At 40.3% G+C, this 144,179-nt stretch overlaps 5 protein-coding genes and 1 pseudogene across 18 annotated transcripts; 2 read left to right on the top strand and 4 right to left on the bottom strand.

Moving 5' to 3' along the window:
* Positions 1-15,981: 15,981 nt before the first annotated feature.
* Positions 15,982-17,325, bottom strand: LOC100719325 (cobalamin trafficking protein CblD-like). The gene has a single exon (XM_063226732.1). The coding sequence runs from the start codon at positions 17,214-17,216 to the stop codon at positions 16,320-16,322; it is 897 nt and encodes a 298-aa protein (XP_063082802.1). The 5' UTR covers positions 17,217-17,325; the 3' UTR covers positions 15,982-16,319.
* A 9,447-nt stretch (positions 17,326-26,772) lies between these two features.
* LOC100721613 (biorientation of chromosomes in cell division protein 1-like) lies at positions 26,773-27,899 on the top strand. The gene has a single exon (XM_063240552.1). The coding sequence runs from the start codon at positions 26,773-26,775 to the stop codon at positions 27,289-27,291; it is 519 nt and encodes a 172-aa protein (XP_063096622.1). The 3' UTR covers positions 27,292-27,899.
* A 9,257-nt stretch (positions 27,900-37,156) lies between these two features.
* Aptx (aprataxin) lies at positions 37,157-83,640 on the bottom strand. Of its 14 annotated transcripts, none has more exons than XM_013153422.3 (12): positions 61,016-61,074; positions 58,107-58,155; positions 57,443-57,530; positions 54,651-54,785; positions 53,495-53,569; positions 53,268-53,402; positions 51,790-51,836; positions 51,258-51,560; positions 50,569-50,628; positions 49,172-49,398; positions 43,888-43,991; positions 37,157-43,025 (listed from the first exon to the last, which is right to left on the bottom strand). In XM_013153422.3, exons 3-12 carry the CDS (start codon positions 57,471-57,473, stop codon positions 42,871-42,873), a joined length of 1,272 nt encoding a protein of 423 aa, XP_013008876.1. In that variant the 5' UTR covers positions 57,474-57,530; positions 58,107-58,155; positions 61,016-61,074; the 3' UTR covers positions 37,157-42,870. The 14 variants fall into 14 exon arrangements, with proteins under 14 accessions (XP_013008876.1, XP_013008881.1, XP_063082723.1 ...); XM_013153427.3 differs by having other exon boundaries at positions 51,474-51,560; XM_063226653.1 differs by lacking the exon at positions 61,016-61,074 and adding an exon at positions 60,743-60,968.
* Positions 83,275-95,562, top strand: Dnaja1 (DnaJ heat shock protein family (Hsp40) member A1). The gene is made up of 9 exons (XM_003470827.5): positions 83,275-83,462; positions 84,459-84,600; positions 84,753-84,930; positions 86,773-86,877; positions 87,775-88,002; positions 90,871-90,985; positions 93,361-93,476; positions 93,790-93,890; positions 94,940-95,562. The coding sequence occupies exons 2-9, from the start codon at positions 84,469-84,471 to the stop codon at positions 95,156-95,158; spliced, it is 1,194 nt and encodes a 397-aa protein (XP_003470875.1). The 5' UTR covers positions 83,275-83,462; positions 84,459-84,468; the 3' UTR covers positions 95,159-95,562.
* A 4,275-nt stretch (positions 95,563-99,837) lies between these two features.
* On the bottom strand, positions 99,838-127,047 carry Smu1 (SMU1 DNA replication regulator and spliceosomal factor). Its single transcript, XM_003470828.5, has 12 exons — positions 126,917-127,047; positions 124,286-124,496; positions 122,231-122,383; positions 120,877-120,987; positions 118,111-118,239; positions 116,516-116,635; positions 114,024-114,140; positions 113,263-113,390; positions 112,508-112,634; positions 108,575-108,742; positions 101,208-101,360; positions 99,838-100,443 (listed from the first exon to the last, which is right to left on the bottom strand). The coding sequence occupies exons 1-12, from the start codon at positions 126,940-126,942 to the stop codon at positions 100,345-100,347; spliced, it is 1,542 nt and encodes a 513-aa protein (XP_003470876.1). The 5' UTR covers positions 126,943-127,047; the 3' UTR covers positions 99,838-100,344.
* LOC134470743 (putative protein FAM10A5) lies at positions 108,749-112,501 on the bottom strand (annotated as a pseudogene).
* Positions 127,048-144,179: the final 17,132 nt, after the last annotated feature.

Here is a 144,179-nt window from a genome sequence, read left to right as displayed (position 1 = left end):
TCTCACCTTATCTGATGATGGAACAGAATTTCACATCCATTCCCCTCTTTGGTCCAGTGAGCTGCAGGCAGTGAGCAGGCTGTCCTTTCCCAGTGCCCAAGGAAACTCCAAAAATATTTCAAGGGCACTCCTTTCTTGTCAAAGGGCCAGAGGGGTTCCTAGTCCTTCAGCAAGGGCTCCAGCTAGTGGCCCCAATGGCCAGCATAGTTATTCCAGCTGATGCACCAAATGTAACAGCAAAGTCCTGACCAAGAACTGAGATGCACTAAAGTTTGCAGGCAAAAATCAGCTTTATTTCTGCCAGTGGTCTCAACTGGGATCATTCCCAAAGAATTAGGGTTCCAAAGGCTCAGGGAGGAAGGTTTTTAGGGCTAACAAAGTGAAAGTACAGAGGCAGAGTGCTTGTCAATTGGAGATTGATTCTTACAATGTGCATCATAGTGACAGTCATTTATAAGAAACAGAAGTAACAAGAACTGTAACAGGAACTAAAGTAAACTGGAGATTATCTAGGCAACAGTAATTTCCAGAAGTTGAAATACGGGCTGACAGGGAAATTTTCTGCTATACTGGAATTACAGAAGTTCATGGAAACTCTTGAGGAAGAAACTCTTGAGGAATTGCTTGTTCTCTCTCTCTCTCTCTCTCTCTCTCTCTCTCTCTCTCTCTCTCTCTCTCTTCCTTTCCCTCCCTCTCCCTCTCCCTCTTCCTTCTTTCCTCCCTCCAGCCCACCCTCCTCCTCCTCTTTCGCTCTCTTCCTCCCTCACTCTCTCTTTTCCTCTCTGTGAAATAGACCCTTGAAAATGGTTTATTCTGAATTCCTCATCAAAGTCAGACTGACACCACGTCATGCTTCTGTCATAATTGCAGCCTCTTAGCAATTCCTTTCCCCTCCATATCTTGCTTCTATTGAAGGCTTGTACTAAAGTATTAAAACTGTCTAAAAAGTTGCAACACTAGATTGGGGCTCACTTCTGAGCAAAGAATTTCTTTCATAAACCAAATTTTTCAAGAGTTTGGCTTCTGCATTTTCTTCATAGTTTTGTTTTTGCAGTGCTAGGAACTGAACCCAGGGCCTCATGCATGCTAGGTTAATGCTCTAGCACCAAGGTACACTACTTAGTAATGCGAATTTTTATCATCTGTAGTGGTTGAGTTTAGCAGTTTTTTGCTTATTAAATATCATTTTTTAATTTTTGCTTCCATGTTTTTGCTGTTTCAGCAATTGCAAAAAAAAATTGTGTTTTTTAACAATATGATTCTAGAAAAGGATCAAAATGGATCCTAGAAAGGGATCAGGAAAGAATGTTCAAAAGAACATTATGTCTCATAGGGAATCACTTTATAAATAGTTTTATCTGTGAAAAAGATTTTTAAATGAAAACAAAATAGAGTATTGACTCACAAGGAAAGAAGTCTAGTATGTATATCTACATAGAAAAAAACAAAAAGGAAGCTATACAATGTCTACTAGGTAATCCTTTTTTAAAAAATACATATTTCATATAAGCATGTCTGATGAAACGGAATATTTGGAGGAGTAGGAATACTGAGAACTTTTACTTACAGTGTCATTTATTTACTAATATTTGACTATTTTATAAGAAACAGGTATCTTTTGTAGGCATAAAGACAACAAAATTTGGAAATAGTTCATGTTATTGTTTCAGAACATAAGCTTCTGAAGGTCATGAATAACAAATGAGCATCCTACACACTGCTACACAGAAGAAGCCTTGAATAAACCCTGGTCTTCCTACACCAAAACAAAAACACAGTACTGAGCTCAAAGTCCATCTCTTAGGCAACGCAAATTTCTGAAAAAGCACTGATGGCCTATTCCCTGGAAGGAAGACTTCTGCCTGGAAATCTGATGGATACCAAGTTTAACAGATTTCAAGAGCCTATCAAGGCCCTGGCAAACTTATAATAACGCTCAGCCACGCTCAGACTTATGCTTTGGAGATAAACATCCAAAAGTGATGTCAAAGAAGAAGCAAAACAGATTTCCTTCTTCTTTCCCCTTTTTCCATCCTGGCTCCATCCTGGCTGGTGCCACTCCCATCCAGAGTGGGTCTTCCTTCCTCAGTCTGGCCTCTTGGTCAGTCACCCATAGACATATCCAGAGCTGTGCTCCAGCAGTCTGCCGGGCGTTCCTTAGTCCCCTCAAACTGACAACATGCTTAACTATCACACACACACTGTTATCATGGGGAGAATGCACCCTTAATATGTCCAGGGAAAAGTACACTGCTATTATGCTGTTTGTACATTCATCTTGAAACTCTCTACTCTTCCAAATCACAAGTGCTGTAATTCTCAAAGTTTATGGTCAGTGTCTCAGTGTTTTCTAGTAAATAATCAAATCAGAGGCAAAAATAGTTTTACTTCTTTATTTTCAAAGTTTTTGGCAATTATTTTATTTTCTTATCTTATTAGACATTTATGACAGTGTAGCGTAATAAGGCCAAGTAGACAGCTCTGTCCCAGTTACAGTAAAATTATTGTACTTTAAAATAATAACTGCTGTTGTGTGTAAAAGCATAGTCTTTATCTTAAATAAGTATATTCTTTATATTCTTACTTAACTTTGAACTTGTATTAGGAATATACTGCAAACATATACTAATAAAAATTAAAACAGGGTCAGGGATATAGCTCAGTGGCACAAGCACCTGTCTGGCAAGCATGAGATCATGAGTTCAATTCTCGGTACCAAAAAAGAAGAGGAAAGGAAAGAAAAATCCAGGCATGGTGGCACAGGCCAGTAATCCCAGCACTTAGGAGACTGAGGCAGGAGGATTGTTGCAAGTTTGAGACCAGCCTGGGCTACAAAGTGAGCTCGAGACCATCCTAAACTGTATAGCAAGACCCTGTCTCAAAAAAAAAAAAATTAAAACAAATTTATTAGAAATGGCTGTTAAATTTTTATCAAATGTTTCTCAAATATATATTGATAGACTCACATGGGGTTTAATATACCAATGTAATAAATTTAATATACCAGTGTAATAGTAATACATGTCCAGATAATGAACCAGCTTCTATTCCTTGAAAATAGAGCACCTTCTTATCAGTGTATTATTCTTTTGCTATAAACTTAATTTTTTGTATTTTATTAAAATATTTTTGAAACTACATTGTAAATATAAGGGTTTCTTAAAGTATTTCTCCTACACTCACTTCTCACATAGTCGCTCAACTTTTCTGACACCGGATTTGTGGGGATTTTTCCACTAAACACATACACACACACCAAGCAATTACAGAGATGATTCTCCTCCAATTCAATTATGACTCTGTCTACCTGAAGACAGCATCAGGTCCCATTGGCCGGGGACTCAGTCCCACGAGACTACCCCCACTACAGATGTCAGACAAAAGCAAACGTCATGGCCTGGCTTCTGGAAAGCTTGCTGTAAATCAATATCCCCATGGCCTCCTCCCTGAGCTCCATTTATGACAGCTGCTCCCAGAACTCGAGGGAACATTTACTCATATTTATGCATTTATTATAAAAGATATTATGAATGATATACATGGCAGCTAGATGGGAAACATGCAGGCAAGAAAGCACAGGGAGCTTCCAAATCCCTCCATGAGAAGGTGCAGATGCTCCGTGTGTTTGCTCACCTATCTGGAAGCTCTTCCAAGCCTTGGATTCTCATGAAGGTTTTTGTACTGAGGCATGATTAATTACACGATTGACCACTGAGGATCAGCTCAACCTTTAGCCCCTTTTCATTCGCAAGAGGTTCAGAGGGGTTGTCTCAATCTGACCATACCTTGGTCTTTGGGTGGCCAGTCCCATCCCGGTCTTTAGGGACCAGCCCCTCCCTGACCTGGTGAGGGGCTCCCAGCTACCAGTCACTTAACTCACATACAAAATGTACTCTTAGCCTCCTAGCATTCGAAGGTTTTTAGGCTCTTTATCAGTAAACCAAAAGGAAGACCAAATATGACAATATATTATCTCCAAAAAGCAGGGACCTCGGTTGTGTTCACTGTTGGGCCCCTTGACCCTGGAATGGTAACCCATGCCCCAGAACAGTTCTCAATAAGTGTTCAATGAATATATATGTAAAGGAAATTGGTCACTCAAAGGGCAGGGACCGATAGCAACAACATCACTTGGCAGCTTACAAGAAACAGAAAATGTTAAGTTCCATTCTAGACCCTGGAATCATAATCTTCACTTTAACAAGATCTCCAGTTGATTCTTATTAAAGCTTGAGAAGCAGTGCTTTAAATGTAAATCACATTGTATTATCTGTTCTTGAAAAGTCGGGTAGGTCGAGCTGTGAAATCATCTGATACTAGCTCTTTTCAGTGACAGCGCTTTGGTCAATTTTCCAAACTATTTTACAATCACGAGTCGGTTCAAGTCTTCTACTTCTCTTTCTGTCGTTTTATTTTTACATTGCTAGGAAATCTTCCATTTCCTCAAGAGTTCCAAACAGCCAACAAGAGGTTGTGCTTAATACTCCCTGAAAATCGTTTTTAAACCTTTGTATTTCTATGGTTGTATGTTTTTTTATTCAAAAAATCATATAATTCTTCTCCCTTTTTTCTTTAATCCAGTTAATGATGGATTTATTTACTTTTTTGCCCTTTTCAAATCACCAACTTTTGAATCCATGACTTTTAAATATGTAGCTTGGCAGTTGTTTTGTTTTCTTTGATTCGTTTTCTTTGAGAAAAGGTCTTGCTATGTAGTTCAGATTGGCCTTAAACCCACTACATAGCCCAGACTGGCCTCAAACTCACAGTGATCCTCCTGCCTCAGCCTCTGAGTGCTGGGATTATAGCCATGCACCACCATGTCTGGCTAGGAGTTTTGTTAATTTCAGTTTTATTTTGTAAGTTTGCCTGTTTCTCTTCACTAATTTTATCTTTGTTATATTTTCTAAATTTTTAAAACGAGCTCAAATTACCTGCAGACTCATGTCTACATAAAGAAAGCTTTTGTTTATTTGTTTATTCATTTGTTTTTTGACTCTGGGTCTCCCTATGTGGCCTCAAACTCTGCAATCCTCCTGCTTCAGTCTCCTGAGTGCTAGGATTACAAGCATATGCCACACTCCCAGCAAAAGTTCTTTAAATCAATTCATTTTATTCTAAGAATAATTTTTGCTATATCCTGTAGCTATTAAACTTCCAGCTGTGGGCCTGGGGATTTAGCTCAGTGGCATAAGCGCCTGCCTTGCAAGCAGGCAGTCGTGAGTTTGATCCCGGGTACCGATAAAAAAAATAAAAATAAAAAAAAATAAAATAAACTTCCAGCTGTAATTTCTTCAGTATTGACTTCTTTAATAATCCAAATGTTATGGCAGCATAATTCATTGCCAAGCAATCACAATTTTAATAGTTATTAGTTGTTCATGCAATTACTACTTTTACATTATTAATTTATAATTCTAATTATGCTCAAGAATGTGACCTATGGTAATTGTTTGTAATGTATTAAGAATTTCTTTGTAACAAACAATGGGCTCCCATTTTCCATGTGGGAAAGGGAACTGTTAATTAAACCTAGGACTTCTACATACTAAATGCAGGCTATACCACTGAGCTATATCCCTAATCCCGAATCAACTTATTTTAAATATTTTGTGAACTTTATAAGAGTAGTATATCTCACCTATTCAATAAGAATAAGAGCCCAACCATATAACTGAGCTTTTGTTGGATCATTGAACGGAACTGTCTCCAATTCCACTGTATGAATGTTCACTTTATATGCTTTAATTTAGTGATATGGACAACTGTTTCTGGGAAGATAATGTGTAGCCTGTTAACTGGTGATTTCGTACTGTATATATATTTTTTTCTAGAAATACTGTATTATTTGTACCCTTTTACTGCATTGTTTTTTATGTCCTTTTTTTTTCTTCTCTCTTTAAATAAAAAAAAAAATAAGAGCTTGTTTCCTATATACATGAGTGTATGGGGGAATATACACATGCAACAATTTATTTCTTGCATTGTTCAGTTTGCATGTTTTCTTACTTATTTTGTTCTCCTAAAGATGCCCAATTTTGATATGTATATACTAAAATCTCTTTTCAATATTTTGTTTGCCTCACTATTCAATTAATGTTATAATTTTGGGGGTGTTTTGTTTTGTTTTGTTTTGTTTTTGTCTTTTTGAGACAGGGTCTCCCTATGTAGTTCAAGCTGGACTTGAGCTCACTTTGTAGCCTAGGCTGGTCTCGAATGCCCAAGGATCCTCCTGCCTCAGCCTCCCGAGTGCTGAGGTTACTGGCATGATTACAGGCTACCACATCCTGCTAAAGTTATAATTTAAAAACTGTACAGTGATGAGTTCAAATATGAGATATAGCAATCTCTTGTTGAACACTGAATGAATCAGAAAAGCATTAAAGGAATTCTATTAATAGAACTCCTTATAGCTAAATACATTGAAAATTAAATTACAAAATATATTTCTCTAGAAAAACTCTTTTATGTAATGATGTCAACTTAAATCCCTCAAGCATATCAATTACACATCATATCATTTATCTCTGCTCAGCTTGCAAGTTGTAATTATTTCCGTTGGTTTAATGTTGGCTTTTATATGATTGAACATAATTGTGCAATTAGATAATTCTATTTTTGAAAAATAAAAATTAATTTTTATGTCAAGATATAAATGTATAATTAGTAGAGTGATAAAAACTAAAAAGCAATTCAGAAACACTTCTTATTAAAATACAAGTCCTGTTAGACTAGCTACAAATATAATTATGAGCAAAAAACCTGTCTACATTGCTCTCATTAAGCAACCATTCTTTGCTTTGTGATAACTGCTCTTTGGCTTTAAACAAAGGTGTAGATAATGTACAAAACACAATTACATTGACTGTCCAGCAGCCCCAGACAGAAAGAACTGAGTCACAAAGGAGAACAGATGGCCCAATGACTATCTTTGCTATTAATCACATTAGTTTAGAGCTTTACAGTTTCATGGGATAGACCAGGTAGAAAACCCTAGGAAAACCCTCAGAGTGTGAACACTAACATAACAGGTACTTATTATTATGTAAAATGTTTAATGTTCATACGGGCAAAACAAATGAGTTGGGCAGTTAATCTGCACCTGATCAAATAGCAGAGCATTGATTTTAAAAGTTAAACATTACTGCAAACATTTATGAAGTGAATTCACTTGAATTATGTACCAATCAGATTTTTTTTTCTATTTTAAAAAATAGTTCATTGATGTAGGCAAAATGGCTCATGTCTATAATCACAGCAGCTGGGATTCTGAGTCAGGAGGACTGCCATGAGTTCAAAGCCAAACTGGAACACATGAAGACCCCGTCTCAAAACAAAACAATAATAATAAATGTTAAAGTGTAAACTAATACAGAAACCCCCATTGTAAGCTCTAATCTTTAGAAGAAAGACTAAACTGTATCCTCCCTCAAAATTCTTTTGAATTAATAGTGACTTGTAGCCAGGCCTGGTGGCGAAGGCCTGTAATCCCAGCACTGAGGGCGGCTGAGGCAAAAGGATGGCAAGTTCAAATCCCACTGAGCACTGAGTTTTGTCTCAAAACAAAAATAAGCAGGCGTGGGTTGTATCTCACTGACAGAGCACCCTTGGACTCAGTGCCCAGTTCAGGGGCGAGGGTGACTTGCTTTATCAGGTTTGTGTTTGGTCCCAGATTGTAGTTGGCATCAGCAAAATGACTCTCTTGAAGCCTGCTCATTGTTGTGTTCTAATTCACAGGATGGAAAAAAAACCAAGAATTCAGGTAAATACACAGATTAAACCAACTGCACAGTGAAGAAGAGTTCACTGCCACCCTTATGTGTCCCGCGACCATCCACCAAATGCTTTACCCTCTTCCTCTCATCTAATGCTCATTCCTATAGATAGACGGTATTATGGTGTCTATTTTTACAGGTGAAAAACGAGTGATTAGAAAGTTATTGAGCAACAGCCAGGCATGGGCTTACCTGTAAGCCTGGCACTCTGCGAGGCTGAGGCAGGCTCAATCTGCAGCGCAGCCTACACTACTGGCCAACACAGCGGGACCTTTCTCCAAATTTTAAAAAGGCTGGGGACGTAGCTCAGGGCAAAAGTCCTGGTTTCCAGCCACTGTGGGGGAGAGGGGGGACACAGCTAACCCAGCGGTTCGTCGCTAAGAGGATGTGAATCACCACACTTGCAGTGTGCCCATTATCTGCAGTCACTTCGCTAACCTGAAAAACAGGAAAATCAAGACTGGTCACTAAAGATAGGAAAGAGGCCGGATAGTTCCCGAAGAAACTCACTTCCAGGCTGGCTGCCCGCGAACCCCTCAGGCTGAGCCGGAGGGTGGGAGCGCGGGCCGGTGGGCTGCGCTCTTCCCGGCCCAGCTCTGCTGCCCGCGGCGCCTGCCCAGAGCGGCCGTCCGGACAGCCGCAGGGCTTCGCTCCTCCATGCCCAGACCTCCAGGACGCTGTCACTCCCACCCACAAGGTCTAGGAGCGAAGAGCCCGGGCGCTGCTCCTCAGCTTCTCCCCAATCTGGGCAGCCCAAGTGGATGCTCAGCCGGGAGTTGCAGCCAGAGCTACCGGGCAGGAACCAGTGTCGGGCCCCTGCACCCCGCGCCCCGCACCTGCAGCCCCATTGCACTCATTTTGGAAAGAGGAGGAACTCAAACTCACCGGACCAGGCCTTATGCTAGTTATATACTTTATTTCGTTTACTTCTTGCAGTTTAAACCATTTTTTTTTAATCGGTACCGGAGATCGAACTCACGACCACCTGTTTGCAAGGCAGGTGCTTGTGCCGCTGAGCTAAATCCCCAATCCTAACCCTTAATTTTCACACTGACGGAAAAAGATTGAGAAAAGCCACCAGAGCGAGGAGGATTCCAAGAGCTAAACCGCCCTACTTTCTTCTGCTTAGTTGTGTTGGTGACCAAGACTGTGACAGAGTGAGGAGGGGTTTAACTACACTTTTTTCCTTTCTTTGTTAACAGTGTTAAAACAAGGCGACCACCTTCAGGAAAAAGAACGTTGCAGCTGGTGGTGCTTCTGTGGACGGACTAAGGAGAGAAGCGGTTTCCCAGACAGCACGCCCAGCCTGCTGTTACTCTTCTCAGCTCAGTCGGCTTTGTCATTCTCTTACTGTAACACTTGGGACAGAAACTCAAGCTTAAGAGATACACAGAAGATGCGGGCCTTCGACACATCTGTCTTCGACCGCACTGAGATGTAAATTCCTCAACAAAGTGAGGCACTTTGGCCTTGCTGCCAGGGTTGGTGACAAGCGTAAAAGCAGCCTCAGTGCTGCTTATTTAAGGTCTTAATACCTTCCTCCTTGGAAGAAAGAAAAAAATCATCTTCAGGGTTCTTTTTCTCTCCGCAGACCTAGGATGAGGGTGACTTTAATCCCCAGAAAAGCCCTGTTCTCACAGTTCACCCTCATATCGGGCAGTCAACTGCTCTCCATGCCCTCCCCCTTTTAGGAATGGGTCCCACTGTCCCCCTAATGCAGACAGAGCTCTGGGATTCCTTCAAGTTTCCACTGAGAAATAAACCTGCCTACAGAGTGCTGTGTTCAGCAGGCCAGTTTGGCTCCGGGAAATGCAAAGCAGTTTCAAAAAGCTTGCTGGAGGATTTCTGGTGTTTTGGAGCGTGCCTCTGGGCAGATCACACACTGTGACAAGGTCTTTCCAGACTGTGACAATTTAATCTTAACGTCTATTAAGGACCTTCTTTTCACACTTAACGTTAGTAGGAGCTGCCCTTCCTCATTTCCCCCAAAATCTCAAAGCAGGTTTAGGATTAAGATTCTGAAGCAAACGCACAGCGCTCTGAGCACTGCTCCCATTCTGTGTGGCATGCTCACTGACAGACATGCGCAAGAGGAGGTGCGTGCTCTACTGTTTGGGTCAGCTTTCCGCTATGTCCTGTGAGAAATACCTGAGCTAAACCAACTCATAAGGAGGAAAGGCTTGTGTTGGCTCACAGTTTTAAGGGTCTGAGTCCATGGTTTCTAGGTCCTGCTGCCTTGGGCCTGTGACAGGGCACAGAGCTGTCATTTCATGACAGCTAAGACACACACAGGAAGGGTCCAGGTTTCCAGTGCCCCCTTCTAAGGGACATGGGCAAGTACCATGAGCAGATTTCCTCCCACCAGGCCCCACCTTTGATGGTTCTACCATCTCCCAGCAGCAACACGAGCTGGACACTAACCCTTTAACACATGAGACTTTAAAATTTATATGTATATATGAATTATAAATCTAATTACATTCATCATGGGGAGTTAGTACCATATATAACACATCTTAATTCTTTTTACTTTCCCTTCTTCTCTCCTACCCTCCTCTGTCCACCTCTTGGTTTCATTCCCATCTGCAAAACATTTATCTCCCTATTTTCTATTATCTCTCTTTTATTTTGTTCTTTAAATTTATTTATACTTTGGGTTTCTCATTTATGCTTGTAATATTTAAGCTTGTGTGTCTAATTTATTTCACTTAACATTATGATTCTTTCTGGAGTAAGATGGAATCTCAGTGTCGTTTTAGTTTGTATTTCTGTAATGACTAGTGTATCAGTCAGTGTTTACTAAAGAAACATACTAAGATATAACACAAGATATACAAATGCATAAGAATTTACAAGATCAGCTTACGCTGATCACCCACAGAGCCAAATGAGGAACAGTGCAGAGGGTGTATCCACACAGAAGAATGAAGAATTCAGTCCAAGGTCTGGGGCTCACTGTCCGGAGACTGACTGGGCTGCAATGGAAGACTGAGACTTCTGCCGAGAGCAGAAGAGTCTGCACTGGAAGCCAGGAGATGATGCCCAAAGTGAAGGCAAAGCCTGGAGCTACTCTGAAGAAACAGAACCAGATCTGTTCTTCTTCACTTCCCCTTAATACAGTTCAAGTGAGGAGCTGCCCTAGAGTCGGTCTTCCACAACCTAGGGTGTGGTACTGCTGGTGGATTTAGTTAAGCTTCTCTTACTGAAGGTGACACAATCAACCATCACGGCCAGAAATGCTGAACATTATTTTCAGATATTTATTGGCTATTTGTACTTCTTCTGAGAAGTGAGAGGTGTCTATTCATTTCAGTTGCCTCTTATTTGACTCAGTATTTTATTTTGGTAAGGTCTAATTTTTTTTTCAAGTTCTTAATGTATTATAGATATTAGTCCTCTGAGAAGAGGACTATAATACTATAGGTTGTTTTTTCTCTCTGTTAGTTGTTTCTTTTATTGTGCAGAAGCTTTTTTTTTTTAACAAACCAAAAAAGGATGATACAGAATTTCAAAAGAAAGAAATAGGAAATTAACACTATGTAATATATTCCATATTGTTATCTTGAAAATAGTTGTTCAGATTATAAGATTTAAGCATGAAAAAATGATCAAACAAAGAAAACACAACTGCTCTTTTTGATGAACAGAGATTAGTAGTATAGTTATCCATCTTGTGTGTGTATATATATATAATCCTTTCCCTTCTTTGTTTTCTCCTTTCCCCTATCCAGTAAAGCCTCAAGTCTATCCTTCTTTACAGCTGAGTACCATACCATTGTATAAAAATACCACATCTTTTTTATCTATTCCACAGCTGATGGGCATTTCAGTTGTTTCCAAGATCTGGCTATTACAAATTGTGCAGCTATAAACATAGGTGGACATATATCACTGTGTTATGATACTTTCAGTTCTATGAAAATACCCAGAAGGGGAGCTAAGTCGAATGGGACCTCCAATCCTAGATTTTCAAAAAATCCACACTGATTTCTACACTGGTTGCACCAGTCTACACTCCCATCAACAATGGAGAAGGGTTCCTTTTTTCCTAAAGCCCTGCCAGAATTTATTGTTGGTTAATTTCTCGGTGTTAGCCATTCTTTCTGGGATGAGATGATATCTCAGTGCTGTTTTAATTTGCATTTCTTGAGTGACCAATGATGTTTCCATATGTTTATTTGCCATTTGTATTTCATCTGAGAATTGTGCATTCATAAAACAAAATAAAATACCATTTAATTAGAAAGAAGGCTTTCTGTTGTACAAATACTGTTGAAATGCAAATTCTTGTCTGGAAGAGGTAATACTGAGATACAAAGTCATATAATTCCCTGCAATGAATGTAATAAATGTGTATCAATAAAAATCAAAATTAAACAATATCAATTATTAGCCAGGTGTGTTGGCACAAACCTGTAATCCCAGCCCTCAGGAGGCTGAGGTGGGAGGATCATTGCCTGTTCAAGACCAGCCTGGGCTACAAAGTGAGCTCAAGGCCAGCCTGAACTGCACAGTGGGACCCTGTCTCAAAAAGACAAAATAAATCAATTATTTGTCTATGAAAAAATCATACTAATATGTGAAAGATTAATGGAATAACCTTGCCTCGGTTGGACTGTGCCATAGTTGTGGTGGGTTTAGCGGAAGAGAAAATAAGGGCAGCACCCTAACACGTGGATAGAGAGCAATAGAAAGGGCCCAGGGTATAGCTTAATCAATCTCGTTTTCTTTCTTTCTTTGACATTTGGGGTCAGATCATTCACTTATTTTTAAAAAATGAATCTTTAATAAAAAGGATAAGGCTTCAAGTACATTAACTCAATGTTTGCCTCAAATACTTAGAAAAATAATAAACAAAAGGAAAGAAATAGTCAAAAGTAAGGAAAGTCAACCATGAAAGTAACCAATAAGTTAACTTTTCTGAAAAGTAACATTTATAAGCAAATATTCAGCAAATAAAATTTTAAAAAGAAACAGAATTTTAAAAAGCCACAGAAATCAAGTGCCCCCCATGTAACCTTTGCTCACACCTCTGAAGAAACGGGTAAGAGAGTCAGGTCATACCCAGGATACAAACCTTTCAGGAAGTCCCACTTCTTCCCCTAACTCTCCTGGAGCACTCCAGGCCTCACACATCCCAGACATCCCTCCCACGTCTTCCCCAAAATCCTCACCTCTTGTATCGTTTCCAGCCTTTCTCCCTCTTCCTTCTTCATCATGTACAATAACTTAGTTTCTGACTTCTTTTGTTTCTTTTCCACTTCTCCCATTACTTCATTTTGCTATCACAAAGGATCTCCTGGGAACTGACACAATAAACCAAACTTCTAACCACTCTGCAGATTTTCAAAGCTCTGTTAATTCTGTCTTCCAATATCTGGTATCAGAACCTGGTGACTACCAAAAAAACCCTCAAAATGGTTTAAAGACTTAAACACAATGTCTGAAAGTATAATTACTAGAAGAAAATATACAGAAAACACTTCAGGGCACTGGAATTAGCAAAGATTTTGGGGGGTAAGCCCTCAATAGAATAGACAACAAAAGTCCAAAAACCAAAAAGAAAGAATCAGCAGAATGAAAGAACAGCCTATATAATGGAATAAAATATTTGCAAACTCTTCATTTGACAAGGAATTAACACCAAAAAAATATAAGGAACTCAACTCCATACCCAAAACAAATGAATAAGCTGACTTTAGAATGCATGACAGAGGACAGAGAAAAGATGGCGGATAGACAACAGCAGGCTACAGAGGCTCCCCGAGATAGTCAACCTAGATTTCAAAAATAATACAGCATGGGGAGTCCCGAACAGAAGGAGATGGATCATCTCGACCCGGGAACAAACTAAGCTGAGAGAAATCAATTTAATATTTAGTCCCAGAGCTACTACTGGAACAGCTATAGTCTCGGTGCTTCTGCTGCAGCACTTGAACTCACACAGCTGAGACTTACCAAGCTACCGAAAGCCCGCTGCTTCAACTCACTGGAGATGCACTGACACTGAGATCGGGGGGTCGGTGAACCAAATGGAGAGCTGAGCTGGCAGGGAACCTGCATCAACCTGAAGTGAGTGACAGGAATAAAACCCTTCCATAGAAAAAGAGGCTCCAACAGACAACATTCTGGTGCTGGGCAGACTGGCAAGAACAAGGAGCAGCGGTGACTTCAGTCAGCTGCTCCCTTCTCAAGCAGGATTGGTGGGGTGAGCTTGACCTGGGTCATGCTCCAGGCTGAGATCCAATAGGTTAGCCCAAACCAAGGCCATACTCCTGGCAGCGCACCCTAATGCAGTGAAGCACTCAGCAGGTTGACTGACCTGCAAGGGAGGCCCCAGCATATGCTGCCACTGTTTGTACCTCCATAGTACACTGCAGAGGGCAGAAGCACCTAGTCAGTGCAATTCAGACAAACTGTAACCAACAAAGAAAGAAACTGGGGCCTCCTATATACACTTGTATGGAAGGAACAAAAATTATGAGAAGAGGAAGCAACAAGAAAAGGTCCCCAGCCCCCAGCCCAGAGAACATTGATCCAGGAAAGGTAAATGCAAAGGAGATTGAAGAAGGCAAACATGCAATATCAGGCATGAAACCAGTGGACATAAAGCAATATTTGTAGGACCTCACAGACAAGTTCAAAAGTGAAGTATTTAACCAAGTAAAGCAAGATATAAATAGAATAAGAAATGCTAAGCACCTCTCAAGGAAAAACAGATGGAAGAATGGAGGAACATTTGAAAAAGGGGAGAATTGTTTGATGAAGAAAATAGAAAAAACATAGAATACATGAAGCAGGTTCAAAGAGATTACCAGGAAATTAAAAACTCCATTGAAAGCTGGCAAAGCTGCTTGAAAGAAACGAAGGTTAGATTATCCAAATAGGAGGACAGGTTTACAATATGGGATCATGAAATGAAAAATTTCTTAAAAATAACAAGGAAACAAGCAGTAACAATACAAGGGCTAGAAGACAACAAGAGGATCTACAACTTAAAAATAAAGAATGTGAATGAAGAAGCAGGGGTACAAACAAAGGAACTACAAAGGTTATTCACAGAAATAATTAAGGAAAACTTCCCAAACATAGGAAAAGGATGTATGAGGCATACGGAACTCCAGGCACCTACAACCAAAACAGAACTAGACCTAGGTATACAATAATCAAGATCCAGGAGGAGCGCACAGGGGCCGACAGGAAGGAGAGACAACAGCCGAGCCGAGGGAGTCTGCTCAGCCCTGCCCGCAGCCTCTGCAACCGGAAGAACGCACCACAGCTGCCATTGGGAAGGAGAGAGCTGGGCTGAGCCGCTGGAACCTGCTCTGGCCTCCTCTGCAACCTTCTTTTGACCTGGAGAGCACCATCACTACTGCCTCTGCCTGGAGGAGGGAGCAGCCCTGCTAAGGAGGTTTGAGGCCTACCTAAGGCATAAGGGGACCGTCTATCAGCCTGGGGAGCTTTGCCATCCAAGGAGCTGGATGACTACACAACATCCAATCCCTGAGGGAGTATGAGATCCTGGCCTGGGTAGGTTGGGGGTCCTTGGGCTTAGCAGGATTTGGGATTGCCTGGACCATACCAGGTAGCCTTTCCCTCAGGGGAGCTTTGCTACCAGAGGGGGAAAATGTGCAGCTTGAAGAGGCTTTAGATCTACCTGGGAGGAGCCTGACAACTCTCTTTTAATACAGTGGCTCTGCTGCCCAATGAGGGAGCTACACTACCAGAGGTGTCCCAAGAGCCCAGGTCATTAGAAACAATTTCCAACACACCCAGAGGAAACTCTGGAACAACACTTGAAACACAGAAATATAAGAAAATGACAAAACGAAAGACCAAAATGCAATCTCAAACATCCAGCCCAACCCAAGAAAGCCTAGGAGCCATGTACATAGAACAAAATACATGCCATATACCTGAAATACCTGAAATAATAGTAACTGAAATAAAGAAGCAAATCCGGGAAGCTTTAAAGGAATTCAAACTAGAAATAATCTCTCAGGTAAAAGAAGAAATGATAAAAGAAATGAAGGAGATGCTGAACATATCTAAAGAAGACACAGTTAAAAAATTGGAGGAAATAAACAAAAAGATAGAATCCTTAGATGAACAATATAAAAACAAACAATATATAAAAGAGATATACAGGAAATCAAAAATTCCATTGAAAGTTGTAAAAACCACCTCAATGAATGCGAAGATAGAATTTCTTTTTTTTTTTTTTTTTTTTTACCAAATTATGATTTATTTTTGGAAAAAAATTAAAACTGAGGTTTTTCCAGTAAAAGCGAGAATTCACATTCATAGATCACAAACTGGTTACATGTTAATTACCACATCTTGTCTGGTGTGATATGCTTAACATGTATTCAATAATATAAATAATTAACATTTATGACTTTAAAATCCCACTCACCAATGTTGTAAATTCATGTATGTTAAAATAAATACTCAAAAGAAGTATATTTTGAAAAGTGAAGTCTTTGACAATGTTTATATTGATCAATCCTTTTACATACAAGTAATGGAGCAGATAAAATGACATTACTGCGAATTTCCACTTAATTTCTTCATAATATGGCTGTCTGGTGTTGCATTAGTGAAGATACTTCCTACAAACACATGGGTACCCCAGAGATTATGGCGGATTACTTTGCAGCAGCCAAGATCATCAACAGAGAACCCTAAATGTCGGTAGCGTTCATCTGTTTCAAAAAGAGTGTTGTTTGAATATGGTCCAAAAAATGCCACACCAGATGATGGGTCAATGAAGTCAGCCCAGTAGCCTTCTGCTCGAAGAGCATAGCAAATTTCCTTAGCACCATTAATGAACTTTTCTAAGAGTGTTTCTCTTTCAAGTTCTACCTCCTCACTCCAAACAGTCATATCATTCTTAGTTTTCTGAGTTACAGTCAGAATCATTAGTTTGCCATTAGCTACTTCTGGAAATAGTGATTCAAAGTCTCTCCGAAGCAATTCTGGACATGTCTGGATTACACACTCTACTCTGGCACTTTCGAAATAAGTTTCTGCACTGTTAATTTCTTGTTCTACAGGCTCATTATTACCCTGAAATTCATTAACATATTGCGCCATCACAAACTCATGTCTTTCAGTTGATAAAGGTTCTGCCAGAACATCAGGTAAAATTTTATGACCTTGGCTTTTCTTTTGTACAGCAGTCCCATTGAGATGACACTCAAAGCTTACATTCCCAGGAAGCTGGAAACGCTGATCTTGAGGTCCAAAAGGTCCCATAGTTTCATCAGGCCACACTGTTCGAGAGCATATATCTGGGGATGAGGTGGCCACATGAGATTCATCAGAACCTGAAGATCCTGCTGTTGAAAAGGCTCTTGGGTTGACAACTCTTTTAACTAACGAGTAAAATCCAGGGAGGTAAGAAACCAGTCTGGCCCTGTTAGAGAGCACACTGGCCATTTCTGGGGGAGAGCAGACAGTCTTCCCTCAAGCAGTCCGAGCCACAGAGACGCCTCCAGCCGCCCAGAACTAGACTCTTCTGCTGTCAAAATGGCGGCGAGACAAGCAATGGGAGTTGTGTCTGCGTTGGCCGAGCAGGCTAAAGAAGTTGCTTCCGAGCACATCGAGGCAAAGGATCGTCGAGACAATGATGCGCACGTTTGTCACGTAGGCCTGGGAGGACCGAAGGTCGGGCGGGGCTACCAGTTAGGGTGGAGTGGGCCTTGCTTTAGCTGGGCTGGGGAGTATATAATTTAGTTGGTTGGCTCTTTTATCTGTGTGCTAGGTCGCCCCTCCCCGCGAAGATAGAATTTCAAACCTTGAAGACAAGATTGCAGCCAGTGAACAGGAAAGGAAAGATCTTTTAAAAATAACAAGAAATCAAGAAATAACAATTCAACACCTGCAAGATGACACAAAGAAAAACAACATAAGGTTGATAGGGATAATTGAAAAAAGAGGGAGACAACATAAAGGATGTCAAGAGGATATTTAGAGAAGTAATAGCTGAAAATTTCCCAAACATGAAATTGGAAACTGATATCAGGATCAGTGAAGCAGATAGAACTGCAAATAACCATAGCCAAAATAAAACTACACACAGACATATAATAATCATCATGCCAGAAATCGAACAAAGAATAGAATATTAAAAGCTGTCAGAGAGAAAAGACAGGTCACCTATAAAGGAAAACCTATAGAATCACAGCAGACTTCTCAACACAAACAATAAAGGCAAGAAGAGCATGGAGTGAAGTATTTCAGATCCTAAAGGAAAATGATTTCCAACCTAGACTCATGTACCCTGAAAAACTGTCCTTCAAAATCAATGGAGAAATAAGATACTTCCATGACAAAAAACAGCTAAAGAACTTCATGATCACCAAGCCAATCCTGCAAAGAATACTGAAAGGGGGCTGGGGATTTAGCTCAGCGGCATAAGCACCTGCCTTGCAAGCAGGCGGTTGTGAGTTCGATCCCTGGTACCGATAAAAAATGAAAAAAGACACAAAAAAATCACACAAAGAATACTGAAAAACAGCTTAGATACACAAACCACTAAACAAAGCAGACAATTAAGCAGAACAGAAAGATAAAAATGCAACAGCAGAAAAATAACATGTCAGCAATAAACCAATATATAACAGTTATAACCATTAATGTAAATGGTCTCAATGCACCAATTAAAAGAAATAGGCTGGCAGAATGGATCAAGAAACAAAATCCAACCATATGCTGTCTACAAGAAACCCATCTAACCCAAAAGGATACTCACAGACTGAAAGTCAAAGGATGGAAAACAATACTCCATGCAACAGGAATCCAAAAAAAAAAAAAGCAGGGGTAGCTATTCTGTTTGCAGACAATGTGAACTTCAAACCAATAATGATCAGAAGAGATAAAGAAGGTCACTATATACTGGTTAAGGGAAAACTTCAAGAGGAAGAGATAACTATCTTAAATATATATGCACCAAATTCCAGAGCACCCAGTCATATAAAACAAGTAATATCAGAAATGAAAAACCAAATTAGCAGTAATACAATTATAACAGGCGATTTCAACACACCATTGACACCAAGGGACAGATCAAACAGACAGAAAATCAGCAAAGAAATAAAAGAACTGAATCATACCTGTGAACAAATGGAATTGATAGACATATACAGAGTATTCCGCCCAACAACATCAGCATACAAATTCTTCTCAGCAGTACATGGGTCATTCTCTAAAATAGACTATATATTAACTCACAGAACATATTTAAATAAATGCAAATGAGTTAAAATTATCCCTTGCATGTTATCAGATCATAGCGCTATGAAATTAGAAATTAATGATAAAAGATACTGCAAAAATCCCACAAACACATGGAAACTGAATAACACATTCTTGAATAATCAGTGGGTCACAGAGGAAATTAAAAAAAAATTAAACAATACCTACAAACAAATGAAAACACATATACAACTTACCAGAATCCGTGGGATTCAATGAAAGCTGTCCTCAGAGGAAAATTTATTGCACTGAGTTCCCACATCAGGAAAACAGAACAAGTACAAATAAATAACCTGTTGTTACACCTCAAACATCTAGAAAAAGAAGAGCAAGTCAAGCCCAAAGCCAAAAGAAGAGAGGAAATTATAAAAATCAGAGCAGAAATCAATGCAATAGAGACTAAGAAAACAATCCAAAGAAATCAATGAATCAAAGAGTTGGTTCTTTGAAAGAATAAATAAAATTGTTAAGCCCCTAGCCAACCTTATTTTAAAAAGGGAAGAAAAAGCTCAAATTCATGCAATAAGGAATGAAAAAGGTGAAATCACTACAGACCCAATAGAAATACAGAAGATCATCAACACCTATTTCAAAAACCTCTACTCTCAAAGGTTTGATAACACAGAAGAAATAGACAGATTCCTAGAAGCATATGAAGTACCAAAGCTAGATCAAGAAGATGTAAAACTGCTGAATAACCCAATTTCTATTAATGAAATCAAAAATGTAATTAAGTCCTTACCTACAAAGAAGAGCCCAGGCCCAGATGGATTCACTGCAGAATTCTACAAGAAATACAAAGAAGATCTAATGCCGACACTCCTCTTCAATGAAATTGAAAGGGAAGCAATCCTTCCCAAGTCATTCCTGGAAGCAAATATTACTCTAGTACCAAAACCTGAGAAAGACCCAACTGAAAAAGAGAACTACAAACCAATCTCCCTAATGAACACAGATGCAAAAATCCTCAATAAAATATTTGCAAATAGGATGCAGCAAACCATCAAGAAGATTATACACCATGACCAAGTGGGATTCATCCCAGGTATGCAGGGATGGTTCAACATACATAAATCAATAAATGTAATCCACCATATCAATAGAGTCAAAAGTAAGAATCACATAATCATCTCTATACATGCATAAAAAGCTTTTGACAAGGTACAACATTCATTTATAATAAGAACCTTGCAGAAAATTGGAATAGATGGTCTTTAACTCAACATAATAAAGGCCATCTATGACAAACCAATAGCCAGTATCATACTAAATGGCCAAAAATTGAAGGCCTTTACTTTAAAATCAGGCACAAGACAAGGATGTCCCCTGTCACCACTCCTACTTAATATGGTACTAGAAATTCTAGCCAGAGCAATTAGACAAGAGAGAGAAATAAAAGGCATAAAGATAGGAAAAGAAGAAGTTAAATTATCACTATTTGCGGATGATATGATACTTTACATAGAAGACCCCCAAAACTCCATTGAAAGACTCCTAGATATAATAAATTCAGCAATGTAGCTGGATACAAAATCAATACTCAAAAATCAATAGCATTCCTATACACTAACAACAAAATCACAGAGAGAGAAATAAGAGAAGTCACACCCTTCACACTAGCAACCAAAAAAATGAAATATTTAGGAATTATTCTTACGAAAGAAGTGAAAGACCTATACAGGGAAAATTATTATACACTGAAAAATGAAATTGAAGATGATCTCAGAAATGGAAAGACATCCCTTGCTCATGGATAGGAAGAATAAATATTGTTAAAATGGCCATCCTCCCAAAACTGTTATACAGATTCAATGCAATCCCGATAAAAATACCATCAACATACCTCATAGATGTCGAAAAATCACTCCTAAAATTCATCTGGAGTGAGAAGAGACCTAGAACAGCAAAGACAGTTCTAAGCAACAAAGGCAAGGCAGGAGGCATCACAATCCCTGACTTGAAGTTATACTATAAAGCATCTGTAGTTAAATCAACATGGTACTGGAATCAAAACAGAGCCGAAGATCAGTGGAATAGATTAGAAGATACAACCACTACTACAAACACACTCAACCACCTTATCTTTGATAAAGGGACCAAACTTGTTCACTGGAAGAATGACAATCTCTTTAATAAATGTTGTTGGAAAAACTGGCTCTCCATATGCTGAAAACTAAAACTAGACCCATGTCTATCACAATATACTAAAATAAAATCTAAATGGATCAAAGATCTAAATATTAAAACAGAAACACTAAATCTATTGGAAGACAAATTAGGTAAAAACCTTGAAGACATAGGGTTAGGTAGAGAATTCATGAACAAGACTCAAACCGCACGGGAAATACTTCCCAGAGTCAATAACTGGGATCACATCTTATTAAAAAGTTTCTGCACATCAAAAGAAATCTCTAACATAGTGAAAAGAAAAAACCACAAATTGGGAAAAAATCTTAGTGAACTGCCCCTCAGACAAAGGACTTCTGTCTAAAACATATAAAGACTTTTAAAAAATCAGACCCCCAAAATTCAAAGACCCCATCCAAAAATGGGCATCTGAGATGAATATGCACTTCTCAGATGAAGAAATACAAATGGCAAATAAATACACGAAAAAATGTTTGTCATCATTGGTCATTAGGGAAATGCAAATTAAAACCACACTGAGATTCCATCTCACTCCTGAAAGAATGGCCAAGATCAAGAAAACCAACAACAAATGCTGGAGAGGCTGTGGGGAAAAAGGAACTCTCCTGCACTGTTGGTGGGAGTGTAGCCTAGTACAACCATTGTGGAGGTCAGTCTGGAGATTTCTCAGAAAGCTGGGACTGGAAGCCCCATTTGACCCAGCTATTCCACTTCTAGGCATATTCCCAGAAGAGCTGAAAGCATCATACCACAGTAATATATGTGCACCCATGTTTATAGCACCACAATTTGTAATAGCCAGATCTTGGAAACAATCTAAGTGTCCATCAACTGAGGAATGGATAAAAAAAGTTTGTGGTATTTTTATATAAAGAATGATCACATCAAGACATTTATAAATAAATGGACGCACCTTGAGACCATACTCATAAGTGAAATAAATCAAACTCACATGTATAAATACCGAATTGTTTCCCTAGTGTAAGTAATGATAAGAATACATAAAAGTACATGGTAATCAGGGTCCCCAGTCACACTAGTTTGAAGCCATATAATGTTTTCACTCATTAATTGGAATGGTTTCAATCTCGTTTGTTTTATACTATTGTCTGCAATACTACGAATAGCTATTTTGAAGAAAATAAGACAGTGTAATAGCTAGTGCTGATTTAATATCATCCTGTTTTGAAGCCCCATCAAGTTGTTGTTCATCTGTTTCCATTAGTTTTAACATGTTGTATCTTATATAGTATAAGCAAAAATTTTTATAGGCAAAGAGATCACATAGAAACCGAAGTTCTGTTTCTGTTAGCTGGCTCTAAATACCTTGCAATACTTTCATCCTCTTGAATGGTTTCACACTGTCTTGATAAGTTTGATGCTATAGTATATGAAGTTAGACTCAAATATTTTAAGAAAAGAGACACTATGGTAACTATTATTAATGTCAGGCTATCTGGTGGTGGAACACAATGATGCTTAAATTGTTTGGTTCTGACCTTTGTTCTGACCAAATTGTTTGGTACTATTGATATGCTCTTTTTTATCTCAGTTCCCCCCCCTTTTTTTTTTTCTTTTTTAAAAATTAATTTATTTCTTAGTATCTTTTAATTAAGGGAAAACTAATTAAAAATAGCGAGATATATTATAGTAACTTTTTTGTTTTCCTATTAACCTGATTTGAACCTTGTATTGTTCTCCACATCTTGTTCTGACTGGTTTTATTATATTCTGTTTTGTTTAATAGTATCAAATTTGAGGGTATAGGCAACCACTTTGAAGGCAACCAGATACTCTATGATGCCCATTGTGGTTTGACTATTATCTTCTTTGGAAGTCCTGCAAGGTCTCCAATGTGGGTTCTACTGGTCTTATTCTGTACTGTCTTGTTCAATTCTTTTATACCAGCTGATATAGGCACCTCTTTGTAGGATAACAAGAGGCATGATGGTAACCATTGTTGATCACCTAGTAATCTCTTTTAGCACTATATACTATGTCCATCCTCCTGTTCTAACTGACTCTGTTTTGCTTTGTCACATTGGGGTTTTTTTTGTTGTTGTGTTTTGTTTTGTCTTGTTTCTTGTTTTATATATTTTTTTTCTTTTCCTTTTTAAAGAAAAAGTTATAAGAACTGTGGGAGTAATGGAACCCAAAATGTGTGATTGTTAGTGTAAAACAGGGAGGAAAGAAAGTGATCTAAAGGATACAACTGCAAGAGTATTTAAGAGTGAAGGATAGAAAACCATATTACTGAATTTTTGTTGCATCATTGAACAGAACTGTCTGCAATCTCACTGCATTAATGTCCACTTTGTATGCTTTAATTTTGTAACCTGGACAGCTGTTTCTGAGATGACAATATGCAATCTATTTACTAGTGAATTCTTACTGTATATTTTTTCTCTTGAAATTCTGTATTACTTGTAGCCTTTTACTGTCTTGCTTTGTCTTGTTTTGTTTTTCTCTTTAAATTGAAAAAAAATCAAGATCCCAGAAATCCAATATCAGAACAGAATATTAAAAGCTGTCAGAGACAAGAAACAGATTACTTACAAAGGAAAACCCATCAGAATTACGGCACAATGATTCTCGACACAAACTATTAAATCGACAAGAGCATGGAGCAAAGTATTCCAAGCCCTGAAAGAAAATAACCTCTAGCCCAGATTGATGTACTCTGCAAGATTGTCCTTAGAAATTAATGGAGAAACAAGATGCTTCCAAGATAAAAAAGAACTGGGGGAATTCGCAACCATCAATCCAACTCTACAGGGAATACTGCAGGACATTCTAAAGAGAGAGGAAAGTACCAAGAAGATTTCAGGAACAGTGGCAGAGGCCCCAGTGAATGAGCAAAAAGTGAAATGAAGAAGACAGACAGACAACTAATGACTGAAAAAGAGCACAACAGAAATGAGGCAGAGAAGATTGGATGTAATTTCTAATATAGATGGCCTAGATACACTAAATTAAAGAGAAAAAGAATCACAGGTAGAGTGTATTAAGAGGTAGGGTCCACCAAGATGCTCTTTATAAGAAATATAATTAAGCTAAAGAAGTATATGAACCAAAAATCAAATATGAGAAAACAGAACTCTATGTGATAGGGAACCAGAAAGTAATAGGGGCAACTGGACCAGTATTTACGGATAGGTTGGAAAGACAGGCTTTAATAGGTAAAGAAATACAACTAGAGATCAAGCCCAGGAGTAGGAAAGTTCTAAAACACTTAGGTAAATAGCAGGTTGTCCCCCCCCCCGCAATATAAAACCAAGGGTGTTGGGGAGACCCAAAAATGCACAGTACACCCTGGGGGAGTGAAAGGGAAGGAACAGTCTTTAAGAAGACAGCAGAAGATATTGCTAATAGTGTATCAGGAATTAAAACCCATATTACTCGCACCACTCTGCTTAGATAGAACTTACTCTGTCCCAGTTTATCTACTTGCACTAGATCCTGAGGGCACAGACAGCTATACCCAAAATAACAGGATATAGTACAGTAATTATCTTTAATTTCCTGTTAACTTAATCTAGATCCCTGTATAACGTATACTGTTTTATTATGACTGATCTTAGTTAAATCTGGTTTGTTTGATTGCTGTTTGCTATCATCATATTTTATTCAAAACTCTTATGACTGATAGCATCAAGTCTGAGAGTATTAGGCAATGACAATGAAAATGATTGACTATGATACCCATTCTGGTTTGATTACTACCTGTTTTTGTAGTTCTATACTATTTACAAAGTTGTATTTCTATTAATACTGTTATGTAAAGATATATTTAACTATACTATATCTGATGATATAGCCAATTCTGTTGATGATAACAAGAGACAACACAGTAACCGTGGTAGAACTCCTTGTACAGCAGTTTTATATGTCTTTTTAGTTTTAGGTGTCTATAGGAATATATTTTGTTCTGTCCTGCTTTGTTGTGTTTCTCCCTCTAATATAGAAAGGATAGAAATACATGTTAAGACTCATGCTTGCGTAAAACCTATAAACAGTTTATGAGAACTGACCTTATGACACATGACGAAATGAACAAATACTTTGAAGGAAAAAAAGACACTGCAGTACCCAGTGCTGATTCTGGAGTGTCATGATGTGAAATCCAGAAATATTATTCTTTGCTCAGAGTGATTTTTAGTCTGCTTTGGTTTGTTTAATCTCAACATAAATGAAGATATGGATAAAAGTGTGCATGTTAATTGTATAGGATTGATAACCATATTACTAAGTTTTTGTTAGATAGTTGAACAGAACTATTTGCAGTCTCTCTGTTTGAATTCCCATTTATATGTTCCACTTTTGTATCTTGAACAACTATTTGTAAAAGGACAATATATAAACATCAACTAGTGATTTATTACTGTTTATTTTTTCCTGTAAAGTATGTGCTATTTCTACCCGTGTTCTGTTTTGCTTTGTCTTATTCAAATAAAATTTTTAAAATTTTAAAAAAATAAAAAATAAAATGCATGACAGACGTAAATAGACATTTCTCAAAAGAAGACATATAAATAGCTAAGCTATATGAAAAACACTTAAAATTGTTACTCATTAGGGAACTATAAGTCAAACCTACAATGAGATATTATCTTGTACCTATTAGCATGGCAATTACCAAAAAAGACCAAAAGAAAGGTGTTGAAAAGAAAATGAAAAAAGGCACACTTGCCCACTGTTAGTGGGAATGTAAATTAGTACAGTCATTATAGGATTATTAAAAGCAGTATGAGCAGTCTTCAAAAACTTAAAAATAGAACTACTATATCACCCAGTAATACTGCTACTGGGTATGCTTCCAAAGAAAATGAAGTCGGTGTATCAAAAAGATGTCTGCGTTTCTATGTTGTTTGCAGCACTATTCTCGAGAGCCAAGAAATGGAACCAACCTACGTGCCCCTCAGCTGACGAGTGAATAAGGAAACTATGGAGCGTACACCCGGCGGAGGACTGTACGCCCTAATGCAGGATGAAACCCTGCCAGGTGAGGCAACAGGAACGAACCGAGGGCACTAGTTCGATGAAACAGTCCAGACACAGAAAGACAGACAGTGTGCACTCTCACCCCAGGATTCAACACTGACCTTGCTAAGACGACAGCACAGTCAGTTACCAGAGACTGGGAGAGGGGAGGCCGGACCAGTGGCTGCCTAAAACAATACTGTGTACTTCAAAAAGTTAAAGAATGTTTTCATCAAAGGCACAAAAAGTCTGAATGTTTTCATCACAATAAGGATAAATGTTTGGGCAGGAGATGTTCAATCTGAACATTACACGGTGTATCCAAGTACCAGGCCATCAAGTGACAGCACATAAACAGGTGTAAATCTTACATGTCGGGTTTTTGCAAAGTAAAAGCTATTCTGGCGGGTGGTCCTGCCTCGGTGACCCACCCCCCCCCCAGCTCACCCCCAGCCCCTGCCCACCCCCACCTCCCCACTCCCGCCAGCACCGTGGCTGCCGCTTCCCGGGCCTCCAACCGCCTTCGCGTCCTCGAGGCCTTAGCCTCGGAGCAGCCGCCCACAGCGCTCCCCCTGCCGGCCGACCGGTCGGGCGTTGGACGGGCGCTGGCATGGCAGAGGGCGGCGGCGGGGCACCGGGCGCGGCAGGCGGAGGGGGGGCGGCCGGGCCAGCCAGCGGCGGCCCCGTCAACCCGGCCTCGCTGCCCCCCGGCGACCCCCAGCTCGTCGCGCTCATCGTGGAGCAGCTCAAGAGCCAGGGCCTGTTCGACAGCTTCCGCAGGGCCTGCCTGGCCGACGTGGACACCAAGCCGGCCTACCAGAACCTGAGGCAGAAGGTGGACAACTTTGTGTCCACGCATCTGGACCAACAGGAATGGAGCCCGACGATGAACAAGAACCGGCTGCGGAACAGCCTGAGGCAGAGCATGGTGCAGTCAGGGATGCTGGAAGGAGGCGTGGACAGGACCATCTCTCAGGTGGTGGACCCAAAGCTAAACCACATCTTCAGGCCACAGATAGAGCAAGCCATCCACGAGTTCCTGGCGGCCAAGAAAAGGGAAGCCGTGCCGGCCCCCGCTCCAGAGCCCGAGAGCCAGGACCCTCCCGCTGTGTCCCAGGACACCTCCTAAGGCCTGGCACACACCTTTCAGAGCTCTACTCTGACCACAGCACCCCGCGCACACTGAATGGGAGCCAGTCTGCTGTGGGAGCGCTGTTCCTGTTTCCCTGCTCAGTCGCAGTTTGAGCTGCCTGTCCAATGGAGAGACACCTAGTAAACACTGCAGAATCAGAAACACTGCAGCAGTGTGACGTGATCCTGAAACAAACTTGTATACTTAGAGATGGAGACTGCACATGGATTTTATAGAGTTTGCACTCTGGGATAAACAGAAGCCAGAGTGAGTCCCAAAGGTAACTTCAAAGCATGAGAGTATGCTTAGCTGGGCGGAGGTGTTTGACAGTGCTGACCTGATCCATGTCTCAGTCACAAACCAGAATGTACAAGTGGATGACATTCATAGGCTTAGAACTGTTGTGATCTTCTTGTGCGTGAATCCTCTAGCCAGTTTCTTTCCCATTGTCAGAGGGGACAAAACATGTAGCTGTGGAGTGAGAAGGAAGCCAGACGTTAGGTAGAGCCACTGTCAGACTTTGTTAGGGCATCTTTCTGTCCTGCAAGGGTTGGTGAGACTTAGACATTTTCTGTTCTCATAGTTGTGTTTTTTTAGAAAAGTGATCAATAAATGGTGTTTTGCAATAAAAGAAAAGTAAAAAAAAAAAATTCTGGGGAGCAGACTAACATTAACATATAAACCAATCTATGAATCTAAACCGTCATCCTTACCCCATTACAAATGCTTGAAGGTGTCAAAGTCAATGTTGAAAGAGTAACCCTAGAAAACCAAAAAGCTTCCCCCAAAATTTAATGGAGGTTTAACATCTGGAAACTTAATATAAAATGTCACATAACGTAACACACAAGGGAAACCACAGGATTCCAAAGAGTGCTTCTTAGTTACTTTTCTTGTTGCTGAGACAAAATAACTAACACTCAAAGGAGGACAGGTTTATTTTGGCTCAGAGTTTATGATAGTTTTTAGTTCATAATTGGCTGGCTCCAAAGTAAGGTGGCATGGCAGAGGGGCATCACAGACAAAAAAGTTTATGGTGGGCAAAAGACAGCAAAATCAGCAAGCATTAAGCAACAAACACAACAACAGCCCACTTTCTGTCCCCTGTATCCAATCTACCTGTCCTTAGCAAGGGTAGCACTCACACCCAGTGTGGGTCACTCTTAATCCTAGAATTCTACCATGAATCAGTCCCAGCATCACATGCTCTAGATCCAGTCACTTTGAAAAGTCCCACCTACAACCATCAAAGGCCTTAGGGGGACATTTAGATACAAACCCTAACAGGTGCTAAAAGACATTAATAACTGCAAATTGGATATTGTTATGAATAACATTTTTGAATAACAAAAATGTATTTGGTATCTCTAAGAAACAGGAGAGATTAAGATTAGAGCAAACAAAAAATATGATACTTTTGTAGATCTAGTGATAGGAAAACCAGAATTACCTTCATGTGTGCCATCCTCAAACTTCATTAGAGCTGGCTTTGAAATTAGTCTTATAGGGTGACTGACTCCGGAGAGTGGTCACGAGTGGCCCTGATATGCCACACAAATCATTAGCCATTTTTGTTTTATCAGGTATAAATATAACTGAATGACAATTGCATTCTTTTGTAATCTATTACTTTCTCAATAAAACTGGGGAGGTTTTTCATATTCCCAAATATGTATTCACTGTAGCCAACTTAGAAATATGCACAACATAACAAGATTTAGCTGGGGATTTAGCTCAGTGGCATAAACGCTGCCTGGCAAGTGTGAGGTCATGAGTTTAATCCCCGGTACCAAAAAGAAAAAAAATTTAAACTATATTCTTTCTATGTAAAGAGGTTCACTAGTTAACATTTAGGATATTTTCTTTCAGCATGAATTTGGGAATGTAAGCACATTTGATGCTTAACAGGGCTAAAAGTTTGTTACTTTACTGTAACAATTACTTCTATGTTCAGTCTTCAAAAGGACATTAGGTACTACTAGAATTTTGACAGATTGTCCAAGCAAGAAATTAAAAATCTGTCTCATTTCTCCAGGGGAAATAGATACCATGCCACTAGTAGCAGAACAATTTTCTCTATGTGGTTTGGAAAAAATGTCCTACTAGTTTATTCAAAATTAATCAGGCTCTGTGGAACACACACACACTCCACTCACATATTAGTTGCTAACCTGCCCTACAGTGTCCATGGATAACTGATTTTTGTAGTGCTTCCCTTGAAATTACATACAAACTGTATGGGGAGAAGTCCAAAACTTTCACCAAATCCACGAGATTTGTGACTCCCTCAAATTATGGTTACTTTAAGTGTATACAGTCCTTTCCTGCTAAATATTCTGGTGCTTTATAGGATTAGGACATTATTCTGTCTCCTTTGAAGCAGAAGACATCTCTGGAGAACACAGATGAAAGCAAGTCCTTCTATCAGAAGGAAGGTTTGTGAGGAACTGGCAAGAAATAAGATGGAAGGAAAATGCAGAACCGGCCCCTGTCCCTGTCCGTGCATCACTTGTGCTACTTTGACAGTGCTTCCTGTAACATTTGATTATCAGCAACTTAACAGCAAACATAGCTACAGAAAAATTGGGCCAGTTTTCAAGAGTATGCCTAGTATCTTCTCCCAGGGCTATCCCCAGGTATTCCTGGGATAGAAAAAAGCATCACTGACTTAGGGTCAAAAAAAAGGGAAGAAATGAGCCAGCATATCTTCAGTGGTTACCAACCATGCATATGGCATGCCTCTAGAGGCCTTTAGCACACGAGTGCCAAAATCAGGCCTCAGCCCTACACTCTTCAACTTTAAGCTCTATTTCCTCCTAGTCAAACTGCCTCCCTGCCATTCAAATGTGTTTGCTCCGTATTCTTATCTTCACATTGGTTTCCCCTCACATTATCTCAATACATCAGCTAAGCTACATCAGCCTTACTGAAATCCCCTTTCATTTTTTATTTTGAAGCACTGATTCAAAAATATAAAAGTTATATAAAATGTCTTTAAAAAAAAAAAGACTTCCGACAAAACTAACCAAAAAAAAAAAAAAACCCTTTGGATTAGAAAAGATTTACTGTACAAATGCTGCCACCTGGCGGTCAAATATGTTTACAAGTAAGATTCCAGGACTCAGCTGAGACTTCCTGATGCTGAATCTTGTTTACTAGTGTTTTAGAGGTCTGACCCTGAGGAGAAGCTTCTATCAGTGATGCTTTTCGACAGCCTATATTAGTGTAATTTGGGGGGCAGTTTCATTATTTCACATAGTTACAAATATATTGTATACACAACTGCATGGCCCTTTTTCTTCATTTAATATTATCTTTTGAGCTTCTAAAATTCACCCAAAATACATTCAATCCTTGGTCTCAACTATAAATATGGAATATTAGTTGTTCTTTTGATAGAATTCATGGGTTAAAATCAGGGAAAACCTTGAAGGAATTCCGCGGTCATTCCTCATTTTTTTGTTTTGTTTTTGTTTTTGTTTTTGTTTTTATTTAAGGAGAAAAGAAAAAAAAGTGAAAGGGTACAAGTTGTACAGATTTACAGAAGAAAAAATGAACAGTAGGAAATCACTAGTTAATGGATTACACATTGCCATCTCAAAAATAATTGTTCAAGTCACAAGACCAAAGCTTGTAGAGTGGACATTCCAACAATGATACTGCAAACAGTTCTGTTCAATGATCCAATAAAACTCTGTGATATCATTTTCTATCTTATACACTTAAATATACATGCAGTTATATCGTTTAGAGCACTTTCTTTTCCTCTCTTTTGTACAATGACCATTACACATTTTGGGTTTCATTGCTCCCACGGTTCTTATTGCTTTTTTTGGAAGAGAGTAAAACCAAATGTGACATAACAGAACAGAATCGGTCAAGTCAAAAGGGTGCACATAATAGATAATGTACAAACATAATACAAGGTGATCAACAATGGTTACCATAATGCCTCCCGCTATCTCTAATAGAATTGCCTATATCACTAGTTATAATACAATTGAACAAAATAGTAAAGAACAAAACCGAAAAAAACAAAACATTGGAGACATTGTAGGTCTTCAAAAGTAGATAAAAGTCAACGAGAATGGGCGTTATAATGAATCTCATTATCTTCTCAGCTGATGCCTAAACTTTCGAACCTGATACTATCCATCAAAACAGAATAGGGGAACATCAGTCAAAAACAAGATGGTGAGAGTAATACAGGGCTTCAAATCGAGATAATAGAAAGTCAAAGTGGGTTACAATATTATATCCTCCTATTTTTTTCCCTTTAATTAAACGGATAAAAATAAAAAAGTAAATAATGGAGTGGAGATTGGGAAAAAAAGAAGGCATAACAGCAAAACAGCGCAGATCAAAACATAACCATTTAAGCAGAATAGTGTTTCACCACCAGATAATTCCGACCTAAAAGTAGTTACCATATTGACTCTTTCCTTGAAGTCCTTGAGTACAACTTCATATACTGTAGCATTAAGTATATCAAAACAATGTAAAACCATTTAAGAGAATGACAGCATTACAGAGTATTTAGAATCGACTAACAGAAAATGAACAATGGTTTCTGTATAATCTCCTTGTCTTTAAAAGGTTTTTGCTTATACTATCGTACATAATAAAATCCAATATGATACAACCTGTTTAGACCATTGGAGACAGAAGAATAAAAGCTAGATGAGACTTCAAAACAAGATGATACTAAATCAGTATTACCTATTAAGATATCATTTTCTCTAAAATAGCTGTTCCTATCATCCAATCTTCTCTGTCTCATTTCTGTTGAGCTCTTTTTCTGTCAGTAGCTGTCAGTTTGTCTTCTTCATTTTGTTCTCTGCTCCATTCGTTGTGGCCTCCCCGCCACCATTTCTGGGTTCTTTGTATTTTTCTTTTTTTAGAATATCCTGCAATACTTTCTGTAGGGTTGAATTGGTGGTTGCAAATTCCCCCAGTTCCTCTTTATCCTGAAAGCACCTTGTTTTTCCATCAATTTCCAGGGACAGTTGTGCAGGATATCTCAATCTTGGCTGGAGATTATTATCTTTCAAAGCTTGAATTATTTCCCCCCATGATCTTCGTGATTTGATGGTTTGTGCAGAGAAATCTGCTGTAATTCTGATGGGTGTTCCCTTGTAAGTGGTCTGTTTCTTGTCTCTTACAGCTTTTAATAGTCTGTTCTTGTATTGAATTTCTGGAATTTTTATTATTATATGCCTGGGTGTTTCTCTGTTAGGGTTGTAGGTAGCTGGGGTCCTGTATGCCTCATACACCTGAGTATCTTTACCTTTTGCTAAATTAGGAAAATTCTCCTGGATTATTTCTGTGAGTAGCTTTTGTAGTTCACTTGTTTGTGTCCCTACTTCTTCTTTTATGTTCTTAATCCTTAAGTTATGGCTCCTCTTATCATCTTCTTGTCTTTGTATTATCGCTGTTTGTTTCTTTGTTATTTTTAAGAAGTTTTTCATTTCATTCTCCCAAATTACAAGTCTGCCCTCCAGCTCAGATAGTCTGTCCTTAGTTTCTTTCAAGCTGTTATGCCAGTCTTGGATAGACTTCTTAATTTCTTGATAGTCCCTTTGAACCTGCTTCACGTACTCTATGCTTTCTCTGTTTTCTCCATCAAACAATTCTCCCCTCTTTTTCTGTTCTTCCATTCCACCATCTGTTTTTTCCTGGGTGGTGCTTAACATTTCTCTAACTATTCTGCATACTTCTAGCTTCAGGTCATTGATAACTTCATTCCTGAATTGGTCTATGAGGCTCTCTATATGGTGTTTAATGTCTATTGGTGCGGTGTCCGCTATTGCCTGTTTCTCAGAATTGGGGGCCGAGGAGCCTTTCTTGTTGCTTCCCTTCCCCATTTTCTCCGTTCCTTATAAAATGCAAGCTTACATAGGAGGCCCAGCTTCCCTGCCTGTCAGCCACAGCCTGATCAAATTGCGCTGGCTAGGTGTTCCCGCCCACCGCTGCGTACCAGGGAGTTACGGACTAGGCAGCCTACGCGGGAGTGACCCCTCCGGGCCACTGTCAGGCTCTGGGATCTGGGTTAGGCCAGCCTACCGAGTCCGCCAGCAGCGTCATGCAGGCCAGGCACTTTTCACCAATCCCGTCCGAGAGGGGAATGTGTGGCTGGAGTCGCCACCACGCCCTGCTATTACAGGACTGCCCAAGCCCAGAAAGTCCTCCACTGGAGTCAAACTGTGGTGGAGTGTCAGTTTCTCTCACTCACCTCGCCACCAGTCAGTGTGCGCCTCCTTGTCCGTCCTGTTTTCGACTCCGTTCGCAGACTCCTGTTCCCAGAGCTTCTGCGTGTCTCTCCTTGCCGAGCCGCTGTGGAGGCAGCCAGCCGCAGAGCGGCGGGAAATCCAAACCGCGGTTTCCAATGGCGCGGGGTCCAGCCTCCACACCGAGACTTTTCTGTTCCTATTTTAGTGCCAGGACTGCATTCCAAGTTGGTTTCTCTCAGCCCAGTTCGTTCCTGAGTCAGCAGAGCATATCTCTACTGGTTCGTGTCTCCTTAGTCCGCATCATTCCTGATTTCTGAGCCGAGCCTTTCAGAGAGCCTCCGGTAGTTGCTGTTAACTATCCGCCATGTTCTTCCGGAAGTCCCTCCTCATTTGTTAATGAAGCAACATTTACACAAGATGTACATTATATTATTAGTGCATCCTCTGATGGCACTGTAAAGGTTATTTTCTACTGGTTCATTTGTGCTCCTTGTTTTGTCTTTGCCTTTGAGGAGACTGCAGTGGTGCTAATGGTGACAATTATGGTGGAATAAACCCTTTTGCTAGTAAGCTGTTTCTGAGACAAGATTAATATTCTGTGGGCAATCTGTTGGCTTGAGGACCCCAAATGTCAAACCTTTATAATCCAAACACACTTCATCATGTTCAGAGAAGAAGCAGACGTGTGAAATCCCAAATGTACATGATCCCCCATTCAGAAGTAGAGTGCTTAAATGTTACCTGGCCATAACATGGCCTACTCACAGCCGAATCCACAAAAGGCGCAGTGGCCAGATAAATACATCTTTTTGTTGCGTGGCCTCACCCACTCCCAAACTCCCGAGTTTAGGACCATCCTAGGTGTTTATAGAGGATCAGGGGGGGTTACGGGGTAGAACTAAGCTGTCTCTTGTTGCTTACTGCTCTTACCTCTTGCCTGAAAGTAGAGGACTGTCAGTCCCTCAAAGGATTTAATTTTTTAAAGAGAGGGGCTCACTTCCTGGAAAAGACAGGAAAAACAGAATATTGCTGGAGATCTTTGACACACTCGTTCATATTCTGAACCTGGTTCCTTTAAATTATTTCCTTTAAATTAAATTATTGTGGTAGCTGATTTAGACATGCTAACACAGCCCTCAGAAGGCAGACCACCATCTGAAATTGTGCTTGGCTTAAGAGTGAACCAGAAATACGAAAGCAGGGCTGTGCTCTCCCTGGAGGTGAATGGGAAGACACACAGGGCTCTTAGTTTAGGAAGGGGCTTGCCCCCTTTGCACTGCACATGGGGGCCTCAGGTTGTAAATGCCACCTAGAGGTGGCTTGTGTAGACCTCTTTGTTTTGTGTTCATTCTCCTTAGTTCTGCCATGAGTGGGTGAAGCACCTCATGGGCCTTTTGAGCAGAAAACATTGAAAGGCTTTAGAACTCTTGACCCCTGCAATGTTCATTTTTTCTTATAGGCAATCTGGAAGCAGAAGGATTGGGGCAGGTGATGGCTTTTACACTAGGGCACTCATAGGGTAACTGTTTCCTTCTGCTCATGAAAATTTATTGAACATCTATGCTGTGCCAAGCTGTGTCAGGCATGGCAGTGCCTCATGAGATGAGTGGTATTTGGATGGTGCCATGCGGTGTTTGATCCATCTCTTCTCTAAGCACACCTCAGACCTCTGGGCTAATTTAACTTCCTGAGTTCATCAGAGCCCAGGACACCAGGAAAACCGGGAGAATTGAAACAGGTGGCTGAGCGGCTTTCACTTTACTGATCCTTGGGTGAGCGCTACTGACTGATCCTGTCTCAGCACAAGCTGCACATTAGACCCATTGGTGCAACTTTCTTTAAAAAGTCTATGCCTCTAGATCTCCCAAATCAGAATTTGAGGACAGGGTCCTCAGCCTAAGAACTTTCCCTTTAGTTTTGATCTTCAGACGAAGTAACCTTCTGGTCACTTTATAACAGAAGCAGTGTAGGGGCTGGGGATTTAGCTCAGCAGCATAAGCGCCTGGCTTGCAAGCAGGCAGTTGTGAGTTTGATCCCTGGTACCGATAAAAAGGAAAAAGACAAAAAAAAAAAAAAAAAAAAAACAGTAGCAGTGTTGACATGTAATTTCATTTCAAAGACAAAAGTAGGACTTCTCTTTAGGGAAAAATTTACAAGAAAAGATCATAGATTTTGAAAGATTATTATTAAATGTGTGACTGTATTTTTTTTCCACTGCTAAGGATTGAACCCAGGGCCTCACATATATTAGGCCAGTGCTCTTCTTCTGAGCACTATATCCTCAGCCATTATTTTATTCTGACACAGGGTTTCACTAAATAGGCTAGGCTGGGCTTCAACTTGTAATCCTCCTGCCTCAGCTCCAAGTAGCAGTGACTATAGCTATCATGGTTTCTGCCACCATACCCAGTGTGACTTTCATTTTGTTTATTCCAGTTAATCAGCAGATAGAAGTACTTACCATATACTTGGCAATCCTGGTTATTTGATTGTACTTAGAATCAAGCAACAAGCTTTGAGTCAGTTTTATAGTAATCTACAAGGTGTGTTGGCATATGCCTGCAAAGCCCACACTTTGGAGCCTGAGGCAGGAGGATCACTGTTTCAGACCAATTTGAACTACATAGTGAATTCAAGGCCAGCCCGAACCGAGACGGAATCTTAAAAGAAAAAAAAAAGTATAATAACTGAAATTTGTAAGTCATAAAATTAGAAATTTTTGTGCGTGGTAGATCTGGAACATGAAGACCACAGAATGTTCAAATACCTTTAAATCCCTAGGCAGCACTGCGGGGACCAACATTACTGTCAACAGTGTGATTCTGCTTCCGAAAACCCAGAGCACTTTGTGGTGTGCAACAGATCGAACACAGTGGTCATCATGAACGTGCAGGTGCAGGTGAGTGCACAGAAAGTACCTCTGCAGAGGACCGGGTCCTGGCTCCCCTGCAACCACGTGATGGTTGGTACTCTGCAAACAGTCTGAGCTATGTTGACTTTTGAGACACTTGCTTACACTATGCTCTACACAACATCTTTTTGGCATTTTGAGGTTACTTCCCTTCCTTCAGGCTGTTTGCAGAGTATGCTCTACTTGTCCTTTAGATAAAGGAGGCTCTGATCTATTTTCAAGCCTTCTGTAGAACCTCACTTTGGATTGTAAGACAGTGGCCTCTGTGTGTTAAGGAGCTACAGGGTGGTGTGGGTTACCCATTTGGGACATCTCCTAGCAAGTGCATGAGTCAAAGCGGTATGCTAACAGGAGAGAGGCAGCAGTGTCCTCCCAGTGTGTACTGGAATCAGGATACCTGTAGTTTCCCAAGCAGTCTCAGTTTTGTGGGCTGGGAGGTAGCGCTGGGAACATCAGGACCATCAAGGTTGAGGTCGTAAGTTCTGAGCACGAGGCACAGGGCTGTTGCAGAACTGGGCTTGGCACCTGGGGGTATTGCCAGGCATGGAGAAGACGCGGGGCTGATTGTGACCCGTTGTTGTGTCTCCACTGTATGAATCCAGAGACCCCAGCAGTGATTCAGAACCCATAGCTGAGAAGGCTGGCCTTCAGTATCTGCCGAGCCAGTGCACCGTAGCCATGGCTGCCGATACATCTGCTGAGCACACTCACTGCTCTCTGCTTGTCTTCTTAAAAGATTTTATTTTGGAAAAAATAAAATTTAACTTTTGTTATTTAAATTTTCTTTTGTTTGAGCAAAGAACTTTACATTCACATTGAAGTTGCAAGAATAACATAGAGAGATCAATGTAGCCTTCCTCCAGCTCCTCCCAGTGGTAACACCTTAAACAACAGTAACATAATTCTCAAACCTAGGAAACAGACGTTAGCACAATGCTGTTAACCCATTACAAGTCATATTGGAACTGCTTCAGTGTTTCACATGCACTAGTATAGTTTTTTAAAGGCAGGAATAGAATGGTCTGTGCTGTTTCAGCACATGTACAAATTCATGTGATCACTACTGTAGTAATGCAGAACTGTGTTATCACTTCCAGAGGGGTTTTCCTTATCCTGTGTCTTTACAGCCCCACCAGCCCATAGCCCTACCTCCCAGAAGCCACTTCTTATTTTTTTTAAAGGGAATAAAACAGAACAACAAAAGTGATAAGACTGGAGACAATCCACAATGGTTAGCATACTGTACACTGTTATCCTCTAAATAGCTGCTCAGAACACCGTGCTCCAGCTTGTGCCGGAATGGGAACAGCCACCCTAAGCCTCTCTCCAAGTCCGTGCCACTTGCGGACTGTGGGGGAGATCCAGGCCTCACCAAGAAGTGATCCCAACAGGGAAACTGTATCATCTTCATTGTTTTGCCGGGCTGCATTTTATTCTCTTTTGTTTTGTTTGATTATGTTAAATCTGATGGTAGGAGCAGCTGTTTCAAAGATAACAAAACACATTATGGTGGCCATATTTGATTTACTGGTGGCTTGTTTTGAAGTCCTTTATTGCATTCACTGTTTCAGTTTTATTGTTTATATTCTATACTGATCTGTTCGATTTTTACTATGTCTGAAAGTATCTACAGCTATTTTGAAAACAACAAAAGGCATTATGGTAACTATTGTTGGTTTCACAAGGTTTTGAAGTCCTGTATCATTTTTACTGGTTTATTTTTTATTGGTTTTCTTGTGTTTTATTTTCCTTGCTTTTATCATTTTTCAAATTTAAAAAATTGTAGCTCAAACCACCAGCTTTAGGTTGCAAAGTCAATCAATACAAGTGTTAAGTTGTTTCTTTAGTTCAGGTGTCATCATCTCAGTCTGTTTCTTTGAATCAACAGGGATTTTAGAGGGCGTGTTCTTCCCTCCCAGCCCTCCCCCAACCCCTGCAGGCCAGCTGTCCATGGAGTGGGGAGCATGGCCTCCTTCCCATTTTTTCCCCAGGCAGCAGGGCCGCACTGTTGAGGGAGAGGCTGCCTCCACTTGTTATTTTAATAAAACTGTGGGATGACCCAACTATGATAAGCAGTCTTGTAGGGTGGCCTCTAACAGGAAATGGCATAGCAGGCTATGGTGGCTCCCACCTGTAATCCCAGCACTCGAGAGGCTGAGGTGGGAGGATCATTGCAAGTTCGAGAGCAGCCTGGGCTACAAAGTGAGCTCAAGGTCAGCCTGAACTGCACAGCGAGACCCCGTCTCAAAAAAGACAAAAAAAAAAAAAAAAAAAAAAAAAAGGAAATGGCACGAATGATATCACAAAAGTGTTTACTGCTTTTTGGTCTCCCTTTTCCCACCAGTACTCCCTTCCTCTTCAGAAGACTCCACCGATCAACTGTAATGTAGCAATAAGTCTGGGTCAAGTAGGTATAGAAAAGGAACATTTTCAGTGATAACAAATAGCCCACATGGGAGACAGTGGTGTAAGACATATAATGTATACCTCGGTCTCTCACTTCTTTTTTCTGGGCCCTCCAAGTCATTATATTTTCTTCTAAAAACATGTAATTTTCAAGGTCACTGAGTAGCCAAGCTAAACAAAGAATACAGAGGTGGTCACCTCACTCACCTGAATTTTTCTTCATTACATCTCACATGGTACACTGCCTGACCGTCTGTCCTTGGTTGCAATTCCTAGTATTCATTTTGACTTTAATATGCTAAATTTTATAGCATTGTTAGTAAGGTGGAAGCTAAATATAATGCTCTTGCAACAACTATTTTTAAAAGGCCACTGAGAGAAATTTATCTCAAGTTTGATTAAATGTTCTGTAATTCTCAAGGACATTGGCTGTGGCCTCAGTTAAGATCTCTGTCTTAAACTAACAGTACACACTGCTACAAGCTATCTTTGGTAGAGTTTGTGCTCCTGACATGCTGTCCCCAAGTACTGCCCCTCCCACTGTCCTGAAACAGGCACAGTGCTGCTGAGCTATCTGCGCAGATGACAGAGTGTCTCCCTGGACATTCATCTTCCTAAAGACTGATTATCTTTTAAATACCTCATGAAGAGTCTGCCAGCTAAGGTTCTGAGTGCCTCAGATCCTCTGAAGATTTCCTTGTGTCTCAAGACACTATTAAGCATGGAGGCTAAACATGAGCCAGCAGCCTGAAACTCCATCTCCAACCATAAATCCACACAACAAAAGACAGAGAGAAACGTCAAGATCAAAGAGCATCCCAGAAACATCCTGAAGGTGAGATCTACCTCTAGTGACCCACTGTGACCCTGGACATCCTGAGCATCCCAAATTTATAGTGATGACGTATTTTTCTAGAAACTTTTAAATTGAGGTTCACAGACCTAAGGAGTCTATGGAAGCGTTTCAATGACAATAAGCTCCCTGATAATATAGACAAAATGTAAATATACTTTATTCTGGAAAGCAGACTTCATGATTTTCAGTTCATTGTTGCCGAATTTAATTTATATTATCTTCTGAACCCTGTGAAAGCATCCAAGTTAGAGCTGCTGGGAGCAGAGAGAAGCAGTCCACTCTAACAGGTAAGCCCAGAATCTGATATTCAGCCATGTCCACTGTGTGACTGAATGCCAGCTGCTAGGGTCTAGAAAGCGTCCCTGAAACTGCAGAACTCTTCACTGATCATCTCAAGTATGATCTGGTCCCTGCAAGAACCACTTGTATCTAAAAACCTCAGAGAAAGACCCCTGAAGAAGAAAAAATGATTATGCTGAGCCTAAGGCTGCCAGCATTCATCATGGGTCCCAGGCTAAGCAGCGAACTGACCTCTGGACAGGGAGAGAGAATGAGAGCTACTGAGAGGAGCAATCATCTGTCCAGACCTGGCCCCCAAAAGCCTGGGACCACGAGAGCTCCCCCTTAACCCTGGTAGAAAGGAAGTGCTCATTGTTATAGTCAGGCACTCTCTTTCAACTAAGCTCACCTGGATCCTAATATAATCTTGACCCTGCAGAGGGAAGGAAAGCCTGCAAATGGCCCAGGCAGCCAACCAGACAATGGCATGTGTGCGGAGAGGCCACAGCCAAATCTAAAAGTTTCAGAAGTACAGGGTCCTTAGAATCCAAAGATTCTTTTATGCTTTAGTTCTCAAATCCTCCTCAGTGTTTTCAAATGTCTATTTGTAGCCCCTAAGATTGAGACTCAGCAGTTTTAGGATAGAGTCCAGATGTTTACACTTTTTAAAGGAAAACCAACTATTCTAATCTCTGGAATTCATAGAGTATATGTTTAGAAAATGTCTAAGAGCCCTAAGGCATCAGATATACATAGAGAACTAGTAGGTTAATTCTCTTTCCCAACTGCCACCAAAATAAAAGCAAAGGGGCTCCCAGTTAGCATTTATAGGGACCTTCTCTATACTAGACACTCTGCTAAACCATACATAGATGATTCTACTGAACTTTTATAGCCCAGCTCTGTTATGTCCATTTTTACATGTGAATACTGAAGTTCCAGAACTTCTCCCCAAGACTCCTCAGTTCTGAGCAGCAGAGTTAGATCTGGCACACAGGTCTGAATCCAAATCTGTACCGCTGGATTGAGGGAAAAGCCCTCAGGCCACAGAGTAAGTGGACAGCCACTGCAAGAGAAGCTCAAACAATGTTTATCCAGGCTCAAAGGTACAGGGTCAAGCCAGAGAAAAGAAGCTAAAGCAGGTGGATTGATGAGGTTACTATTATATTCCTGGAGTACAGAAGGGAAAGTGGACAGATCTGAAAGATGCTGGGTAATGAGAAATAGGCAAGAAGGGCTTCAAAGGAGCAGCTGGCCTCAGGGAAATCAGTAAGGTGCTATAGAAGCTTTTGACTAACACAAGCCCAAGGCCCTGAGTTCTATGATATTTGATGACTAGCCCTACCCTTCATGCACTGAACTGATAGGGAAAATAATGAATTTGATATATCAGAACCAAGACCCTTTGGAGAGCAGTACCATTAACAAAATATTAGGTCCTTGGGCTGGGGATATAGCTCAGCAGCATAAGCAAGCACAAGGTCCTGAGTTCGATTCCCAGTACTTCCCCAAAAAATAATAGTATTAGGTCCCCATCAATTAAAGGGATTTAAAAATAGTACCTATCTCTTAGTTATGTACAGTGACAATTACATAAGAATTTAACTAAAGTGTTTAGCACAGTGCTGAACATCTAAGAATTGGTAAATAGCAGCTCTATAATCATTAATTACTACTAATTACTACTGTACCCAAGCTCAAAGAACAACCTCTGTGGCATTTTATTTGTGACAGATGAGGTCAAATGGGGTCTCTATGGACTGAGGTTTTTTTCCTCCAGACAGGTTAAGGGTATTATTTTTGTTTAGAGCTCAGAAGTGAAAATCAAGGTCAAGTGAGGTACTATACAGTTGTAGTCCCAGTTCTTTGGCAAGCAAAGACAGGAAGACACAAGTTTAAGACAACCTTAAGCAACTTTACAAGACCTGTCTCAAAATAAAATTTTTCAAATAGCTAGGGATGTAAAACAGTGCCATAGTATTTGCCTAGCATGCAAGAGGCCCTGCTTGGTTCAATCCCCAGGATTACAGAGGGGAAAAGGTAAAAACTATCCCAAAATATATCAAAAACAACATTTCCCCTTAGTTTGATATTTTAAAAAAACCAACTTGATGTAACTGTTCTATATAAATTTTCATGCGTGACAACCAATCTTGTCATGTCAGCTGACCTTCCAGCCATTTTTAACTACCTTGAAGTGATGCCTCCCATAATGAACTTTATTTCCAATCAACAGATCCCAACCAGCCTCACCAGCTTCAGCCTCTGACACTGAAACAAAACTCTACTCACCAAAGTCACCTAACCTTACTGCTCACAGTGAAGAACTGACTGGAACAACTTCCTGAGAGGAAAGTACTTAGGTGACCTTGGATAGCAGGAAGTAGAAGGGACAGAATAAACCAAGCCTCCCCATGAAGGAGTGAAGCAGATTATTGCAAAACAGATTAAGATCAAAGAACTGTAACCCTTCAGAGCCTTTAGGATAAACAAGGGATCATTCTAGCCACTTTGATAAAAAGATATCACGTGTCTCTGAAGGAGAACAAAATCATACCACCACCCTGCTGCTTCTATGCCCTGCACTATCAGGAAGTCTGAATGCAGCTGACCACTAGACTGACATGGGTCCTGGACATGGTGCTCACGAGTCTCCCTGCTGTGCTTACCAGAGAACACGTGCATGGAAAACCCAAATTACAAATTCCTAACCCTTCAGTTATTCTGAGTCACCCCACATTGTGGCCTCTCAAGAATAAACTGCTAAAAAAAATAACCTGCAGCAGCATGTTTTAATTCAGGAAATGAGTAGACATTCGCAAGCAACCCAGCACGGAGGCCAGCAATTCACTCCAATTGGCCACGCTCGCGGCAGCAGTTCAGGCTGTGTGGAATCACTTTGTCCAATGCTTCCTGAGATGTTCTTTCAGCTGAGGAATGGAAGGCAGCAGCTGCTGGCACTCATGACAATGAAGAGGCAGCTTCAAGAGCTCAGATGTCCCTTCTCTAACAGTCACTCTGCCAGCCTCTTGTATCATCTTGATCACAGCTGCAAGCAAAGAAGAAAAGCTCAGCTCCTAGCTACTTCAAAAAGTCAATGTAAGATAATCAAAAAGAGAAAACATGAATTCAATCAATATGCCACTTACCTAAAACTAGTAAGCTGAAGGTTAGACTTCACATTAGGAACACGAACTTGATAAGATCCTAAATCTGAGCGGCATACCCTTGAGATATCATTCTTATTTAGCACCCACTTCATGTTACTATGCTAAGAGCTTATCACAGTACTTTACCCCTGGTTGGCCTTGGTAAGTGACAGCTGCTGTCCTTAACATCTCAGTACTAAATTCCATGATGTACACACCAGGAAATGCTTCCTCAATTATACACAGATCTCCTCTGTTCATTAGCCACCCTCCAAGAGGAACCAGCTCCCATACTCAGCCCTACCAGTGGCAAAAGAGATAAAGAATTGCTACAGCCTTCTCAAGTATGAAATTCCAATAATTCTCACAACAACCTTTAGGTCTTCTGTTGCCACAATGAGATTCAATACTTTTTATCCCTAACATAATAGCTTAGCAGGTCCCTCAGAAGGCTTCTCAGAAAAGTAGCAATCATTTTACAAGTCAAATATTACTTTCTTTGAATAGTGTCCTCTTTATAGGGAATACAAAGTTGTCAGTGGGTTTTTGAGGCCATGTGTTTATTTAGGGAAATGAATTAGGAGGCTGGGATATAGCTCAGCAGCACAGCACCTCCCTGGCAAGCACAAGGTCATGAGTTCAATCTCAATACCCAAATAAAGAAAGAAAAAAAGAAGGAAGGAAGGAAGGAAATGAATGAATCAAGCATAAGAACAGCTGTAAAAAATGAAACAAATGTGTAAATTAAAGAATACTATTTACCTTGTGATTCTAGGAAGTATTCTGTATTGAAAGAATTCCAATGTTTTTTGTTTTTCAGGCAAGGAGAATCAAAATCTTGACTGATTACATGAAGGTGTACATGGCTAGTGGAGAGAAAAAAAACTCATTAAAAACTATGGCTTAGGGCTGGGGATTTAGCTCAGTGGCATAAGCGCCTGCCTTGAAAGCAGGCAGTCGTGATTCAATACCTCGTACTGATAAAAAGGAAAAAGACAAAAAAAAAAACCAAAACTATGGCTTAGCTAAAATGACAAACAATCGAAGTATGGATGCACACAATATTGCTAAAGTGCCCATTTTATTCAGTGCACTCACTTAATAATAAGCAAAGGAAAATGAACAGAGCTTGAGATGATAACGCTAAGTGAAGTAAGTCAGACACAGAAAATTAACTATCACATGGTTTCTCCTATTTAAGAAACCTAAAATATAAATAAAAAGCAAAGTAAGAGAAGATGGTAGGAAACAGGTGTAGATTTTTTTGGAGACGGAAAGGAATTAGAGAAAGGGGGAAAAGGAAGAGTAATGAGGGGGAATGAAGGTCAACAATGCACATATATATTTCTCCAAAAAAAAAAAATGAATATAATTGTTATGTATCAGAAACATGTCAATAAAAAAGAATATTTAATGCTCAGTAAGTACTAAAGTCAAGTACTGCTTTAGGTACTGGGAATTTAGCAGTCAACAAAATGGGAAAGGCTTTGGCCTTATAGAACTTATATTCTACTCTGCCTGCCGGATGCTGCCACCAGAAGGCCCTTTCCTACAAGCTCCCAGAGCAGGCAGAGAAGCCAGACAGATCTGCCTCTGCCTGCCAGATGCCACCACTGGAAGTCCCTTTCCCAAAGTGGCCAGCGCAGGCAGAGACAACCAGAGATCTGCCTCCACCTGCAGGGAGCTGCCAAAGGAAGGCTCCTTCCTGCAGATGGCCAGCAGGAGCAGGGACACGCAACCAGGTAAGCCCTGTGCACCTGTAGGGCACCACTGGAGGCCCTTGGTTCCTTCGGGAAGCCATCACCCAATAGCGGGATCAGACAAATACACCCCTGTGTGTCAGCCACCATCGTGGGAGTCCCAGTGTAAACACACAGGTTGAGAGAAGCAGCCCCACCCCCACGCACCCCTGATCATCAGGGAAACCCTAGTGTAGCTGCACAGGTCTGGAGAAGCCTCGTCCATTTCTTATTACCGCCCTGTAAATCTGGAGTTAGAGGAACCCAGGTGTCTGTTCCCTCCCCCTACACCATGGAGGGACAGCCAATATGGGAAGTGCCTGGGGCCCCACAACCAGCTTGTTGGGAGAATGTCAAGATAAAGGAGCAAAAGGCAATCTCAGGCATCCAGCCCACACAGAACAAGACTGGGAGATACAGTCATGGAAGAAAACAGAAGTCACACTCCTGAAATTTCTGAGAAGATAGCAACTGAAGTAAGGAAACAACTTCACAAGGTTGTAAAAGCAGTCAAATCAGAAATAATGTCTCAGGTGAAAGAAGAAATCACAAACATACTGAAAGAATTGTTCAGCAGGTCTAAAGAACTGTTCAGCAATAAAGAGGAGCACAGAAAAATGATGGAAACCTTGAGTGAATGTAGAAAGGAATTACAATGCATGAAACAGATTCAAAGAGAGATGCAGGAAATTAAAAATTCAATTGAAAGCTGGCAAAACCACTTGAAAGACACTAAAGATAGACTTTCAAACCTTGAAGACAGGATTGTGAAAGGAACCACCTCTTAAAAATAACATCGAATCAGGAAATAACAACTCATTGGCTGCAAGATGATGCAAAGAAGCACAATGTAGCTTGCCTCGGGCCAGCGATAAAAAGAAGCATGGGAAGAGTGGATCAAGAAATAAGATCCATCAATACACTGTACACAAGAAACACATTTAACTGGAAAGGAAATTCACAGACTGAAAATCAAAGGAGAGAAAACAATTGTTCTATGTGACAGGACACCAGAAGAAAAAAAAAAGCAAGAGTAACTTGCCCATCAACCACAGAATGGATAAGAAAGATATGGTATTTTCATGCAGTGGAAAGCTACCCAGCTATAAAGTAGAATAATCTCAAGGCTCCTACACAATGGACCCAACTAAAGATCATGTTCATGGGTGAAACAGTTTGGACTCATACACATGAACCCTCGCATAAGAAAGAGACACAATCATAAACATCAAGCAAAAAATCTTTGGCAAACAATAATAGCTTTAATCTAATCTTTTTTTTTTTAAATTAGGCTGGGTGTGGTAGCACATCTGTATAATCTCAGTACTTGAGAAGCTGAGGCAGGAGGGTTGCTGTGAATTTGAGGTCAGCTTGAGCTACAAAGTGAGCTCAAGGCCAGTAAGACTCTGTCTCAAACACACACACACACACACACACACACACACACACACACACACACAAACACACAGACAAACCAAACTAAGAAACATCCTACCAAACCAACTAGTACTCATCAAAAAATGTCAAGATCAGTCCAGGGATATAGCTCAGTAGCACAAGCATCTGCCTGGCAAGCACAAGTCCTGAGTACAATTCCCATTGCCAAAAAATAAAAAAGTAAAAGGGCTGGGAATGTAGCGCTGCACTAGAATGCTTGCCTAGCATGCAGGAGCCCTATATTCAATCCCCAGTATCACAAAAAGTGGTAGTGGCAAAAATCACAAATACCAGGGGGGAAAAGGAACTCTCAGATCAGGGGAGATTAAGGAGACAACAAATAAATACAATGTGAAATCCTGGATTAGGGGCTGGGGATTTAGCTCAGCGGCATAAGCACCTGCCTTGCAAAGCAGGCGGTCGTGAGTTCGATCCCTGGTACCGATAAAAATGAAAAAAGAGACACACACACACACAAAAAAAAGAAAAGAAATCCTGGATTAGATGCTGAAGCAGAAAAAGATTCTATAGGAACAATGCATAAAATAGGATCTACTCTACAGTGTAGTTATTGGTGGGTATTATGGAAAAAGTCTTTACACCGCTTCATACTTTTTCTTTTGGTACCAGGGATTGAACTCACAACCTCAAGCTTGCCAGGCAGGTGCTTATGGTGCTGATCTAAATTCTTGGCCCTTTTGTCTTTTTGAGACAAGGTTTCATTGGGTAGCTCAGGCAGCCTTGAGCTCACTTTGTAATCCAGGATGGCCTCAAACTTGCAGAGACCCTCTTCCCTCAACCTCCTCAGTGCTGTGATCACAGGCATGTGCTACCACGCCCACGTTCATACTTTATTTTTGCATTTTCTAAATTGAAAATATTACATTTGCAGAAAAAAATTATTACTTTCCCTTTCTTTTTTTTTTTACTTTCCCTTTCTATCACACTGATTTACTGAGAACTTTTATGTCATAGTGATCATAAAAGGGTATGTAAATGGCAACTGTCCTGCCTATGCATTTTGCTCTTGACACGGTCCTTAGCACAGTCACAAAGGAGAAAGGTTCAGGCATCATGACTTCTATGTGAAAAGGGCTTAGTGGCCAAGGACTCTGTCATACGGAAAGGGAGAGAAGAGCTGTAGAAAGATTGTATTTGGTTAAAGCAGCCAGTAATCTAAGTAATAATTGACCATCTAACTAAAATGTCAGTGTTGGTGGTTCAAAAACAACTGAAGGGGTGCTGGGGATTTAGCTCAGTGGCATAAGCGCCTGCCTTGCAAGTGTGCGGTCGTGAGTTCGATCCCTGGTACCAATAAAAAAGAAAAAGACAAAAAAAAAAAAAAAAAAAAAAAAAACTGAGGGAAACCTTAGCACATGACACAACATGGATGAATCCTGAGGGTCTTACACTAAGTGAATTAAGCTGGTTACCAAAGGGCTAATGCTGCATGATCCCACTTATATGATGTACCCATAACACTCATATTCACAAATACAAACAGTACAATGGTGATTGCCAGAGACTAAGGAGCGGGAGAGTGGAGAATTACAATTTAATGAGCAGAGTATCAGTTTAAGAAGATGAATAAATGCTGAAAATGGATGGTGCTGACAGTTGTACAATGAGAATAGGCTTAATTGCAATGTATGTGCATTGAAAAGTGGTTTAAAAGTGGTTTAAAGTGGAGCTAAGTGCATAGCTAAGTGGCAGCAAGTGTGTACTTAGCATGCATTAGGTTCAATTCCCAGGACCAAAAAAATTCTACAAATTTTGAAAATCTGATTATCTTACCACTGAGCCCAAAAGAACCGTAGAGATCTGCCTGGTTGCACTGTTTGAAAAGAATCGGTCATTCCTTTCCAAATCATTCTGGGTATATGCCAAAAGAAAACAGCCTCTACACTTCTTTTCATATTATTTTAAATCTCACATATACTAAACTGTCATTACAAAAGTCTATAATGTTTGTTTCCCTCAAAACAACCATCTTCAATCATTTTGGGTTACTGTTTTGTTTTGTTGTGTTAGATATTTTGAAACAGGGTCTCACTTTGCAGTACAGGCTAGCTTTGAACCTACTGTGTAGCCCAGACTGGTCTTGAACTCACAGTGATCATTCTGCCTCAGCCGGGGCCCCATGCACTGGGATTACAAGAATATGCCACTATGCCCAGTTTGGCTGCAGATGATTTTGAAAAATGTAATAAACGCCTCTGGCAACAATTCTTCAGGTAAAAGTAACAAAAGCTCCCTCATCTAGTTCACATTAGGCCCTCAAAGGTCTAAACTTTCAGAGGAATGAAGAACTACGTGGGATTGAATTACAGGTAGAACAGGAACTCAAGGGTCACAAGTAAGTCAGGCAGAAGAGTGGAAGCTTCAGCCCACTTGCCTTAGAAACATCTCACCCTGCTCTACTGTGCCTCAAAGCTATCAGTAGTGGGAAGTGGCCGAAGTTGGAGCTCGATCAGACGTGCAGCACTAGAGCAAGACTGACTAGAAAATAAAAAGCACCCAAGGCAAGCCGCGTGAACAAGCCGCTCCAGCTCCAACAATGTGGAGAGCCTGAAGCAATCCAAGCAAACAGGTTGCTAGGCAGAGTGGTGTCATGTGACATCGCCTTGCTGCGTGTGTAAACAAATAGACAGCAGTCTTTGAACAGTCCCTTTTCTCCAATCAGGAGAGGAGGCTCTACCTGACTTCAGTTTTCTGTATTCTGACTCTCATTTTTATTTCATCATTCTCTACCACCCTTCACCCTGAAAATTTTTAGAACTGCGCTGAACTCAGCAATTAGTACACTCAGCAAGCCCAGGCTGACCACCTCCACAAATCCAAGAGGCACTAGCACCACTCAGAACACTTACCTCATGCTGGGAATGGCATGGTAGCCCAATCGGAAGCGGAGCTTGCTGGACCCAGCAAAATCTGCAATCACCTTTTCTCCCACAGTGTGCATATGTTTCAGGAGTTCAAGATGTTCTCTAGTCACAGCTTTCAGACTGGAAATGGAGGCCCATGGTAAGACCAGCCAGTGATAACGAGCCTTAGGGTACTTATCCTTAATCACCACCACCTGTTCATCTTTGTAAACCTACCACAAGGGCACAAGAAAAAAGGAAACAACTACTAAGAATATTCCGTGTCCCAGATACTGTCACATTCATTAAGTCAATTATTCCCCACAACAAGCTTGCAGACAAGATTTTAGTATCCCAATTTTAAAAGATGAGAGCACTGAGAATCAGACACATTGAGAATGCCAAATACAAGTCACATAATTATTAAATACAAGTCACATAATTACACAGTCTAGGATTTCAATTCAGATCAAACAGATTCCAAAGTCTTTGCTTTCAACCACCACACTGTACAGAATACACAGAAGATGCAAAGTACAAAATAGTGCTCATGGATCTGATGCTAAAAACCTGCAGGAAGCCAGGCATAGTGGCACATGCCTATAATCCAACCTGCTCAGGAAGCTGAGGCAGGAGCTTAAATTGGAGGCCAGCCTGGGAAACTTAGCAAAACATCAAAATAAAATAAAAATATCTCAAAATAAAACAAAGAGTTGGGAGTGTAGTTCAGTAGAAGAATACTTGCCTACCATGCACAAGGCCCATGGTTCAAGCCCCAATACTAAAAAAGAAATCTCTGCAGGCATAAATTCAAACACATCCAATCTAATGTATCAGACACGGACACATGTGCATGAGTTCTGAGGAGCCTTACAGCCCTGGCCCCTTGTCAACCAGAATGAACTGAAACAGACCTCAAAGGCTCCTCTAAGGTGGCTGTATTAGTCCTAGGTCAATGAGCTACTAGAGTCACAATACAGTGCCTGATGCTCCCTTGAAAGGGCCCAGGCAAAGGTTAATATGACTTCTCTTACTAGTATCCAGAAGTTTAAAAATAGAAAATGTACTATGATGAATGTAATCATTATGTACTGTAAACATGTACTAATAAAAATTAACTTTTTAAATATATACTTTTTTTATTTAAAATCCATTTTATTCAAACATAAAAAGGAAAAAAATACATAAAATATATACATAGATAAATAAAAAGGGATATTCTTTTGAAGAACTTAACTTCTCTCCAAAAACTCCAGTTGCTATCTTATTGCTGAAGCCACTTATTCTCACAGAACAGTCCAATAAAACAAATCTCACTTCTTTAATTTCATTTATAATCATGGCCTCTGTGAGTGATCCTGTAAAACATGAATTGTACTCTACCTACAAAACTTTATTCTGACCTGCATTTTGGGATCCTGCATAGAAATCTTCAAGCCTTGACTCCAGTGGTTCAGTGATTCCTAAACACCACCAACACAAAAAGACAATGTAAATTCTAAAATGCTAATAATTAAATCTGCTTTTAGTAAATACTGTGCAACAGCAAAGTCCAACAAACCTGAAAGTAAGGTTAGTTTTTAAGAATTAAACTACACCTCCTTTTCTTCAATCTGGAACTGTAAGCCAACCCCACAGTATACCTATATTCACAACTGGGTGTCTGGACAGAGATCAGAAATGCCTGAGCATGAATCACATCTCTGTGGCCCTCACTCTCCAACCTGAGCAAGTCTGCCAATTTAACATCAGCACATGAATCTCATAATACATGAAAAGCATCCAATGCTAACCCTCTATAGATATATAAACAACTAACCCATTCTACTTGTTCAGTGTTAAGTATTTACTGCCATTACTTCCCTACCTTCCTTCAAGTGGCTTACCTCACAAACTCAAAAGAAAAGCATTTAAAAGGTCATTCACCCAAATTTTCATGCCACAAACAAGTGACTCTTTAATCATGGTTGAAAACTCTCATTATGATTAATAACCCTGTGTATGTGCCTGGGCTTTACAGTACACAAAACAATTAAGCAGTCATAATATCTCATTTAACTGCCACATCATCCATCAGTCACACTGCCCTCACCTTTTTGGTGGATGCATCTTTCTCCTTCTTTGAAGGCACAGAACATTGGCTCAGACTGCTCCCAGGATCAAGCCCTGTCCCAGAGGCAGCTCTCTGAGCAATAACCCTTTCTATAGAGTCACTGTTGCTTGACCTCTTTCTCTTTCTGTGTGTTTCTAGGCCAGCGCTCTTTGCCTCTTCCTCAAACTCTATAATATATGGATAAAGTTCATTCACCATGTGGAGAACCTGGCCAGGCTGCAGCTTCATCTCTTGGTCCTTCCCAATGATGACTGAGTCAATGCTGGTGGGATTGATCCCTACCTATGGAATAATCAAAAAATAACTATAGTAATAGAAATAATACATTAGTAATACAGCTGCTAATATGTTAACCACTTACTGGGTATCAAGAATTGTGCTTCATGTTCAGCTATATTTCCATCACTTCCACACCTACCAGAGAAGCCTTTTTGGCTAGTACACACACTCTGAAAGCAACACCACAACAAAATCATCAAGTAAAAAAAGGAAATTCAAGGTACCCACATACCTGCTTCACTTTGACATATCCCTTGTTATACTCTGCTTTCAACTGGACTGAAAAAGATTGAAAATTTTTAACCACAAATGCAACAAAAGTCAGACATCTAGTCCTATCTTCCCAAAAGGACAATGAAGTTATACAGATCTTTCCTCTAAAACCTAGGAGCAACTGCCTGATAAGCAGGTGGCTGGGGCTCCAAATCCCATTTTGTAAGAGCTCCAAATGCTTCCATAAAATATCCATCAGTGTATGTACCCCTTTAGCTATTGCTAATATCCTACCAGTTTCCTCCTTCCAGAACTCCTGGCCCCCTTAGGATTATAGACACTCCTAGCAGGAAAGCACAAGCTCTTGGCTCAGGATTAAATCAGGCTTCCACTATATAAAACACAACAATCAAACTGGATACAGTGGTGTATACCTGTAGTGCCAGCTAATAACAAGGCTAAGAAATAAATAAGAACCCAGGAGTTCAACATGAGCCAAGGCAATACAACAAGACCTTATTTCAAAACAAAACAAAAAATAAAATCAATTTCTAGATGCTTTCAACAGAGAAAGAGGTAAAACATGTTCCTGGAAAACAGAAGTTCAACTGGCCTTGAATGGAATGCTTTAGGAATAGCAATACAGAGACAGAAAATTCTACGTATGTGTGAGAAGAGGTAACATTATTGAGCACTTCCATTCAGAAAAGTGAACAGACTATGTAGAGTTGAGGCAGGGAAGGGAAGAAGACACACTGCTGTACACCAGGGACAACACACAGAAAGCAAGCTGACACATGCCCCTACTGTTGCCGCAGTGACGAGGAGAATCAAGAGAAGTGGCAACCACTTCTATGCCTTGGGCCTTTTCAGGGCAAACACAGCTTTAGTTTTTCCTTCCACTTGGACCAGATCACACAGGGAAATCCATAAGCAGTACTAGACTCCAGATCTCTAAGTCCGGAATCCTCAGACTATGGGAACATGCTACAGGTGGCAATGAGCATGCCCAAAGTTTACAAGACAAAATGAAGTACTGCACTTAGTAAGTCCTGGGAGTAAGGACTTTCCTTAAGACCTATGAGAGGGAAGGGTTGGAATGCCATAGTCTCATAAAGACATTATCTCTGTGTGAGGTAATATGTAAAGGATGCACCACCCCACTGCTCCTCAGACGTGGCTTCAGCCCAGAAACTCCAGAATTTACTACCATCTCCCCAGGCAAAGCAAAGCAAGGCACAGGGCTTTCTCTACCACACCACTGCAATAGGATGGAGCCTGCCTGTTCCCCACAATTGCCTAAGCTGGCCTGAATGGGAGGACAGAATGAAGAATAAATGAGGCCCTAACATTGGCTAAAAAGCTGAGTCCTCGAGTTTGGGACCTTTCTTTTTATAATAGGTTTTCCCTTCAAAAGCATCTGGCAATGTGTATGTTTGGTTAACACTATCTTCCAGAACCAAACACAGTAATCTCCACATTCTTACAAACAGTTACCTTGCTGCCGAGAACATTTCTTATCAGTGATCTCAGTCTCTGGGCCACGCCCAATCACAATTGCTTCTGAGTGCGGAAGTTTGATTCGCTGGTGCCGGCTGTCCTGTCTCACCAACCAGCACACTCGCATCATGGCTGTGAAAGACAAAACAAGAAACTGCTGGAAAAGCACTTCCATTAGCAGCAGTCCTCCAGCGACTCTGCATATAATTGCTACCACTGCTCACCTTGAGGCAGTTGACTCCACCTCAGTCTCAACTTCCTAACTTGTAACTGTGATAATGACAAGACTGGAGAGGCTGCTGAGAGGATTAAATGAAATGATACAGGTAAATATTTACCTCCCTGACTTAATCATGCTAAGCAATCAAATGTATGTCACACATTTATTGATATGGTCTCTGTGCTGGACATTAGACTATATGCTAAATCTCCCAGGGGTGAATAAAATATCATCCCTATATGTGAGGAACTCAGTGCAGTACAAGACAGACTCAAACACTAATTATTACAATATAAGCACTATTAAGAGTAACAAAATATAGCATTAACCCAGTGACTAACACCACTTGAAGAAAGTATTACAAAAGATTTCATGAGGAATTCATGAGTATTTATACAAGGTTGGCTGGGTTGGGTTGGGTTTGAGACAGGTTTCTCTAGGTACTTTTTAGCCTGGCCTTGAATTACCCAGGGTGGCCTCAAACTCATACCAATTCTCTTGTTTTAGCCTCCCTGGAATCACAAATATGTGTCACCACCCCAGGATTATGCAAGGTTTTAAAAGATGGAAAGGAGTTTGCCTGCCAGAGAATTAGAACATAAGAATAAAGATGTTTCTCAGTTCTTGGGTGGTGGTGTTGTTGTGTATGTGTGTTTATATTAGGTTTTCCTTTCTTGACAGATATATTTGTTAGAACAATACATTTTACTCCCATCTGCCATAAAAAATATGCAAATCTACAACTTCTAATGTATGACCACAATACCTTTGTACAATATATAACCCACACAACAGTGGAGGTGCTCATGCATCTGTTTGTTTTGTGGTCCTGGGGTTTGAACTAAGGGCCTTGTACATGCAGAACAGGAGTTCTATCATGAGCCATATCCCCAGCCTCACTGATGTGCTTCAGAATAAGATGAAATAACAGAAGTCAAAGAATACTTTGTCAACCATGGTGTGGGGCAGGCTGGAGTGAAGAAAGCTCAGAGTCAGAGAGCAGGGAGAAGACACTGAGTATCATGTAATCCAAAAATCAGGCCCCAAAATCAGCTCAGAAAGTCTCTGTGGAGTTGATGCAAGAGCACGAAGCGTCAGCTGTAAATCCAAAATCCTACACTTCAATCCCAAACAATGCTGGTGTTACAGGCAGGACTTACTTTGAAATGCTGTATATTCCAAAGGATACCTGTTTGCACTTGCTGGAAATTGATAAATGATCAGGTAATGGACTGAAAAGTGATGTATGTCTTTACTGGGCACTGAGAAGTAAGTCATGTGGCGACCATTCCATGCTGACAATACAAGAAGGCAGAGGAGAGAACGCTTTGAGAGCAGGGACAAGGACAACTGACAACTACAAGCATAGCTATTGCAGGATGGTGGAAACTACACCTCCTGCCCTCCACAGGTACAACACATACCTTATACTCCCCAAATTCTTAAGTCATGAACTTCATGGTGTTCTTATTTTCTGTTCCAAAAACTGGTGCAATGATTGCACAATGTTTACGCAACCACGATGGCCCATTTTACCCTCCAGACCCAACTTCTAGGAATGAAGTTTTAGAACATGGAGAATGCAGAAGGATGGATGCTTTGAATCTTTAATCCTGTTCTTGCAGTTAAACTCCATAAACTGCAAAAGTTCTATAACAGAAAGCATGCCTATTTTTTAATACTATTTTTAACTAGTTTTGATTTTTTTATTTATTTATTTTTTTTTTTAGAAGGTTATGGCTACATTGTTCAAACTGGCCTTAAACTCTCTATGAAGCCCAGATTGGCCTCCAACTCAGTGACTGGCCTGCTTCAGCCTGCTCAGGGCTGGGATTCTAGGTGTATGCCACAGCACCCAGTCATGTCTATTTTTGTTTACCAATATATCACCACTTAAAACAGTGCTTGGCATACAGCAAGCATAATCTCTCCCAAGTATTCTTGGCCTTCTCTACTATCCCCTCCTTCTCTGGCTTTTCTTCCTAGTGGTAGAATTTTCTGCTTCTTATATGGGATCCCCAAAGAAAGAAGCTCAGGACTTATATATTCTATTTTTCAGATCCAGTCTCTCACTTCAGAGTTGTGGGGATCGGTCAGAAATTTTGAGCCAAGCAAAGTACTGCACACCACCTATACTATCAGGACTCGAATGGCAGGAAGATTGCCATGAGTTTGAGGCCAGCCTGGGTTACATAGTGAGATCAAGGCCAACCTGAACTGCCTAAGACCTTGTCTGAAAGAACCCAAGTAATGTAACAGGCCACAAAAGGCCAAATATCTTATATTATAGAGCACTGCTCTGCAACTCAGTTCTCTGCAATGATAGATATGTTCTAAACCTGCCCATCCACGTAAATTAGCCCCAACGTGATGATGGACTGTGTAAAATATAGTTATTACAGGGCCGGGGATTTAGCTCAGCAGCACAGGCGCCTGCCTGGCAGGCAAGATCATGAGTTCAATCTCCAGTACCAGACAGAAAAGAAGAAGAAAGAAAAAAATAATAATAATATATATATATATATACATAGTTAGTACAAATGAGAAACTGAAATTTCCCATTAAGTCTTTTTCCCACTTATAATATCTACATGTGGCTGGGGGAGGCCCATAACATCTAGCACACCCAAGTAACCTGTCCATCCCTAAGCAACCCCAGATCCTCAGGCTTGAAGTTAAGAGCCTCAAGCTCTAAGCCTCCAGATAAGATTAGAATCTTGGGATTACAGCCTTCCCATTCAGGAAACACAGAAGAAAGGTCCCTGGAGAACACTGCTTTGAGCTAGGTTTGATCTTATAGTCCAGGATCCTCTGGTATTTAATATATCTGTTTCGGTTTGGTTTGGTTTTTTTGATACCAGGAATCAAACTCAGGGCCTTGCACTTGCCAGGCAGGCAACTGCATCACTGAGCTTAACCCCCAGCCCTAGCACATGTTTATTAAGTGTATACTATATCTTAAAGCACTGTGCTAAATGTCTCACACTGTGTTAATATCCACAACTTTCACTCTAAGGAAAACAAAGTTAAAGCCTAAACAAGTTAAGTAATATGTTCAAGTCCCATAGCCAATGCATGCAACAGCTAGGATTTGAATTAATTTCATACAATGGGCTCTTAACCACTGGGCTTCACTCAGTTGATCAATCAAAATTACCACATCCCACTATGTGCCTTGTGCTTTCCTGCACTGAGAATTAAGAGATAATACATAGCCAGGTGTGGTGGGGTGGTGTATATCTGTAATCTCAACACATGGGAGGCTGAGGCAGGAGGCTCACCATGAGTAGGAGGTCAGTCTGGGCTACACAGTAAATTTAGGACTAGCCTGAACTACATAGCAAGACCCTGTCTCAAAAACTAAAAAAAAGAGAGAGAAAGAATACAAAAGCTCTGCTTCTGAAAGACTCAAGAGTCTGAGAGAAACTGACACAAAAACAATTATAATAAATGTAGTATGATTGGCCTATAACAGTGAAGGTGAACCTTTCAGAGACAAGCACCCAAAGTGTAATCCAAAATCCACTTATTTATCACAAAAGACCAACACTGCAATTAAATATGAATACTGAAGTTTTCATTTAGAAAAAACTCATATATTAACATCTTTTGTCTTAAAAACAAATAATATGCGTGCTATAGTTTCACTACCACTGATCTATACAAAGGGTATTGTTGGGCGCAGGCGCTCAACATATACCCCACCCGGGACTAAGGACCACGCCAGCTTCCGCAATGCGCTACGTTCCTCTCCAAATTAGCCACCCCGTGCTCACTTCGTATTCGCCCCGTGCTGACTCTGTGGCAACCCTTGATTGACCACAGCTGGGTATATTAGCCAGAGCCCGCGTCTCATTCCAGCCCTTCCTCCTCGTGGCAGCCCTCGTGGCAGCCTGATTGGCCACAGTCAGATATATAAGCCAGAACCCGCAACAATAAAGTTGGCAGTTACCTGTTACCCACAAGAGCGTCCTCTGTCTCATTGGGGGGCTGCGCCGGTCAGGGTATTAATATGGGAAGACCTAGCTGGAGTACCCAACCTAAAGTAGGGAAAAGGAAATGTCAAGAAAGGTCTCCTGGAGGAGCTGACCCTAAATTGAGTCCTACATATAAACTGGGTTAATGTGATAAAAGGGAACAACCTAATTAAGGAGGTAGAGAAAGGAATTAGAGAAGATAAGGATTACTGAGCCAAAGGCACAACAAGGGAAAATGCACAAAGAAGAAACATTATAGTGTGCAGAAATAAACTGTTGTGGTGTTCTACTACTAGAACAGGGGCAGAAAAAGAGGCTATACACCCAGGCAAGGTCCAAGTGAGGCAGACTTCTGGGTAACAAACAAGAAACTCAAATTTTGGAAGTTACAATGGATTCTGCAACTCAGCAGACAATAAATATTTGCTGAATGAGGAACAAAACAGATATATGAACAGATAAATCTTGAAGATTAAATAGGAATTTGAAATCTTTGTTCCCAAAGGTCATTTGCAGAGGTAGAGTAGTATAAAGAACACAAATATGGTTAACCAGAATAGCAGCAGAGAAGCTAATTAGAGAGCCAACATATTTCAGCTGAAAGATGATAGGGTCTAAAGCAAAACAATACAGCAGTACCTGTTATCTGCAGTTTTATTTCCTATAGTCTTAGTTATCCACAAACAGCCTGAAAATATTAAATGGAAAATTACAAACATAATTCCTAAGTTTTATATAACTTTTACTATAGTATATTGTTATAATTGTGATTGTTACTGATAGTTATGTAAGTTACTGATATTAATCTCTGACTGTGCCCAACATAAAATTAAACTCTACCATAGGTACAACACAGAGGAAAAAGGACATGCTATAGATAGACTTTGGTACTACCTGCACTCTCAGACATCCACTGGAACATATTACAAGAGACAAGGAAGCCTACTATGATAGGGACACAGATAAAAGCAGATTTGAAAAATATTTAGCACTTAGTGATGCATAGGATGAGTAAGTTAAAGGAGCATCTTGAGTTCAGTTTCAGGCCTCTGAACTTGAAGTGTGTATGGGACATTACCCAGGATATTTAGATATGAAAGTGAATCTCAGAAAAGGCTAAGTTGGCAACTTCAATCTGGGAACATGTAATAAGACAGTTGAAACAAAAGTAGTTGGTATGCTCAATATGTACAGAATGAAAAGTGCAGAGGGCAAAGTCACAAGCACTGAAGACACCCAGTATTCCAGAAGAAGAGGAAAAAGACTATTCACAGGAGAAATGGTGAGTGAGGCATCAGAGAAACAGCCAGACTGTAAAAGGCATGATCAACTTCCAAAATGATTGAAAATGTCTATCTGGTTTGATATTCAATCAGTGGGACCACTACTGAAATCTTAAGAAAATTATGTCTTAAAGCTAGACTGCAGAAAGGAATGGGAGGTAAGAAACGGGGACAGAATTTAGAACACTCCTTAAAATAGTTTGGTAACAAGAGGAAGACATTTACCAGAAAACAGCAAAAGGAAGATGGAACACCAAAGACTTTCTTTCTTTGGTTGAGACAGAAGTGTTACAGAGGATCTGAGAAACTGACCTTGTATTTTCATGAATGGAACACAGACAAGAACAAAAATGACAAATGCAAAGCAAGTTTCATAAGTAAGTTCATAAAATAAAAATCAGAAGCAAAAATTAAGGGATGACTTTGATCAAAGAGACAACGCACTTTCTTGAGAATAAAAAAAAAAATAAGGGGTGAAATTCAAATGACTTTTTTAGAATTTTAGGGCTTCTCCCATTACATATCATCAGAAGAAATTTTTTCTACTGTCCTTGTACCTGTTTCAGACCACACAGTTGGCTGTTTTAAAAAGGAAAACAAAGGCAGAAAACTGAGGGAAAGTATGGTACATGCCCTTAATGTTCTCCATAAAACAACAGATAACAGGGGGCTGGGGATTTAGCTCAGTGGCATAAGTGCCTGCCTTGCAAGTGTGTGGTCATGAGTTCGATCCCTGGTACTGATAAAAAAGAAAAAGACCCAAAAAAAAATGTAGCATTAAAAAAAAAAAAAAAAAAAAAAAAACAGATAACAAGCTGATGTTAGAATTTAATGAACAGCTGAATAAAACCAAAAGAAAGAGTGACGAATGTCGGGTCCTCTTAAATTGGGCTGCTTGAATTCAAATTTGATTCCATCACCTACTCACTGTGTGACCTAAAGCAAGTTACCTAATCCTAACACAGTATCATTGCTATTAATAGGTAGGATTAAAGCAGGAGCTACTGACAAGTTAAAAAATCACCCAAAAGGGGCTGGGGATTTAGCTCAGCGGCATAAGCACCTGCCTTGCAAGTGTGTGGTCGTGAGTTCGATCCCTGGTACCAATAAAAAAGAAAAAGACAAAAAAAATCACCCAAAAGTGATGACTGCAACTAAGGTGAAGGGGCACAAATCTGCATCTTCTCCCTAGACAATCCTGCCTCAAATGTTCTACGAAATTCTCATATAAGTCAGATACCCAAAGAGCTCCTAACCTAGATCACATTAATTCCAAATGGAACAGAATTCCAAATATTCCTGTTTTGTTGAACCACTTCCACTGGTCTGTATGGGGAAAGGCTTGCTTCTTCTGGCATTCCTGTAAGTTCAGATGGGAAGGGGAACAAGGAATGGTGGAGGGGGAAATGAAAGAAGACAAGGGAAAAAAGAATAGGAGGGGAAAAACGGAAACAAAACTTTTGTAAATGAGAGAAGAAAGGTTGAAGGGCAAGAAATGGAAAAAAAAGAAAAATCAAGATATGTAGAAGGACAAATTTTCTACTATAAATGAAATCAACATGTATGACAAATATTTACAAATAAAAAAATATAAAGTTTGTTTTTTTTGGTTTTTTTTTTGTTTTTTTTTTTTTGTTTGTTTTTGTTTTTTTTTTTTTTTTGTACCAAGGATCAAACTCACAATCTTGTGCTTTCCAAGCTGGTGCTTACACCACTGAGCTAAATCCCTGGCTCCAAAATACAAAGTTTTTAAAAAGACTGGTTTGACACTGTGAAGAAACCTCAAATTCTTCCCATGGAATGTTTCTGGGGAAAAAAAAAAACCATCGCTAGCCGGGCGTGGTGGTTCACGCCTTAATCCCAGGGTAAGGGGAGGATCGTTGCAAATTAAAAACCAGCCTGGGCTATAAAGTGAGCTGTAGACCAGCCTAAACTGTGTAGTGAGAGCCTGTCTCGAAAAACAAAAAATACAAACAAAAAAATCACCATTACCCTCAAGGTGAGCTGCCCCCTTGGGAAGGAGTGCCCGCTTCTGCGTGGTTATAACCAAGATAGGTACAAGGAGTAACGACAAACTCGAAGCAGGAGAGAGACCAGTGTGTGCGGGTGCCAAGAAACAAGACGTGAGAGTGTCATTCCAAGCACATAACTCACGGATACCGGTAACCTGGTCCTAACGCCCACACTGGCTTTCAACTCAGACCTCCAACAATCGAGGTAGGCCGACCACCGCCTTACCTCTAGGTAACAGACCCGTACACTTACTTTACTCCATCTGCGAGCTCTTTCTGGCGCCTCCGAAGGACGTCATGATGCGCCTCGGCGCGCCGTCGGTGACGTCACCAATGTGTCCCTGAGTATTGGCTAAAACCATTGGTCTCTGTATGTACCTCGCAGAATTCCTGGCAGTTATCTCAACAAGTAAGACCTCTGAGTATCTCCCTGCAGCAGGGCTGCTCATCTGTCACTGCCTCAGTCCTAGTTGGGAGACATCAGGCAATAATCCCTTGCGGCCTTCTTGGCATTCGTTAAGAACAGGCTTACTACATTTACGACATCTTTTAAACTGCGGATTGGAACTGCTGGAGCTATGCCGCTTCTTTCTAAACTACAGTCGGCTTTCTTCCTTTATGGGGAGGGAAAGACTGGAGAGGAACGAAGCAGAAGGAAACCTGCTAAGGTTTTTTCAGTAGTATCTTCACTTAATGAAGGGACAATCGAGGAGAAAAGCAGAAGGAAGCCCAGTGATATATGTGTACCGCTTTTAAAACAGTTCCTGGACGTTTTACTAATAATTGTATTGCAGTTTTTCAAAAGCATCTTTTCATCCTCACTAATAAAATCATAGAAGTTTTCTCAAATGCAAAAGTAACAGCTTACGGAGTCCCATTTCTTGATCAAAATGGAATACTGTTTACTTCCATGAAAAAGCAGAGGCTCCAATACATGATGGAGTTACCGTAGCTATCAAATGATGAGAGGCTCCTCCAGGAAACAGAGACTTGCTGTTGTTAGCAAAGAAGGTACAGGTTTATTTAAGGATCCCACCAAGAAGTAAGGAAGCATAGGAAGCGTCTCAGCAGCCACACAGCCTCAAGGCTGAGGAAATGTGGTTCTGTGTAAGAGGTAGTTTAGTGACCTAATCAGTTTTGTCTTTACCTCAGAATTAACCAGTTTTTAGATTGTTTCTACCTGGTCTGCCCTTGTGTGTCTTACATCTGAAAATTGGATGGGATCATTTTAATTGAATTACATTTAATATGCAAAATTGAGCAGTTTTCATGTCTGGCTGGTTAGGTCTGGCCCATTGTTTATAGTATATCATTTACCACAAAGGCAAAGTCACATGGCACAAGCCACAAGGCAAAAGAAAGGCAATTAAGACTTTCACCGACTTCAAGCCAAGCATGTTGGTTTATGCCTGTAAATCTCACCAAATGGTGAGTTTGGTGATCAGTTTGGGATCACCGTGAGTTTGAGGTCAGTTTGGGTTACATACTGTGTAGAAGGTCAGCCTGAACTACCTAGTGAGACCCTGTCTCAAATACAAAATTTTTGAAGACTCACTCACTTCATACAGTTGTGCAAATAATCTCCAGAACTTGCAAAATTAAACTCTTACAACTCCTTCTTTCCCTCCCCTATCCCTGAACCCCACTATCCTATTTTCCATTTCATGAGTTTGACCACTACAAATTTCATCTCAGTAAATCCATACAATATTTCTGTGACTGATTTATTTCAATTTAATATCCTTAAATTTATAGTTTCAGTCACTGTAGCACGTGTCAGAACTTGTTTCTCTTTTTTGTGGTACTGAGGCTCTCACGCATGCTAGGCAAGCACTCTAGTGCTGTTATATCCCCAGTTCTTCTTTATTTTGAACCCAAGTATTAAGTTTCCCAGGTTGACCTTCAGCTTCTGAGCCTCCTGCCTCAGCCTCCCCAGTGACTAGGGTCACAGATGTGCCATCACAATTGGTTAGTGCTCTCTTTTTAAGGGTGAATGATACTCCATTGCATAGTCATACTATAAATAATATTTTTGCAAAAATGGATGTACAAGTACCATTTTAAAATCTTGCTTTTCAATTATGCTGAATAAACACAAAAGTGAAATTTCTGAGTTTTATGATAATTCTATTTTTAATACTGTTTAGAACTGCCATAGTATTTTTCACAGCAGTGGTCATTTTACATTCCCACCAATAGTGCACAAGGGCTCCAATTTTCCACATGTGTTGGAGACCACTACAAAGCAGCTCTGAGCAGGATTTAAATTTTACTAATTGGCTTTCTATGTTTATCTGTGAGTCTGTCCTAGGCTTAGGCCCCTTGCCTGATGATGGGAGCTGATTCATAGTAAGTGAACCTGTATGAATACTGGTCCTGGCTGAGGCCTGTAGTAGCCTGTGAGGCCAGAGATACCTCAAAGGGCAAGATAAGGCCTCAGGTACAGACACTTGGCTCCAACCCCAATTAACTAGGTAGAGACTGCAGCTGCAAAGATTACTCCTACAGTCTCACTTCTACCATGTCTTCATGATAAGACAGTGCTACTAAGTTGACTTGATTCATTATTTGGAGGCGTCCTTGAGGTGACTCCCAAGGTCCTGCTCATTGCCTGCACTTCCCTCAGTTTCTCCGCCCTTTGTCCTTGGTCCTAATATAGTGGACTGACCCAGAAAATCCTTTTGTCTTTTCCCTCGAAGCCTCGAGCTTAATTAAAGGGTTTTGACCCTCCTAGAGCCCTAAAAAGCATATGATTTGTCTTTATTTTATTTAACCTCCACTGTACACTCGTTTGGGAGATCAGGGCTCTAGGACAGGACCCAATACACATGCTTGCTAATATTTGTTACTTGGGTTTTGATTGGTTGATTGGTTTTGGTTTGATTTGGTTTGGTTTTGAGTTGGGTTGGATTGGGTTAGGTTTGATTCTGACATTGGCCATTCTCGTCCACAATGAGATAATAAATACCTTACTGTGGATTTAGGGGGCTGGGGGTTATGTTATTGGTTGGTTGGTTGGTTGGTGGTTTTGTTTTGTTTTGTCTTTTTGAGACAGGGTCTTGCTGTGCAGTTCAGGCTGGCCTTGAGCTCACTTTGTAGCCTATGCTGGTCTCGAACTCACAACGATCCTCCTGCCTCAGCCTCCCCAGTCCTGGGATTACAGGCTTGAGCTACCATACTTGGCTGGTTTTGTTTTGTTTTTAAAGGAAGTGTCTGGTTATGTAGCTCAGGCTGGCCTTGAACTCCAGATTTTTATGCCTCGGCCTCCCAGGTGCTGGCCTGAGCTATGACACAGTTCTGTGTTTTTGATTTCCATTTCCCTATTGATTAGTGATATTGGTCTTTTTATATGCTCCTTTTCCGTTTACATATCTTCTTAGAGAGATGTCTATTCAAGCTCTTTGCTTTTTTTTGTACCAAAAACTGATCTCTGGACCTTGAGCAGCTTGCCAGGCAGGCGCTGTACCACTGAGCTATTCCCCCAGCCCCCTTTGGTTATTTTTAATAGGTTAGTTCTTCTTGTTGTTGTTGCTGCTGCTGATGTCATGTCTTTACATATTCTGGATATTAACTTCTGATTAGATATAAGATTTGCAAATATTTTTTCCCATTTTTCAGGTTGTCTTTTCACTGTGTAGAGAGTATCCTTAGATACACAGGATTTATTTTTATGTAGTCCAATGTATCTGTAATTTTGCGGTCGGGGCTGGGGATTTAGCTCAGTGGCCTAAGTGCCTACCTGGCAAGCGCAAAGTCATGAATTCGATCCCTAGTGCCAAAAACATATATATATATATATATACATAATTTTTCTGTCTGTGCTTTTGGTGTCATAACCAAAAAATCATTGGCAAATCTGACCTAAAGTTTGTTTTCTAAAAATTTTATAATTTGGGTCTTACCTTTAGATTTTCACACTGTGTAAGGGTTCAACTTTTTTCTTTTCAATATGGATATCCAGTTTTCCAATTGGAAAGACTGCTCTATCCTCATTAAATGGCCCTTTCATTCTTGCTGAAAATCATTTGATCATATATGCAAGAGTTTATCTCTGTAATTTCTATTTTATTCTTTGATCTTTATGCCAGTTTTTTTGCCAGTATCACAATGTTGTGATTACCATGACTTACTATTTTTTAAATCAACAAGGTGAGATCTCCAACTTTGTTTTTTTGATTTATTTTGGCTGTTTCTGGATTCTAAGTGAGATAAGGTCACATATGAAAATCTGAATTCCTGGTCTCTTTAAAAAAATAAATCTAGCACATTCTGACAATGAATAGCTAAAGTGTGTTCCCTCACTGTCTGTGCCCCCTCGCTTATGTAACCTGCCAGGTTCCCTGAGGGCCCTCTCTTCTTTGAATATTTGAGACTTCAAGATTCTTGGTCTAAGGAAAAAGCAGTTAGAGCCAGAGAACCTAGCTGATCTAAGGGAAAGACAGGTGGAACAAGAGGCTTTGGTGGTCTAGTCCAATGACTTGCTCAGACATAAAGTATGGAGTTCCAGGAGACAATATAGCTGGGGAAAAGTTTTGTTTTGGTGTTTGAGGAGATTATATTAGGATTCTCCAGAGAAATTATAGGGTGGGGAAGGAGAGTCAAGAAACGCCCCCGAGAGAGGGACAATTAGGCTGCATCAAAAAGATAGAAAGGAGGTGGACACATAAACACTTAATGGAAGAATATTTTTCATCCATGATCCAAACCAAAGAAAGAGAAGGTGCAAAAGCCACACAGCAGGGTTTTTATCATATTCTTTAAGGCATGATAAAAGTTCAAAGGACCTGAAAGTCAAATGGGGTCAGTAGTGAAAGGAAAATGATAAGTTCTGATCAAAGACTGGATAATAATTTTTTAGGAGCTGTATGTAGGTTCAGTGATCAGTGAAAAACCCTTGAAAAGTCAGCAGGGGAGTGATATAATTTGACTTTCATTTTATGAAAATCACTGTGGCTACTGTGAGAAAAGATGAGAAAGGCTGAGACCAGTTACAAGTTTACTGATGCAGTGCAAAGGATGTTGGCAGCATGAACAAAAGTAGACAAGAGAAGTGACTCAAGTGAGATTTTGGAGGCAGCATCTATTGGACAAGAGAAAACATACTCTATAGACACAGCAAGGTCATACGCCAAACCATAAAAGTTACTTAGTGGTAAGAGGACCAAAATCTGAAATATAAATTTAGTTGCATGTTTTATATATCTCAGTTCTTACTTCATTGTGAGTGTATAGCATTTTCTTTTTTCTTTTTCTTTCTTTTTCTTTCTTTTTTTTTTTTTTTTTTTTTTTTTTTGTACTGGGGATGGAACTCTGAACTTCGCACTTGCCAAGCAGGTGTTTGTGCCACTGAGCTAAACCCCCAGCAGCATTTTCTTTATTCATTGATCTGTTGATGCGCACCTAGACTGGTTCCATGTCTTGGCTATTAGAAATTGTGCCACCATAAACATGAGTATGCAAACATTCCTACAGTATGCTGACTTTAATTGCTTCAGCTGTCCCAATTTACATTCCCAGCAGCAGTGTAGGAGAATTTCCACCCCACTGCATCCTCACTAGCATTTGTTTTTTGTGTTCTTAACTATAAACGTTTTTCCTTTGTTTTTTTTTTTTGTTGTTGTTGTTGTTTTTGTTTTTGTTTTTTGAGACAGGGTCTCACTATGGAGTTCAGCTTGGCTTTGAACTCACTTTGTAGCCCAGCCTGGTCTTGAACTCGGGGAAATGTTCCTGCCTTAGCTTCCCAAGTGCTGGGATTACAGGCCTGTGCCACTACACCTGGCTTTTAGTGAATCTCATTGTTTTGATGATGATGTGCATTTTCCCCCATGGCCTTTCTTTCAATTTCTTAAACCCACTCAATTAAGGTTCTTGGTTTGAACCTGGCTACCTTCAAGGTTTGCAAGTTGCCTTCTGTACCAGTCCCAAACCACATTAATCCTGTACTCTCCAGATCCTGAACCTTACAATCACAGGCAATACAGGTTTCTACAATAGAACCAGGCAGCTGCTGGCAGTGCCAGATCAGCTGTGCCGGCTTGTCAAATGGCAGGGACATGGCTGTGGAAGCTCACATCCCACACTCTCCAGGATCTTGGCCTCCAGGTCAGTGAAACCAAAGCAGCTCTAGCTCTATGGTGGATGGTATGTTTATTCATTCACTCAGTTCTGAGTACCTTCTGCATGTCAAGCATTGTTCTAAGAGCTGGAACTATCACAGTGAACAAAACAAAATTACTGCTTTCAATGAGTTTTACAATCTAGAGGGGGGAAGCAGACATTCAGCAGAGAAATATACAGGTCATGTGAAGATAAATACTATAAAGGAAAAAAATAAAGCAGAATAGAGTGGTAAGGAAAGTTTGTGGATTTTGAAAAGCCTGTCTGAAAGAAGAGGTCATTTGAATAATATTTGAATGAAATGAGAAACTGTCAAAGAATTTTACTCAGTATTTGGGATTGGTGGTATAGGCCTGTAATTATAGCACTCTAGGAGGCTGAGGCAGGAAGATCACAAGTATAAGCCCAGCCCAGGCAATTTAGTGACTTTTAAGAATTTATTTCAAAATTTTAAAATTGGAAAAGGGCTGGAGATGTAGCTAAGTGAAAAGGACCTACATTCACTCTCCAACATCACAAAAAATAAATAAGTAAGAAAAAAATTTTAATGAAAAAGGAATACAGGGGCCGGGGGATTTAGCTCAGTGGTTTAAGTGCCTGCCTGGCAAGCTCGAGGTCATGAGTTCAATCTGTGGCACCAAAAAAAAAAAAGAAAAAGGAATGGGAATGTAATTTAACTAGCTTAACTACCACATACAAAAAAGGATTTTAGTCAGCAGAAGTGTTACTTCTTTTAGATGAAGTCTCACTATATTACCCCGGCTGGCTTTGAATTCTTGGTTCAAGGAATCTTCCTCCCGTCTCAGCCTTCCAAGTAGCTGTCACATTTTTTCATAAAGCATCAGTCTATTTTATGGCACTAGGCTCATAAAGAGGGGTAATGGTTTCCAACTCTGCATTTTCTTCAAACCTTGATGCCTATATCAAGTCAGGAAATACTTCATAGGTAGTAAGTCAGGTTTTTAGGATCGAGCAGTAGCGAGCTAGACATAGGCTCTCCTCCACAGAAGCTTTCCTTCAGTCTGGCAAGGAAAGCTTAGCACACATTCGTCTCTCACAGTCTTAGCCTGAGCTAGTCTACTCCCCTGAATCTATCAGTGTCTTACTGCCAGTCCTCCAGACAGTGACTCAGCTGTTCTTCCTTCTATCCAGTGGCATTTCCTGAGACTGATGTGGCTCCTCTTGACAACAAATTTGTATGTCTACACTTCTGTACCAATCAGTAACCTCGGGACCCTCCTACGTTACCATCCTTTTCACTGGCAAAGCTCCAGCTCTCCATGTCAAAATAACTCAGTTTCCTTAAGTTTACTCTTTCTTCATCATACTTTGAGAGTAAAACCTTTCTACAGAATAATACCACTCTAAAGGGCTTCGATACTGCAGATATTATCCTTATTTTCTATCTATGTGTCCTCTTCCTGAGTGTTTTTTTCTTGCAATGCTAGAGATCAAACCCAAGACCTCACACATGCTTGGGAAGCACTCTACTACTAAGTTACATCCCCAGTCCCTCACTGGATATTTTAGAAATAGGGAATATACTATATGTAATACAGGAGAAAAAAGAACATGATTTTTTATTTAAATAATGTTTATTTGGTCTCACTCTCTGTGGCAGTCTATCACTTTAGAAAACCAATGATTCTTACCTCCTTAAATCTCACCCTGCATAGTTCCCTTGACACTAGACCTGGCCCAGTGACCAACTTTGGCATCAATAGGGCCCTAACAAACACGACGCAAAAAGCTTTAATAAGTTCCTACACATTATGGCCTATGTGGTTAATCTTGGGAGGGGGTGCTCCTGTTCATAATAAGCAGCCATATGAGAAGCCCAAGTTAGCCATATGAAGAAAAACCAAGGATCTGCTGAGCTCCCAGCCAATAGCCAGCACACAAGTAATCTAGCTTGGAAGCCTCCATTACCCAGCAGTTGCTGCATGGAATACAGATGCACTGCCATGTTAAGTCTTGCCCCAATTGTAGAATTTTGAGCAAATAAACATTGTTATTTTATATCAACTGAATGATAGCCAATGGAAAGACAGGCTTGTGAAACACATTGTGGTGTACTGTCATTAACCTTGTTCACCAAATCTGGCACTGTGCAACTTCTGGCTCTTCTCCATAGACAAAGCCAGGGTCTTCTCTAGGTTAATGAAACAATACTGCTTATGATAGACATAATCCTTTGCCTTGGAAGCTTACGGATCAGTAAGAGGACACGTATATAAGGAGTTCTATTAGGCAAGTTGATCTTGACTCCAATTTCAGATATTTCCATCTTAAGAATTACATCACAGAGGAACAGTGTCTTTTTTGTTGTTGTTGTTGTTTAAAGAGAATTGTGTTGGCTATTTAATACTGTTTAAAATGCTACCCCCAAATTATGAGGGCTGTATTACTAGGTAATATAATCTTGTCTTTTGAGGTGCTACGGATCAAACCTAGGGCCTTGTGCATGAAAAGCACATACTCCCCACTAAACTATATCTCCAGTACCTAGAAACCACATTCCTTTTTCTAATTAGTATGCTTGCAATACATAATAATTACATTCATCATGGTACACATACATAACATATCTTAACTATTTTTATTTTCCTTCTTCTGTCTCTGTAATTTTAACCACTACACTGGCTACCCCCATTTCTTGTCCTAGGCCTGGCAGAGCCCTTGCTATCGAAGTAAGAAAAAGGTATGGTTATGCAGCAGGAAATGAACAGATCATCTTTATCACTCCACCCCAGTGAAGGTGTCATTGTCTCCAGGCAGGTAGAAAGTTGCATACATCAGGAACCAAGCTCCTGATCCACATCGCCTCAATGATGCCAGTAACAATATGAAGATGGGAGTCAGAGGTGACCTGGTAACAACTACCAGCACTAGGCCTCAGAGTTGTCTGAGTCTGGCAACAAAAATGATTGAACTGCAACCTGTGGGTTTAGGTCAACCACTGTTTCCCAACATGATTATAAAGAGCCCTGAATCTACCTTATAACTTAATGTTGAGTCCTTTTAAATGCTGCTAGGACCTGCATTTGATCTTTCCAGTGCGCAGCACAGAGACTGATGGCAAACACTCACCTTGGTATTATCGCCAGCCTGCTCTTCTCTGAGGGAGCGCCTGAAGAAGGAAGTCTAGATCTAAGCCAAGATCACCTGAGGACTGACCTTCTGGTGGGATAAGTACAGTACTTTGCACCACTATCACCATCAGCAAGTGTACACACACACATGCACACATGTACACACATGCACACACACTACTGTCACTTCCATATTTAGAGAGAATATGAGGAATTTAGCATTAATGTGGCAGTTTAACCCAACAGTAAAAGTATTCCATAACTGAAGAGATGCAGATTGAGGAGTAGGACTTCTGTTGTTGGCAATCAGGGAAGTCTTCCTAAAGGGAGTCTTTGAACTCCATATATTCACACAGCAAACAGTTCTTGACACCTGCTATCTGTTCTAGATGCTGGAGATAAAATGTTAAGCCATGATTATCAAGATACCCTTCACCTCAGAAGCACTGCTGTGTCCCAGTGAGTTGCCACCATCAGGCTATTAGAAGCATCCCTTTAAACTAATCATGCAGTCAGGGATGCTGTCAAGGACACTGCTCCTCTCATACACACTGTGCTCTTTATAAGCATCCCTGGGAGACATTCCAGTCTGATCTCAACACCAGAAATGGTTTGACTCTATCTTCAGGCACCAAGATGCATTGTGGGACCTATGAGGCTGTCATTTTAGTGATAAATTTATGGCTCAGCTGTAACAACCCTCTTTCCCTGAAAATAAGACCTAGTTAGAAAAGAAGGAGACTTGAAAGGCAGAGATCAAAACGCCAGCCCCATGAGCCTGTCTTTGCCTTCCCTGCCATCACCATTATCTTGCTCGGTATATTCCCTAAGGTAAGGTGAGGATAGGCTGAATGGAGCTGACATTTTTCACCTCTAGTTTTCAATGCTGATTATTTTCTATCTAGTCTTATTTTCAGAGAAACACAGAAGTTGTGATGATTATTCCACATAAATTTTTAGCTTTGTCTCAGGCTCTACTTTGTCTCTGCAAAAATGGTTTTTCTTAATTTCTTTATTCTCCACTCTTTTAATTTATAGCATCCTGGGGAATGTGGCTGTTTATTTATTTATTTATTTATTTATTTATTTATTTATTGTAGTCTTCAATGTGGCTATGAATCCTTCTGGAAGAAGGCATTTACAAGTGTGTCCACGGGGTGACATAGGAATATGACAGGACTTATAAATCAGTCAAAAACATTCAAACCTTGCTTTGAGGACATTGCTAGAGTTTTTCATTTTGTACTTTTTTATACTGAAGATATTACGGAGTTTCTTCACAATACATCAATCTTCAAACAAAATTTAAGTTTTTGCAAAGTCAATAAAGATACTAAAAAAAATTTGCAGAGTAGATGTTAGTGTCCATCATGGGCTTATGAAACACCAGAGAAACTATTTATAACAAACTGAAGCTATTTTCACAACTTTCCTTTTATTAATTTTTTTCTGACAAAAAGATTATGAAAGTACAGTAGCTTTTCAATAAACACTAACTTAACAGAAAAAGATTATGGAGAAAAAAAACAAAAAAAAAAGCCTATGAGGTAAAATCTGCATCTCAATCACCTGAAGGAAGACAGAATCTTATACACATAAAGCTTTTTGCAAATTCCTATCTGCATCAGAATTTATGTACAGAGAAGAAATCCAAATGGAATATAAAACTTACACTAGACGTCTTGGTTACTTTTCTCCCATTGCTAGGACAAAATATCCGACACCCAAAATGAAGGAAGGAAAAGATTATTTAGCTTACAGGTTTTGGATGTTTCGGTCCATAATCAGCTGGCTCCAAGGCAGGCTGGCATGGCCTTGGAGCAACACCTCAAGACAGCAGCCAGCAAAAGGCAGTGGGGGGGGGGTGTTCTTTTCCTCCTTTATATTGTATGCAGGCCACCTCCTGGCCCCCAGGGAGGTTAGAGCACTCACACACTCTCTCTGGACATTTACAAAAAACCCTGGCTCCCTGCTGAGTCTCTTAGTTAAACTTTTAAAACTTTTCCAGCTGATACAATGCATCAACCATAACACTAGAAGCTGTTTAATAGCAAAGTGAGATAAACAGTTACCTAGAAGTTACCTACACATAAAATGCTATCAACTGAATTATTCAAATAACTGATGCTGAGGTTACATTTACAGAGTATATTTACAAGGATAAATTATCTAGACCAAGAGTGAGACCTGGAGGGGATATTAAAAATCATTTTGTTCAGTCTCATACCTAAGCAGCTGTACTCCTCTTTAAGTCTACATTCTGCCTTGCTGGTACACACCCAGCCTTTCACCTTCCTTTGTGTAATTGTCTGTTTATGAACAGAGTGACAGCGAGAATAGTTGCTAACACACTAAAGTGTACTGAACCAGTAGATAATCTCTAAATACACTCAACTTAAGCCCCTACTCTTAAGAAATAGCAAGTTTGTTTATTTATTGTTTTTTTTTTTTTTTTTGAGACAGGGTCTCATCATGAATTCAGCCTGAACTTGAACTCAGTCTGTATACCTGTATACCACGTCTCAAACTCATGGCAATACTCCTGCCCCAGACTCCTGAATGCAGGGATTATAAGCATGCGCCACCAGGCCTGCAAGTTTTAGCAATGTAAAAATTCTTATCAACAAATTGTATACAAATCACCTCAAGAAGGAAGCCAGAATCTTATACATAAAGCATTTTGCAATTTATAAAACTCAGCAAGATAAATCTAGTAACTGTACATCCTTTTACTCTTAACAGTATGAAAAATTACAACCATCTTTATTCAGGTTAGGGGCAAAATGAAAGCTAGGTATGGTGCTGCGTACCTGTCTTACAGCTACTCAAAAGACTGAAGCAGCAAGACTTATCTTGAGCCTAGGATTTGGAAGATAGCAGAATGATAAACAGCAGAGAAATTGCCGCTGCAAGATTTGGTGTCCAGATGCTGGAATACAGTAATGTGAAGAACATCAAGGATCTGAAGTGAGAATTGGCCTGGGGACTTAGCTCAGTGGCATAAGCGCCTGCTTGGCAAGTGTGAGGCTGTGAGTTCGATCCCCAGTTCCCCCCCCCCCCAAAAAAAAAGAAGTGAGAATTGAAGCCCATGGGAGGGCAGAGAGAGAGAGACCTCAACTAAGAAGAAGGAGGTGGAGCAGAGCATGGTGGCTCACGCCTGTAATCCCAGCACTCGGGAGGCTGAGGCAGGAGGATCGTTGAGTTTCGAGACCAGCCTAGGCTACAAAGTGAGCTCAAGGCCAGCCTGAGCTGCATAGCGAGACCCTGTCTCAAAAAGACAAAAAAAAAAAAAAAAAAAAAATGGAGGTGGCAAACCGCACTTTCTCCCAGAGCCCTGACTCACTGCACGGGAGGGGCAGCTCGAGCCACAGATGAACTGGCGACCTCAGCCGACTGCACAGAGAACGCGCTAGTGGAATGGAACGGTGGGTGCAGCAGACTCTAATGGCTGATGATGTCCCCCAAGAGATGGTAACTGGCTGGTAGCAATCTCGGAATAGGTGCAGCTGAGCTCACAACTCACAGCAACTGTGCCCTGGCTCCATCTAGTGGTTCCAAGTATCAGGGAGAGACAGGACTGAGTTTAAATTGGCAGGAGTACATGGAGTACTGCAGACTGGGTTTCAGCCACACAGCAAGAAACCAGCCTGAACCACAATGGAGCTGAAGGTTCAGGTTTGCAGAGATTATCCACTACCTCACTGTAAATCTACCACTGGCTTGTTAGGATTAATCAACACAGATCTGGGCTCCATCTGCCCACTCGGTCTACAGAATAGGCACTCTGAAGTAGACACTTTTTTCTTCTTTTTTTTCCCCTTGATTTTGTGTTTGCTATGCTTTCTTTTTTCTTGGTTGGTGGTCTTCTTTTTGTATGAGTGTGAACATTGTTTCCAGTTTGTAGTTTTTGTTGTTCAGTTTTTGCTTTTTCTCTTTCCCTCTTGTCTTTTTCACCAGTGTCCCAAAGTTTACATGAGTTTCCTTTATCTTCCAGGCTTGTTTCTAATCTCTTCCCCTTCATCTATTTCTCTATTTTCCCCCCAATCTAGTTAAGGTTTTCTCCCCTGAGGGTAAAATCACCATACTAAGGGCATATTTACTGAACATGATTTTTTGGTTTGTTTTAGATTTTGTTATACAACCACAAATATAGCTCACAGAGTTAAAGGTGGCAAATCAATAGTTACCACAGTTTGACATCTCCTAGGGTGTGTTTTTGCTACTGTTACTACTGATAGTACTATGTTAGCCAAGGTGATATAGTTGTTCTAATCAGTTGTTCTTCCTGCTATGCAAGAATCTCCAGACTGACATTTGCCCAGGGGTCACAAACAATACTATAAGCCAATGCCAAAAAACCGGGGGCTAGGTCAAATAGGCAGCAATTTCTCATCCCCAATAAACTGCAGACATAGGATTTTGCAACAGACTCAAAACTCAAAATCCTGCTCTGATAATCAGAGTTTACTAGAGAAACAGACACAACACAAAAAATGCAAGTGCATAACAAACTAAAAGATTGGCTTACAAGGGTCAGTCACACAGATGAGGAAGCATGCAAAGGGTGTCTACAGCACACTGGAGGCTGAAGGGCCCAGCCCAAGGTCGGGAGCTTACTGCAGTGTCCCATGAAAGTATATCAGAAGGCAAGCGGTCTGCAACGTAATGCTGAAGAATCTATGACAGATGGCTGAAGAGTATGATGAAGGCTGAAGAGTCCCCAGAAGAAGCCAAACAGTCTGCGCAAGAAGCTAGGAGACAACATCTAATTTGAAGGCAAAGACTGAAGCTCCTCTCAAGAACCAGCAATCAATCCCTCCTTATTTTCCTTTCACTGTATGCAGGCTACTCCCCCCAGGTGAGTGTAGGACTCATGCCATCTGTGTGCTCTCCTCTTCCAGGGTTGAGGATGTTACAAAGTAATGACCCCCTGCTGAATCACTTAAACTTCTGACCTTCTTAAATTGACACCATATAGCAACCACTACACCAGCTACACCAGGAAGACATCTCAGAAGTAGTCAAATGCTAAGGATTCTAAATACTACCTACCACAAGTAATTTACAAGCATCAATCCAGGAATTAAACTTAAAAAGTAGAAAATGAGAAGACACTTTAAGCAAGATGTAACCTCAGACTTTCAATTCACCAAAGGCAAACCTGGGAGGTGGAACACTCCGAAAACTACCTCACTGGTCTCTCTGAAGTGGTAAAAACATAAATGACAAAACAGATGAGTAAGACCCCAGAAAAATCATCATAGATAATTTCCAAGAGTCCCAATTGTCTGTATTAAGGGTTTGATGAGAAAAATAATAAACAGACAAGTTTAGTAATACATGAATGGCTGGGAAGTCAATGTCTCCCAGTGGGTCCTCTTCTCACACTCCAAAACAGCTACCATTTACTAGGTGTATACAGGGATAGGTGGGGTTAGCGAAAGATCACAAATCAGCATAAGACTCAGACTCAAAATGGCATAGATGATCATATGCTAAGAAGGATCTTGTCCTGGAATATAATCCTGGGATGACTCAAGAGAACATAGATGATCTTATGCTAAGAAGAATCAATGGGAAATCTCAAATAGGAAGTACTGATAATCCAAAGCCTCCTTTTTATCACCCTTTAAAGAAGTATGCAACAGAGCCTGGTTGTGGTAGCTCACACCTATAATCCCAGCACTCAGGAGGCTAAGGCAGGAGGATTCTTGTGAGTTCAAGACCAGCCTAGCTACAAAGTGAGTTCAAGGCCAGCCGAACTACATAGAGACCCTGTCTCAAAAAGTCAAAAAAAAAAAAAGAAGTATGCAAAATTATCCATTATGAATTAGTGATCCCCAACAAATAAAGAAGCAGGAGATAGTGTAAATGACACAAAAAAAATCTGTTCACAGAAGTCATGGCAGAGAGCTTCCCATGCAGGGAAAATGAGTTTTTCCATACAGACAAGTGAGGTATATAGAACTTAAAGTACTCATGATCAAAAATACCTACATCGGGGCTGGGGATTTAGCTCAGTGGCATAAGCGCCTGCCTTGCAAGCACGCGGTCGTGAGTTCGATCCCTGGTACCGGTAAAAATACAAAAAAATAATAATAATAAATAAAATTTTTTAAAAACCTACATCAAGGCATACAAAAATCAAGATTTCAGAAATTCAACATAACAGAATATTAAAAGCTGTTAAAGAAACTGATCACCTATAAAGGGAAGGCTATCAGAATCACAGCAGACTTCTCAATACAAACTCAATACAAGTCAAGGAAAGCTTGGAGTGAAGTATTTCAAGCTCTAAAAGAAAATAACCTCCAACCCACATTGAAGTACTCTGAGAAACTATTTTTCAAAACTGATAGAGAAGCAAGTTACTTCCATAAAAAAGAACACCTGAAGAAATTCATGACCACCAAAACATTCTGAAGGATATATATTTTTTGAAACCAGGAATAAAACTCAGGGCCTTGTGCCACTGAGCCATATCCTTGACCCTCTGAAACATATTTTAGAAAGAGATAATAAAGATTAAATATCCAAGAACATCAATAGAAAGAATTCATTAGAGAAAATAATTTAACAGGAAGGAAAAACAGGGAACTAACAACACTAAAGTAAAATGACAAGGATAGGCCAGTACATATCGTTAAAACCATCAACGTCAGTCATTTCAATTCACCAATCAAAAGAAACAGACTGGCTGAACAGATCAAGAAGAAAGATCCAACAATATGCTAGATACAAGAAACACATTTAACAAAAAAAATCACAGAATGAAAGTAAAAGGCTTGAAAACAGTATTTCATGCACTTGGAACCCAGAAAACAGCAGGGATACTTATTCTAATTGCAGAGAAAGTGAACTTCAAGCCAAGACTAATCAAAAATACCAAAGAAAGTCACTACATACTTATTAAACTCAAACTCCAAGAAGCAGAGACAATCATAAACATGCACCAAATACCAATACTCAATTACATAAAACAAATATTAACTGGCATGAAAAATAAAATAAGCACTAATACAGCCAGGGACATAGCTCAGTGGCATACTGCCTGCCTAGCAAGTACAAGGTCCTAAGTTCGATTTTCAGTACCAAATAAGCATTAATACAATTGTTATGGGGGACCTCAATATCCCACTATTACAAATAGAACAACTTGAAATAAACATCAACAAAGAAATATCAGAACCGAACCAAACTTTTGAACTAATTGACTTAGCAAATGTCTACAGAGTGTTCTAACTTACAATATCAGAATACTCATGAACACACTTAAGTAAATGCAAAGGAATTGAAATTATCCCATGCATATCATCCATAGTCCAATGAAGCTGCAAAAAATGGCAAAAGAAATCACAAAATCTTCATAAACGCATGGAAATTAACACCCTTCTGAAAATGCATCACAGATGAAATTTAAAAAGAAATTAGACAGTTTCTATAATTAAATGATAATGCCAGAACAACATAGTAGAACTTATAGGACACAATGAAAGCAGCCCTAGGAGGGAAATTTATAGTGGCAAATTCTTATGTCATAAAAACACAGCAAGCTGAATGTTGAACCTCAAGCTTCTAGAAGAAAAGAGCAAGAATATGCAGTTCAGACTGGCCTTGAACTCCAGCCTTGTAGCCCAGGCTGGAGGGGTGGGGAGTGGTAATCCTCCTGCCTCAGCCTCCCAAGTGCTGACATTACAGGTGTGTGTTGCCATACCTGGGCAACAACTTTCACAATAGCATCCCCAAAACTGAAATTCCTAGGATCAGTCTAATAAAGGAAGAAAATATCCTTACATTAGAAATCATAGTACTCTGAAAAAGGAAATTGGAGAGGATATAAGAAAATGGAAAAATATCCCTTGTTCTTATTTAGGAAGAATCAATATAATGAAAATAGCCATACATCCAAAGTTATTATACAGATTTAATGCAATTCCAATCAAAATAGCAATAGTATATCTCACAGAAGTAGAGAAAACATTCTTAAAATTCATTTGGAATCAGAAGAGACCTAGAATAGCACAAGCAATTCTGGCAACAATGGCAAGGCAGGGGATATCATAATCCCTGACTAAAATTATATTACAAAGCTACTATGATAAAAACAGCATGCTACTGGGGGGAAAAGAAAAACAGATTCTGGGAATATGAGACAGATTAGAAGATCCAGAAACAACTCCAAACATGCTCAGCCATCTTATCTTTGACAAAAGGCCAAACACCTTCAGTAGAAGAAAGCCAACCTCTTTAATAAATGGTACTGGGTAAACTGGCTTTCCACATGCCAAAGATTAAAACTAGACCCATATCTTTCACCATGCAAAATATGAGATCACAGTTGTTGATTCTTTGTGATATTTCTGTATGATTGGGATTTTGTTCCTAAAGTTTTGTTTTGTTTTGTTTTGTTTTGTTTTTTAAATAGGTTCTCATTGTGCAGTTCAGGCTGGCCTTGAACTCACTTTGTAGCTAGGCTGGGCTTGAACTGCCCAGCCTCTTGGGTGCTGGGATTACAGGCGTGTAGCACCACACCCGATTATTCATAAAGTCTTTGCCTACATCAATTTTTTTTTTGTTTTTGGTCCCAGGGATCAAACTCATGACCTCGCACTTGCCAGGCAGGTGCTTATACTGATGAGCTAAATCCCTGGCTCCGCCTACATCAATTTCAATAAGTCAATCCTATTTTCCAGTAGATTTGGTGTTTCTGTTTTAATATTTAGATCTTTGATCCATTTTGATTTTAGTCCAGTGCATGGTGAAAAAGCTTTTGCACTGCAAAAAAAAAAAAACAGTGAAAAGAAAACACATAGTTATGGAAAAAGCTTTTGCCAGGTATTCCTCAGACAAAGGACTAACATCTAGTTCTATATAAAGGAACTAAAAAAAATCAGATCCTTCCCCAAATATAAATGCCCAATCCAAAAGTGGGTATCTGAAATGAATACAAATTTTCAGATGAAGAAATACAAACAGTAAATAAATACATGAAAAAATTTTTCAACATCACTGGTTATTTGAGAGATGCAAATTAAAACAACACTGAGATTCTATCTCACTCCAAAAAGAATGGCTATTATCAAGAAATCAACAAATAACAAATGCTGGCAGGGTGGGGAAAAAGAAACTCTTCTCCACTGTTGATGGGACTGTAGACTGGTGCAAGCACTGTGGAAATCAGTGGCCTAGGACTAGAAGTTCCATTAGACCCAGCCATTTCCTTTCTTGGTATCTTCCCAAAAGCACTGAAAGCATCATACCACAGCAACATATGCACACTCATGTTTATAGTGCTACAGTTTGTAATAGTGAAATCTTGGAAACAATCCAAATGCCCACCATCTGATGAGTGGATAAAGAAGATATGCTTTTTTTAATACAATGTAATACTACTCTGCCATAAAGAATGATAAGCTTGAGCATTTATAGTTAAATGAATGTGCCTTGAGACCATACTCTTTAAGTGAAATAAATCGGACACCCATGTTTAAATATTGTATTGTTTCTCTGCTGTGAAAATTGAAAGTGTAAATAAGGACCAAAACGTATAATAGATATTTAAAAATTGAAAATGTTCAAATGAGAAGGAGCACAAGTAAAGGAGGTAGTGAGGGGGACAAGAAGGAAGGGAAAAAAAGGAAAAAATGGAACCAAACTTTTGTATTTTTGTGGGGAGGGGTGTCTTTTTGTTTGTTTTGGGTTTGTTTTTATTTTGTTTTGTTTTTTGAGGCAGAGTCTCACTAGGCAGTTTAGGGTGGCCTTGAGCACTTTTGTAGGCCAGGCTGACCTTGAACTCCCAGAGACCCTCCTGCATTAGCCTCCCAACTGCTGGAATTACAGTTGCATGCTACCACTTCCAGCTGAAAACAAAGCTTTTGTAAATAAGGAGAGGAAGTGGGATTAAAGGGATGGAAGGGAAATGGGAAAAGAAAAAGAAGCAAGATACAACATGCACAGGTAAAAATTTCATATGATGAATGCTATCTTTATGTATACTCAAAATGTATAAAAAAAGAAAATTAAATTACGAAATCGTGAAATGTCTCCTTTACCACCTCTATCCAGCACCTTTCTGTCTCCACAGGAGAATTACGGTTCTTTCCTTCAAAAATATTCTATCATGCACATACAGTACACTCAGTAATAGGTACCTTTCCTTTAAAAAAAAAAAAAACAACTTTTATACAAGCCAGGCATGGTGGTAGACACTTGTAACCCCTGCACTCAGATGCGATAGGAATATCTGGAACATCTCCATGAGTTCAAAATCAGCTGGCCATAGATAGAGAAACCCTGTCTTGAGGAACAAAACAAAACAAATGAACAAAAATACAACCATTTGTGGCCTTTATTGTTTGAGGAGTTAATGTATTACACAAATTTGAGGATTTTAAAAGTTTTTTTCATTGTCTCACATTAGCAATCCTAAAGGGTAATTTCAAGCTCAAGCTCATTTCACACATCTTTCTCAGTTGTAGGACATTCACTTGCATTCCTAAGGCAGAAAGAAAAGCTAAACATGATATTTAAGAAATAAGAAACGGCACATGGTGGCAGATGTCTGTAATCTCAGCACTCTGGAAGGCAGAAGAATCTCAAGTTCTGGCTCAAGCACCTTATGATCTTGTTCAAAAATATAAAGGGATGGGGCTCTGACTCAGTACGAAAGTCCCTGTGTTCAATCTCCACAGTGTGCATATTACAATAAGAGTAGGAACGGTAGCAGTACAATTCCATGAACCATGTTATTTATTGTTCTCTATTAATTGTTCATCCTATCAACACTTGCTGGTTTCTCTTCTGGGACTACTCATCAGGATGGTGCAAGGCTCCTCTAGGCAGTACCCAACATTTTTCCTTCATTAGCATTTATCACACCACCCGTTATTTTGTATTTCTGGTTCCTTCACTATGTTCTAAACTCCTTGACAGCAGACCACAACTTACAGGATTTTTATATTACTAAGCCTGGCAGTTTTAGATTTTAAATACAAGTTTAAAAAAAAAAAAAAACCCTAGGCTGTGCATCCTGGGTCGGCGTAGCCATGGTGGCTCATGTCCTTTCCACTTGTGTCTGCCACCTGTCCTTGGCCTTTGCATGGCCGCCCTGAGTCCCCACACCTGGCTTAGATACTCAGCACCACTTTGTGTCCCACCAGGACCAACAGAGGCTCGGTAATGCAGCTGGCCTCAGCCTCCGTACTCACACAGGTTCCAGGGAGGATTCTACAAGTTGTGCTGCCTATATAGAGACACACCTCCTTTGACAGAGAAAGGAATCAAGGATAGGGTTCTGCATGTCTTGAAACTTTGTAACAAGATTGACCCAGAAAAGCTCTCAGTAAATTCCCATTTTATGAAAGACCTTGGCTTAGACAGTTTGGACCAAATTGAGATTGTCATGGCCATGGGGGATGAATTTGGAAGAATTTGAAATTCCTGATATAGATGCGGAAAAGTTTCTGTGTCCACAAGAAACTGTAGATTACACTGCAGATAAGAAGGATGATATGAATAAACTATCACACTCCTTTCCTCATAGAAAATAATATTAGTAGTTAGAAGTGAGTGCATTTTGTCATCACACAGAGTAACTCTGTTGTACTTATATTTAAATTGTCTTATTTTTGCCCTTTAAAAGTAAATCAGTTTAAAAATAAAAACAAAAAACTTCCATACCAGCCAGGCATGGTGGTTCATGCCTGTAATCCCAGCACTCAGGAGGCTGAGGCAGGACGATCCTTGTGAGTTCAAGACCAGCCTGGGCTACAAAGTGAACTCAAGGCTAGCCTGAACTGCATAGAGAGACCCTGTCTCAAAAAGACCAAAAAAACCCCAACAAAACAAAACAAAACAAACACCTCTATACCATTGGTGACATTTAGAAGGTTAGCACCTAAGACTGGAAAAATTAGGTATTTGTTAGCCATAAAACAGCACACAGCAGTGAAGAAAAGTGATTTGCAAAATGAGATAATGCTATGTGACTGGTATGCACGACTTCAAATTAATAAAAGAGAGAAGCCTGAAGAGTGGTACTGGGATGCTCCCAGGGTGAAGTTCAAAATCCTTAGCTTAGCAGGGTGTATCATGAGGTGAAGATGTTCCCCAACTAGCTTTCAAGCCTCACCTCTATTCCAGTTCTCCTAGCTCTCCTAGCTAGGTGACTCCTAGCTCAGTGATTACATCCACTGAATTTGCAATGTTCTAAAAATATTATCACTAGTCTTTTCCTGTGGTTGACCCACTAGTGGAATACTCTTCTATGTTCAAAACAGCTCAACTGCCACTTTCATAGAAGAGCCTCTCCTGAACATCAGGTTAATCAGGAGACAGCTCCCCACTGCTAACTACGATCTGGGGTTCTTTTGTGTTTTGTTAGAGTTAGGCAATATGAACTAGGCTTTTTCAGCTTTTCATCTCTGCTTCCTTTGTGGAGAAGATACTGAAAATGTTTGTTGTATTTCTGAATAACAAAGACAGTACTACCATTTGAAACCCCCAGGACTCATTTGCAAACTGTACACTCATTTTGCAGACTGTAGACTCATTTCACCGACTTTGAAGTGTGTGGTTAAGGGGGCTGGAGTGTAAGTGCCGGCTTGGCAAACATGAGATTATGAGTTCAATCCCTGATACCAAAAAATAATAATAAATCAAAATGAATATTAAATTTTTTTAAGTGTGGTTAAATAATTTGTTAGCTTCTCTTGCTGCTTCTCTGTAGCCAAACGTCTGGCCTGCAGTTTGCAGTCTAAACCTTCTGTATTAACTCGGGCTCCCCAGGCACCGTATGTTCAACGCATAGCAGCCAACAAGGTCCAAAGCAGGTAACTTGTGCTTTTGGACCTAGAATTGGTCAAGAGCTTGCCTTCACAATCTGGTGAACTCCCACGCCTTGGACAGCGCGTTACTAAGCCGCAAGGCCTGCGAGCTCGAAAAGGCCGGGCCAGCCTTGCTCAGCCCAGCTCAGCCCAGCTCAGCAGATTCCCGGAACCTTAGGGCTCTGAATTAACGCCCAAAAGGAGACGAATGTGGCGCCGCAGCGGGGTACAGCACTTCATTCCGAGATTCTTTTCCCTACAGCTCTCTAGTTTGGGAAGCCAGAGTCGTCTCAGGATCGCTGTGCTCGCTCCAGCCGGACACCTGAGCAACCCGGAGTACGAGAGCCGCGAAAAGGCTCCAGAAGGTTCCACTGACCCCGGAAAGCCTGGTTTGGGCCCACCCCCACCAGGCCCGCGAGCATAGCCCCGCCCGATCCCAGCGCCCCCGCGCCGTTGCCTAGGTAACCGCGGGGCGGCGGCAACGACTGATGGGGCGGGACTTCCGGCGAGTGACGCGCCAGGGCTCGGCTACAAAAGCCAGCGGCTGCGACGTACCGGACGGAACTTTCCAGAACGCGTTGCGAGGTGGAGGAGCCGTGGCTGCTCGGCCTGCGCACGGCTACGCGCTCCTTCCTACTTCTCCCGCTCCGGCCCAGCCCGCTCACCGGTGAGTTTCGGCCCTCGCGCATCACCTCAGCCCGTGTCTGGCGCCGTTGTCTTCGCCAGAAAGCCGGATGGAGCCGTGTTTGGAAGGCCGTTGGCTCCGCGTGGGCAGGAAGGCTGTCGGTTCCGGGACCCACGATTCCTCTGTGGAGGGCAGATGTGTTGCGCCGGCAACCCCTGCCCTTCACGTAGCGAGGGGGCCGGAGACCTTTCCTGGCCCCCGGCCCAGCCTGAGCGCCCCCTGGAGATACCGCCCGGGCCTCCCCTCCGTGCGCGCCCCCGCCCGCCGCCGCTCTCCGGAGTGGGCAGCCGCGTGCGCGCGCGAAGGTGGGCAGGGGCGAGGGGCTGCGGGAGGAGCCCGGCGCGGCCCGGAGCTTTCGCTTCTCGTGTCCGCTTTCTCCGTCTTTGTTGCGGGCTAGGATTGTCCCTCCACCCCTTTACCGTTGGGTGGGAGGGAGAAAGGAAGGAAATCTTAACGGCCGGCGCCAAGTGTAGGGGGAAACCCACCGAAGGAGGCGTAGACTGCGCCCGCGAGAAGGGGTTCCGCGGTAAACGTGGGCAAGCTGTAAGCAGTGTGACTGAGAGACTACCCTAAGGATTGAAAGGCAGGAGAGCTTGTCCGCGTATCCCCGTGTCTTTCTCTGGGAGTAAATGGCGTTTTTCAGATGTACCAGAGACAATGTTAGGCGGTGGACTGAACCTATTGGTGCGCCTTTCCATTCCTGTTTTCTGTCACTGTCTATGGGAAAGGGGAACCGGAAGAAGCCAGATTGCATACTGTAGGCTGTTAACGTGTTGGTGTGGAAGCTTCTATGTGGGAGAGATTTAGTGTGTTAGAGCTTAGCAGCTGAATTATTGTAGGAATTGTTAGCTTTTTAAGTGAAGGGAAAGTACTGCAATTAAAATCAGATTTGGCAAAGAACATCCTTCTCTGCCCTAGTTGACCTTGCAAATTAAGTACTACCAGTTGAAAGCTGGTTAAAATTGTGTCGTCTTTCAGCCTGTAGAAAATGGTGAAAGAAACCACTTACTATGATGTTTTGGGGGTCAAACCCAACGCCACCCAAGAAGAACTCAAAAAGGCTTATAGGAAACTGGCTTTGAAGTACCACCCTGATAAGAATCCAAATGAAGGAGAAAAGGCAAGTACTGTACAGTTCTCTTATAAATAGTTCTCTGCCTTGGGTAAAGTGTTTGTATTATTAGTGCCCAAAAGTGGCTGTATCTCAGTGGCTGTGCCTTGTAACAAGAACTTTTTTTTATTGAAGAAATGTATTTTTCCTTTCTCAAACAGTTTAAACAGATTTCTCAAGCTTACGAAGTTCTCTCTGATGCCAAGAAAAGGGAATTATATGACAAAGGAGGAGAACAGGCAATTAAGGAGGGTGGAGCAGGTGGCGGTTTTGGATCCCCCATGGATATCTTTGATATGTTTTTTGGAGGAGGAGGAAGGATGCAGAGAGAAAGGAGAGGTAAGAAAATCTTATTTTGCCAAAAAAAGTAGCTGTTGGTCAGAACATTTTTGAATTCACATTTTAAATTGTTGTTCGCATGTTAGTACAATGTTCCAAGCTGATAAGTTGCCTTTGGTTTAAGGTGTTTTTTAAAATAAAATTTGATGTGACTGAAAAAGGGTAACCAGTCAAGTGGTAACATGATGAGTTCATGTTACCTTGGGTATCATTTCCGTAGGTTACTATGTTTTAATTAAGGAAACAAAGCATAGTAACAATTTTCAAAGTCTGGGAGGTTGCTGGGATCAAACTTAGACAATTGCATATGCTAGGCAGGCCTCTGCTGCTGAGCTGCCTCCCCATTTCAAAGCCCTTTTTACAGATTTCCCAGTGGTAGGTACAGGGCCTTTTTAAAAGTTCCCAAGTTCATATAGCAAGCCAGTGCTGGAGTGGGGACTGAAAATAGGCTTTATTGCTTCCAAATATTGTTTAATTTTGGTTTGGCTCTGTTATACACTTATTTAGCAGAAAAATGGCCTACAGGCTATACAAATAATCTTCCATAGGGTTAGGATTTTTCTTGTTTTTGTCCTTTTGTTGGGGGAGTAGTGCCCAGGGATTGAACCCATAGCCTTCGCACTGAGCTGGCACCTCCAGACCTTTATTTCAATACGGTGTTTTTCTAAGTTTCCCAGGCGGAATTAGAACTTGGATTTCTCTGCCTCAAGGCGTAGGCCCCCAGAGTGCAGGGATTACAGGCCTGTGCCACTATACTTAGCAGTACTCAGTGCTTTTTAAAAAGTTCTTAAAGGAGGCCTATGTTTTTATTTTGAGGGATTTACTAGGAAGTCAGTAAAGTCGTATCACTTAGTAAATCATTGGAATGCTTTGCCCTACAGAAAAATAGTTATGATTTGTTCTTCAAATAGAGAATTGGCATTGTTCCATATGGCTTAGATCAGTGAGGAGTGATTTTTTGGAAACCCTTTGTTAAAACTCCTAGTAGCTTTATTTTTCCTTTCCTCTACTCTTCATAAACTTAATGGGCTGTGATACAGTACCCAAAAGTGGAGCTAGGAACAAGAGGCTATAGGTAACACTTATATTCATTTACATTACATTACTTACATTCATTTAGAAAGTAAAAATGTTCATTAGGCAAGTTGTTTAACTTCCTGATACAAGTGAAACTGTATATGGCAGTCCTCTGTAACTGTTAACCTTTTGTGGATCTTTAGGTTAATTTAGGGCAAAAAGAAAAATTCTTTGTAGTAGCTGGCATTAATAACATGACTAGTGGCTGCTAGACTGTATTGTACAAATAAAACATCACTGCAGAAAGTTCTGCCAGGTATACAAAGAATATGAGATGTTTATCCTTTAAAGCAACCAGTGCTTGGCCTAGCAGTAAATGTGTTGTGCCTGCTGAATCAGGAAGAAGCACAAATTGATAATTTCAGTAATGTCTCAATATTGGCTTCTCCAGCCAATCTTGATTAAAAGGAATTTGCTAAAGAATGTTTGGGTGAAGTAATTGACCGTATTGCTCAATGTCATTCTAAGTGAAATTTTCAAAGAACATATTGAGACAGAATTGCATGTTTGGATTATTGATTGTGAAATCTGCTTAGATAAATAACATCAAGTGGTTTTGGAGATAACATTTTTGATTGTCATATTTCTAAAATGACCATGTCTATATCCATACGCACATTACTAAATCTGTAGCCTAGCTTCATTTATAATTACATCGTAGTTCGAGGATCATGTGGTTAATGTGAACAATCTGTGTACCTGCTTAACTGACGTGCTCTGTGAAACTTATTTCTTAGATTTTTATTGAATATTGTTTCCTTGTAGGTAAAAATGTGGTACATCAGCTCTCAGTTACCTTAGAAGATTTATATAATGGTGCCACAAGGAAGCTAGCTCTGCAGAAGAATGTGATTTGTGACAAATGTGAAGGTAAAATGTTGTAACATCTCTTACTTACATAATTTGATTATGGAGCTACAGACCTTCTGCATAGGTACAGTAGACAAATATGCACTGCCCCAATCTTACGGAGCAGGTATAAAAGAAATATTAATAAAATAACAGCATTTAGTTTTGCATATTTGTTTTAAATGCAGTTGGATGGGATTAAGCTAATTTTTGGTCTTTTTGAGACAGGGTCTCTTTATGCAGTTCAGGCTGGCCTTGAGCTCACTTTGTAGCCCAGGCTGGTCTTGAACTCACAAGGATCCTTCTGCCTCAGCCTCCCGAGTGCTGGGATTACAGGTGTGAGCCACCACGCCCGGCTTAAACTAATTTTTTTAGTAAATAGTTTGTTTTGTCTCTTTGAGACTGGACCTTACTATCCAATTCAGGCTGGCTTAGAGCTCACTTTGTAGCCCAGGCTGGCTTTGAACTTTCAGCAATCCTCTTGCCTCAGAGGTCTCCTCAGTGCTGGGATTACAGGTGTGTGCCACCACACTCAATTACTTGTAAATATGGTGTCTTCTAAGAGAAATACATTAATCTTTTATAGATAAAGTGATTGTAAGAATTGGCTGTGGAGTGTACATGTTTAAAATTTTAGTCTAAAGCCAGGCACACTATCATCCAGCTCTCGGGAGGCCATGGCAGGAATAACTTGAGTTCGAGGCCAGTTTGAACCCACATAGTAAGACACCCTGTTTTAAAAATTAGGATTCTAAAACAACTGCTTTAACAAATGAAGTCTTCAGTTGATTATTCTTAGGGCATCTTTCCATGAGATTTTGAAAATAAGAAAGTATAGTATAGTATTTAGGTACTGTCTTCCCAAAATAGTTGTTACTTTATTGTTACTAACTTGGTACATAATTTTTAACTATTTAGGCCGAGGTGGTAAGAAAGGAGCTGTGGAGTGTTGTCCCAACTGCCGAGGTACTGGAATGCAAATAAGAATTCATCAGATAGGACCTGGAATGGTTCAGCAAATTCAGTCTGTGTGCATGGAGTGCCAGGGCCATGGAGAACGCATCAGCCCTAAAGACAGATGTAAGAGCTGCAATGGAAGGAAGATAGTTAGAGAGAAGAAGATTCTGGAAGTTCATATTGACAAAGGTGAGTTATGACCCATTTCTCAGTCCATAGTGATGTGGCAAGTTTATTAATACTTTTTTTTTTTTTTACAACACTCCTTCATTAGGTTGCATGTCAGATTCTCCTCCCTTAATGCAAGTGAAATCGTCTTTATGGCATAAGTGGGAACTGCAAATTAGATTATAAGGATATTGGGTGAAGAATGAGCTCATTAAAATTTATGTTCTCAACTGATGAACATGATTAGGGCCGGGTGTGTTTGTTGCTTTTTGAGACAGGTTTTAATATGTATTCCAGGCTGGCCTTGAACTATGCAATCCTCCTGCCTCAGCCTTGAGAGTGCTGGGATTACGGGCCTACATCACCACACCTGACTTTAAACATTTTTAAATGTGCTTAGTCATCCATGTTTTTTTGTCCATTTTTGCCCAGTCTTTGAACCAATGTGGTCCTCTTGCCTTGGCTTCTGAAGTAACTAGGATTGCATATGGGTGTGCATCACCATCCCTATCTGGTTTTTTGAGTTTGTGTTTTGTTTTTCCTATTTGTTGAAGACAAAGTCTCGTCATGTTATTCTCGCTGTCCTTTAACCCCTAGGTTTATACTGTCCCCTTGGCCCAGCCTTCCGAGTAACTGGGGCCTACAGCCACATGTCACTGTGTCCAATAAAAAGTTTTGTTTTCTAAGAATTTAGATTGCTTGTACTTATTTCTCTTGTTTCTGTGTTTGTTCTAGGTTAACTTTTCATGTCATTTGAATTTTTTTTAATTTTGCCAAAAGTTTTTAAAATAGATTATAGCAGTAAATGTTCATCTCATCTGCATTGTATGACTGCAGCAGGAAAGTTGGCCCTCCATTTCTAAGGGTTCCTTATCTGCAGTTCAGCCAACTGCAGGTTAAAAAGTGGGAAATTGTGTCGTATTAAATTTACAGAGATTTTGTTTTGTTATTCCTAAAAACAACTGTTTGTATAGCATTTTATCAAGTGTTATAAGTAATTAGGAGATTTTGGTATTTGGGACAGATCCTGGGTCAATTTCTGGTTAAATACAAAGGGGTTGACTATACCATGTGAATCACAATACTGGCCTTCCACCCCCGATATCATAAAAAGGAGAAAAAACAAAATTCCTAGTTTATTTTTGCAGATTTGTTTTTATCCCTAATTGGAATATGATAAGTAGGATTTGTGTTTGGAGTGTTCCTCTCTAAAACATCTTCTCTTGACAACAATAGCTTATAGTTAAGATGTATGCAAATGAAGCTGTTTGTGCTTGGCTCTTACTAGGAGAAAGAAACAGTCGTGAATACCTGAGTTTTGATTGCTTTACCACTGTGACAAGGTAGTTGCTTTGCCTCATATAATTTGGACACCATGACATTTAATCATTGTATGATACTGACCTGTTTTATGATTTTAAGTATATATTGAAATACTGGATTTGTAGATATGGTTAAGTTGTCCTTAAGTAATTGGTGGGGGGGTAATTTGGATGAAGTTGTAATGCCAAAAGTAATGATATAAAAAGCATCATTAGTTAGCCACCACCCCTGGGTGACAGAACTAGGTGTTAATTATAAGGGTTAGGGAGTAGATAGCTCAGTGGTGGAGCCCTTCCCTTGCCATGGACAAGGCCTGGGTTTGGTCCCCGGTACTGGCCCCCAAAAGGGACTTTCTTCAAACTGTTAATTTACATTATTGTGGATTTAATGTTTTCTAAAAAGTAAAACAATAGTTTAGGCCTTTTGATGTCGGCGATTATTGGTTCAAGAAATGAGAAACTGCTGCAGTTACAATTTGTAATTACAAGTTTTCTTAGTTAAATTTACTATTTAAAGAGTTGTTGTTCAACCTCTTACTGAGCCAAAGTATGTGAGGCAGAGTTTTGGAGAGGCAGGCACTTGCTAGGCAGGTTTTTGTGCCACTGAGCTATACGTGTTTTCCTTAATGGAAAATACTGCCAAGAATTGTAGCAAGTGCCTATAATTCAAGACCAGCCTGAACAGCATAGTGAGACTGTCTCAAACGACCCAAAAGAAAAATATACTCATTGTGATTTTGGCATGCCCAGCAGTAAACTTCTCTACAATAGTTTTATTTTGATTTTTTTTGTTTGTTTGTTTGCTTGCTTGCTTGCTTGCTTTGCAGTGCTTGGGAAAGTGGTCCCAGGCCCTGGCACATGCTAGGCAAATGCTAGGCAAATGCTCTCCCACAGAGCTACACACCACGAGACTAGAGTATAAACTGCCTTTTCAACCTGTCTAGTCTATTTTTTAAATTAGTGCATTTTGCAGTTCATAATGATGGCATTCATTGTGGGAGATGGAACATAACGTAATTCTTTATCACTTTCCCCTCTCCCCTCCATTTCTTGCTAAGATTATGGATTTTTAGCTTACATAAGTTTCCTGTTACAGTATTAGCTCACTAAGAAGAAAATTGCTGTACATTAGGCTTAATGGAGGTAATGTGGTATAGATTTTTAACTAATAGCATTAAAATTGGTAACACTTACTAGTTATATTTGGCAGTGATTGATTTGGTGCTGATGCAGACTTTTTCTCTTAATCTTCTGAGCTTCTCAAATGATGTGTAGGTCTCTGGAAAATATGAGATTTAAGATGATGATACTTCTTGCTTCCCCAGAAAAATCCAGCCAGCTCTGAGATTTGAAACCTTGTGTACTTGGAGAATTTGTGCTTTCTTCAGTAGCAAACTGGACTCAACTAATTAACTGGGCTTTCTTCGTTATTTCTGTGGTACTTAGCATCCCCTAGTACAGCAACATTTTACTTTGCACACTCAAATACATACCAGGTGTTGTAGATTTTGTGATTCTGACCTTACTATTGGATGTTCAATGAGGATACACAATCTTCTGTTTTTAGGCATGAAAGATGGTCAGAAGATAACATTCCATGGTGAAGGAGACCAAGAACCAGGACTGGAGCCAGGAGATATTATCATTGTGTTAGATCAGAAGGACCATGCTGTTTTTACTCGGTAAAGACTTAACCATTCAAATTGACCTCTTGCATATGTGGTAGTTTTGTTTCCATTTAAATGAGATTTCCATTACTATTAGAGCATAATTTCTGGAAAAATACAGCAGGAAAATTCAGCTATCTATGATGTATCTTCTAAAGGTTTCACTATTTGTTTCAGTCATAAAAGAGGCTGCAAACCATTCAATTTTTGCATTTTTTGTGTCTGGATAAACTTGTTATCTAATCTTATACTTGAAAGGCATATTTCATTTAGGAAATGTTTTGTGTGAGCATAACTAGGGTAGGAAGATGACTCTGAGGAAACATGCCCAGATATAATTCTGCCCTTAACTGTATTGCAATTAATTCACAGTAAATAATGGTAAAATTTTTTAAACCAATTTTTAGTCCTGAGTTTTTGTTGAATTGAGCTTTCTTTTAAGTGTAAGTATCTAAAACCACTTAATTAAAATTGAGACTTGATATGTTATATATAAATTCACCTGTTGTAAATACTTATATCAAATTTATGATGGACTTACAAGTACACTGGAGGGAAAAAAAAACAAGTTCAGTGTACCCTTAATTTACAAATTCAGTTCATCCCCAAGATTGTAACCCAGGTTTGTCAGTTGTCAAAATCTCCTGGAGACAGATTTCAGCATCCTTCGGGATACAATGCCCCAGGATTTATCAGTTAACCCGATATTGTAAAGGATTTTGTAATGTTTTTTCCAGAACTCTTTTTAAGGGTTAAATCTGTGTCTGAGACCATCTGGAAGCACAAGCAGCCAGCATTTAGGTCATAACTCAAGACTTTAGTCATGAGTTTAAACTAATTATTGTTATGTTATCATTTGCATGTAAATGTCCCCCTAAAGTCTTATGCAGGCAAAGGTGGCCGACGGAGTCCAGTGTTTGTGATTGGTTCATTGTCTAGCCACCAGAGTTGGCAATGTGAGTTTTGTACCCGCCCAGCGGTGGGTAGCTGGCATACGATTTAAGGGACAGGAAGAGTCCACTCCGTCTCCGTGTTCCCTGCCTCTTGCTCTTGTTGCTTTGCTGTCTTTTGCCTTAAAGTGTTGCCCCAGTGCCATGCAACCCTGCCTTGGAGCCAGCTGATAATGGACTGAAACCTCCACAAAGTGAGCTAGATAAACCTTTCTTTCCTTAATTTTGAGTATCTAGTATTTTGTCTCAGCAACAAGTAAAAAGTAACCAAGACAAGTCATAACCCAAGTCGTACAACTTGCCTGATAAGTGAAACTCGAGGGTCCACCGTACAAGAAAGCTGATTAATATAAGTGAATGTATTAAATATAAATATATCCGTGACTAAGGTATGGTTGTTATCTAGGAGAAAACTAGTTTAATATTTGTTTTATTGGGGTATTTTACGGATAACATAAAAAACAGTGACTTTCACTATTATAATGTTTCTATTGAGGTGAATGTTTTCAAGAGTATTTCTGGGGTGGTGACGTATCTAATCAAAGCTATTTATTTGTTGGGGAACATGAGATGAGAGGAAGGTAGAATATAAGTGTAAAAAAATAGTGTTCATTCACAGTGTCGTAGGCACTTTATTAAATACTTCATAATAACACTTTCTAGTTCTTATCCTAGGTCTTCCAGTCTAACCTCCATTCCTAATGCATGCTGCCTTTTTTTTTTTTTTTTTTTTTTTTTCATCAGTTTTGTGAAAATCTGTGCTTGCCTCCTTCTCACCCCTCATGGTTAAATCCCTTCCATGGGGATTAAAACCAGATGCTTGCATGTGCAAGGCTAGTGCTTTACCACTTATCTACATTCCCAGCACTTTTAAAGTTTTTCCCAAACTGGCCTTCAACTTGTGATCCTCTTGCATTAGCCTGCATGTGCATGTGTGTATCATTTTGAGACTGGGTCTTACCATGCAGTTCAGGCTGGCCTTGAGCTCAGTTTGTGCCCAGGATGGCTCTACCTCACAATGCTCCTGCTGCCTCAGCCTTTTGAGTGCTGGGATTACAGGCGTGCACCTCCACATGGAGAAAGTGAAAAGGATTAAGATGTGGTATCTACATGTAAGAACTTCTCACAGTAAATGTATCACATGTACTAATAAAAAATTTTTTAAATGACCAGAATCCTGAAAATGTAGGTTTCTGTTCTTTTTTTTTTAAACTTTTTATCAGTACCAGGGATCGAACCCACGACCGCCTGCTTGCCTGCTTGCAATGTAAGGCAGGTGCTTATGCCCTCGGTTTCTGTTGTTTAAGCCACTAAAAAATATGACATTTAAAATTAGGTGATGAAACAATTCAGGAATAGTGAGTATTAGTAGCGGCTGTGGTACTTTAATCCTTGGTGGTTTGAAAGTGGTAAATATGTGCTGTATTTGCATTGACACAGACGGGGAGAAGACCTTTTCATGTGCATGGATATACAACTGGTTGAAGCACTGTGTGGCTTCCAGAAGCCAATATCTACTCTTGACAACCGAACCATAGTCATCACCTCCCATCCAGGTATAGATGAGCTTTGTATTATGCTGTTTTCCTTATCTGGAACTAAACAGAAGGACTGAGAAGAAAACTGGTGGGGTTTAGTGGGGGGGCGGGGGGGGTCTTTCTTTTTTTTCCCCCTCAACATATCCTTTACTCGACTGAGATAAGGTCATAGTCTTAGCTCTTTTTGGCAGATGTTGGAAAATGTATAAATGGAAGTACTAGGATTGTTTGGCCACAGAATTTACTCCTATCAGTTAGAATGTATATTCCCTCCGTTGTCTTCATTGTCCTGTAAAAAATGTGATCTTAAAAATTTGGCTTCTGTTTTTAGGCCAGATTGTCAAGCATGGAGACATCAAGTGTGTGCTAAATGAAGGCATGCCAATTTATCGTAGACCATATGAAAAGGGTCGTCTAATCATTGAATTTAAGGTAAGCTATGAAATACTCAAAAGATACTTGGAAATTGTTCACTTACTAAAATCTAATACAAAATCATATTTTCTGAGTGCCAAGCAACTTCATTTTTATCCTCAATCTCTAGGAAAAGAAATAAATTTTCTAATACTGTTCCTGCTGTGTTGGGCATTGCTTGTTAATAATTTGAGGGTAGGTTTATCATACAGGCTATCTCAAAGACCCTGAGGGTGCATGGCGAGTGGAATTTATTGAAAGTCTGTACTTGGGCCTAGAGATGTAGCTTAGTGTTAGTATTGGACTAGCATAAGTGAGGACTTAGATTTTCCCAACATTGGGAGCAGACCTTTAACACTAACAGCATCTTGCTGGGCATAGTGGTATACACCTGTAATCCCAGTACTTTGGAGGCTGCGATAAGAGTACCACTGAGTTACAGGCTAGTCTACACTGCAAAGCATGACCCTGTCTCCGAACTGGAGGAAAAAAAAACTAAAAGTTTAGCAGGAGCATTTTATGATATAGTCATAAATTTTTTTCAATGAAGTACTGTAATACTTGGTTTATCTTTAAGGTGATACATTGGCATTTTATCCACAGAAGTATTAATGTCTTTGGTTGAGGAAAAGATAATTTTTAGTCAGGATAACTTTCAACTGTTAAACCATTTCAGGAAGGATTCTTCTAATCTGATTTTTAGAGCAATGCTAAGAATCCTTTGCTTTTGCAATACAGGAAATAGTACCCAGGGAGTAGTATGTCCTCAGCTCTTTTTTATACCCCAATTTTATGTTGAGAGGGCTCTCAAAGTTGCCTGGGCCAACCTCAAACTGTGTTCCTCCTGCCTCAGCCTCCTAAGTAGCTAGGATTGCAGGTCTTTAATTCACCACACCCAGTTTAGAAACGGTTTGTTTTAAAGCTGTCTCATGGTATTAGACACTACTGTGTCTTTCAGAGCAAGAGCAAGTGTTCAGACCTGTAATTGGTACATTCACCTATACATTGTATGTGATTACATGTGCTTTTGTGGGGAAATACTCAACAGCAGAAATTTCTTTTTGTAGGTAAACTTTCCTGAAAATGGCTTTCTCTCTCCTGATAAACTCTCTTTGCTGGAAAAACTCTTACCCGAACGGAAGGAAGTAGAAGAGACTGATGAAATGGATCAGGTAGAACTAGTGGACTTTGATCCAAATCAGGAAAGACGGCGCCATTATAATGGAGAAGCCTATGAGGATGACGAACACCATCCCAGAGGTGGTGTTCAGTGTCAGACCTCTTAATGGGGCCAGCAAACACCACTCACTGCTGGCGGTTAGTGCAGTAGTGAACGCGTGAAGGACTGTAATCATCATATGCTCACTACTTGCTGTTGTTTTTGTTTCAATATTCAATTATAGTAGTTTTAAAAGTTAAATGAAGAATAAACACAAATACAAAAGCTCTGACTTTGCCCTGTATGTATGATGACTTCAGTGTGCAAGATGAAGTTTAATGACTGTAAAAAGTATCAAGCCCTGGTGTCTGTTCGGCCATGTCTTTGTAATTTGATTTCAGTTGTATACATGGACAAGCTTAGACCGAAATGCTAGGTATATGTGTTGACTTTAGTGTATGACTCTTCATTGTTAAGCTATGGATTAAAAATGTATTTAACTGGCAATCAAAAAGGAACCAGTTTGTGGAAGTGTTGGTCTGTCTGTAGTTATTTGTAATGCCTCTGCATTCTACTGCCTCAACTATTACTTGAAGGTAGCATAAAATTTATAAGTTAGCCTGTGATATCAGTGGTAGAAATAATACCTTTCTAAAGAAGAGGTTTATCATATGCTGCTGCTTAAGGGTCTGTGTCTCTAGGATTGCATTCCCTTCTGTGCCATCTTTTAAATATAAGTGTGTGTGTATATATGTATATACACATACATACATACACACACACTGTGTTGACCAGTTCTGGTTATACTGTTTTTCCCTTCTCTTTGGACCGTGATAAGCCCTTGAGTTGTGACTTCAGAGCTGGATAACTTTGAAATTAAATTGAAGAAACTACACAGAAAGGTAATTTGCATGTATAATATACGAAGGTGTTCCTTAGGTATGTTACTGGCTTTATTTAACCCATTTGACTTAATGCTCCAAAATAACTGTAATTTAATGGTAATAGTGTAGCAAATTATGATGAATAGCTTTACCTGTATGTTTAAAAAGTCATATGTTCACATGCTTAAATCTGGGGGTCAAGATTTAAGCAATTGTTGAAATGTATGAATGTTTCCTTAATATACTGGTTACAAAGCACTTCTGATGTGTCACTACAGGCTTTTTTTCCTCAAATTATCAAAGCATTTGTTTTTAATACATAATTATTTTGCTTCACTTATAGTTAGCATTACTGTTAAACTCCTGTGTATGATGGTGTATACCTGTAATCCCAGCACTCAGGAGGCTGAGGCAGGAGGATCACCCTCAGTTCAAGGCCAGCCTAGGCTAACTAGTGAGTTCAAACCTAATCTGAACTACATGGCAAGACTGTCTCAACCCCCCCCCCAAAAAAAAATTACTATTAAAAGCTAATTAGTATTAAATGTGGGTTGGGAGTGAAAGTGGAAGCCTAGGGTTGAGTCCAAAAAATTAAAAAATAGGGCTTCTAACTAGTAAGAGTGTATAGTCTTTCTACGGTTCTGCTCAATCTTCTGTAATCAAGAAGCTTGAAATATTGCCAACCTTGAAGTACACTGAGGCTTTACTTAGGGAACATTTATATTGGAAAGGAGTCATAAGTCCCACTCACTTAACTGCCTGCTTGCAAGGCAGGCTCTTACACAGCTGAGCTAAATCCCCAGCCCTGGTGTTTGCCTTTCAAACTACTGGTCTAGCCTGAGAAAAATAAGACAGTAGAGTAATGCAGTGCTTTCTGCTCATCTCACACCTGTGATCTACGTATTTTAACAGATTGGGTTCTTTCCATCAGCTCAAACCTCAGGGGAGACAAAAAGCAAGATTCAAAGGAGATAGATGGTAAAAATCATACCTGGCTTTCGGTGTGCACTCTGAAGATTGTTTAACATTCCTGTGTGCGTCTTTTATTTTGGTGGTGGAGATCAAACACAATATTGTGCTTCCCCAGCAGGAACTTAAACCACAGAGCTAAACCTTTACTTGGCCCCCATAGTCTTAAGTAAGATGTTCCTCATGAAGTGGGTCTAAGAAGTAAGGCTTCTTGCATAGTAGGAGACATTATTGGTGGAATTAGTTAATACAAATTGAAAGATTTGAATAAAATACTACACCTGAGATTTATATGATTTGCTATTTTAAAAACAGACACCACTTTGGAGTGCATCCCTGTGGTACCAGCTAAAATAGGATAGCTGCAAGCTCCAGACCACCTTGGTCTGCATTGTTCAAGGACAGCCTGAACTAATGTAGTGAGGCCCTGTCTCAAAAAAGCAGAATGCCTTGAAATAGCTGTATCAGAAGATGCAGTGTTTTCTAGCCAGCGGTTGACATTTTAGGTCTTATGTGCTAGAGAGGAGGGTATCAGTTGAGTCTGGTGGGCAGCATGGGATCTCCCGGGGCTCACTACATTTCATCTTAACGAGGTAGTGCAAATTCAGTTTGGGCACACAATTAACCTCTACCACCAACTCAGTAGGATTCCTGAAGGGAAAGGACCCAGCGGTGCCACTAGAGTGGCTGACTCCAGCCTCTGGCTGGTGTAGCCCACTGGCCCCATTACTGTGGGGAAGAGGCTACCTCCCCAGGGATCTACGTCTAGACATTGGGTCTGTTCAACAACTGGTTCAGCTGTGAGCCTCCATAACCCCCTACCCTCAGGAGTGTGGGTGGTGAGTCCATTAAAAACATGTCATGAGTTGACCTAATCATGTGAGAAGGAGCCGTGATGAGCAACTGTGAGGGCTATGAGATGAGAACTAAAGTTTGTATGAGATGAAAGATAAGGATTACCCTGTGGAGGGTTCTCCAACAAGGGAGATTTCCCAATTACACATTTGCTTTTTACTGAAAGTTTTACAATCTGTCTTTGCCTGTGTTCAAAAAACACTTCAGCATTTGAATTGCTAGAACAAGGCAAGTGGAAAGCTTCTGGTAGCTTAGAAGCCAAAATCTTTTATTTCCAGCTCTTTTGGTCCTTCAGGGAACCCTTCCCTAACAGCTGATTGGATAAACTGCCTGCATTACCAAAAACATTTCCAACCTTTTAATATTTCTTTACCTTGCTCTTCCCTGCAGTAAGTAAACTAGTATCCGAACCAGCCTTCACACCACACCAGGAACAGAAGCGTTAAAAATTCCTCCAACAAAGCGAAGTACCATGCATACACTTAAAAATCCCAACTCCTCAGGAGCCTGTGCAAATCAAGCCCAGTGTGGGCCACTTAGTAAGAACCCTTCCCAATTTTTAAAAAGGCTAGGGGATAGCTCAAGTGTTGAGTGTCCCTGGATTTAATTCCCAGTATGAAAGAAAAATTGCTCCTGGAGTGAATAAACAAACTGCATTTCCCAGTTGTCAACTTGAGGTCAAGGGCTACATAAGAAATTCAACTTCTCACACTTGCCTACAATGCAGCAGACTGGGTGGTTCAGCTGGGATGGTAGACTACATTCATGCAAATCCTCAACTAATGAGGGGATAGAACTCAGCTAATGACCTGCTGGAGACTAAATTTATTTTCAGGTGAGGCACGTTTTGGCCATCTCAATCTTTTTCTAAATACCAGTAAGTTCAAATGCTCGTAACATTTCTTAAACTTTAAAATGGCAACAAGGAACGTTACTGAAGACAAAAAGCTGCAAGTTTTATAACATGGGAGTTACAGAATATGACTCAAGGGGTGGGTGTAGTTCTTTGATAGCATGCTTGCTTAGCATGCTCAAGAGTTCTGGGTTCAATTCCTAGCACTGCCAAGAGAAAAAAGTTAATTTGAAAGAGAGCACAATTGTATAAATATGCATTGAATCAGGTTCCATTTCAAATCAAAATCAAAGGTAGAATGCAAAAATTTCTCAAACTTCCCCATGTTTGTATTTTGTGCTGAGACCTCACTTGTGTAAAATAACTTCAGCATTTTATCTTCACACACCATGAGTGTTCTGTACATTTTAATTGTGAAGTGGAACATTTTCAAGAGGGCTGGAAATACAGCTTGGTACTGCACTTGTTTCTAAGTGCTCACAGGGCCTGGATTTTTGTTACTTCATCCAGCAACCTTTAAAGGATCTTTAGCTAACTGGTAAGTATACCTATTACAAAAGAGATTGCTAAAAACCTCAGGTCCTGGTATAGTTTTGCTCCAGAATAGCGTTTTTAATGCCACACTCTTCACATATGCAAAAACAGCTGTACAGCTACTACACAACTAGTTCCATCCAAAAGGTGGGGACTCGTTTTTGTATGTTCCCCCACAGCCTCATGCGGTCATGGGGCGTGGACTTTTAGAGGGCAGCTGAATCTAGAGGCTGTGATTCATAGTCCAGTACTGAATTCAGGATAGGAGCCATACCCACTCTAGGGCATGTAGTTTGCATACAATATAAAGGACAAAGGTTTTTCTGTCTCCAATTGCTTTTGCTGTCAGCTGCCACCATGAACTGTTGCCCCTTTTTTGCCCATGTGCCACCCTGCCTTGTGACAGCCCATATGGACTGATACCTCTACAAACAGCTAAACAAGCCTCTCCCCTTTAACTCTGGGTGTGGGGTGTTTTGCTTCAGCAAGAGAGGACAGCCTATTCCCTGGAGTTGGCCTGAGCATGTGAGAAGGTGCAGCCTGCAGTGAGCAGTTGAGGACACTGAATGAGATCCTGTGCATCACCTCATGGATGTCATATGACTCTGTCCTATCCCGGAAATGACTAACTCTAGACTTCAGGTTCAGAGGTGATGATTTCTGTACATTCTCTACATTTGTTTTTAAGTAAATGTATTAACTAGATGAGTATTTATAATCTCCAGAAAGGTATAAAGTTTATTGACATCTGGAAAATGGGTGGGCACAGAGGATGGACATAACAGATAGGACACAGCTACTAAATATTTACAAGTTTTATGACTAGGCAAATTCTAACCATTACAGATAATCAAAGGAATTAAAAACAGTACTTCATTCTCCAGGAAGAATGACGAAAGCATTTAAGTGACTGGTTCTGTGTAAAGCACACAGGCTATGGCTGGGGCTATAGCTCAAAGTGAGAGCACTTGTCTAATGTGCGTGAGGACCTGGGTCCTATTCCTAGCACTGGGAAAAGGAAAACAAGACAAACTAATACATTAAAAATGTGTTTTAAGAAATATAACTGCTAAATGAAGCATCACAAAATTATTCTTGTGGCTAATCAATTTGTTTGCTTAGAAAAGCTAGCCTAAAAGAAATACAGCAACACACAATGTCTTCACTTAAGTACATGCTCCTCAGCGTGTTTTTTTTTTTTTTTTAAGAAAAGTTGAATTAGGGTTTCCAGAGCTTTAGGAGTCCATCTTCACTGTAGGTAGCAATGAGATTCTGATGGGGATGATGTGCAATACCAATCACGTCCTTTTCATGAACCTGGAAGAGGTTAAGGCAAAATTAGGACGCTCAGGTCTATAACAAAATTACTCGTTCTCAAGAGGCTTCAAGAACTGAGAATGAATGAGACCACGGATTCCAACGGTACAGCCAAAAGAGGATGCCATCCAACTCACATCACAGTGGGACATGAAATTTTAGTATTAAGCTACTTTAGGGACCATCAGAGCAGCTGACATTAATTACTCCTTTTACTGACTTTAATACCATGAAACTAAAAGTTTTTAAAACATCTTAACATGATAGAATAAATCTACCTTCAACAGGATATGGGGGAAAAAGCTATGGCTAGTCAGGAATATTGGGCACGCCACTAAGCCCAGCACTAAGAAGAGGCAGAATCAAACCTAGCCTGAGCAGTTTAGTGACAGTGAGGTAACAGGCCCTGGGATCAATGCCCAGTACCACGGGAGAAAGAGAAGTAAAGGGAAGGTGCCCGTATTTACTGCTAACTCCCATGAGAAACATCTGACTTGCCTAACTGGCTGGACAGGTGTACATATCCTTCCTTCTCTGCTTTCTGCACATCACTCTATCCCCCTGAAACTCAGAGCACTGCTAAAGGGTGACATCCAGATAATGGAAGCAATTCCATACAATTTACCCATAATTTTTGATAAAATCGTATTTTTTACACTGAAGGTCACACTAATAGCAGTCGATTTGGAGAAAGTATGTACTTCTGAGTTCAGAAAAATATGAACATTACCACAATTTCTTTAAATGACCCTGATAATACTTACTGTCAAAGTTCTCTCCAGCTTGCCAGTGACAGTGCTGAAACAGTAGAGCACAAAGTCCTCTCCCACACAGTAGATCCATTCACCACGAGGAGACAGGGCGCAGCAAACAAAGTCACCACCTTCTCTTTTACCAGAGCTAAAGCTTCTGACGATCTACAGCATACCACATCCCAAGACAAGAGCAGACGAGTCAGGGGAGCACAACCATGGATGGCAGCATCTTAAAACTGACATTTAAACGTTGCTCATCATGTGTCAAGTCTTCTTGCCTCAGAACTATTCAATGAGGGGCCAGAGATCTAGCTCAGTGGCAGTGTCTGCCTGGCAAGCGCAAGGTCCTAAGTTCGATTTCTGGTACCAAAAAAAAATTTTTTTTAATTCATTCAATAATCTACCTAAAGCAGGAGGCAGAAAGAAATTTTGAATTTACACATCAAACTCATTAATCCTGCTCTTTAGTATAATGACCATATTATACAGAAGGAAATTCATTACCACATATACAACAATTTACACAGTATAATACCAGTTTCTCAATGCTTTTTAGACTTGTGTCCCCAAGTTTCCTCTATTTAACAAAGGTAATGTCTGCTTGTGCAGGATGGAACTTTTTTTTTTTTCCGAGGTAAGCAATTTTTTTAATTTAAAGAGAAACAAAAAAAAATACATGGAGATAAAAAAAGGGTAGAAATAATATAGCATTACAGAAAAATAAATGGTAAGAAATCGCCAGTTGATAAGTTACACATTGTCATCTTAGAAATAACTGTTCAGGTTACAAAATTAAAGTATGTAAAATGACATTCAAATAGTGACACTGCCAACAGTTCTGATCAATGATCCAACAAAAACTCAGTAATACGGTTATCAGTCCTACACACTTGTTTTATATCTTAAAGAGGGTAAGATTGAACATATCAAAACAGAACAAAACAGTTTAAAAAAAAATTTAAAGAAATACAGATTTCAAAGCAAGTCCACTGGAGATCTTCACTGTCTATCTTAATTGTCTCTATTTTCTTCCAAATAGTCATCCCCATTTTCACACACATTAAATACATACTGCATATTATAGAACTATTCAAATCATCACAGGATGATGAAGGTTTTTGTCCTTTTCCTTTTTATCGGTATCGGGGATCGAAATCACAACTGCCTGCTTTCAAGGCAGGCGCTTATGCTGCTGAGCTAAACCCCCAGCCCCTAGATGAAGGCTTTTTACCTCTTCAAGAGAGTGGAACTAGGGGGCTGGGGATTTAGCTCAGTGGCATAAGCGCCTGCCTTGCAAGCAGGCAGTCGTGAGTTCGATTCCTGATAAAAACGAAGAAAGACAAATATATATATATATATATATATATAGAGAGAGAGAGAGAGAGAGAGAGAGAGAGAATGGAACTGTTTTTAAGACTGCTCTATTTTTCTACAACATTAAAGTCATTACAAATCAACTTCAAAAGAAAAGCAATCGTAAAAGACCAAACAGTTTACATAGTATATGATTCTGTAAACATACCATTCTCAAAATGACAAAACCGTAATAATGGAAAGTACTTAATGGCTGCCATAGGGTTTAAAATTCCACAATACACTAGCACCCTCTCCAAAGGAAAAGGTATAAATCTCACAAAGTCTTCACTAGACACAAACTACAAACTGATGAACGATGTCAAAGAACTGCAAAGATGTCCCTTTGACAGCTCAGTATGTTTGTGGACAGGAAGAGTAAAGAGGCGCAGGTGTCTTCCCAGCTTACAGAATCAGTGCAGTACCTGTCAAAATCCCAGCGGGTTTTTTGTGGACACGATAAACTGATTCTTAAAAAAAAATTTTTTTTTTGAGACAGGGTCTCAAAGCAGTTCAGGCTGGCCTTAAGCTCACTTTGTAGCCCAGGCTGGTCTCAACACACAACGATCCTCCCAACCCCAGCCGCCTAAGTGCTGGGATTACAGGTATGAGCGACCATACCCGGCTTTGATTCTTAAATTTATATGGAGACACAAAACATTCAGAAGAGAGAAATAAATACTGAAGGAAGAGGAGAGTTGGAGGACCAACACTACCCAACTTCAAGACTTCCTATAAGCTACAGTGAGCAAGAGTTAGGCATACTTTGGGAAGAGAGCACAAGAAATAAACAAGGAACCAGCCCTTCCTTCTCCCCACCCCTGCAAATCAGCCCCTGCCAGGACACAGCCAGACCCCAGGGCATCCAGTGCACAGGCTAGTTAACAGAGCGACTTCACCTTCTCCCTCCGTAAGCAGCCTGCTGATCTAGAGAAGCACGGGCTGTGATGACACTACTGAGGTGAAATGCAGTTTGATGCTTGTGGCTGTCTGATGTTTCACTGACTGTGCAGATCTAGGGCTGGTGGTCTATCATCTGTTCAGAGCATCACGGCACACAGTGTGGCATCTACAGGGAGCTCCTTCTGAAGGTGGTGGTTTTTTATCTCCCTATCATCTTGTTTTGAAGTCCTGTATCATTTTCATTGTTTTGTTAGGTTGGCCTTTATTCTGTTTTGTTTTGTTTGATTTTATTATATCCAATGGCATGAGCAACTATTTCAAAGATAACAAGATACATTATGGTAGCCATTTTGGATTCACTGTTGTTTTGAAGTTCTTTATTGCATTCATGGTTTTGTTTTTATTGGTTCTGCTGTGTTCTGTTTGATTTCTACTATGTCTGAAGGTATCTACAGATGTTTTGAAGACAATAAGAGGCCTTATGGTAACCACTGTTGATTTTGTATTGTTTTAAAGTCCTGTGTCACTTACATTGGTTTGTTATGATTTGCTTTGTTCTGATTTATTTTGCTTGTTTTTATTCTCTTTAAAATTTAAAAAAAAAAAAAAAAAAAAAGGCCATTTGGTATACAACATAACAGATCAATGGCACAAAAAGACCAGAAACAGACTTATGTAAATATAGCTAACTGATTTTTCACAAAGCAGTAAAACAAACAAGAGAGAAAAGAAAACCATTTCAAGGGCCAGGGATATAACTCCACGGCACAGCACCTACCTGGCAAGCACAAGGTTGTTTGGTACCAGTTTGAGCCCTGGTACCAAAAAAGAAAGAAAAACACAAAAATAAAAAAAGAAAGCCTTTTCAGGAAAATTCACACTTCATAGGCAAAACTATGATTCTAGCCACAGATCTCACATTTTCCACAAAAACAAAAAGTGAGATATTACACAAATGTTAAAACTCAAAACTATAACACTCATAGAAGAAAAAAAAATATAGATGATCATGGGTTTGCTATAAATGATCATATAGATGATCTTTCTTAGCTATAATACCAAAGGCACAATCCATGAAAAAAGATTTGATAAGCTAGACTTGATTAAAATTTTAAAATTTCTGCTCTGGAGACTCACTATCAAAAGAATGAAAAGCCACTGGGAGATAATATCTACAAAAACTGTATTTTTTAAAGGGCTATTATTCAAAATATGTACAGAACTCTTCAAACTCAACAGTGAAGAAACAAACTACCCAATTTAAAAGAGGGTCAAAGACCTGAACACATACCTCATCGAATGGAACAGCCCATGAAAAGATGTCCCACTTATTATATTGTCATTAAGGAAATGCAAATTAAAACAGTAAGATACCACGTAGTACAATGGTACAAAATACCAAACATAGGGGGCAGGGATACAGCTCGGGCACAGCACCTGCTGGCAAGCACAAGGTCATGAGTTTGATCCCTGGTACCAAAAAAAATACCAAACACTGGCAAGGATGTGGGGATAGCAAGACCTCTCATTTGTTGTTTGTGGGAAAACAAAATGATAACACACTTTGGAAAGCAGTCTTGGCGTTTTCCTGTAAAACTAAATATATTTAATCTTCTATTACAACAAACTGCACTAGTTGGTATTTCCCCAAAGAGAAACGTATCTACATAAAAACCTACACATGGATGTTTATAGCAGCTTTATTGGGAACTGCTAAAACTTAGAAGCAGACAAGATGTTTTCCAGTGGGTGAAGAGATAAACTGTGGTACATTCCACATAAATTGTGGAATACTATTAAAAAAAAGAAATGACTACTCAAAGGAGCCAGTGCAGAAGACAGGATACACTGCAACTGTGGGGAAAACACAGATACATGTGCTAAAGACCAGACTTCAAGACAAAAGATGAAACACGAATGCAACCACAGGCTTCCACTAAGGATAAACAACAATGACTGACATTCAAAACAGGAATCAATCACATTGGGAAAGCCAGGAAGAGCCAGACCTCCCTTCCAAAAGAGCTCGTTCTGTTTTGTACCCGCTTGCTATGTAACTTGCTTCCTCATTTGATCTCCATTTAATCAATATTACCTGGGCAGTCATGATGGCAATCTGATTGTTTCGTCCATGTTGCCCACCTTCTGATTTCCCATTTCTCCCCACCTTGGATGTACCCTCACCCCTTGGTTTTGCTCTATAGAAAAGGCAGGGTTTCAAAGATGAGTGGAATAAATTAGAAGGTACAGAAATAACTGCAGACACACTCGGCCATCTTATCTTTGACAAAAGTGTCAAACATTCACTGGAAAAAAGACAGCCTCTTTAATAAATGGTGCTGGGGGGCTGGGGATTTAGCTCAGCGGCATAGCGCCTGCCTTGTAAAGCAGGCAGTCATGAGTTCGATCCCCAGTACCGATAAAAAGGAAAAAGACAAATAAACAAATAAATAAATAAATGGTGCTGGGAAAACGGCTCTACACATGCCAAAGATTAAAACAAACTGGACCCATATCTTTCGCCATGTACTAAGCCAAAATCAGATCTTAAATATTAAAACATTAAAACAGAAACATTAAATCTGCTGGAAAAAAGAGTAGGTAAAACTCTTCAAAACAATGTGTAGGCAAAGACTTTTTGAGCAAAACCCAGACGGCATAGGAACTATCACAAAGAATCAACTAGGATCTCACCCTACTGAAAAGCTTTTGCACAGCAAGAAAAACCACCAATAGAGTGAAGAGACAACCCACAACATGGAAGAAAATGTTTGCCAGCTGTTCCTCAGATAAAGGATTACTATGGAGAACACATAAAGAACTCAAAACAACCAGTCTTCCTAGATTTAAAGACTCAATCCAAACATGGGCATCTGAAATGAATACACACTTCTTAGATGAAGAAATATAAACAGCAAATAAATATGTGAAAAAATGTTGAATAGCACTGGACTTTTGAGAGATGCAAATTAAAACAACATGGAGTTTCTACCTCACCCCAGAAAAGAATGGCTACTATCAATAAATCAACCAATAACAAATGCTAGAAGGACCGTGGGGAAAAAGGAACCCTTCTCCACTGCTGGTGTGAGTGCAGACTGGTGCAACTACTGTGGAAATCAGTGTGCAGATTCCTCAAAAAACTAGGATTGGAGGTTCCATTCAACCCAGTTATTCCCCTTCTGGGTATCTTCCCAGAATTAAAAGCATCATGCCACAGTGATATATGCCACACTCATGTTCATAAGAGCACAGTGTGTTATAAAGCATACTCTTAAATGAAATAAACTGGACACACATGTTTAAATATCACATTCTCTACTGTGAGAAACCAACATGTAAATAAGGGCCAAAATGTATAATACATATTGAGAAATGGAAAGAAAATGTTCAAGTGTGAAAGGGGAGAGAAAAGGGGTGAGGGGGAAAGAAAAGGGACAAGAAAAACAGAATAGAAGGAAAAAATGGAAACAAAGCTGAGAAGAGGAGTTGAAGGAAAGAGGAATGGAGAAAAAAGAAAGAAGTATCATATAGAGGTACACATTCCCTATGACAAATGTTATTATGTGTGTCAAAAATGTACCAATAAAATTCTAAAAACATTAAGAAAAAGTAACTGGGGCTGGAGATTAAGCTCAGCGGCATAAGCGCCTGCCTTGCAAGCACACAGTCATGAGTTTGATCCCTGGTACTGATAAAAAAAAAAAACAACCAAAAAAAACCTGAGCACTGTTATAAACTATGGTATTTAGAACATGAAGGTGCGCCCACAGTAGCTCCATCCATTTTAATCACTGTACAGAGCTGGTAGAGAATCCTAAGAGGGGCATCTCTGCACCTGTGGGATTAGGCCACATGTGGAGAATTCCCCTACTTTCCACTCAGTTTTGCTGGGAAGCTGAAACTACTTTTAAAAACAAAGTATTTTTTAATGACAAAACTGTAACCTTGGAAAGATCAGTGGCTTCTGGGAGGTAGAGCTATGGCCTGGTGGGGCTGTAAAGACACAGGATGAGGAAACCCCTCTGGAAGTGATGACACAGTTCTGCATTACTATGGTAGTGATCACATGAATTTGTACATGTACTGAAACAGCACAGACCATTCTATTCCTGCCTTTAAAAAACTACACTAGTGCATGTCAAACACTGGTGCAGTTCTAATATGATTTGTAATGAGTTAACAGCATTGTGCTAACGTCTGTTTCCTAGGTTTGATAATTATATTACTGTTATTTAAGATGTTACCACTGGGAGGAGTTGAAGGAAGACTGTATCGGACCTCTCTACATGATTCTTGCAACTTCAATGTGAATGTAAAATTTTTTGCTCAAACAAAATTTTAAAAATAGAAGTTAAATTTTATTTTTTCCAAAATAAAATCTTTAAGAAGACAAGCAGAGAGCAGTGAGTGTGCTCAGGAGACCTATCGGCCGCCATGGCTACGGTGCACTGGCTCGGCAGATACTGAAGGCCAGCCTTCTCAGCTATGGGTTCTGAATCACTGTTGGGATCTCCAGACTCACACAGTGGAGACGCAACAACGCGTCACACCAGCCCCGCGTCTTCTCTATGCCCAGCAATACCCCAGGTGCCAAGCTCAACTCTGCAACAGCCCTGTGCCACGTGCTCAGAACTTACGACCTCAACCTTGATGGTCCTGATGTTCCCAGCGCTACCTCCCAGCCCACAAAATTGAGACTGCTTGGGAAACTACAGGTATCCTGATTCCAGTACACACTGGGAGGACACTGCTGCCTCTCTCCCGTTAGCATACCGCTTTGACTCATGCACTCGCTAGATGTCCCAAATGGGTAACCCACATCACCCTGTAGCTCCTTAACACACAGAGGCCACTGTCTTACAATACAAAGCCAGGTTCTACAGAAGGCTTGAAAATAGATCAGAGCCTCCTTTATCTAAAGGACAAATAGAGCATACTCTGCAAACAGCCTGAAGGGAAGTAACTTCAAAATGCCAAAAAAATGTTGTGTAGAGCATAGTGTAATCAAGTGTCTGAAGAGTCAACATAGCTCAGACTGTTTGCAGAGTACTAACCATCACGTGGTTGCAGGGGAGCCAGGACCCGGTCCTCTGCAGAGGTACTTTCTGTGCACTCACCTGCCCCTGCATATTCATGATGACCACTGTATTCGATCTGTTGCACACCACAAAGTGCTCTGGGTTTTTCGGAAGCAGAATCACACTGTTGACAGTAATGTCGGTCCCCGCAGTGCTGCCCAGAGATTTAAAGGTATTTGAACATTCTGTGGTCTTCATGTTCCAGATCTACCACACACAAAATTAAAGCATAAACATTCTTTGAGTACAAAAATTTCTACTATACTTCCCCCCACCCCTAGTGGAAATAACATGAAACATTTTTTGGTTATTTTGGACAAGAAGAAAAAAAGCACAGCGTAAAACTTGCATGCAAAGTGTACAAGGGGACATATTATATAAAGCACTGTGTCAGCCTGCTGCTGCCCTACCAGTTCCAGTTCTTAACCAGATCAGATTCAAACATTGGTGGTCCCAATAGTTATACTAAAATAGATCTTAAAAAAAAAAAAAAAAACCTTTAAAAAACCAAATCAAAGTGTCTTAGTCACTATATATCCAATTCAAACTTTATATTCTTAAATGAGATTTGCAGCCCACCCCCCAAAAAAACCCCAAAGTTTATTTCGCTCATACTAGAACCATGAATCTACACTTATCTTCCTTGCCCAGTAATTCAAAGGAAAAATCTAAAACAATTAATAAAGAAAAACATGGGGGGAGGGGTGTTAATACACACTTTAAATTTGTTTTAAATCGGGCTGGGGATTTAGCTCAGCGGCATAAGCACCTGCCTTGCGAGTAGGCAGTCATGAGTTCGATCCCTGGCACCCATAAAAAGGAAAAAAAGACAAAAAAAAATTGTTTTAAATCGTTAAGGTTTAAGAAGTGTTCAAGATTTGTAATTCCTAGTAGGAAAACACTAAACGAATACCCTAATGGCCAAATCAGTGTACAACACTTCAGTTCCAATTTGTGCAGAAGGGACGGGGTTATCTTTGAAGCACCTCAACTCTATGATGAGGTCAGAGGTATAGGGTTTGTATTACTGCAACATCCGTTAGGGGATCTAGCTTGCTTTTCTTTTAGGAAGGGCTTTGTCAGATGAGCATCATGCCTGACCTCCAAATTTGGCTGACACTTTACTGATGAGATTCGTAATCTGTGGATTACTCTGATATTTTGACATACTTGTAGGATTCTGGGCCACATCTTAGAAGGCCACCATAACTCCTGGATCCCACACAGCTGCCAAAGACCTCTGGATCACTGAGAATCTCACTGAGCCCAGGCATTCCTGCCATGCCTGCTCCCATTCCAGGCAACCCCCCTGGGAAATTACCAGGCATTCCCCAGGAAAGCCACCTGGAAAAAAGCCACTGTTAGCTCCTGACTGTCGTCCACTGCTTCTCCCTCTGGGCCTTCGGGGTGCCCTTCTTGAGCCCTCTTAACCCTTCCTACTCTTTCTTTGATCTCTCATTCTTCATATTTTTGCTCACACTTCCTCCAATGTACAGCAATTTCCCAGGCCCTTGACTGAATGTCTGTCAGCACTGCACTTGCAAACTCATCATAACCCAGCTTGCAAGCAGGAGCAAGATCAGAGCTGCGTCTTCCCAACAGCCCAGACATCTGTGTACTTCCCTCACCACATGTACAGTTGAGCTGAATCAGGATTTATTTTAATGGCTCTCTCACAATCTCAAATGGCAGCATTTGGCTTCTGCAATAATGAAGATACCATATTTCTGGCATACAGAATGGCCAAGCGAGGATGCAGCTTGAAGGCATCTGTCAACAAGTCAATGGCTTTCTGTAGTTCCCCACCACCAATGGCAGCCCCTTTTTTTCATTTGCTTGATCCATCATCTCCTCAGTTTTCTCAACATTTTCACTTCTCATTTCTTGAAGGGTATCAGTGTCTGCTCAATTATACCTCCACTGTCAATCTCTAAATCACTTTACTCATTTGACAACTCATCTATCATTGTTTTTCTCCATCTTCTTACTGTCTTTTTTTCCTTGACATTTTCTTCTGATTTATCTTTATGAGCAGCAGGTGGTAGTGTACCCCCCATGCTCTCCACAAACTCCTTCAGGAAGTCCATCTCCTCAGTGTGCAGGATGCTCAGATACTGTTTACACATTTTTATGAAGGCCCAAGGCACACTTACTTTACAGAGATCCATGGTTGGCTGCTATGGAGGCCATGGCCCTATCCCAGGCCCAGACACTGGTGCAGTGAGACTGTGCAGAAAGAGGTAGTTTTTGCGATACACAAGGCTTTTTTTTGTGAGACAGTGTCTCACTATGTAGTTCAGACTGGCATTGAATTACCATGTAGCCCAAGTCAGCCTGAAACTCACAGTGATCCTCCTGCCCTAGCCTCCAACATGTGAGCTTTACAGGCATATGCCAACACACCTTGTAGGTTACTATGAAAGAGTAAAACTGACTCAAAATAAAGTTTGTTATGTGATTCTAAATACAATCAAACAACCAGGATTGCCAAGTATATGGTGAGTACTTCTACATGCTGATTAACTGGAATAAACAAAATGAAAGTCACACTAGGTAGGGTAGCACACACCATGATAGCTGTAATCACTGCTACTTAGGAGCTGAGGCAGGAGGATTACAAGTTGAAGCCCAGCCTAGCCTATTTAGTGAAACCCTGTGTCAAAATAAAATAATGACTGGGGATATAGTGCTCACCAGAAGAGCACTCGCCTAATATATGTGAGGCCCTGGGTTCAATCCCTAGCAGTCCCCCAAAAAAGTCACATTTAATAATAAAAATCTTTTAAGGGGCTGGGGATTTAGCTCAGCGGCATAAGCACCTGCTTGGCAAGTGTGAGGTCATGAGTTCAATCCGCGGTATCCAAAAAAAAAACTTTTAAAAATCTATGATCTTGGGGCTGGGGACTTAGCTCAGTGGCATAAGCACCTGCCTTGCAAGCAGGCAGTCATGAGTTTGATCCCTAGTACCGATAAAAACAAAAAAGACTAAAAAAAAAAAAAAAAAAATCTATGATCTTTATCTTTGAAATGAAATTACGTGTCAATACTGCTACTGTCATAAAATGACCAGAAGGCTACCCTTGTCTGGGGATCAAAACCAAAGGGGGGGCTGGGGATTTAGCTCAGCGGCATAAGCACCTGCCTTGCAAGCAGGTGGTCGTGAGTTCGATCCCTGGTACCGATAAAAATGAAAAAGACCAAAAAAAAAAAAAAAAAAAAAAAAAACAAAGGGAAACTTCTTAAGTGAAGATCCTGTCTTCAAATTCTGATTTGGGAGATCTAAAGGGATGGTCATTTTTTTTTTCTTTAATTTTACAAAGCAAAATGGAAAAAAGGATACAAATAATATAGAATTTAAAAAAAAAAAAACAACAGTAAAACATCAATACTACTTAATATATTGTGTATTGTTATCTTAGAAGTAGTTGTTCAGGTTATAAGATTTAGGCATAAGAAATGATCAGACAGCCAAACAATGACCAAAATGGACATTTTTTTTTAAAAGTTCCACCAGTGAGTCTAATGTGCAGCTTGTGCTGAAACAGGAACAGTCAGTAGCACTCACTCAAGCATCAGTAAAGTGAAAGCCGCTCTGAGAGTGGGTGAGACCACACAACAAAAAGATGTATTTATCTAGCCATTGGGCCTTTTGTGGATTCGGCTGTGAGTAGGCCATGTTATGGCCAGGTAACATTTAAGCACTCTACTTCTGAATGGGGGATCATGTACATTTGGGATTTCACATGTCTGCTTCTTCTCTGAACATGATGAAGTGTGTTTGGATTATAAAGGTTTGACATTTGGGGTCCTCAAACCAACAGATTACCCACAGAATATTAACCTTGCCTCAGAAACAACTTACTAGCAAAAGGGTTTATTCCACCATAACTGTCACCTTTAGCACCACTGCAGTCTCCTCAAAGGACAAAGACAAAACAAGCAGCACAAATGAACCAGTAGAAAATACTTAACCTTTACAGTGCCATCAGAGGATGCACTAATAATATAATGTCCATCTTGTGTAAATGTTGCTTCATTAACAAACGAGGAATGACCGCGGAATTCCTTCAGGGTTTTCCCGGATTTTAACCCATGAATTCTATCAAAAATAAAAGAGCAGTTAATATTGCATATTTATGGTTGAGAGCAAGTGTTGAATGTATTTTGGGTGAATTTTAGAAGCTCAAAAAATAACATCAAAAATTTTTTAAAAACAAAAGGTAACATTTAAATGAAGAAAAAGGGCAATGCATTAATGTATGCAATGTACTTGTAACCATATCAAATTATGAAACAAAACCTCCCCCAAAATTATACTAAAATAGACTGCAGAAAAATATCATTGATACAAGCTTCTCCTCAGTGATGAATTTCTGAAACATTGGTAAACTAGAGAGTCACAATCAGCAGATCTCAACCAGATCTCAAGAATCTTAGTTTTAAAAGTCTGATCCTTTAAAGTAATTATCATACAGATGGGACCACAGACCATAGTCTGTGAAACATGAATCACTGCTATGCTCCCTTTTGAATGTCTCTTCTTGGGAAAAACTCAAATGGACTAAAAAATAGCACCGATAGCTGTACTTTGGGGATATGAGCTTCATTTATCCTCCTTCTCCATAACAACCAATCCTAGTGAAGACAGAAAGAATTACTAGACCTCCTTCCTCTTGGCCCTCACTATATCAAACTCAAGTGAGGGTATTTGTGCAAGTCTTACTTACCTAATTGTCTGGTCAAAGGAGGCACTGAGAATCTGACTGCTGTCCTTAGAAAAACTCAGACAGGTGACACCTTTACTGTGTGCCCTTTCAAATCTCCTCAAACATTGTCCACTCTGAATTTTCCACACCTTTATTTTAAAAATTAATAAAAAAAAATCTGTAAATACAGTGTTGTAATAGCACACAGAGCCAAGTAAAATGCAATGCTCACTAATGTACCAAAACAGCATTAAAAATGCACGCTAATAGCTGAACACGATGTTTGGTTCACATCATACAATGATAAACTGAACCTTTTGAAACTGAAAACTCTTTCATTGTAAATTATTAAAACAAAAATTTAGACACTAACTTTACTTAGCAGAGACCGTTTCTGTATTTTATCTAGGGTGTATCACAAGCACTTAAATGCATACCACACCTAATAAGCTATACTCTATACCTTAAAAAAATAAAATGAAATCACAGTACAACCAATAATGCACAGTGAGTCAGAGTGGCAGGAGGGAAGAGGCATGAGCAGATCTGAAGTCCCACGTCTGTCATGTGCCTCTTGTTTGTGCTCTTAGCCAGCAAGGTTAATGAATGACCACAGGCAGAGTTATCATCAAGATTAAACAGGGAAAAGTAAAGTGATTAGCAAAACATTGATGTTTGATAAATAATAACTAATATTACACCGAACATTACACCTGTATAAACTATCGCCCATTACAGACTTCTCAATGTCTACACACAAGCCCAGGTCATGAAATCCATACCTTGATTTTTCCATCTTGGGCACCAGTTGCTAACATTTCTGTATCTCTGCTGAAACACATGCAGAGAACAGCATCATCCATCATCATGAAGTTATCCTGGGCCTGATACTTAAGATCCTGAAGAAAAGGATATCAGTCACAAAAACAGCAATCAGGGCCATCAGATGGCCCCAGGTCCCTAGATACAGGATTACATAATACCTCTATTCCAAGCCTCCAAAGTAGTGCACATGTTCATAAATGAGCAACTGACACTGCTACAAATACAGAATTTTACACACTACAAACTAATATCGTTCAACACTACCAACATAAGCCAAGCTGTGTTTGGTGGTACATGCCTATGATCCCAAGACTCAAAGGCTGAGGCAAAATGATCCCAAATTTAAGACCTGCATGAGCAGTTTGGTAACTTAGCATGATCCTGTCTCAACATTAAATTAAATTAAATTAAATTAAATTAAGGCTGGGAATGTAGCTCAGTGCAAAGGCCCCAGGTTCAATCCCTAGGACATCAATAAATAAATAATACAATGTAATAACCTCTCTTTTACTTACTGGCCTTTTCAAGGCAAAGTTTCTTTACAGTTCTATACTTTCCATCTTTAATAAACTTGAAAATGATACAAAAAATGGGAAATGATACAAAAAATGAATAAAGCCGAGCATGGTGGCACACTATATTCCCAGCACTTAGGAGTCTAAGGCAGGAAGAGCAATGTGAGGTGAAGACATTTCAGCCTATCCTGTCTGGAAAAAAACCCAAAACAATAAAAAAAACCCAAAAAGTAAAATAATATTTTTCTCCAAAGCGTCACCTGTGTTTCCTGAAACCACTAACTATTTATTTACAATGGTTCTTTGATTACCCATTGTTGTTCAAATGGAAGTATTGATTATTTTTTCTAGTTATAAAGTAAGACTGCTTCATTGTTCCAAAAAGGAAACTTGGCCAGGCATGGTGGTCCATGCCTATAATCCCAGTACTCAGGAGGCAGAGGCAAGAGAACTGCTTTGAGTTAGACGCTAGCCTGGAATACATAGTGAACTCAAGGTCAGCCTACTACACAGTGAGATCATGTCTCAAAAAAAAAAAAAAAAGGAAAATTTTACAGAAATGTATTAAATAGAAAGCAAAAATCATTTATAAAACATTCCTTAGTGAAATTTAGTAATCTATGATAAAAAATCTTTTTTGGCGGTGGTACTGAGGATTGAAATCAGAGCCTTGTGCATGCTAGGCAAGCACTCTACAAGCGAGCCACAAGCCCAGCTCAAGGTTATATTTTAAATCAGTTGATGAAAGTCAATAGTTATTTCAAAAAAAAAAAAAAACTGCACTAACTTTATCCTCCTCCTAAACAAACCCCATATACATCAAACATTAAATATAAGACAAAAGTTCTAGAAGAAACCATAAGCAAAAAAGGGGATAAATTTGATACAAAAAGAATTTTAGGGGCTGGGGATTTAGCTCAGTGGCATAAGCTCCTCCCTTCCAAGTGTGTGTTCGTGAGTTCGATCCCTGGTACCGGTAAAAAAAAAAAAAAAAAAAAAAAGAATTTTAAATCTGTAAAGTAAAACCATAAGCAAAGACAAAAGATAAAGTCAAAATTGAAAAATATTTGCTATGAATATTGATTTCCTCAAACTATAAAGGACTCCTACAAATAAAAACACTCCAACAGAAAAATGAGTTAAGGATATTAACAGGCCTTAGAATAGAAAACACTGATTTTTTTACATATACGAAGTTTGTTCAACATCAACAATACAATTAATACTATAATTAGGTTAGTCTGGAAACAATCGTGAAGTAGCAAGTTAAACACATCATAGTTCAATCCCTGCAATGAAATGTAATACAGCAATTATCTCCAAGACATACTTTTAAGGGAAATGCAAGGAGCACAATTCAACACATAATACACTAACATCTGTTTAAAAAAAACTGGAAAGAATACACAATCAGTAACTCCTTACATACATATAGAATATTATAGGAAGATCACATACTCATAACCATAGCTAATCTGCAGAAGGAAACTGACTAGCTAAAGGACACAGATAAGAATAAAATTCTAGGGCCCGGGGATTTAGCCCAATGGCAGAAGCGTTTGCCTGGTAAGCGCAAGGTCATGAGTTCAATCCCCAGTACCAAAAAGAAAAAAAAAAAAAGGATAAAATTCTACTTGAGTAACTTATTTTTTAATGTTTAAATTTATCCATAGAATCAATTTTAATGTTGTATTATTGCCCAATCAAAATAACACATATAAATCTGAACCATGAAAAGGATTTCAAATTCAGAATATAAAGGTGTTTCTTTGATTAATGATAAATTCAGTTTATTTAGATTTTTAAATTATAAAAGTAATGCATATTCTGACATAGAGTTCCTTCTCAAATAATCTTACAAATAAGGTATAGATAAAAAAATTCAGAGTCAATAATTGTTTCCCTGGTAAAACTAATAATTTCAAATACTTTACCTTTCTGATTTTTCCAGTTGTAAAGTTCCATACTTCAATGAATCCATCAACAGACCCAGTGACCAGATACTGACCATCTGGAGAAAATCGAGCACATTCCACATGCGATTTTTGACCAAACTATTTAGAATGAAATGAAACAAAAGCATCTTTATCTGCTGGCCTTAAAACAATTCCTATTGTAATTTTTTGAGACATTCTGCCCTCACATGAAGTCACAGCTAGCCTGTGTACTGGAGGAGTGTTTCAGCATCTGAACTCAGGAAGCTGGTAGATGTTTGGTCTGACCAAGTTTATGTCTTACTTTACACTTGCTAGAATCAGCAACAACTATTACCATGACTTTCGGGCTCAATATGGCCTAATATGTTTCTGTCATGCATGAAGGAGGTCATATTTTCAAAGTAAATGTACACTTTCCTATACTATTTTGTAACAAAGTTTTTATCACTGTCTCATGACCTTCATTTAAACAGGTAATACTGTGTGATCAAATCAAGGAGGCCTAATCAAAGCAGACAGACCATATATCACTGACAATGTTCCCAATAAAATACAAAAATTAGAGATGGAAGAAGAGAGAAAAAGCTCTAATATAGATTTCATTTCCAATGCCGAAAACAGAAAATGTTTATACCACAAAAACTTAGCCTCACAGCATAATTATAATGGATTGCTACTCAGCTGAAGGTTTTAACTAGGGAAAAATTAGGATAATACTTAAAAATATCATTACATACAAGTTAGAACATATAATCCACAAAAGACAAAGCTAAAATGCTAAACTGACTGGGGTATGGTGCTGCATGCCTATAATCCCGGCACTCAGAAGGCTGAGGCAAGTAGATTGCCAAGAGTTCAAAGCCAACCTCAACTACACAATAAAATCGTCTCAAAAAAATAAAATAAAATGCTAAAGTTAAAAAGTAGAATATGAAACATTTAAAATCTGTGATTTCAATTAGAACACAAATCCAGAGATACAATGCAATACAAAGATGCCAAAATAGCAAATATACTTGTAGATCTGGGAACTGCAGCAATTATTTGATGGTTCTTTTCCTAGGAAAGTCTCAGATTAAAACTACACAATAAGGGCTGGGATGTGGTTCAATGGTAGTGTTTGCCTAGTATATGTGAGACCCTAGGTTCATCCCTCAGTACTGCTACAATCCAAAAAAGGGATTAGTCACAAAATGATAAAACCATCTTTTTTAAATAACATAGAAGCCTACTTTATAATCCATGCCTGACATTTTGACTAATATACAGCAGGCAAAGAACAAATGCCTACTAGAACAAGTACGCAGAAAGTTTAGTTAGTCCCCAGGTTTAATCAAAGAATTAACCCTTCCTCCAAATGCAGGCATCTTTAGAGGAAAAGGATGGCAGATAATAGGCCAGATGTCAAAAGTATGTCCACCAGGTCACACATCTGAGCTGTGCTGCTGGAGGCCACCAGCACCCCTGAGCCGTCAGACCTAGAGAGCGAGTCCCTCTCTCCAGATCTCAAGTTCCTGTCACAGGGCCAGGCCAAGCCCAAGCTGAGTCCTCAACAAACAATTACCAAATGGCTGAGTGTCTAAAGATCATACCTTAATATGCCTGCTCAGCTGTGTAGGAAACTTTTCTTCTTCCACATCTTTTACAGCAGCTTTGCCTCGAAACAAATCTATGGTCATACCAGGAGGAAGCAAGCCCTGGTGCTGCTGCCACTTCAGTGCCTATGAAAAAGTAAGTACAGCAATGTGCTGAGGTGCTTGTAAGATCTGGACGCAATCATTTAGACAAATGCAGCTTCCAAAGATAAAGTCAGAGGAAGTAGGAAGCCTTCCAGATGCCACCAGCTTTGCATATCCAAACCCAAAATAAAGAACAGAGGCTATGCCCAAGAATACAGGCTGATCTCAAAGTGGGAGGAGCCTGAGAGCCAAGCAGTTCTTCTATCCCACACAACTACTCTCCTTATAGCTAGGCGCTTTTATCATCCACAAAATTTGGAAAACAGAAATTCTCATAGTTCTAACACTCAAACACAGCCACTGCCTTTATACTCTACATTCATCTTTTCTCCCCTTACATAGTATGTTTCACTTCCCTATTAGTAGTCACACTATATGTAAAATTTTATGTCTTTTCCAGTTATCATCAGATCACACTCTGACATAATTATCACTCAGTAGTTGTAATACGTACTAATGGATATTCCTTTCATCCTTTCTAAGGTTATTGATTTTAAACCCATTCTACAGGCACACACTGTTTACTGATGGCTCTGACCACACTAAAAAATATAGCATCAGGTTCTCTAAATTCAACTACAGACAGATTCTCTTCTATGTAAAGGGCAGAATTAGGCAATCATACTTGCTTTACAAACTTTTCCCCAAGAACCTTTATATCTAATCTGATTCTCACTGTTATATATTCTATACAAAATACTGAGATCACCCGTCAATCCCTCTATTGCGCCAGATCTGTCCCTACCTTTCATACAACCACAGTTCACCCAGATGCACTCTCATTCTCTTTCTTACCCTTCTCCATTCTCATTTCAGAGTCCCTAGACGCATTTCTAAAGGGAATAAAGCATTTGATGCTCTGATTTAGTTTTCTGCTTTTGATAAAGTTCATCTCTCTCATCAACTTTTGCACCAAAACTGGAGAGCCTTTCACAAAGACTCTCCTCTAACAAAGATTCAGGCCCAATACTGTACAATGCTCCTGAGGGAAATCACCAAACCTTTAAAAATATGCTAAAGAGGGCCAGGGGTTTAGCTCAGCGGCATAAGCAACTGCTTGGCAAATGTGAGGTCCTGAGTTCAATCTCTGGTACAAAAAACAAAAAATTATAAAAAATATGCTAAAGAAACAAAAGTGGGGAGGTGAGAGGAATAGCAACAACCCCACAAATGAGACTACATGAAGCTCTAGTTACTCTTAAATTTTTTCAGTCTTAACAATCAAGATCACACTGTGCAACAAAACAACACTGGGTTTCTATGGCCACACATACAGAGAACTCTCTAGTTCTATAAACAGACATTAAGACCAAAAACAAACAAAAAAGAAAGACATTAAGGCTTTGAGAAGGCTCTGCTTCTCTATTAATATGGGGTAGAGGGTTTACCTGTGTACTGTTACAGAAAGGATCAATCTGGTTACCAGCATAGCTTTAACAACTACTAACAATTACTACAGCCTTTGGAAGAGAACTGATTCCCCAGACTCAGAATGTCTACTTGGAAGAGTGACCCACTTCCCTTCCTATTGCCAGGGACAATGTAAGCTCCCATGATGACCTGGGGCAGCCTAAAATGAATGGATGAAGTCCTTCAACATGAGACAACAAAAGATCCCAAGCCCTCTGCCTGGCCATGCTTGCCATGGTCAGCTGTCAGTGCTGCCTTGTTAATAACTGCCTTTTCCTCCCTTTGTGTAGTCTGTTAAATCAAAACGAAGGCATTAGCAAGCCAAAAACACCACCAACTCTGGCTTGCTGAACAACTGCTCAGACAAAAGTGGGGAGACTGTGACATCTAAATGGTCAGTGTCTCCTCAGACTGACTGGGGGCTGGAGGGAGACTGCTAAGTCAGACAAGCTGGAGCATCTTGAAGACGAGCTGTATGGCCAACTCAACCAGAGATGGACCTTACAGGGAAACAAGCTCACAAGGGGACAATCAGATAAAAGTAATTCAGCCAATTTGTCACCATGCCTTGCTTGCCTGCCTTACTACCTGAAGCAAATATCTGCTTTAAACAAAACACTATGGCTTTGTCGCTCCTCAATAAATCTGAGCATCTAGGTCAGTTTGGGCTCCATTTAAGTGGGGTCCCCGACCCTCCACAAAGATATTCTCTGTCTTATGCATTCATTTGTCCCTCATGCTTTCACTTTCTAAAAGGGTTTGTTGTTCTGAATTCAGTAGGGTCTCATGCAATAGTTCAGGCTGACCCCAAATTCACGGCACTCCTCCTGGCTCAGCCTCCCAGGTGCTGGGATTACAGCCACACACTATCACACCAAGATAGAGCTCTTTTTCTTCTTTTTTTTTTTTTGTCTTTTTCTATTGGTACCAGGGATCGAACTCACAACCTCACACTTACAAGGCAAGGTGTTTATGCCGCTGAACTAAATCCCCAGCCCCCAAGATAGAGCTCTTAACCAGTATTCTAAACACTGGCTCTGCTAGGAAAGAGGAAGGGTGGCATGGCCACGGCCGCGGTACAAGTAGCTCAAGACGAATCCCCACTTCTTACAGTGCCTGTTTTCTTTAGCTGAGACAGAAAGATAATACATATACAGAAAACAGTCTTGAGAGTTCAGGGTAGTATCAGTTCCACAAGCGTTTAATTACCTGTCCCAGCAATGCCATGAGACGAGATGGAGGCACTACACTGACTTCCCCAGCTAAGGCCTGAGCAATTGCTGCTCTTCTTTTCTCTTTGCTACTTCCATCTGGGTACGCCTGGAAAAGGAGAGAAGGTAGCATTACTGCCCAAAAGCAATGACAAGGTATAAATGTGTCTACTTCAAATAAACAAGCAAATGTTCCAACAAAAAAAACAAGAAACTATCCAGTTAAACAGGGTTAACCAAATCAATTTAGTTTTTAAAAATGGCTTTCAAGGACTGGGGATATAGCTTAGTGGCACAGCTACTCACTGGCAAGTACAAGGTCCTGAATTCAATTCCTGGTACTCCCCTAAAGAAGGCTTTTGAGTTCTACCCACTTACATCTCAAAAGTATGAGGGGAGTGATGTCAGCCAATCGACACTACTATTATTTCTAGAGTTCAAGTAAATACCACCAAAACCACAAATGCTTTTCAAGTTTTTGAAAAAATTTACAGGAGTAAAGGACTCTCTTATATTCTTTGAAAATGTCTTACAATCAAATGACACCCAGCCCCAAAATATTTCACCACCTCTAACATAAATTTTGTCCTAGCAATCTAAACTTTTCTTTCATGTAAATTTATTATCAACTTTGTATTACACAACGCCTATTAAACTCTTCTTTTTGTTCTGACAAGTGAAAGGTTAGATGGGAAAGATAGACACACACACATGCACACACACACACACACACACACACACACACAAAATACAAGGTTTTAGAAGAATAAAAGACTATCAGTTACCATATTCTTTTTTTTTTTTTTTTTTTTTTTGTCTTTTTCCTTTTTATCGGTACCGGGGATCGAACTCACGACTGCCTGCTTTCAAGGCAGGCGCTTATGCCGCTGACCTAAATCCCCAGCCCCTAGTTACCATATTCTACCAGTATGCATAATCATTCCAAGGCACAAGCTTCAGGGGATGGAAATGGCTGGAAAAAACTGTTAGTAACACAAATGTTCAGTAAACATACTAACAGTCTGGTAGCCCCTCAGAGTCAAATAAGTACTTGGGCTAATGTGGAAATGATATCAGAATAAAATTTTTTACTTTTTCTTTTCTTTTCTTTTTTTGGGGGGGGTGGTAGTGGGTCAAACCTAGGGCCTTGGGTCTTCACTTCTTTACTAACCAACACACAATCTCAAAATTAGGAGTGCATATAGAAGACTCAACACACACAAAGTTTAACCAACATAAACAGAAAAGCATCCTCAAAAATTAAATCAAAATCACAAAATATCCAATGAAATAATTTTTTTAAAATTACTGAATATGTTCAGGTAATAAGTCTCTATTTGTAACTGTCATACCTCACGAGGATCAAAATAAGACCTCGCCAGCAGGTTCTCCAGATGAATGTAGCGCTCTGGCTGCGTCTGTTTTAACATGATCATGGGGTCGGTTTGTCTCAGAAGTGACCTCGCAGCACCCAATTCACGGAGCTCTATCAACTCCAAAACAACCTGGATAAAGGAATAAAAATGGAAATCCCAGTGCACTGCCTTATTAATATTCCTATTTCAGCAAGACTTCTGACATAGATGTGGCCAACCAAAGTGATTTCCAACACTGAGAAATCCTCCCTTTTCTTTTTCACTAGCAATTCCAAGGGAATGACTGAAGTAACTGTAAAACACAACTCAATTCTTTAAACTCCTCATCTTTCACTTTTATCTACCAACCTTCCCTCACTCAGAACACAGATGCTAAAGAAAACTAAAGGCAAGACTATCTCTATGGGCTTCAAAGAAACTTTTCTCCAGGTACTGAATTGGGGGTAGCAAGGTTACTGAACTTACATGAATCACACACACACACAAAAAACCTATTTCCCTTTCTTTATTTCAAAAAAATACTACAATTTTCAGAAAACCCACGGTGTTCTGCTCCTACTGCCTGCCGATCTATCGCTCCCTGCAGTTACTGCCCTCTCACTGATTCTTATTTTGTAAGTTTATTTTTTACGTGTTTTCTCAGTGTTGTTTATGATAAATAATTTGATCTCTGTCCTAGGATTCTGGCTTGAAGCTTCTAAAACATTGGCATTTTGCCAGTAACAAGTCTAAGCCAGGCATGGTAGTGCACACCTGTAATCCCAGCACTGGGAGGCAGAGGCAAGAAGGCCTTCCTGGGCTACATAGTGAATTCTAGGCCAGCCTGAACTACATAAAGAGACCCTACTTAAAAAAACAAACAGATAATGTCTTTGAGTCCCTTCAATCACATTTGAGATTGTGCTAAGGCAATAGCTAAGGATAAGGACTGGCTACCAGAAAAACAAAGCATATGGTTAGAAGGTGAGGCTCTGAGCCACCCCAACCTTTAGGGGAGAGAGGGAGGTGAATACTGAATCTGAAGATTTTATTACCAGACATGCCTACCTAATGAGCCCCAGTAAAAACGTCAGTGGTATTCCCTGGTTGGTGAACACACTGATATGTCAGGTGGGAGAGACACACCAATTCCAGAGACAGCAGCGCAGCTCTGCATTCAAACAATTCTTTCAGCTGGCCCTGACCTACATCCTTAATAATTAAACTGTAATCATACACACAGAGCTTTTCTGAACTGTAAGTAATTTCAGGAAACAATTAAACCTGAGAGGGTCATTGGAAACTCTCCCCCCACCGTCATTTTTTTTTTTTTTTTTTGGAGGCAGGGTCTCACTATGTAGTGCAGGCTGGCCTTGAACTCATGGCAATTCTCCTGCTCCAATTTCCCAAGGGTTGGGATTACAGCATGTGCCACCACACCTGGCTGAGAACCTCCACATTTGCAGCCAGTTGGTCTTATAAATGGGCAGCCTGCATATACTCAAAGTAAAGTTAGTATCTAAAGTAAAACCAGTCCTTTAGAGGCCTGAGCATGTGTGGAGTCTGCACTACCCACAGGGGGTTAGAGCCAAACATTAATCACAGCATACCCGATCTGCTAAGAGACAGAGTATTACTTGGTTCACAAACTTACTTCATTCCAGATTTGGACAAGATGGCCATGTTTGTGTTTCTGTGGAAAAGACAGCCACAGTGCTATTCATCACCCAACATAGAGTTTGCAAACAAAAACAAAATTCCGCTAAAAACTTCTGGCTGGGAACCAAATTGTTTACCAACAAAAGTGTTCCTGAACCGAGGTACTGTTGTACGCAGAATTTTCCTGAATAAAATCCCCAGCACTGCAAAAAATTTTTCAATTTGGGGAAATATCAGATTTTCCAGGAAAGACAGAGATACTGTCAACAATGAGTTTTACAGACAATTATAGCCCTACAGTATTTCACTAATGCCTTACGGGGTCAAGTGACAGTCTAGGGCCTGGCCAACAATAAACCAACCCGAGGTTACCAGCGTTACCACCATTCTTACCTGTTCATAGAGATCGATAAGGGTTTTGTCTGGCAGTTTCAATGACTGTATGGCCTGTAAAACAGTATCCCAATGGCCACTATTAATGTCAGCCACAAAACTCTCAATGCTGTCCACGGTATTCAGAGACACAGTAGTTTCCTCCTGTAAGGTAGCCAAGGCCCGATGTAAACTGTTCTCCTTCAGATACTGCATAATAAGACGGATCACACTGAAAGAAAGCAAGTTATTCAGCTCAGGATTCCTCACTCACCAGAGGCCAAATGTAAAATCCACCCCAGCTTATTTCTTCTACTCAATCATTTCCTACTACCTCCCATTTCTTTTTTAAGACAAGGTCTTGCTATGTGGTTCAAGCCAGACTTGATCTCACTATGTAGCCAAGGTTGGCCTCAAACTCACAGCAATCCTCCTGCCTCAGTCTCCCAAGAGTTGGGATTACAGGCATATGACACACACCACACAAGGTTACTTTCCATTTATCATATGAGTAAAACTTTCCAAAAATCACAAAATCTAAGTTCCAAGGACTCCCATCAGACAAGAGAACTCGAGTGCAGAGTAGAGAAATCACTGCCCAAAATACTTCAGTCAGAATAGGTGTTGGTACTTATCTCCTTCCTAGGCCATCCAGTTTCTTACTAAATCTTGTGACTGTAAAATTGTACAGTTAGTGAACATTTTAAACCTATTCTAGTCACTGATACAAAGTCATCAATGACTGTAGGGTGATTTAGTCTTTTTAAAATAATAAAAAATGTGAACCAGTATTTTTCTTAATGGGATTTGCTGAACACAAAGAAGCACAGCTGTATGTAAAACCAGAATAAAGCTATGCCTCCTCATTTACAAAACTCACATCTGCTTCTTTTCAGGTACTCAAAACAACTCTACAAGGTAGACACTACCATTATCTCCAATTTATAGATAAGGATTTGGCCAAGTAACAAAAGAAAGTGGAAAGATGAAGATTTGAACTGGCAGCACGGCTTCTGAGCATACATTCCCGATGAGAAAGCAAACACCACCTTAAAAACTCCTGCAAAGCCAAGCTCAGGGGCTTACGCCTGTAATCCTTACACTTGGGAGGGAGATCATTTTGAGTTTCAAGCCAGCCTGGAATACAGTGTAAGATGCTGGCGGGAGGGAGGGAGAGAGGGAGGGACAGAGGGAAGAGGGAAGGAGGAAAAAGAAAGAAAAGACTTTTCAAAGGAAACTGAGTATTGCTACTTGCAGTAGTCTTTTTCTTTCATACGCTTTTATTGGAGGCCTAGACCACCAACATTTTAGTACGGTTCTATTTTCCTTAGTAGTTCCACTGACTTCCACTGGGCATTCTCCCAATGCGATGCCCCGCTCCCCAAAGATCTCTATTTACCACTGCAGAAGTCAAATTCACTAGCTTCAAGCAGAATATAATAAAGAGCTAAAGCTTTAGCGTTTAAATAGGAGTTTGGTCAGTCACTGTGACCTTGGGCAAGTCAGTTAACATCCCTGGGACTGTTTCCTTATCTGTTAAGAAAAATACTATCCTGGAGAGCTTGAAAGAGTTGACTATGGTACTATATCATGCTTAGCACAGAAAATACTTAGTAAATAGTATCTATTATTAATAATAATACGCAGCAAACATTACTACTGTAGCAGGGTCAAGACTGAGAGAATTGTCATTATAGCTATCATGCAGGCCCAAAAGCATTAAGTCCTTTCCACCTCCTGCCCTGACTTAGTTATCTTAATCTCCAGCACTCCTTATCGCCTTTTATTTTTCTTACTTTCCATCATCTGTTGCACTTATTATTTTGGTCTACTGTTTGTATTCCCCAATTAAAACACATCCTACAAGGAAAAAAGCTTTCTGTCTGTTTTGCCTCACTACTGTATTTCTAATATTTTAAAAGGTACGTCGTAGGTTTTAGTATTTGCTGAATGAATAAACTTCCCTTCCTCCCACAGTAGGTCTTTAGGACCGGTCCTCTCCTGAACTCATAACACAAATCTTATGTTTGCTAACATAATTAAGTAAGAAGAGGGTATAATTCTGAAAAGTCCGTTAAAGACATTTTTCAGTCAAGCACTATATCCCTGCCTCTCTGCCATTATCACCAACCATCATTCCGGCCCAATCTCCAGACTCTATCAACTCTTTGTGGCCACACAGAGCTCACAGACAAACCATACCTGGGGACCAGATCAGGCCTGATCAAACAGCTAGTCGTTCATTATTCCTAAAGCAGTCACTAAGCCTCTATAGTGTGCTAGGCACTGGGTCTATACGGAAAAAGGATCCCCCAGAAGCCAACACAGGCTAGTGCTGGCTAGTGGGAGGGACTGAGTGGGGTAGGCACGGACAGCAGCAAATAGGAAGTACTAGGCGGAGGAAAGCAAAGGGTCAAGTCGGCCACCTGTGCCTTTCCCCAGCCCCGCGCCGCTTCCCGTGAAACTTTGGGCTCCACGCTACTATCCTGTAAGCCACCTCCTGAGTAGTCAGGTCCAAAAAGTTTCTAAGTGGGCAAGGAAACCGCCCTCCAGTCCCAGACACTCGGCGCCTCCCTCTCCAGTACCCTCCACCCACACCATTAACCCCTTGGCCCTCGCCACGCAGCAAACATCTGCAGTCACTGCACTCACTCCGAAGACTCGATTTCGATCGACATAGCTGCAGCTCTCCGGGTGCAGGCCCCAAACCACTATCAACCCGAGTCGCAGAACACACTGACGACACTTCCGATAGCCTCTTACATCACTTCCTGCCGACGTCCGCCGACTGAACGGAGCGTACGGAATGAAGGGGCGTGGCGCGCGTGGGGAGGGGCCTAGACGCGTTTACCCTGAAAACTGGTTTTCAGTCTTGGAGAGCGGGAGAGCGGGAGATTCGGGGGAGCAGGACGAGACTCAGTGTAGTCCAGCCCTCCGTGTCCTAGATTGGCCTCAAACTAGTGCACTCTTCCTGCCTTTATTAGCTTCTCTAGAGCTAGGATTGCAGGCCTGTGCCGCCACGCCCCGCGCAGCGCGGTAGTTTGCTTTCCCCATTGCTTGTTTGTTTACTGTTTTCTCTTGTTTGGGCGAGATTCCTTGCTGAGAGCACCGTCCTTGGCGGGAGAGGGGACTTCCTCACCCCAGTATCTCCTCGAACAGGTCCCTCTGCCTGCAGCTTGCCCTAGGCCATGTCCCTCGGGACGCTGGCTGGCCCTTAGTGATAATCCTGGTCTGTCTGGAGCCAGGTCCCCATGTGTGCTGTGTGCTGAGTAACACTGACCTGTACGCTTAAAGGTGGTAAAGATCCCAAGTTGCATGTAAGTTTTCTGTCCTCTCTGCGTGCTGGGTAGAGAGGCACCTTCACACTGCTACAGCCCAGCCCTGTGTGATGGGTTTCTTAGTAATGTCAACAGCCCAAAGATTTTTTTTTTTTTTTTTTTTTTGGTAAGACTTCTGATTAGAAGTACTGTTTCGGAAATTGTGCTTTCGTTTAATGCAATTTATTAGATTTAAAGATAGGGCTGAATGTACAGTACTTCGTTGGTAAATAAATATAGTTGAAACCAATGGAACACTACCCAGCATGTCTAGGAAAAGCTGAGTTTAAAAAAAGACTTTAAAACCAAAACATGGCTTAATGAAAAGTGAAATATTTGGGACCAGTCGGGCATACTGGTACACGCCTATAATCCAAGCACTTGGGAGGCTAAGATAGGTTGATTGCCACAAGTTCAATGCCAGCCTGAACTACGTGCTGAGACAGTCAAAAAAATCAAACTATATATATTTGGGGCCCAATGAGGATTTGTATATTCAATTCTCGAAAAGAACAAAATTACTTAATATTTTCAGCCAAGTACGTAGTCAAAAAGGTTTTCACTGCAGTAGTACCATTATTGGAAAAGCTATGAAACAAAATGCAGATGTGTAAAAGGAGATTTGAGACTCCATTTATTAAATTTTAAATCATGCATTACAAAGCTAACAATAACAAAGAAAATACTGTGATATTAATGAACAACCACCAAGTTGTCCAGTCTGATGCAGGAGGATCAGTGTGAGTTCAAGGCCAGCCTGAACTACACAGTGAGACACTGAAAAAGCAAAGGAACAAACAAAATTTGCTGCACAATGGTAAATCTATGTTTTGCAAAATTACATATTGAAACAATTTATTTTGGGATTTCCTGTTGCCTTTCACTCTTAACTGAACTGACCCCAAGACCTGCCAAAAAACTTCTTTGTGGCCTTTTTTTTCTTTTTTCTTTTTTTTTTTTTTCCCCTTGTGCTGTCTTAACTGCTTCCTCCTTTTTAGTTTAGTTCAGTTTTGTTTTGTTTCCCTTACTGGAGATTGAATGCAGAGCCTTTGACCTGAGCTACATCACAAGAAATTTTTCTTATTTTTACTTCTTATTTTAAGAGAATCTCATTAAATTGCCCCAGCTGGGATTACAGACATGTACCATCAGGCATAGCTTTTGCTTCCTTTTTCAATCATCTGTCCCCCCCCCAACCTTCTGTGTGTGTTTATATGTATGTGTTGCTGAGGATAGAGCTTGGGGCCTCTTGTACATGGTAGGCAAGCAGTATATCACACCTTTAGCTCTGCCATCAACTCTTAAAGGACAAGGTCTCCAAGATCTCAAAGATCTAAATGTCTCCAAGTCTAAATGTTTACTTTAACAGATTAGAAAGATACCAGATTATTTTTGGGATAACCCATCCCATGACACAATATACTTGATTTTTTTCCCATCCCCCTATTTTCCCTTCAACCCCTCCTCTGCTCCCCTTCATAAAAACTTTTCTATTTTTTCTTCTTTTCTTAATTTTTTTATACTTTTGTCTTCTTTCCTTTCCCCTTCCCTCTCCCTTGTTCCCTCCCCGTTGAACATTTGCTTCCTGTTTCACAACACCTAATATACATTTTGGTTCTTATTTACATTTTTGGTTTCTCACACCAGAGAAATGATGTAGTATTTACACATGTGACTCTGATTTATTTCACTTAAGCGTATAGTCTCAAGGTACATCCTTTAACTAGGAATATCTCAAGTTTATCCTTTTTATGACACAGTAGTATTCCCTTGTATAAAAACCCATATCTTCTTTATCCATTCACCAATTGATGGGCATTTGGTTGTTTCCAAGATTTGACTATTACAAATTGTGCCAATATAAACATGAGTATGCATATATAACTGTGGTATGATGCTTTTAATTATTTCAGGAAAATACCCAGAAAGGCAGTAGCTGGGTCAAGTGGAACCTCTACTTCTTTTTTAAGAAATTTCCACACTAACTTCCATGGTGGTTGCAGCAGTCTACACTCCCACCAATAATTTTCTCCACAGCTCTGCCAGTATTTGTTATTATTGGCTGACTTCTTGATAAGAGCCATTCTTTATGGGATGAGGTGGAATCTCAGCATCATTTCAATCTGCATCTTTCAAATTTTTCAGATATTTGTTTGCTGTTTGTACTTCTTCACATGTGTATTCAGCTCAAATGCCCATTTTTGGATTGGCTCTTTAACTTGGGAGGTTTGGCTGGGCATTTAGCTAAGCAGCATAAGCACCTGCCTGGCAAGCATGAGATCATGAATTTGATCCCTGGTACCAAAAAATTTAAATAAATAAATAAATGGGGGGGGGTCTGATTTTTTGAGCTCTTTATATGTTCTTGACAGTAATTCTTTGTCTGAGGAACGGCTGGCAAACATTTTTCACACATTGTGGGTTGTCTCTTCACTTTTGTTGGTTTCTCTTACTGTGCAAAAGCTTTTTAATAAGATGAGATCCCAGTTGTTGATTCTTTGTGATAGCTTCTGTGTGATTGGGTTTTATTCATGAAGTCTTTGACTACACCAATGTCTTCAAGAGTTCTACCTATTCTATTTCCTAGCAGATTTAATATTAAATATTTGATCCATTTTGACTTCCCGTGACACAATATAGAAAATAATTCTGGCTGGCCTGGTGATCCTCCTGCCTCACCCTCCCAAGTGCTGGAATTACAGGCATGTGCCACCACAACCAGCACTTGTCAAGTTACTCTTAACTTCAATTAAAAGTACCTATCTATTTTGCCTATAAAATCAGTCTTCCATATAATTGCTTAACACTAGGTTTTACTGTTGTGTCTGCCACATATTTGACATGTTTATTTTTTGTGATGCTGGGCGTTGAATCTAGAGGCTACAATGTGCTAGGTCAAGCTCTCCATCACTGAACTTAGTCCTGGCCCTCTTTGTTTCAGTAGCCCAGGCTGATCTCAATCTTGTGAGCCTCTTACCTCAGCCTCCAGAGTGGCCAAGAGAACAGGCATGTACCAGCACACCTGATTGACTTCATTTTGAATTGAATGGTTTCTCTTCCTAGAACTCTTATTGAATCCCAGGTGTGTGTGTGTGTGTGTGTGTGTGTGTATTACATATACATATTTGCTTCATTCATTATGTCATTAGGAGTAATGTACAAGACTTTCAATATTGAAATAGATGTTACTGTATTTCACAACATAGATAGATAGATGGCATTGCATTGATTTTTTCAGTAACTATGTAAGTAGATTTTATTACGTATGAATTTCAAGATATGAGAGGAAATGTTAAAAAATATTTGGAGGCCCTTGAGCCTAACAGTGCTGAAAATGTGTTGGGGAGATCCCTACCAAAAATGTTTCCAACGTAGTAACTTGAATCTCTTAATTTCAATGTCTTTAACCTTGGGAAGGTCTCTTAGAAAATAAACTCTCTTGTGATAAAGTAAAACTCATGTAAAAATGCCTCCAGAACTCAGGAGGCTGAGACAGGAGGAGTGTTGCAAATTCAAGACCAACCTGGGCTACAAAGTGAGCCCAAGGCCAACCTGAACCTGAACTCCTATTTTTTGAGATCCTGTCTCAAAAAGACAATTCATATAAAATTTAGTCATTCTTGTGGTTTCATTTCAGTTTCTTTTTATTCAGTTAATTATAGATACAATTAAGTTAATTACTTTTTTATTTAAAAATAGAATTTATTATATCATCCAATCTTATGAAAGCACAGGCTGGGCATGGTAGCACATGTCTGTAATCCCAGCTCGCGGGAGGCCGAGGCAAGAGAATCACTATGAGTTCGAGCACAGCCTTGGCTACATAGTGAGACAATTCCTCAGGAAATAAATAAATAAAGGAAGGAAGGAAGCAAGCAAGCAAGCAAGCACGCACAGGTCTACAATTCCTTGGCTGCAATCCTGAAATCTAGAGATCATTTGGCAGCAAAATTTGTCCTGAATTTAAATGAGGCCCTGGATTCAATCCTCAACACTGCAAAAGAAAAAGAAAAGAAAAAACTAGACCATTTGTGCTCTTACTTTTTTTTCTTTTTGCCAGCATTGGGACCAAAGCAACAGAGTTCTACACGCTAGCCAATCACTGTACCGCTGAGCTACATTCCCAGCCTCTTGTACTCTTAACTCTGTCTTAGCATGACTAATCTTGTGCAACATTGTTAATCTATCTGATTATGGAATATTGTTCTCAACTCTGTCTGCTGGGAATTGTTTTTTCCTTGGATTGGTTTGGCTTGGCTTGGCTTGGTTTGGATTGGTTTTGAACAGGATCTCACTATGTAGTACAGACTAACCTTGAACTCACTATGTAGCCCAGGCTGACCCCAAACTCCTGCTGATCCTCCTGCCTCTGCCTCCCAAGTGCTGGGATTACAGGCATGTGCCACCATATCTGGCTTGGGAGACATTTTAAGATGTGCCACATAATTGCGTATTATCTATTAAATTCCAAAATCCAAAATATATCTGACATCAAGATTTTCAGAAAAAGTATTGTAGAACTGTCTCATTTGTCTGCCTATCCATCCAATCTCATATATATGTTTCTCTAAGAGCTATTTGTTCACATAATAGCACCTAGGTGATGTGATTTAAACAAATATTTAGTCTCTTCATTTTTCTGCATCATTAGAACTGTTCTTCATGAGCATGTCAAAATAGAATCCTTTTTAAATTTAAGAATAAAGGAAGGGGCAAGGGACAGGGAAATATAAACAATTAAAATGTGTATGTACTAACTCCTTACAATCAATGTAATTACTATATGCTATAAGCATGTATTAAAAAAAGAAAAATTGAAAAAATTAAAAACAAAGGGCTGGGAGTATAGATCAGTGGCAAAGTGAGTGCTTAGCATGTGCACGGCCTGGCTTCAGTCCCCAGCATGAAGGAAAGTTATGCTACTTAAAGATGCAAATGTCAGTTATCTTAAAAATTAAGTCGTGTGAAAAATCGAATCCTTAGTCATTTTAATTTCAGGAAAAGGCGTCTACACAGAAGAAAACAAGGAATAAAAAGAAAGGTACAAACTGTGGGAACTGAGTGGCAGGAACTGGATTCTATGAGCATTGCTTGTTGCTTGAGAAAATTCCTGGTGCCAAGCAGCCATGTAAGTTTCAAGTCAGAACTTACTTGCTGCTGTGCCTGTGGTTTATGTGTATATTTCTCAGATACCATCCTTGAGAAATGAAACTTATCATTATCATTGGGAGCTATAGATGTATCCTCAACTTTTGCTCATTGGATGTATTGAATGAATCTCTGATAAACACCCAATGCCCTTGCCTTCTCATCCCTTCTGTGTTTTCCTGTCGTAACACTGTGGATTATCACATTGTCATCACCATATGTAATGAAACTGCAGTCTTTTTGTGGCAAAGGATCAAACTCAGGGCCTCAGGCATCCTAATAGGTGCTCTACCACCTACCTACATCCCTAGCCCTGAAACAGCAGACTTTACCTAACCAGGAAGGAGAGCTTTTCCTCTAAACTAGATGTTTGTCTAAATTTTCTAACTCTTTAATTTGTCCAGTCATTGTGCCCTTTCCATATTCAAAAGCATAAGCTTTTATGCTTATGGTCCCTTGTTAGCAAGTTGATAAACTTTATCAATTGCTAAAAATCGGTTTGTTTAGGGAATTTTGTTTCTAGCAGTAGAAGAATGAAGTCTCTCTTCATTCATGTATAAACTGTTGTGGCATGCACACACACACACACACACACACACACACACACACACACACACTGAGATGATTTCTAACCTCCAAACCAGGCAGCTGTGTTCCCCAGGAATCTTCCCACCCTGCACTCAGAGACTGGGTTCACAGGATTTCTAGTGAACAACGGCCTAGAGTGACCCCAAGAGAAATACAGTTTCAGAAAAGTTGTCCCTTCCCAGAGGTCCACTGATCTGCAGTTTGTGTCTTTACCCCAGCAGAGGGCAGGACAGCCATAGATAAACTACAGTTGTAAAGCCAGCCTCCAGATGTCTGAACTGGTTATTAAAGGCAGAGAGATGACAGTAGACCCTTGTTCCAATGGACAAAGGAAGTAGAAGGCAAGATCATTATCTGAGTGGCAAAGTAGAATGAAAGGGGAACTTTAGTGCCTGTTAAACTAGACCAATTTTACCTAGTATAACAAGGCAAAGTCTAGAAAAAATCACACAACTCTAACAACTTATGATAGGATGTGACTTAGACATCTTTAAACGTTTTTCTTTTTAATCTTCACTTCTTGAACGAGGGCAGAAATTCTTGATGAAGGACCCTCATATTTTTTTGTATACTTACATGGGTAAAAGCCACCTATTACAACTTTCTGATTACTCCTCAAGAATAAGCCTGTTCCCTTCAGAGCCTGCAACGTGTTCCTGACCCAAAGTCAAAAGGGGAGTTTCTCCTTATGGATCAATTTTATCATGGAAAACACATTTCCCAGAAGCTCTCCCACTTCTGCTGTTTCACTGACAAAGGCAGCAGCCTGTGTGTTTTTGTAAAGCTGAAGCCATCACTGGCAAGGGGAATGGAATTACTGTGGTTGGCCTGGAGCTCTAGAGAGACCACTTTCCACCCACAGTCTCTGGCAAGGAAAAGGTGATAGAGCCAATGGAATGGCTGTGTGGGTAACGCTGTAAGCTGGGAGGGAGTCACAAGACTAGAAAGTAGAAAGGAGGAACTAAAAGGCTACTCTCAGATCTCACGATGAGAAAGTCTGAAGCTTACTAAAACCCAGTTCCGCTGATTCCTGTCCCTGCTCTTCCTCTGTTGACCAATGTGTAAATCAGCGGCTACAGGTGCTGTCCTCACTAGACAAGTCGAGTAAGTAGAAGATATCCAGGTCCACAGGACTAGAGGAAGAAGAAGAATCGTTTTAGAAGGGCAAGGAAATGGGACTGGTTTGGGCCACAAAGAATAATTTTAACCTGCAGGCATAATGCTTGGATATACTTGTATATCACAGAGCCACCTTCTAAGAAAACTACCTCACTGGCAGCAATGCTTAAAAGGGCGGCTACAGGTGACCGTGTTCTGTACAGTGTGACCTCAATCCCCGCCCTCGTCCTAATCAGTTAGGCCAGAGTGAGTAACTGTCCCAAGAGCAGGTGACCACAGGCTGACTAGCATCTTATAATCTGTGCTGGCTAAAATGACGAGTTGAGCTACTCAGTTGTTCTCTCGGTTTAAGAATGATCCTGAAAATGTGGGGAGATCAAGGCACTCAGGTGCAGGTGCTGGGAAAGAAGATCCCAAGGAGTAAACCCCAAAGCTGCCGTGAGATGACTAAGAAAAAAGCTTAAGGAAGCTTTAGCAGAGAAAGAGACGCAGAGAACTGAGCTGAGGGAAGGAAGACCATGGTTTTCATGTAAAGGAACTATGAAACAGACACAAGATAAGAGGAGTGGTGTCAGTGGAGGCAGAGCAGAGTAGAGAGCCTTGACCTGTTGCACAAAAAGTCCCAAGCCAAGCCAAGCCAAACCAAAAGGAGACTTTGCACCGAGGAGCTAGAAAGGCAGCGTTTAAGCTTTAGACCAGTGGAATGATGGATCTTCATGGCAGTGGACTGTTGCAGACAATTCCTCAAAGGCAACAACACTGAGTTTAGGAAGAGTTTACACAGAATTTAGAAGTGGGAGGTTGAAGGAAGTGACAAAAGAATACATAATTGCTTACATACGTTGGGTCATATACTGACAGGCAGCTGGTCTTGAAACAAAGGAAATTGTTTAACATACTATAGAAACTCTGGGAACAAGGGAAGGGGGCCCTTAAAGAGTGAGCATAGTCATAGACATTCCCATAATATTAGGAACATTGCGGGGCTTGAATTAGCCCAGGGTGCCTTAAGGTGTAGGCAATTACTCTGACCCAGGGTTCATCAGAAGTGTGCGGCTGGGCTGCAGACGCCATCCAGGTTGACTGAATTCAACAGAAACAGCAGAATAGAAACTTGGTCAGGGATTTCTAATTGGTCATGAAATACCTATCAGTTTGCCATCTTACAAATGTGTTCCTACATTATAATTGTGCCCCCACAGAACTACTACTTGATGCTGAGGATAGTGCAATGACTTTTAATCACAGAGCCATTTTCAGGCTCTTAAATTAAATGTCTGGTGGGCCCATGGTGGCTACTGTATTTCCAAAGTCTTTCTGTCTGTCCCCTCACCTCCCAGGAATTGAACCCCGAAGCCTGAAGCATTCTACCACTGAACTATGTGCCCAGCCCTTTTTATTTACTTTGACATAAGGTCTCACTAAATTGCTCAGGGTGGGCTTGAGTTTGCAATCTTCCTAACTCAGACTTCTGAGGAGCTGAGATTATGGGAGTGTGCCCTGTGCTCAGCTTTCCATCTCTTTTAGCTCTGCTTCTACCCCTTGCTAACTCCTCCTTCCCTTAAAATTGCTTGTGAGAAACTGTTTCTTACTTTCAGAAGAGCCTGAATAATACACAGCCTTGGCACTAGAGCTGCAATACTAAGAGTTGATAAAACCACAGATTTCATGGTACAGAAAACCAGCTGCACCACTTACCAGCTATGTGACTTCAGACAACTTGCTTAACTTCCTTGTGCCTTAATCTCGTGTGAAATATGGGTAATGAGAGTGTCTACCTCTAAATTTTTGGTTCCTCTTTTTTTTTTTTTTTAAATCAGTACCGGAGATCGAACTCATGACCGCCTGCTTGCAAGGCAGGCATTTATGCCCATTGAGCTAAATCTCCAGCCCCTTCTACCTCTAAATTTTAAAAAGTTGAATATGTAATACACAAAAAGCCCTTACAACAATGTTTACCATATAATAAGCACTGTATAAAGACCTTTTTCATTGTCCATTAAGAACACAAAGACCTGTTATTCGTATTTATTAACACAAGAAGAAAGTGACAACTGTATGACAAAATAAAATCAAAACTGGTCAGTTTGGGAATGAAGACCTACCTTCCTCCATAGTAAAAGACTGCTTTTACAGAGGGTTTATACTATGCTCTGCTGTGTGCCACTTGGTGGTGGTGGGCTGGTCCTCCTGTGCTCCTCCACTTTGTCCTGATTGCTGGAATCCCTGGTGTGTACCATTCAGTTTAGCTTCTGTGACACAAAGCCACAGCGGAGTATGTGGCCAGTACCTCCTGTACTTACACAGTAAGGATTCCTGCCACAAGGCTGGGGCTCCCATACTTGTGGTATGCAGGGCTTCCGCTAGCACAACTTTGATTTGGGATCTGTGCAAACAAGAGTCCGTAGTGCCAGGTCATGGTGGGCTCCAGCAGCTCCTGTACTTTCCCCACAGGGATTTCCCAGTGTTGTTGTCCTTTTAAATGGCATCTCTGGCCTGCTTCCCCAGACTACCTTCCCAAAGCCTCCAGGGACTGCAGGGCAGAAAATAAACTTGAATACCTGAAATGCCTAGCTTTGCTCTAACTAGATCAGTTGGAATTTTCCACCCTTATTTTCCATATTATCCCTGCCCATAGAACAGCAAGAGTTTCTTTATTTCTCTAATACTAATGGACAGTTTTGGGGGCAAGTTCAGAATCCCTTTTGTCTCTGTTGTGTTCTAACCACACCTAGGAGCCAGCAAAAGCCAATTTTACTAAGCATTTTTCTTCCTACTACACGTGAATGCCCCAGTGGTAAGCACTGATCTACCAAGATAAGATGATTCAGTTATCTCTTCTGAGTTCTAAGAACTGGAACCAAATAGTCTAGTTATAACCCGACTGAAATACCAGTGAGTTGTGGGTAGTCACTTCCGTTGCATGATTGTGAAGCAGAAAAGGTGAGGCTGCAAAGAAAAGAATAACAGTTACATAGAGCAAAAGAGACCTAAGAGCCACCAAGTGTATTGTCTGGGTTTCTGACTGCTTTTCTTCCTCACAAAACATTTAGAAGCGGCAGGGGATATTAAAGTAGTCCATATTACAGATGAGGAAAATGAGACATTTGAGATATCGTCCAAGTGTCATCAGGTGATATAGCTAGTCATAAAAAGCATGCAACTTTGAGCATCCTGGTTGTAGGAGTTAGTAAAGGATCCCTTTTTGTCTCTTTGCTTTGGGTTGAGATTTCTATCACTTCAGATTTGAAGAGTACAGACAGAAGAGAACTGAGACAGATTCTTTTCGGCTGTTTTGTGGATTTTGGGGGGTTTTTTTGTTTGTTTTTGGTGTTGGGGATCAACCCTGTCTCAGTGGGACACTCTACCTAAGAGCCTGCATAGGGGCTGGGGATTTAGCTCAGTGGCATAAGCACCTGCCTTGCAAACAGGTGGTCGTGAGTTCGATCCCTGGTACCGATAAAAATGAAAAAGACCAAAAAATACAACTGGCATTCAAGTGTTTCATGATCTCATGGTCAAAGAAACACAGGGTTTTATTTTCCCTGGCACTCAGGAAAGAGCCTGCATGGATTCTTTGCAGAGTATCTAGTCTTGGATGTGAAAAAGGACCCTAAGGTACAGGAAAGGAGGTGAGAAAAGAAGCAGCTACAGACAGTTGGAGGTGGGAGAAGGCAGGAAATGGGGAAGTTCACACCCATTAACCTCACAGTTTTTCCCCCTGAGGTCTTTGTGTTAGACTGTATCACTTGGGGTGAGGAAGGATGGCGTCCCTGGAAAAAGGAATCACTGTAACTAGGAGAGTGAAGTTGGTTCCCCTCAGTTGTGATAATGGGTAATAAACTTCAGGTGGATGGGTCCACCTAGTTGTGTGCTTTTCTTAGCCGCGTTCTGCTGCGGTGAAGTAGGAGGACAGGGGCGGGGAGAGGAGAAGGAGGAAGTTAGAACCTTAAGGGGCAGACTGTGGTGCTGTGAAGGGCTGAAGGCCTCTGTGAAGTGGAAGACAGGTTTCCTGAGAGCCAACATGTAAAAGAGCTGAAGAAACAGAAGCGTATTTTAGAACCTGAAACTTTGCATTTTGAGATTTCTGAGATGGAAATGTTCTTGCTAATGACAGCATTCAGGACATTACCACAAAAGGGAATGGAAATGGAGTGAAGGGAAAATGGAGGAAATCATGGAATTTTGGAATAAATACATGTAAACGTAGAAGCACAGAGACACACAGAAATCTGGAAGCTGACCAGGCAGAAAACAAGTTAATCTACAATTACAGTACAATTACAAGAAACCTAGCCTCTTGCTCCGTCAGCTTCTCTGAACCAGCACACACTAAGCAATCCTAACGTTCTTGTAGGCTAAACTATACATGAAAGTAAATACTGTAATATGCATACCTTTGATATGAAGCACCCTGTGGTAGTCAGGGGTTGTGCAGAGAACAATTAGAATCAGGACATGGAATTCATAATATTATTTATGATGGTCACCCAGAGTTAACACAAGAAACTACAAGAAATCTGTCCACAACACCAAAGACATAGAATATTCGACCAAGGGCCTGAATCCCATAGCAATGTCCTATATGAGTACAGACAAAGACCCAGAGCTCATGACAGTGCCTCCCACAAGTCCAACTGGAGGTCTAGAACCCACAAGAAGCACTCACACCAGTCTGTTTTACGGATCCATGCTGGGAAGGCCCAAAAGGCAGTGGTGGAAGCTAGAAAGTATATGCCAGCAGGGTGATGGAGCTGTGCTGGTAGGTGGAGGGTTCTACATTGCAGCTGAGAAGTCCCATGTTTAAAGCAAAGACCAGGTCTGTCCAGAAAAGCACCACAGCCATCCTCAGCAACATGGAGGCCCTGAGCTCCTCCGATGATAAGCACAGTGGAGTACATGCCAGGAAGCCAGCGTGATGAGTTCATCCTGAAGATTAAGCGGTACACATTTTCCCCTCCAAGCCAGGACGCAATGCTCGATGTGAGGACCAGAGCTTCTCCAGGAGAGCCAACGGCTCAAACAGCAACTTGTAGGAGAACCGACAATGCCTCAATGCCTCTCTTCTCCTTCTCCACATCTCTGTTTATGCTGACAACTTTCCTCAGGTGGAACATCTATGCTCTGCACCATGGTAATTTAATTCTGCTGGTGCTGACCACCAGTTTTTAATCTATAACACACACATATTTCTTTCCAATGACCTGCAACCATTTTCTTGGAGTTGATGGGTACAGTTGTTCTTTTTTCACACCTCATGGGCTTTTGGTACTTCTGGAAGTACCAAAGTGGTGGAACACATCAAATTGGCTCCTTCGGTGTGTAACAATGAACACAATACAGGTCTTCCTGTGAGGTACGCAAGTACAAGCTGACTTAAAGGAAGCCTTCTGGCCCATCTGTGTTGATTTCCCAAGGCACTTTACACACTCCCAAACACTCTTACCCTGAGGATTCAGGCTTCTCTTGGACACTGCTGTCTTGCAATGTTAATCAACCCTTATTTTTTCTATATTCCTTGATTATAGGTAAATTCATTCTCTGTCTCTCTCTCTCAATCTCGCTCTTTCTCTCTCTGGTATTGGGAATTGAACTCATGACCTCTTGCTTGCCAGGCAGATGGTTGTACCACTGAGCTAAACACCCAGCCCCTATAGGAAAATTCTTTTACCACCCATGATACTTCCTTTCACATTGTGCATCTCACAAGGCAACACACATCAGGCACGGAACAGCATTCATGCAGATATACGCAGGCACACAGCACAGCAGGCATACACAAATCCTTGGATGTAGGACACAATACAGATCCTTCCCTCTTTACTTTCCCCTCTGCGACTCAGAAAAGTACACACAGAGACAGCAGAGATAAGCATACACACACAAATACGAGTTTGTATACTGAGCTATGTATAATCTCATACGACAGACACGGACACTTTGACGAACACACCACAGTCCCGTGATGTGAGGGAGTTAGAGTTTCCCTCCGGGTATTGTTTTCTTGTTGACTCTGGCTACTGTAGCATCCACCTGGCATATCCACTGTGTGTAGAAAAAGGACAGAAACCTGAAGCTACTCAGAAGGTAGAACTAAGTCCTTGGCACAGCACAGCTCTGGCTCATCAGCCCAGGATGTCGCTCCTACCTGAAACTGACCATCAAGCTCAGATGCTGCCCCAAGGACTCTCAGTCAAGGGAAACAGAGTGCCCCAGGACAACTGCCCCAACCTGAACAGACAAGCACTGCCACCCCTGCTGCCACCTTCTCCAATCCCATTACCTCCTTCCCAGACAACCCAGCCCTACCCCGGACAGATAGCAGCTGATAGGGAAGTGATCAAGTATGAAAAAAAAATGAAACTGGAGAGGCAGGTTAGCAACTAAGGCTTCATCTAGAAGAAAATGAAAGGGCCAACAGGTATTACTAGGTGGGAAAATGACACGTTTAAGTTTCCATTTGAGAGCTCCCAATTCCTAGAACACTATAATAGTTGTTTCTTTTCTTGTACCAGGGATCGAACGATCGAACTCAGGACCTCACTCTTGCCAGGCAAGTGCTTATGCCACTAAGCTAAATCCCTGGCCCTCTTAGCACATCATAAAAGTGCTCTAGTACCTTCCTATAGAAGAGGCTGGAAACCATTAGCTTACATGGCAGGAAATTTAGTGAGGGGCGTCTGGTCAGGTAAGAGAGGATAGGGAAGCCAGGCACAGTGGTATGCACCTGTAATTCTTGTACTCTGAGAAGCTGAGGCAAAAGCATCTTGAATTCAAGCCCAATTTAGCTATTTATCAACATTCTGTCACAAAACAGAAGATCTTGGATATATCTCAGTGTGAGAGCTCTGGGTTCAATCTCCAGTATTACTGGGATGTGGAGTGTTTCTAGAGCCACGAATAATTTAAGAATGTAAAGAGAAAGAAATGAAAGTGGCTGGGAATTTGATAAGAAAAGCCAGCTAAAGCTGGCCAGAGCTGGGCCCATGGACTTTTGTTTATGCTGATTAAAACTATGAGCAGGCACAGAAAGTTAATGTAGTAATTTACTGTGAGGAAAATACCTGTTGTGAAGATGGAGAAATCTATTCATCAACACAAGCATCCCATCATCATACAAACATACTGTAGTATATTTCAGTCTTAAAATTCTTCCTTGACCCGAATCATTCCCCTTCATATCTTATCTTATTTTTCTGCTTTCCTTCATAGACAAATTTCCAGAAAGAACTTCTTTCAAATGTATGTCATAGTTTGAGTCTGGGTGTCCCCCAAAAGCCTCATGCTATCATGGAGCAGGCTTTGAGAATTTGTGATTAACCCATGGTCCAATGCTGGGATTATGGGTGTGAGTGCCACACCTACGCTAGGGTGAGTGTGGCCTACATACAATATAAGGGACAGAAAGAGTCTTCTCTCTGTGCTCTCCTCCCTTTTAGCTCTTGTTTGTTTTGGTGCCTTCTGCCACCATGAGCTGTTGCCCTCTTGCTGTGTCACTCTGCCTTGGAGCCAGCTGATTATGGCCTGAAACCTCCGTGACTGTGAGCTAAATAAACCTTTCCTTCCTTAATTTTGAGTGTAAGGTATTTTGTCTCAGCAACAAGAGAAAAGTAACCAAGACTACATATTTCTACTCTACTTTATTCCAAAATGATTTTCACCTACCATTCCACAAGGGCTTCTCATGACAAGATTGTTGATGATTTTGTATTGCAAAATCCAACATACATACCCAGGTCTAAAATCAGAGGCTCAGAATTTCACTTTTTGCAACTCATCCCAGTTCTCCCAGTGAAGACAACTGATAAACACAAAATAAATCTTATTGAAAGCATAGAACAGATAATAAATGGGTGTTTGTCACTGCTTGCCCCTTGGGGTATGTTTGTTTGTGGATAACCAAGAGGCAAGTGAGTTTTTGAACAGAAAGACAGGGATTCAAGTTTACACATAGCTAAATTAAGGAGTCCTAATGAATTTACCTTGGGTTGGGATCCTGAAAAGGTGAATCTTAAAAGGATGAGTTAGATATAAGTAGGCCCTTCCAGGGATTGGCTTCAAATCATTCCAATCCCTGAAACTGGAATAAGGCAATTCTGGAATGCCAGTGAGTCCCCAAAATCAAGTATTAAAAAACCTTTCTGAAAGAAGACATTGTGGACTTCAAATTAGTGGTAGAAACATTTCTCATATTTAATTTTTCAATTAGCAACAGTCTCTTACTAACACAGCATGAATGCAATGAGATAATACATTACGAAATGTAAACTAGCAAGAACAGTGGACAATAAAAATAACTCCAGAGAAGCCCCAGGTATTGGAATTATAACAGACTTTATTTTTACTATGTTCAAAAGCAAGACTGAGAATTTCAGCACAGGATTGGGAACAACAACAACAACAAAATGATCTAAATGGAAATTCACAAATTAAATATCCAATAGCCGGTAATAAGAAACCATGGATAGGTTTACCGGTTGATTTAACAAATTAAAGAGATAATTTATGAACTGAAAAATCAGCCAGGCGCGGTGGCACACACCTGTAATCCCAGCACCTGAAAGGCTGAAGCAGGAGGATTGGCACAAATTCGAGGCTAGCCTGTGTTACATAGTGAGTTCAAGGCCAGCCGGCACTACAAAGTGAGACTGTCCTCCCATCTCAAAGAAAAAAAAAAAATCCCCCAAAAGAAAAAAGAAAAAAACAAAACAAAACCCTGAAATCAGGTGTGATGTGCATATCTATAATCCTAGCTTCTTGAGAAAGCTGGGATTGAAGGATCATGATTTTAAGGTCAACCAGGCAACTTAGTGAGACCCTCTCAAAATAAGACAGTAAGGACTAGGAGTAAAGCTTGGTAGCAGAGCACTTGCCTGCCATGTATACAAACCTTAAATTTAATCCTTCTTACTGAAAAAAAGAACAAAAAAAAAAAAAAAAAAAAGGAAAGAGAAAGAAAAAACAAAAGAAAAATTCAGAGACAAAAGTTTAGGAAACACAGGAGAAAAACGGACTCATAAAGGGTGTAATAAGTTAAAACATACGTAAAATTCAAGGTCCTTACCGGACCTATGTTTTACTAACATAAGAAAGAATGAGATGGAAGCAAAGCTTCAAGGGTTAATGGGTAAGAACTTTCCAACAAAGAAGAAGCATATCAAGCCACAGAGTCATGTAGTTCTAGAAATCCTCACCAGATGAATAAAATGGCATGTATACCTGATTACATCAGAATAAAGCTGCTCAAGACCAGGGATAAAACACTCTAAAAACCAAGCAGAGGGGAAAGCGTCACTAGCTGAAGCTGAATACATGTGGGGGGCTGTGGTGTGGCCGCCAGGCATGGCTGAACTGAGAACCAGGAGACAACGCAGGAAGCAATAGAGGCCCCAGCTGAGGCCACCTAGAGACTTCTTGCTAGCTTTCCTTAATTAGCATCGTCTGTTGCTCTGAGGGTCCTTGCCCCACCCCCCAATATCCTGCTCAGGTTTCCTGAGTTTTCCACTCAACTCCTTGCTTGTTCTGATTAAATATGGGCAGCCCAGGGTCTGTTGGTCGGCCGGCTAGCAGAGCTACGGACTCTGCAGAGGAAGAAGTCCTCTTGGAGCCCTAAAGATCATGCAACTTGTCTCATTCCTTCGGGCCCTTGCCGTGCGCCCTTTCAGGAGACTGGGGACCTAGACACAGCTCTCCACACACTGCCTTAAAAAAAAAGAACAATAATAAAATGAATACATGAGTTC

Source organism: Cavia porcellus, unplaced genomic scaffold (assembly GCF_034190915.1).
Source record: "Cavia porcellus strain 051 isolate PalLab524CR breed Dunkin Hartley unplaced genomic scaffold, mCavPor4.1 scaffold_1, whole genome shotgun sequence".
Classification (NCBI taxonomy): Eukaryota; Metazoa; Chordata; class Mammalia; order Rodentia; family Caviidae; genus Cavia; species Cavia porcellus.
Note: the sequence above shows the minus strand (reverse complement) of the source record. Positions and strands in the feature narration are given on the sequence as shown.

Bases quoted from the DNA above. Each gene is read 5' to 3' on its own strand.
- LOC100719325 (XM_063226732.1), bottom strand. From the start codon at position 17,216: ATGGCCAGTGTGCTCTCTAACAGGGCCAGACTGGTTTCTTACCTCCCT.
- LOC100721613 (XM_063240552.1), top strand. From the start codon at position 26,773: ATGGCAGAGGGCGGCGGCGGGGCACCGGGCGCGGCAGGCGGAGGGGGG.
- Aptx (XM_013153422.3), bottom strand. From the start codon at position 57,473: ATGAGACAGAGGACGCTCTTGTGGGTAACAG. The intron at 51,561-51,789 runs GTATGTGGGTAC...ATTATTCCATAG, and splicing joins GATATGTCAAAGTGAAGCAG to GTAGGGATCAATCCCACCAG. The intron at 43,026-43,887 runs GTAAATAGTATT...CTTTGCTTGCAG, and splicing joins ATACTTCCTAGAATCACAAG to CTGTGATCAAGATGATACAA.
- Dnaja1 (XM_003470827.5), top strand. From the start codon at position 84,469: ATGGTGAAAGAAACCACTTACTATGATGTTTTGGGGGTCAAACCCAAC. The intron at 84,601-84,752 runs GCAAGTACTGTA...TTTCTCAAACAG, and splicing joins ATCCAAATGAAGGAGAAAAG to TTTAAACAGATTTCTCAAGC. The intron at 93,477-93,789 runs GTATAGATGAGC...TTCTGTTTTTAG, and splicing joins AGTCATCACCTCCCATCCAG to GCCAGATTGTCAAGCATGGA.
- Smu1 (XM_003470828.5), bottom strand. From the start codon at position 126,942: ATGTCGATCGAAATCGAGTCTTCGGA. The intron at 122,384-124,285 runs GTAAGAATGGTG...TCCTTTATCCAG, and splicing joins TTATCGATCTCTATGAACAG to GTTGTTTTGGAGTTGATAGA. The intron at 101,361-108,574 runs GTGAGTGCACAG...GGTATGCTGTAG, and splicing joins TCATGAATATGCAGGGGCAG to ATCGTCAGAAGCTTTAGCTC.